At 46.1% G+C, this 122,856-nt stretch overlaps 1 protein-coding gene across 1 annotated transcript; it reads left to right on the forward strand.

Annotated features, from left to right (window-relative positions):
- The first annotated feature begins 584 nt into the window (after window positions 1-584).
- SRSF12 (serine and arginine rich splicing factor 12) lies at window positions 585-83,430 on the forward strand. Its single transcript, XM_029595425.1, has 5 exons — window positions 585-945; window positions 23,046-23,152; window positions 24,462-24,563; window positions 53,961-54,102; window positions 81,828-83,430. The coding sequence occupies exons 1-5, from the start codon at window positions 881-883 to the stop codon at window positions 82,204-82,206; spliced, it is 795 nt and encodes a 264-aa protein (XP_029451285.1). The 5' UTR covers window positions 585-880; the 3' UTR covers window positions 82,207-83,430.
- The last annotated feature ends 39,426 nt before the right edge of the window (window positions 83,431-122,856 follow it).

Genomic DNA, 122,856 nt, shown 5'->3' on the forward strand with positions numbered 1-122,856 from the left:
GCACCACTTGGTGGAGAGAAAAAAGCTGATGACAAAGGCCCTGAAACCACATGTTAGACTCAAGTCTGTAAGATATGAAAAAAAAACCTGTGGACTATGTCCTACAAGGCAGATTCTATCAGCCTTTTCAAAAGGATCTGATAATTAAGTAGCTAAGGAAAAATCCAACAGAATAATCACAGAAAGACTCCTCCGAACCCTAGTTCTAAAAGGTTTATCCATAAGGGATAGCGGTTGGGTTTTCACACTGCGGTGTGCACTAAACCAGGGTCGTTCAAAGATCTGGGCCACGGACCTATTGGTCCTTTCCTCCTGCCCACGCCCGCCCGCCCGCCCGCCGGTGGGATGGGGTCCACCGGCGACCCTCTTCCTCTTCTCTGCCGCCACCGCCTGTGCAGTTGCACGGTGTACACTCCCGGTAGCGCCAAGCCTGGGCACCACGCTACCGGGGGAGCAAACACCTGCCACTTACAAATCGGCCTTGTCTTTTCCATAGGGATCTGAATCCTATCGCGGCAGCTCTAGAAAGGCCCAAACTACAGGCGCCCGCTCTCCAGGGAAACGACGAACCTAAAGGCAGCGTATGATATCATCGCGTGCGACGCATGCGCGCCCCTCGTTCTTCCGACATTTTGTTCCGTTGGAGTTTGGCGGCAGTAAGCGGTCTCGGGCGACAGGTTATCGTGTGACGGGAGTCTTTCTTCATCTTTTGTTCGAAGAGTCGCCTTTTCGCTCGGCTGCCCGCTCCTCCTAAAGGCCGCACGAACGCCCTTCTATCATCGAATTGCTGCGGGCGCGTGCTGGAGCTGCGAGCCTTCTTTGTATTCCGTGCTGGCGGTTTTTAACGTCTGGTTAGCGTCTTTGGTAACCGCCAGCGGCAATGTCTCGCTATTCTCGGCCCCCGAACACGTCTCTTTTCGTCAGAAATGTGGGCGATGGCACCAGGTGAGGAAAAATAAAGAGGGGAAAGAGGATTGGCGAGCGCGCTGTGGGAGTCCTGAGGCCTGCGGAGGGGCTACATAAGAGGAAATTGGAGAGGGTGGGGGGGATGTGTGGATGGAAAGCAGCGGAGAAGATGGGGGGAGGAGGAGGAGGCTGCTGAGGGAACGGGATGGAGAAGAGTTTGATTAAGGATACAGAGCCTTGGTTGCAGAATAGATTGGGAGAGGGTAGGAGATGGAGGCCTATAGCGCGAAGACTAAGGGGCTAACGTTCTTGCAGTTGTTAACATGTGGCGCCTACCTACTTCGGGCTGCATGGTGCTTGTGTTGGTCTCTGACAATTTCTTATTCATTTTCTCATTCTTTATCACCTTTTTCCTATTTCTACCTCAATCCTTCGCAAACGGGTGTAGTAGGTATTTAGCTGCCCTAACAGGCCCATGCAATAAAGTATTTTCAGCTGAATGCACGGTTTAACCTACACTTAAGCTCATATACTTAAACGCATATTTTCTGCAGGTAAACATTATTTCCTATGCAGGAAGTTCTACTTGCATACAATCAGGCCGAGGCAATACTGTGCACTCAGTCTTTCGCCCAGGTTAACCCGCGGTTGGTCGTGTGTTTTGGATGTGCATCAAAAACCCCTGATATAAAAAGGGGATATGCGTGTCCAAACCAAGGTATAGCTAATAGTGTGCATCATATGTGAATGCCATGTTGATGAGGTTATTACCTCTGAGGTAAAAAATAACCACATGCCTGAGACGCACATGTTAACCTTCAAAAATTAACGCCAGCTCTGGAGCTTGTGTTAAGTTTTGATGAGCACCAGAAGCTGAACTAAAAAGCAGAAAATACTTTTCTGTGTTTCTTCTGCCTTAATATCATACACTGTATTGAGCGTCCGTTTTTTCTAACTTACACACAGCCACTTCTGGACGCATGATGCCAAGGAGGCACTAGGGATGCACAGTTTACCCTAGCGCCTCCGTTTTATGCATTTGCCTACTGCATCACGCTCCTGGGAGAGGTGGCTGGGTATGCATTACGAAAACAGGTGCTCAATGATGAGTGCCCATTTTTCCTGTGTGGATATTGCATCGGCTTGAATGTGCATTTAAAAAATGTGTGCTCAGCTCAATGCTCTTGCTTGGAAATTTCATAGAAATGAAGGTATTAAGCATTTCCTCCCAATGCAGCGAGCTGTGCTAGCTGAGCACATATTTTCTTAACACTAGAAACTTAACACCTGGTCAGAGGTGGCATAAAGTTTCTAACACTGGATCCGCCCCCCTACCTGCAAGGACAAACAGCAGAGGCTCAACAGTGTCTAACCATGGCCACATAAGCCAGCTATACAATTAAAAGATATGCTTCTAACAGATCGATACAGTAAAGTGCAACCGCGGTTACCCTGCTCCTAACTCGCCTTCTACTCACTTTCCGGCCGCGTTAGCCCTTCCCGCGATACACTATCCCCTTTAACTCATCCCTACCGCCTCTTAAAATCCCCGGGTGACCCCTTCTGCCCGCTGCATGTATAATAAATGTAAAGGAGCGAATTAGCTATTCCCTCCCATACAGTAACGCGCGCCCCGACTATCGCTTTTTTACCCTGCCGTTTTGCCACGCGTTTACCCTGCTAACTTACCGCCTACCCTTACCCCAGCGTTAGAGGCAGGGGTAAGGGTAAACGGCAAACTTTCCCCCAGCCCCCGCTCACCTGCCCTGGCTGCGTCCGGTCTCCGGTGCAGCCCCAGTCCTGTCCCCTCCTCCCGAAGCAAAAAAAAAAAAACAAACAAACCCGAAAAAAAAGTAGCAAGAGAGCGAGGGGAGAGACCGGCAATCCTACGCTCGGGCCTGCCAGTCCCTTGTTCTCTCCTCCCGAAGCAGGGCGTGAAAAGCAGCCTTGCTCCGGGAGGAGGGGGGGGGGGCAGTTTAAAGCGACGAAGCGACTTACTTTTGCAGCCCCCCCTCCGGACATCAGCGACGTCGACCGGGCAATCCTAGGCTCGGGCCTGCTAGTCCCTTCTCCTCTCCTCCTGAAGCAGGGCGCGAAAAGCAGCCTTGCTCCAGGAGGAGGGGGGGGGCAGTTTAAAGCGACGAAGCAACTTACTTTTGCAGCCCCCCCCCCTCCGGACATCGGCGACGACCACGGCTCCTGCTTCCAGCCTCCAGCTGTCAGACAGACGCATCGCACGTGTGAAAGCGGCCCCTATGTGTGCAATTGGCTGCTCAAGACGTGACGTCACATGCCGTGACGCCAAACGTCGTGACGTCACGTCTTGAGCAGCCAATTGCACGCATAGGGGCCGCTTTCACACGTGCGATGCGTCTGTCTGACAGCTGGAGGCTGGAGCCGCGGTCGTCGCCGATGTCCGGAGGGGGGGGGGGCTGCAAAAGTAAGTTGCTTAGTCGCTTTAAACTGCCCCCCCCCTCCTCCTGGAGCAAGGCTGCTTTTCGCGCCCTGCTTCGGGAGGAGAGGAGAAGGGACTAGCAGGCCCGAGCCTAGGATTGCCCGTCTCTCCCCTCGCTCTCTTGCTACATTTTCGGTTGTTTTTTTTTGCTTCGGGAGGAGGGGACAGGACTGGGGCTGCACCGGAGACCGGATGCGGCCAGGGCAGGTGAGCGGGGGCTGGGGGAAAGTTTGCCGAGCATCGGAGAACATAACTGTCCACTTCCTGGTACCTGTCATTTCAAATGTCATTAGAAATGACATTTGAAATGACAGATACCAGCGTGGCTGTGAAGCGTTAGGCCCGCGCACCCAGGAGACTGTATAGGCGCTCTATACAGTAAAATGGGTTGCGCGGGCCTAACCGCAGACGCGGCATGCATTTGCATGCAATTTGAAGAGAGTATCAAGCGGTAGGTGAAGAGAACTGTGCGTGCGGGGAACGAGGGTGCGCCTGGCACTGCCGCACTCTTTCTAACATGGCATAACTGTATCGACCTGTAAATCAGGCGCACAAGAAAAGCTATGTTTCTGTACGCTCTCTCCTGTTTAGCGCTTCCCTCCCGAGTTAGTGTGCATTCAGTCTGTTCTAACTGCATAATTTAACTCCCAGTGCATTAACATAACAGCTTACTGCATTGAGAGTTTAAAAAAAAAGTTAACCTATGCATTAAAGTACAGGCTCTACATGCACAGGTTATTGCATCTGTCTGTCTGTGCCTGATTTTCTAAGGCTTTTTTCCCATTCTGTTTATGGGGAAAATACTTAGTAAATCAGGCCTTAAGTTTGTACCTGATAGGAGGGTGATGGCTCTTACCCAAGGTTACAAGGCATGTTAATGGTAGAAGTGGGGTTTAAACCATGACTTCCTCTTTCTCCATTTGCTGCACCTCCAAGTTTATAAAAACAAAGCAGAGTGGAGGAGTAGCCTAGTGTTTAGAACCAGACATCCCACTGAAGCTCCTTGTAACCTTAGTTCCCTGTACGTACCAGGATCATTCCAGACTGTGGGTTATGTTCCCTGTCCAGCAGATGGAGTTAGAACCAAAAATTCCCAGGGGAGGACCTATATAGCCACGCCTCCCTCGCCTCAATCCTCAGTATAGTTCTAACTCCAGCAGATTGAGCAGGGGACACGGTGGTCCCCAGCACTTTTCTAGTTTTATTTTCTCTTTGAGGAATCAATTAAATAATATTAGATAAAGGTTTTCTTCTAAGGGATAGGTTCTGTAGTGTTCTGACAGGACCAATCCGTTCAAAGAGAGACACTGTTTTCCAGTCAGGAACTTGCTGACAGGCTGTGTTTTTTGCCTGTCACTTTATTTCTCTCTTCCTATCTCTTTGTTTTTTCCTCTTCCTTGCCTGGCTAGAGTGTGGTAAGTGTTATTTTTATTTCATTTAGTCGTTGGTAGGAATAGGAATTTATGAGAGGTGAAAGTCTGTAGTGCCGACCGCTCCCCCTAGCCCCGGAGTTTTCCTTTTCCCCTCCTCCCTTTCAGGGAGTGATTGGAGTTCCCGCCCTGCAGCTCTGCGACGACCCATTCCCCGGAGCTGCTCACCGTCGGGACGGCGTTTTTCCCCGACGGTCTCTTGGGGACGGTGAGGGGTCCGGAAGCCGAAGAGTTTTATTAATTCGCCGCTTCAGTTGTTGCCGCGCTCCGCAGCTGCCCCTCCCCCTCCCTCCTGCCGCGATTCAAAAATTGCTGAACGACTCCGGAGCTCGGCACGTGCTTCAGCAGACCTCAGAGGGATTTTCTTCAGCTTTTCCTGAGGGGGAGTATGGCTTACCTGGTAGGCAGCTTGGAGGAGAGTCGGACCGCGCTGGCAGGAAGCGGCATGCTCAGTTTCCCCTCAGGGCAGGAACGGCGGCCATTTTCTCAGCTGACTCGGAGGCAGCTCTCTCTGAGGAGGACGTCGACGCTCCTCTCCAGGTTTCCTCTAACAGTATGGAGTTTCGGAGCGCAACGGACCAGGGCAGGCAAGGGGACGACGTCTCGGGGGGCCCCTCATCAGCACTTCCCACTTTTTCGCCAGAATTCATTGTTTTAATGCACAAGGCATTTTTTCAGAGCAGGGATCCGAATCTTGGAATTTGGGGTCCCCCTCCCCCAAACTGGCCTGCTTGACACAGCTTTCGACGGCAGACCCTCCCTTAGGGAGGGCTTCTTTGCCCACAGGGGGTGCGGGGTCCACTCAGCCCCCCCCCCCCGTGATTCCTATACCGCTGCAACAACCGTCGGGGGATCCATGGCAAGATCCAGATGCGGATGATCCCTCCCTGGCGGCCCAGGTAGAAGGTGACGACCCGAGGGTCCTCCGTGTTTTTCAAGCAGCGGATTTGGATGATCTCATCCCCCACATCCTCCAGGAAATGGACATTGACCCTCCTCCGGATCCTGTGGCTCAGGATCCGAAGATTAAGAAAGGGGATCCTCTCCTAGTGGGCTTACGACCTCTAGCAAAAGCTTTTCCCACGCATCACAACATCTTGCAATTGATTTCAAGGGAGTGGGATACTCCTGAGGCCAATCTTCGAGTCGGTCGAGCCATGGAAAAGTTATACCCTCTCCCCACTGATTTCTTGGAGATTCTTAAGGTTCCTGCTGTTGATTCAGCGGTATCCACGGTCACGAAACATACTACCATCCCGGTCACGGGCGGGATGGCGTTGAAGGATGTCCAGGATCGCAAGCTCGAGGTTTACCTCAAGCGTATCTTCGAAGTCTCAGCGTTGGGGATGAGGGCTGCTATCTGCAGTTCCCTAGCACAGCGAGCAGCTCTGCGTTGGGTACAACAGCTTCTCACTTCCCAATCTTTGCCACAGGCAGAGACTATTCAGGCTGATAGACTTGAAGCGGTGGTTGCCTATGGAGCTGATGCCTTTTATGATCTGTTAAGGGTCCTCGCTCGTTCCATGGTGGCGGCGGTGTCCGCTCATCGTCTTTTGTGGCTACGCACCTGGGCGGCAGATGCTTCGTCTAAGACGCGCCTGAGTTCCCTTCCTTTCAAGGGTAGGTGCCTATTTGGGGAAGATTTGGATCAGATCATCAAATCTCTTAATGAGAATGCGGTGCACAAGCTACCAGAAGATCGTCTACGTTCTTCTAGATCTTTTTATTCCTCCAGAAATAGGTACCGGAATCAACGGAGGTCGCGTCCTACTAGACAGCAGACACCTCGGGCTCCTTCTACACGATCACACACCTGGAACCGGTCCTTTTGAGGGCGCCGCCACAGTAAGGATACTCAAGGGGCAGGTCCTTCCTCGACGGCTTCACAATGATGCCAGAAGGACCCAAGAGGGGATCCCCCACCTGGGGGGTCGCCTTACTCTCTTTTACAAGGAGTGGGCCCAAATTACGTCGGATCAATGGGTGCTGGACATCTTAAGACAAGGCTACGTATTAGATTTTGTACACGAACCCCAAGATCGTTTTCTGTTTTCTCCTTGCGGTTCCCGTCTCAAACAATTAGCAGTCCGACACTCGATCGTCTGCTACAGCTGGGGGCGATAGTACCGGTAGCGACCTCCGAACTGGGAAAAGGTCATTATTCAATCTACTTCGTGGTTCCCAAGAAAGAGGGCACTTTTCGACCTATCCTAGATCTCAAGACGGTCAACAAGTGTCTCGAGTTCCTCGTTTTCGTATGGAAACGCTCCGTTCAGTGTTAGCAGCCGTGCATCCGGGAGAATTCTTGGCCTCTTTGGACCTTACAGAGGCATACCTTCACATCCCGATCCATCACCATCATCAGCGCTTCTTACGCTTCAAGATTTTGGGACAGCATTTTCAGTTTCGTGCTCTCCCTTTTGGTCTGGCGACGGCTCCGCATGTCTTCACCAAGATCATGGTAGTGGTGGCAGCGGCGCTCCGCAAGGAGGGTATCCTTGTACATCCCTATCTAGACGACTGGCTCATTCGGGCGAAGTCGAGGACGCAGGGTTACCGTGCTGTAGACAGGGTAGTACAGCTTCTTCAGTCTCTGGGATGGATCGTCAATTTCTCAAAGAGCAAACTGATACCGTCCCAATCGCTGGATTTTCTGGGAGCACACTTCGACACCAGCCGAGCCAAGGTATTTCTGCACCCGGACAGAGCTCGGGCTCTGCGTGCTCAGGTAACACGGTTCATGGCACTTGTTGCTCCCACGGCGTGGTATTATCTCCAGGTACTGGGAACCATGGCCTCAACAATCGATTTGGTTCCGTGGGCCTTCGCTCATCTCAGGCCTCCCCAGAGGTCTCTGCTTTCGCGATGGAACCCAGTGTCGAGAGATTTTCAAGCAGTACTGCCCATCCCGGATGTTGTCTTGCTCAGCTTACAGTGGTGGCTGGACCCTCAACAATTAGCTCAGGGAGTGTCTCTACAGAACCCGGATTGGGTGGTCGTCACCACGGATGCCAGTCTCACCGGCTGGGGGGCGGTCTGTCAGGACAGGTCTCTCCAAGGCCGATGGACGATGGAACAGTCCACTTGGCCCATCAATCGGCTGGAGACCAGAGCAGTCCGTCTAGCACTGCAGGGGTTCTACCCACTGGTACGCAGTCGAGCGGTTCGGATTCTTTCGGACAATGCAACCACAGTGGCGTACATAAATCGCCAGGGGGGCACCAGAAGCCATCTAGTCTCGTTGGAGACCGAGTTGATGACATGGGCGGAGCTACACTTACAGCGGCTAGCGGCTTCGCACATAGCGGGCGTGGACAACGTTCAGGCAGATTTTCTCAGTCGACAACACCTGGATCCCGGAGAGTGGGAACTCTCGGAGGGCGCAATGCCAAGGATAGTACAGCGTTGGGGGAGACCCCATGTGGATCTAATGGCAACCGCGACAAATGCAAAGGCCGCCTGGTTCTTCAGCCGCAGGCGAGAGCACGGCGCAGAAGGAGTCGACGCGCTGGTTCTTCCCTGGCCTAGACAGTGTCTCCTGTATGTCTTTCCTCCGTGGCCTCTAGTGGGCAAGTTTATCCGACGGATAGAGACGCATCAAGCTCCGGTGATCCTAGTTGCACCAGAGTGGCCTCGTCGACCATGGTTTGCAGATCTTCTCAATCTGGCAGTAGACGGCCCTCTTCGGCTCAGTCATCTGCCACGTCTTCTTCGCCAAGGACCAATATTTTTCAAGGAGGCAGAACGCTTCTGTCTTGCGGCTTGGCTTTTGAGAGGCGTCAATTGAGACGGCGCGGATATCCAGAATCTGTCATCTCCACGCTCCTGAAAGCTAGGAAGACATCCACGTCGGTTACTTATGTCAGAGTATGGAAGGTTTTTGAGGAATGGTGCGAGTCAAAATCGATTCTACCAACGCAGGCCTCGGTGACGCATGTGCTTTCCTTCCTACAGGCTGGTCTGGATTTGGGCCTTGCCTATAATTCTCTTCGTGTGCAGGTGGCGGCGTTGGGAGCCTTCCTACGTAGTAATGACAGGGAGCTTCTGGCCTCACATCCAGATATCCTACGTTTTCTAAAGGGGGTAAAACACTTGAAGCCTCCAATTAGACCACCTTGTCCTTCTTGGAATCTCAATTTGGTACTCCGGGCTCTATGTGCACCGCCTTTTGAGCCTCTGACTTCGGCCACACTCAAGGATGTCACCCATAAGACCATCTTCCTGGTGGCAATCAGCTCAGCACGTCGGATCTCTGAACTACAAGCTCTATCATGTAGGGAGCCATACCTTCGTTTCACGCCAGGGGGAGTATCCCTGCGGACGGTTCCATCTTTTCTGCCGAAGGTGGTCTCGACTTTCCATCTCAACCAATCGATAGAGCTTCCGTCATTTTTATCCTCTGATTCTTCTGACCTGCGTCGGTTGGATGTCCGACGTTCTTTGATACATTATTTGGAGGTCACTAATGAATTTCGACTCTCCGATCATTTGTTTGTCCTTTGGTCGGGACCCAGGAAGGGTTGCATGGCATCCAAACAATCAATCGCTCGCTGGCTGAAAGGAGCGATTATAGCCGCATACATCGGAGTGGGTAAGTCTCCACCTTTAGCTGTTAAGGCGCATTCTCTCCGCGCTCAAGCGACGTCGTGGGCGGAAAGTTCTGCAGTTTCTTCTCAGGAAATCTGTAGGGCGGCCACATGGAAGTCTCTCCACACTTTCGCAAGACATTTTCGTCTAGACATTCGCGCACCAACTCACGGTCAGCTTGGAGACTCACCCATGATGGGGAAGCTTTGGTACATCCCACAGTCTGGAATGATCCTGGTATGTACAGGGAAAAGAAAATTATTCCTTACCTGCTAATTTTCGTTCCTGTAGTACCATGGATCATTCCAGACCCCTCCCTGGTTTTGGGGGTTCTTTGTGGGCCATCCCTGCTTTCCTGTCTTCACAATATTTTCACTCTGTATCTCTAGTTATTGCGAGCTGTGTCTTTGAACACAGTGCTGTTTGCAAGTTCTCAGTTACAGTTTTTTGAGTACAAGTTACTTGCTGTCACTTACAGCTGTTATTTTTTCTCTATTTTTGAGATTAATTGATTCCTCTGGTTCTGTCTCTTCTAGTCTTGGCTTTGCTAGTCCAGTTACTGAGGATTGAGGCGAGGGAGGCGTGGCTATATAGGTCCTCCCCTGGGAATTTTTGGTTCTAACTCCATCTGCTGGACAGGGAACATAACCCACAGTCTGGAATGATCCATGGTACTACAGGAACGAAAATTAGCAGGTAAGGAATAATTTTCTTGCAAGTCACTTCACTCTCCCTTGCCTCAGGTATAAACCTAGATTGTGAGCCTCTGGGGACAAGGAAATACCTACAGTACCTGAATGTAATTCGCCTTGAGCCAACAATGAAAAGATGAATTAAAAGGAAGTTAGACTGGTTCTATCACACATCTTAAAATGCCACTTGTAGTTAGGGTAAAATGCGCATAACAGGTTCTTCAGTGTCCTAGTGGTATCATAAATGCTTAATTATGATTACATTTAAGGGTACAAGACCCCCCCCCCCCCACGTCAACTTAGAAGGTAAAACATGAATTTTAATAATTTACTAAAGAAATATGTGCACATATATTGGACACATGGTAGCAGACCCAAATAATTATTTATTTTAGTTTTTTTATTTAGTTTCTTTTTTATACCGAAGAATAGCAGAATGCCTTCACTCCGGTTTACAGTGGAAAAACAACTTCATACATAAAACGTGTTCATAACGCACATAAATATAGATAACAATTAACATTTCGGCAAAAGCAGAAGTTGAACAGATTTAAAAGAGAAAGACTTACAAATCGGTCTTGCTGAGATTTAACAAGTGATATTAGTTAATTAGGGAAATAATTTAAGAGTAACATTGTAGGGGTGTGTTAGAGCAATTTATTCAAAGGTGAGCTGGTTAGGTATAAAAAGGAAAGGAAAGGTTCAAGGGCAATAGAGGAGTAGAAAAATAAATAATACAAGACAAAATTAGAAGAGAGATGGTGTAATAGGTAAGATGGGGTGAGGAGGATTTAAAGAGCATGGTTGTTACAGGGAGTGAGTCTTAAGGGATTAGGTTATCCAATTCCGTCTGTGAATGTTTGTCTAAATAACCATAATTAGCACAAATTTGAAACCTATGGTAGTAACGCAGAAAATGAAAGCTTCAACCTTTGCTTCTGCTCATTTACCATAACTTCAAGTATATGGATGCTGAAGTGCATTATTTGTAAAATAAAAAAAAAATTGTCCATTTTAATTATGCATATAAAAGAATGTCTAAGGCAAATACTGAAAAACTCTCCAGTAAGACCCACCATACATTTTTCCTAAAGCAGTTATGGAATATTTAGCTGTATGATATAAACTGTATCATGCTGGAGAGCACTCAAATGTAGACAAGTACAAAAAATATTCCAACAGTTACAAATTGTCTCAACAACATTCCTAGTCACAGATCCTTACAGAAAAAGTGACGCTGGAAACCATTAAGTGCCTGCTTCAGGCACAAAACAGTGGTGCTCTCTAAATTTTAGAATGGATGTGGGAGTTAAAAAGAACAGAAAGGAATATTGTACTGTGGTCTTAATGAATTTGATTAGTAACATAATGAAATTTGGAACAGCAAAAATGGCATGATTTGCTGAAAGAAAATCAGTTTTAGGCTTCTGAACGTAAAACTTAGAACCTTTAGGCTGAGTTGCCTGTGTTTTCCTTCCATTTCTAGTGAGCATATGCAGCATTGCTGCACTTCCATGCAGGTGGGTCAATGATAGTAGAAACAAAGGCTGATGTAATAAGCTATGCATTAAATTATGCTGAAACTCTGCATGGTTTTAACAGTCCTTGAGGGCCACATGGTTTTAAAAAAAAAAAAAAAATTCCTGATGCAGTAAGCTAATAGCTTACTGCATCAGGAGTTTAAAAAAAAAGAAACCATGCTAACCCAAAAATGTGCACAGAGGTCATGCTTGTGTATAAAATTATTTTTCCTGTCGATAGCAGGGCTGAATTAGCCATGTTGTCTGGGAGCATGCACGTGACCAGAGTAGGTGGAGTTTTTCTTAGGTAGTGTCAGTTTTAACTCTGTATGGCTGTGCTGTCGTCTTCCCATGCGATTCTGCTTTCTCCTTGGTCTCTTTTTTTTTTCCCCCGCGAGCTGATAGCATGCGGGGTTTTCTCTCTCTCCTCGTCTCAGTTTTTTCAAATTTTTGTCAAATCTTTTTGGACCCTTTTTTTGGCAGTGATGGCACCTAAGCCGTCAGGTTTTAAATACTGCCAATGTGGGAAAGTTATGTCCATAACAGATGGACTTTAACTACTGTTATATATGCCTGGGCCCGGACCACGACCAAGCCTCGTGTCGAGATTGTGGTCGTATGTCCCCCAGGCCCAGAGACAACACGCGGAGAAAATAGCGCGTTTATGGGTGCCTTCGACCCAATCTTCGCCGGGACTGGCAAAAAAACACAAGAAGATGCCATCCAAGTGAGCCGCTTTGTTGGAGCCGGGGGACCATCTTAGCGCCGGTCAGAGCACCATGGCCAGGTTTGACAAACTGCCAGAGCCGGGGAAAAGAGTTAAGGCCTCGACTCTCAAACCCCCTCATGAGCCGATGAGGACACCGGGACCTGTTCCCGTTTACCCCTGCTCCTTGGCGTCAAAGACAGTGGAGCATGAAAAGTCAAAGCGTCCAAAAATATCGACACACGACGCAGTGGAGCATACGGAGCGCTGAAAGGTTTTGATGCACCTGAAGCATGGCGCATCATCGAAGCACGGCGCATTGATGCACGGCGCATTGACGCCCGGGAAGTGGATGAAGCACTCGACGCCAGTGAAGGACACAATGCATTCCTCACTCCAGGCTCAAACCCCGACGCACACGACGCTTTCTTCGAAGTAGTCGCTGCTTCAGGGGCAGAAACAACACCCAAAGAAGACAGGGAAGACAAAACTTATACTTAAAGCTCCTTCTACACCAGGGGTGGGCAATTCCAGTCCTCGAGGGCCACAAACCTGTCGAGGTTTTAGGATATCCTAATGAATATGCATGACATAGATTTGCATACAACTGAGGCATAGTGCATGCAAATCTCTCTCATGCATATTCATTAGGGATATCCTGAAAACCAGATTGGTTTGTGGCCCTCGAGGACCAGAACTGCCCACCCCTGTTCTACACACTCAGGAATGTCTGGTCTTTCTCTCACATCAAAACAACCAAATGCAGATTCCGACGTGGAAGTAGGGCTCCTCTTCGATTCTGAGTCCTCTAGAGCAGTGGTCTCCAACCCTGTCCTGGGGGCCCACCAGCCAGTTGGGTTTTCAGGATAGCCACAATGAATATGCATGACAGAAAATTTGCATGCACTGCCTCCATGACATGCAAATTTTCTCTCATGCATATTCATTGTGGCTATCCTGAAAACCCAACTGGCTGGTGGGCCCCCAGGACAGGGTTGGGGACCACTGCTCTAGAGCGCCTTCACTCAGTGGGGGTTCTAACTTAGATTGGTCATCAGCATCACGTAGTAGACCATATTCCCCTCAAATAGGGACGCCTCTTCCAAAACGGCATAAGTCATCGACAACGCCTCAAGACTTTCTTTTAGCGGCACTTCCTCACACCAATTCCATCACAGCCTCAGGCAGAACATCTAGCATCCAAAGCCATGCTACAGATTTCACTAGCGCTGAATACAGGTTTTCAGGATCTGCAATCTACACCCCCAGCCTCCAAGGACTTCTCAACCTTCACCACTGGCATCACAGAGTCCTACACAACCGACTCAGCCACCCGTATCATCTCCAATTCCAACTCGTCCAGATAGCCCGGATTTTCAGTTGACAACATCTTCACCAAGTTCCTTCATTGGCATGCCTTCCGACCCTCCAGAAGGTCTGCCAGAACCTTATTAGAGCAGGTGGGAACCCTACTAAACGTAGAGACAGGGAAGGTTCTAGATCCCAGGTCAGAGGTTCTTGGTATACTAAACATTTTCCAGATGCCACCAGAACCAACAGCTCTGCCCCCTCATTCGGTTTTGGATGCAGTACTTCACAAAATGTGGGAGAAACCTTTTTCCACTGTAGCCGCATCTAGAAAAACAGACCTTAAATACCATATGCGGAATTCAGCAATCTATGATTTTGCCCAGTTGCCTCACAAAAAACTCTATTGTTGTAGAGTCTGCACTGTCAAAAGCAAAGCGATCAAAACTTCATGCCAACTCACCCCCAGGGAAGGACCATAAGTCTATGGATGACTTCGGCCGTAAAGTTTACCATTCCTCAATGTTAACCAAAATTCAACATCACCCAATTTTATGTAATCCAATACTTGTTTGAATGTCTTCAGAAACTGCGCCCTATCTGTTTAGCCTCTGATAACACCATACCACAGCCCTTCACAGACATGGAAGAAGGTTGTCATTTGCTCAGGTCTGTTTACGAGTCCAAGTCTTCCGCAAGATCTTCTGTGACAGCTGTAGTGACCCGACGAATGGCTTGGTTAAGAGCAAGCGCAATTCGGGAAGACATTCACGACAAGTTGGCAGATATCCCCTGTATGGGGGATAATTTGTTTGGAGATAAATTTGGAGAAACTGTAACTCATCTAAAAGAACAAAATACTGCTGTACTATCCCTGACATCTCCAGCCGATCCGCATACATCCTCCAGGAAATGTTACCCTTCTTTTAGGAGAAAATCCTATCCAAGGGCACCTTTCAAACCTTTTAATACTTAACGTTCACAGCACTATACTCAACAAAGATTCCAATCTCCGCCTCACCAATCGTGCGGCGCTCTCATCAACAGCGACCACAAAAACAAAGAACAACAGCTCAGAAGCAGACACCAGTTTTTTGAGCTATCCCAAGCTACCTCCACCACCATTCATAGGAGGTTGCCTACAACATTTCTATACCAATTGGGAGGCAATCACCACAGATCATTGGGTGCTAGACATCAGAGAAGGTTATCGACTGAATTTTATGAATCTTCCATCCCTTTCCCATGTACCTCCTCTCTGAAGTACATTCACCCATTCACCATATCTCCTGGAAGAAATAAAGAATCTATGGATCCAAAGATCCATTCAAAGAATTCCACTGTCACAACAAAATCAGGGATTTTACTCCCATTAATTTCTCATTCCAAAAAAGTCCAGGGACCTTCGTCCCATCTTAGATTTACGGAACCTCAACAAATCCATCCAAAAGGAAAAGATCAAGGTGTCCTCTCTCAAGAGCATCCTACCCCTCCTACCACCCAACGATGGGCTATGTTCCATAAACCTGAAGGATGCTTACTCCCATATACCCATGCACCCTTCTTCGTGGCGCTACCTTTGTTTTCGAGCTCAGAACAGGCACTAACAATACAAGGTTCTACACTTTGGCCTGTCTTCAGCCTGAGAGTATTCACAAAACGTTTAGGGGTGGTAGTGGCTCACCTCAAACAACTATCAATCCAGATCTTTCCCTCTCTGGTCGACTGGCTATTAGTGACCTCGGATCAGACCACTCTACGAGCACACACGGTGCAAACAATCAACTGTCTTCAGACATTGGGTTTCCTAATTACGAGAAATCAAATCTGCAACCGACCCAAACAATGCAGTTCATTGGAGCTCTCATCAACACAGTGGAAGAGAGAGCCTACCTTCCACAAGACAGGATTCAAACTCTCTCCTACCTAGCACAAAGGCTATGCAATCAATCTTGGGCATCGGCAGGTCAAGTCCTCCAACTATTAGGTTACTTGGCGGCAGCTATCCATGTGGTTCCCTACTCGAGACTACACATGTGCCGTTTACAATGGGGCCTCAAAACTCAATGGTCACAGGTCCTGCAACCCCTCTCCTCCAGGATAAGACGTACCACACCGATGCGCACGGACATTCAGTGGTGGCTTACTCCCACCAACCTGTCCTTAGGAGCTCCTTTTCGGTTGCCTCCACATCAGCTAACTCTCAAGGCGGATGCCTCCAGGAAGGGATGGGGAGCCCATCTGACCAATCTAAAAACTCAAGGTCTCTGGTCTTTCCAAGAGTCAACATACCAGATCAACCTCCTGGAAATTTGTGCAATCTGGAAAGCACTACAAACATTCTAGTCTCAGGTTCAAGGGAAACGCCTCCTGGTGTACACGGGCAACCAGGTCACCATGTTCTACATAAACACTGTCGAGAAGCTCTTCGAATTCTGCTTTGGGCGAATGCGAACAAAGTATCGCTTCAAGCCACTTACCTGCCAGGTCTGGACAAAGTCTGAGCAGGGTTTTTCACCCACATGAATGGACTTTAAATCAGGAGGTGGTTCTGAACATTTTTCAACGCTGGGGCTTCCCGACAATCGATCTCTTTGCCACAGAAAACAATCGACAAATGCAAACCTTTTGCTCCATCTACCGCAGCAAACTTCGTTACACTCCAGATGCCTTCCTCATTCATTGGACGGAGGGCTTGCTCTATGCCTACCCTCCCATTCCACTAATATTAAGGACAATTCAGAAATGTATTCAAGATATAGCGGACATGATTCTCAAAGCTCTGGCATGGCCGAGACAACCATAATATGTGTATCTCATTCGACTTTCCATACTCCCACAAATTCCACTGGGCACCCACCAAACGTTGCTAATGCAGGACGAAGGCTCCCTCCTCCATCTGATGCATCAATCCCTCCATCTAACGGTGGAGGTTGAAAGGCAAATATTGAATCACCTGGGCCTTCCTTCACAACTGGAAGATATTCTAATTGCGTCCAGGAAGCCTTCCACCAGATGTAACTAAGCAGGGAAATGGCATCATTACACGGAATGGTGCAAACCACGGAAACTGGATCCTTTCTCATCTACAATTACACAGCTGCTGGACTATCTCCATACACTCTACCAAGCTGGTCTAGCGACCATTTCAGTTCAAGTACATATCGGTGCCATTGCAGCCTTTCATCACTGTCATAATGGCCTTCCCATTTCTAATCACCCCTTGGTCTCCAGATTCATGCAGGGCATGCTACATTTACAACTGCCGGTGACAAAGCACCTATACCATGGGATCTCAAAGTCATCCTAGAACAACTAATGGTGTCTCCATTTGAACCTTTAGACTCATGTCACATAAAATACCTAACCTGGTAGACTGTTTTCCTAATGGCTGTCACATCGGCAAGGAGGGTCAGTGAGCTGCAAGCCTTGGTTCACTATTCCCCTTATTTAGAATTTTACCACAACAAGGTCATTCTTTGGCCTCATCCTGCCTTTCTCCCCAAGGTGGTATCGGCATTTCACATTTATCAGACCATTACGCTACCAATCTTCAAACCTAAGCCTCATCACAATGACTGAGACAAACTTCTACACTAGCTGGACTGTAAAAGAGCATTGGCTTATTATAAACGGAGAACTCATTCTCCATCCAGACCTTCTCAACGATTCCTCTCCTTCAATCCAAATAACCCAAGCCAATCCATCTCCAAAAGAACCATAGCGGGTTGGTTATCCCAATGCATTGAATTCTGTATAACATGTCACTAAATTAAACAATAAGCCTAAAGCGCACCAGATACGTGCCACAGCAGCCTCTGTTGCCCACTTACGAAAGCTTCCGCTACTGGACATATGCAAAGTGGCAACTTGGTCTTCCCTTCATACCTTCACATCGCACTACTGTATTGAAAAACAAGAATCTTCAGATGCAGCACTGGGTTCCGCAGTCTTGTCAACCCTTGATAATCGATGAGACTGTCTACTCTGCCTAAGGGTTGGTGTCCTGAACTTAAAAGCCATACTACCTGGACACAACCCGGGAGCTTGGAACTCCCAGACAGCATGGCTAATTCAGCCCTGCTATCGACGGGAAAAAGCAAGTTTGCTTACCGTAAATGGTGTTTCCGTAGATAGGATGAATTAACCATGCGATCCCTCCCATCTCCCTAGACAGTCTAATACTACTCAACTCCTTTTACCATACACCTCGCTTGGCTACAAAGAGACTGAGGAGAAAATGGAATCACGCAGGAAGACGACCGCGCAGCCGTATAGAGTTAAAACTCTGTCACTACCTAAAAAAATCTTTGCCTACTCTGGTCGCGTGCACGCTCCCAGACAGCATGTCTAATTCATCATGCTGTCTATGGAAACATTGTTTATGGTAAGCAAACTTGCTTTTCTGCACATAAAAAAGCATGATTTATGTGCACAGAGAATTCTCCGTCGACAAGAAGAGCTGAAGTAGCCATGACACATGGGTGATGTCATCCGACAGAGCCAAACAAACCTCTATCTAGCTTGGTAAAGTTTTGCCACTGAACATGTGTGGGAATTCCCACATGAGTACTCTCTCATGAGTCTCTTTTTTTTTTTTGTCCAAGCTTCTGCATAGGCCTGTGCGCTCTCTCTCTCTCCTTTGCCCTTTTGCTTTTATAAGTTGTGAATCGCATTTGAATTGCCTTGCTGCCCTTCAACAGCAATATATATCCAGCTTAAAGGACTGTATGTGTAGCCAAATGATGTCCATCACCAATGGCCATGACATCTGTCATAGATGCCTGGGATCTGATTACGACTTAGTAAACTTATGACTATGGTCAGATGTCACCAAGGAACAGAGCTTGGAAGATGGAGGAACTTTGCAGGTCAGTCAAAGTGAGTCATTCCTCCTTTCAGAGCTGGGCCTCTTCAGACCCTCTCCACATTGTATTGAGCAGGAGCACCTCAAACAAAGTTCCCCCAACTGCAGCAACTGATTCAGAATCATCTGTAGTTCAGGGGTTGAGCAAGGCGCAGAGGTGTTGAGCAGGAACCAGGAAGCCCCTTGGCGTATCCTCAGACCACCTCCCCCTCTTCGTGGGGCTTGTCAACACAGAAGAAGTACCTTTCATTGGAGCTAACAGTGCAGTCTGCACTGACGCATGCATCATCGACGACACAGGTTTTGGTGCAGTTGGCGCACTTGATGCACTCTGTGCAAGAACAGGCCTTGGCGGGTCCTGGAGGAGATTCTTTTCAGTTAACTTCCTTCATATTGGCATCCTTATCTCGTCTCATCTCCTCGATTGTGAGCTTTGTTTGGGGACTCCAGATCCAATATATTCCATTGTGCTCTGGTTTCTATGTGGCCACCAGCACCGTTAACCCAGGACAGTGTTCCCTCCTTGAATCCATTAGGAACTTTGCAGAATGATGATGCTATACTGATTCACAGGAGGATGTCTCTTCCCCCAACTCTGGGTCGAAATCTGTAGAGATGGCTGAACTGGTGAAGACTTTCTTACCTTGTTGGCAGCTAGTGACAAGAAGGGTACTCTTCACCTCTTGTGTGCAGAATGTTGGATTTGTTTCCCCAGGGGGTGTCCCTTTCGCCTCTATGCCTTAGGAGCTCCCATCAGAGGTCCCAGAGGTGGGAATCTAGCTCTCATCAGTTGGGGGCATCATTCTTCTCTGTGGAGGAGTCTAGCCAGTCCAAGGATGGGGCATGGGACACCATTGTCTGGGGCATGCCTTGGGAGTATTCCCCTCTGAGATGACTGAAGACCCCACTCTGATCACCATCATCTTCATTGGGGGTCATGGATTAGTGTCCCTACACTTCTTAGTTCTGTGGAAGGGTTACAGGGATCCCTTCAGATCCCTTACCTGACTTGCTGGCATATTCATCTCCAGCAGCAGACTTCTCGTACTTTAAATTCCTGGACGATCTAGGCAAGGTGATTGGAATCAATGACCATAGGGACAAAGATTTCTGTACCAAGGTCTTCAGACTACTTCGGATTCTGGAAACACCTTCCAAACCTGCAGCGATTCCCAATTCATTCAATTCTGTGGGATTTATAAATGAGAAAGTGGGAGAGTCTGGCCTCCAGTAGCCAGGAAATTAACTCTTAAATACAGAGTTCAATAGGATCCTGGTTTTAGGGTAGTTTAACTGCCTCACCAGTCAGTGGTAGTGGAGTCTGTGCTAAAATGAGCTAAAAAGACTAGAATCTTCTCCAATACCCCTCTGGATAAGGGACCCTAGGCTTGGACAGTTTTGGGAAGAAAGTCTTCCAGAGCTCAATGCTCAGCGTCCACATTGCAGCCCACCAACTGTATGTAGTATAATACTTATACAATTGCATCAACTAGCTGAAGCCTTTGGTAGAGTCACTTGATAGGGTATCGCAGGGCTATGAGTGAGCTATTCTGGATGCAGAAAAGTGTGAACGTCATCTCTTCTGGTCAGTGTATGACACTGACCAGAAGAGATCTGGTCACTGACCAGAAGAGATCTGGTCACTGACCAGAAGAGATCTGGTCACTGACCAGATCTCTTGTGGCAGCTTTCAGAGTATGCCAATGACTTGGTTGAGAGCCAGCAGCCTGCATGAGGATATTCATGACACATTGGCAGACTGTCCTGTGCTTGAATGACTATCTTTTCAGGGATAAGGTCAGAAACAGTTGCCCAGATTAAGGAGCAACATGCAACTGTTTAGTAGTTTCAACAAAAGCTGATCAGCCTTCATCCTCTAGACATCCTTACTTTGCTTTTAAGTGCACCTTCTTCCAGAGACACCTCTTCCGCCAATTTCAGTAGTATTGCGCCCCCAACTGCGCTACCACAACAGCTTCAGGTACGCAGATGTTTGCATGAGTGATGTCAATCTAAGACACTTTTAACTGGCCCAACTTAAGCCTGGACCTAGTTTTTGACGAGACTTGATCCTCAGGTTGCAACTCTCTTCAGTAGGGGGGACATAGGATTCATGTGTTCCTCAAAAAGAGGTGAAAGATTACCAGTGACCATTTGGTTCTCAGAACTGTGGAGTCTGGTTACTGGTGCACTTATGCTATCTTCCACGCTGCACCAATATTTAGTCTTCAATCCAGATCCATCTCACTCGACCCAGTTCTGTCTTGAGGTGGAGTCGCTTCTTAGCCAGCGGGCAATAGAAGCTGTCCCTCCCAAAGACCATGGCAAGGGGTTCTACTTCTATTATTTCCTTATTTTCAAGAAGTCGGGGTATTGTGTGAAGATTAAGGAGGGAAAAAATGCATATTATCCATTTTAGAATATAACAATGTAGAAAAAGTGAAGGGGGTCTAAATACTTTCTGAATGCACTGTATGTAGTTAGGCTTTACAGACTTTCAAACTCTATCTGTTCTAGAAAATAATAAATCCCCCTTAAAGAATATGGGCCTAGATTTATCATCTTGCTATAAATTTCGCAATAACGCCCACGATAAAAAGGGGTGTGGTTGGGATAAATTTCCTGGTACCACATCACATAGCTATTTTATCGCAACGTGAGTTAAATTTATCGCACCCCGTGTTATTTCCACTTCTCGTGCTGGGTTACTACCCGGACAATATTTTCTCAAGTTTTCAGGCCTGCTGGCTAGAGAGAGACTCTTTATAAGGTCCTCATATAAGTTAACTATTTATACCACTGTAAGAGGGGCCACTAGCTACTTGGAGTGAGGTTTTGATGGTGTGCTAGGTTTTAGGGGACAGTTTTACATGCACAGTCAGAGGTACAAACAGCACAGTAGACATCTGTGAAGATTTTGTGTGATTTGGAGTGATGAAAGGTACACAAAGATGAGATTTGTACATCGTACTGTCAACCTAGCTTGTAGCAGCTAGATAGAGTGCATCAAGCTAGGTCGAGTACATTATACAGTTCTTATCTGTGTACCTTTCATCACTCCAAATTACATAAAATCATTACCGATGTCTACTGTGCTGTGTTCATACTGCTGACTGTGCATGTAAAACTGCCCCCCCCCCCCCCCCCCAAAACCTAGCCCACCACCAAAACCTCACCCCGAGTTGCTAGTGGTCCCTCTTACAGTGATATAAATAGTTGGCTAATATGTGTGGCTCCCCAAAGTCTGTCGCTCTCTGAAACTGCAAATCCCTTCTCGGCATAACGCAGAGCATACCGCCAGGAAAAAAGGTGTAGTTATTTCTGGTGTGTGTTTGTGCGATAACGTGCGTTACACTATTGCATGCAGTGTTAAGCATCCCTCATTTTCATTTACTCCACCCAGACTCCTCTCAGTTGAATACATTTTTAAAATTTGCATACACAGTCCTGCGATGTGTTTATCACATGTGTTATGGTGTTATTGCGGGCATTAGGGCCCTAATGCCTGCGATAAGGCCCTAATGCAATTTAATGCATGACCCCCATGGGTTTCTGTTATACTTTACCAAATTGGTAAGGTAATGCTTTTTCTGCTCACATTTATTTACTATTCTCTGTCATAATGTTGCATACTGACACCTTCCGTTTTGCACCGTTCTTTAAAAATGCCCACTAGAATTCCCACAACTGGAAATATTCATGTATCGAAAACTTGAGTGTAATAGTTTGTTTCCCATTGCCCAACTTGTCCCCCACATCTCTTGCAACAGTGCTACTACACCTGCTGGGATTGAGTGGTGAAATGGAATCTTCCAAAACTGTATATTTCAAGTTCTATCAAAATTTCTCTGAACTATGCTGATTGTTGCCTTTCACTTATTGAGATTGTGAAAGCTACCTCTGCAGGCCCCAGCTGCACATAGGCAAGAGTGATTTAGGATCACCCTCAAATTTGTGTTATTTCTAGTTGCCTAACCTTCCTAATAGCTGTTTTGATGTGTTTTAAACTATATATATATATTCAGTAGTGTGTTATGAAAACTTTCAAGCTTTATACATTTTGCATGATTTGTATGTATTGCAGTGGTGCAAATAATTTGACTGTTTTTAAAGCCTGCCTTACCAAACGATGCTCAAGTTGGCTTACAACACTATTAGAATTTTAAGTACAATAAGATGACTGTAATCAAAAGGCAAGTTACTAACTTTCTCCCTAATCAAGAAAATCTGTTTGAATCTTTCCACGCTAGTTAGAAATTAAATACATCAGAATCATTGGTTATTGTTTAACATTGGATAATATTTAAAAAAAACCAAAACACATTACTTGAATTAAAAACTGTTGTTTTTAAAAAAATTTAATAAAGATTTCATTGTAATAGTTTATAGATGTGATGGAGGACAAATATGTACACAGACACATGGATAACTGTAATCCAAAGTTATTTTCTTTTAAAGATAAAACAACTTTATGCTTTTTGTGTTAAAACAGCTAGATTTTGTTTACGCAGATTGCTGCTGTTTACAAGACAGCTATACTCTTATTTATTTGCCTTATTTCTAAAACACTTCAGGCCTGAGGAATTGCGCCGTGAATTTGGTCGATATGGCCCAATAGTTGACGTATACATTCCGCTTGACTTCTACACTCGTCATCCAAGAGGATTTGCTTATATACAATATCCTTTGTTTCACTGTATTTCTCTTCAGGAATATGTGTTGAAACTACCTATGTGTGCTAACATCATTTATTTATTTCTTTGTCTCAGAAAATGTAAAGCAGTCCACAGTAACTGGCAAGCGCCCCAAAGTTTGAATGATCCTGTTAGATAGAGTCCAAGCGTAAACCAAGCAGGCAAGCCAAAAGACACCTTAAAGTTCAAGCATCAAGGAATAAAGAGGGAGGGTGGAAACAGATAAAAAGAAAGCTGGAAGAGGGGAAGTCTTTTTCAAGCAAAAGACAAGGCCACCACCAAGTTGAGGCTTCGGCTTTCCTACATTTACTCAGAGTTCCAAAGTCAGAGCCAGGTCTGATTTGGTTGGTTCTGCTGCTCTTGACCAGTTCATCTTGCAAGCCCCAAAGAGTAAAGGTTCAAGATCAAGTGAAATTGAGGTAACTGACAAAGTCTCCTTTTGTATCCTATTACTCAAGCTTTGTTATATTGTTTGTTTTTTTAATTGCACCCGGGAATCTGTATGATCAAATTCTTAAATTTTGATTTCTTGGTACTTTTTTTTTTTTTTTTTTTGTCTTCACAGTAATGTAATTCATTGCTGATTATTTTAGTCCGATTTGTTTTGGGTAAATGTATTCAGGGTAAACACATTTCACTAAAACTGATTAAGCTTCAGTGTTTATGGTAAATATGAGAACAGGCATTGTCCTAGTATAGCTGTCTTTTTCGTATGCATGTTCATACACCATGAGTACGAAACAATTTATATTGAATGCCTTATGGTAAATGCAAAGTTGAAATGCTCCCTGATGAATAGTGCCAAAATTATAGCCTTTTGCATAACGCAGACTTCAAAATTGAAGGTTTTCTCCGTGATTCAGGGTTTGGTGCATGTCTGAACATGACTGCTTTCTTCCCTAGCAGTACTTAAGCCCCAGAATCAACTGTTGGTGCTTAAAAAAAAGAGAAATTTTGCCTATGAAAGATTCTTGTTGCTTTTAATGTTCTAGCAAAAAAAAACTTTTTTTTGGGCAGAATTTTTTTATTAAGCTCTTAAATTCTCATTTTTATCCCCTGCTAAATATAATCTGTTCCTTAATAGATTTAACTATCAAACATGTTTGACAAGCTTCCACTGTATATGAGAATGGTATATTCATTTTGAAGGAAAAACATCTTTACCCACTTTTTGATTGATTGTTCACAGAGGGTATATATGAAAAAATATAAACATTTTTCATAGGTTTTATCTCATTTGATTCATTGTATACTTTGTACAATGATGTTCAAAGTCTCCTTAACAGCCAGTCATATTTGAAGATGTCCGTGATGCTGAAGATGCCCTGTATAACCTCAATAGGAAATGGGTTTGTGGCCGTCAAATCGAAATACAATTTGCACAAGGTGACCGAAAAAGTAAGTACATATCAGTAGAGTATGAACTGGTCTTGAAGCAGAAATGGAGCATCATGTTAGTATGCCAAAAATGTCTGATAAAAGAAAACCAACAAGTTATTTCAGACTCTCTCTCCAAAAACAGTGTTGCTTTACTTGCTTAATTTAATATTTTTCCTAATTGTTGCCTGCTTTTGATAGAGAATTTCTTAATCTGTATTTTCTTGTAGAAATATTGCTGCTAAAACTGGCTGCTTTCCATTTTTTAATCTTTCTTGAGTGCTTTAGAAAAGTGTTTTCTCTTCTCCCTGTATAAGCAAGTTTGCTTACCGTAAATGGTGTTTCCGTAGATAGGATGAATTAGCCATGCTGTCATGGGGAACTGTCAATCAGGCTCGGGAGGCAGAGCTTCCAAAGCGATGTCAGAGCTTTGCTGTGAGGTTGTGCGTGGTTTCCCGCGCTCGGATCAACTCTCCTCAGTCTGTAATAAAGCAAGCATGGTCGTACAACGACGGTCGACTGTGCAGGGAGGTGGATGGGTCAGCATGGCTAATTCATCCTGCTATCTATGGAAACACCGTTTACGGTAAGCAAACTAGCTTTCTCCCGCTGAATTAGCCATGCTGTCATGGGAGTCCGAAGCTCCCTAGCACGCTGCACTGGGTTTTCCCAGTTTATGAAGTAGGTGCAGCGTGCTGACAGTTATGTTCCAGTCGACCCCATTGATGACTTTATGTATTGACTGTAAAAATGTTCGTCCCAACCTGGCATCATCCGCCGTCTGTTGGTCTAAACAGTAATGAGACGTAAATGTGTGAAGAGATGCCCACGTAGGGGCCTTACAAATGTCCAGTGGAGGAACGTATTTTAAGTGAGCCAGTGAAGCTGCCACTGCCCTGGTTTGATGAGTAGTGGGAAGTGAAGGCAATTTGGACTGCCGTTTTTCATAGCAGAAGAGTAAACATTGAGTAATCCAGCTAGAGATAGTTCTCTTCTCTACCAGAAGCTCTGGCGCACTTGGGTTGAAAGATACAAATAGTTGTGAAACTCTGTTAGGCGAATGTGTTCGTTGCTTATAGTAAGCCAACGCTCTTTTGCAGTCCAATGTGTGTAAAAGTTTCGTTCGTTCTGATGGGGTTTAGGACAGAACGTTGGTAGTTCTATGGATTGCTTCAGATGAAATTGTGATACCACCTTCGGCAGAAAGGTGGGATGGGTTCGAAGGAGTACCTTATCACGGTAGAACTGTAGATATGGGGTATAGTGTACTAAGGCTTATAACTCACTAACTCGACAAGCTGACGTAACCGCAACTAGGAAAGCTACCTTCCAAGTCAAATATTTGAGATGCGCCGATTTCATTGGTTCAAATGGGGATAGCGTTAACTGCTCTAGGACCAGGTTGGGTTTCCATGGTACCAGGGGGTTTTGTGACTGGAAGGCGAATCACGAGACCATTGGATGATGGGAGATCGGTTGCCTTTCATGGAGCTGGTGGAAGGCAGCTATGGCACTAAGGTGGACCCAGACGGAAGCTGTGGCAAGACCTGCCATGTACAAGGTATGTAGATACGTCAGGAGTATGTCCGGGGCGCAGGTGAGTGGGTCTGCTCCTTTCAGTGTGCACCATGCTGCATAGCGTCTCCGTTTGAGCTGAAAGTTGCGTCTCATGGATGGCTTTCTGGATGCCAAAATTACGTTTTGTACAGAAATGGAAAATCCATGTTCAGAGAGAAGGAGCCACTCAACCTCCACGCTGTCAGATGTAAGGAGGCGTGTAGCGGGTGTAGGAGGGAAACCCTCCTCTTGTGACAGGAGGTCATAAGAACATAAGAAATTGCCATGCTGGGTCAGACCAAGGGTCCATCAAGCCCAGCATCCTGTTTCCAACAGAGGCCAAAAACCAGGCCACAAGAACCTGGCAATTACCCAATCACTAAGAAGATCCAATGCTACTGATGCAATTTATAGTAGTGGTTATTCCCTAAGTAAACTTGATTAATAGCGATTAATGGACTTCTCCTCCAAGAACTTATCCAAACCTTTTTTGAACCCAGCTACACTAACTGCACTAACCACATCCTCTGGCAACAAATTCCAGAGCTTGATTCGGTAAGCAAAAGGGCTCCGCTGTCGAGAGCCGGAGAAGGGGTGTGTACCACGGTTGACATGGCCAAGCTGGTGCCACGAGGATTAGTTGTGTGCCGGCTTGCATGCACTTTACCAAAACATTACAAATGAGAGGAATGGGGGGAAATGCATACATTAGGGTTTCCGTCCATGGAATTAAAGGCATCCTGGGCGGTCCGGTATGGGCTTGGCCAGACAGAGCAGAAACGAGTTGCCTTCCGGTTGAATTCCGTGGCGAAGAGGTCTATTGTCTGCCTCCCCCCATCTCTGGAAGATCTCTTCTGCCACTATTGAGTTTAGAGACCATTCGTGAGGGTGAAACACCCTGCTCAATTTGTCTGCTCTGGTGTTGGAGATGCACGGTAGATAGGTGAGCTTGCAACTGAATTGAGTGGCAGCTGGCCCATAACAAAATGGTGAGGGCTTCCCTGCAGAGGACCCATGAGCCTGAGCCGCCTTGTTTGTTGACGTAAAACCTGGCTACCTGGTTGTCTGTGTAGACCATTACCAGATGACCCCGAAGGTGGGAGACAAAGGTCCGTAATGTGTAGCGTATCGCTCGGGGGTTCTGGGAGGTTGATTTGATATGACTGTTCCTGTCGGGTCCACAGGCCTTGTGTCAGCAGGTGGTTGAGATGTGCCCCCCAGCCTTTGCGAGAGGTATCCATGGTGAGTACTGCATTGTGAGGTAAAAGCAAGAATGGAGCGCCCTTGGTGAGCTGACTCAATTGAAAGAAGTTATCTATGATTTAAAAAATCTCCCCAACTGTGCAACATCTGAAATATCTGCCCCACCACTGTTTTGGTTTCAGATTGTGCACACTGGCATTCTGCCTGAGGGCTCAGACCCGGGGGCTAATCTCACAGAGGAACTGTTTTATTAACCCAGGGGTCGGGAACCCATGGCTCGCGAGCCAGATATGGCTCTTTTGAGGGCTGCATCTGGCTCGCAGACAGTCGCCACACTTTCCCGCTGACCCAGCTGCTCCCCGGTCCTCCTCCGCCCGGGCTTAAAATGCTGTCAGCCCGGGCGGAATGCGGCAGGACAGCTGGAGTCCCGCCCCCCCCCCCCCCCCCCCGGTGGCCCGGAAGAGGAAGTGGAGAGAATCGGGTGCCTGCGCAGCAAGAAGAGGCCACGCTAGTGCGCTCGGCATCGGCCCGAAGAAAAGACTGCAGCGCCGCTCGGAGGAAAATGAGGAGCTTCAACCGCGGCCGATGGGACTCCGCGAGGGCTGAAAATGAAGAGGTTAGCGTTGGGAGGAGGCTGCTGCTGCTGCGAGTTCCCGGGGTGGGGGAGAGAGAGTGAATGAAAACTGTCATTCACTCTCTCTCTCCCCCACCCCCACCCCGGGAACTTGCTCAGCAGCAGCAGCCTCCTCCCAACGCTAACCTCTTCATTTTCAGCCCTCGCGGAGGCGGAGTCCCATCGGCCGCGGTTGAAGCTCTTCATTTTCCTCCGAGCCGCACTGCAGTCTTTTCTTCGGGCCGATGCCGAGCACACTAGCGTGGCCTCTTCTTGCCGCGCAGGCACCCGAAACTCTCCACTACCTCTTCCGGGCCGCGGGGGGGCGTGTGTGTGTGAGAGTGAGAGATTGCATGTATGTGAATGATTGAGAGCCTGTACATGTGAAAGAGAGTATGTCTGTGATTGAGAGCCTGCCTGTGAGAGAGAGAGAACATGAATGTAAGTTTACCATTGGGAACCTGTGTGTGTAAGTTTGTGATTGAAAACCTGTTTGTGTGAAAGAGTATGTGTGTATGATTGAGATCCTTTGTGTGTGAGAGAAATCATGTGTATGTATGATTAAGAGCCTGTGTGTATAAGTAAGAGAGAGATCATGTGTGTCTGTGTGTGATTGAGAGCAGATTTAGGTGAGGGAGCATGTGAGTATGTGATTGAGAGCCTATGTGTAAATGAGAGAAAGAGAGGACATGTTTGTAAGCATGTGAATGAGAGTATGTGTGTTAGAGAAAAAGACAGCATGTATTTATGTGATTGAAAGCCTGAGTGTGTGTGTAAGCGTGAAAAGATAGACAGCATGTGTGTAAATGTGTAATTAAGAGCATATATAAGTGAGAGAAAAAAACGTGTATGTGTGAGTACTGAGAGCATGTGTGTATAGGTGTGTCATTGAGAGCCAGTGTGAGAGAGAGCACTGGTATGTGACTGAGAGAGGAGAAAGTTCCAAGCAAACCACCCCACCTCCTGCTAATTCAGAACAATCTCAGGACACCTGGATATCAAACGTTCCCAGGTATGCAGAGCAAAAAAGTTTTTGTATCCTTATTATTTTTCATTACTGGGTCTTTGTGTCTGCTATTTTGAAATATTTTGTTGGTATCTGGAAATGTTTTATATGAGTTTTTAATTATTGGATATTCCACTCATCAGCTGTTTCGAAATATGTTCTTTTTGTTAGTACAGTTTTACTGCTGATGATTTTATATTTCTTGATTTGTTTTATAAGGATGGGTGATGTTTCTTTTTTCCTTTGTTACACTGCATACAGAGACTCTGGCTTGTTGCAGTTTCCAATTCAGTTTTTTCTGCATGCTTCTTGTTATGCATTTTGGTTTCTTTATTCTATGTTAGGTGAGGGTCAGCACGTGATTCAGGTGAGGTTTTCTGCTGGCGTGTAGTTTCTGTGTAGGACTCTATAGCAGCCTGACTTGGTCCGTTTTCCTAATAGGAGATGTATTGGTGTCTTAAGGCCTGGTGTAATATTTTCAGAGACTTATTGTACTTTAAAAGTGTGATCTTACATAAAATGCACACATTTACTTGTATTTAGTTTTAAACATATTGTATGGCTCTCATGGAATTACATTTTAAAATATGTGGCGTTTATGGCTCTCTCAGCCAAAAAGGTTCCTGACTCCTGTATTAACCATTCCCTTCCTAATAATTCCTAACATTCGGGCCGATTCAGTAAAATCCGTGGGAGAGCGGGCAAACACGATTCTGTATTTAAATGAGGCCTGGCGGTAGAAACAGGCAAAAGGGGGCGCTAGGGACACTAGCATGTCCCTAGCGCCTCCTTTTGGCCTGGAGCGGCGGCTGTCAGCAGGTTTGACAGCCGATGCTCAATTTGCCGGCATCCGGTTTCCGAGCCCGCCACGGGCTTGGAAACCGGACACCAGCAAAATTGAGCATCCGGTTTTCGACCCGACAGCCGTGGGCAGACTTCAAATTTGTATTTATTTATTTATTACTTTTTTTACCCTTCGGGACCTCCAACTTAATATCGCCATGATATTAAGTCAGAGGGTGCACAGAAAAGCAGTTTTTACTGCTTTTCTGTGCACTTTCCCGGTGCCAGAAGAAATTAGCGCCTACCTTTGGGTAGGCGCTAATTTCTGAAAGCAAAATGTGCGGCTTCGCTGCACATCTTGTTTTCTGAATCGCGCAGGAATACCTAATAGGGCCATCAACATGCATTTGCATGTTGAGGGCGCTATTAGGTTCGGCAGTTGGATGCGCATTTTCGGCCCCTTACTGAATAAGGGGTAAGGGAAAATGCGCGTCCTATGGCGGGCTAACTGTGCGCTCCATTGGAGCGCACTGTACTGTATCTGCCCGATTGTTTGCTTTTTTGACTGCTGCAGCACACTGAGCTGACGATTTCAACGTATTATCCACTATGATGCCTAGATCTTTTTCCTGGGTGGTAGCTCCTAATATGAAACCTAACATCGTGTAACTACAGCAAGGGTTATTTTTCCCTATATTGAGCACCTTGCACTTGTCCACATTAAATTTCATCTGCCATTTGGATGCCCAATCTTCCAGTCTTGCAAGGCTAGTTCAAAATAATGTTTGTAACGCTTTTTTAAAATACACATTGAAGGTGCTGTGTGAATGGCTTCAGGTAAGGTGTTCTTTAGTCTGGGGCCCACTACTGAGAGTGCTCTATTTCTGATTATCTTAGGTCAGGCAATTTTAACCCTTGCGATCTCTAGCAGGTTTATGACCATCGAGTGTAGTAGGTGTAGTGATTTATAGAGCCTTAATGTAGACATCAGCCATGTAGAATATGCATTATTTAACAGCCTGTATATCATAGTTAAGATTTTATATTTTGACCTCCAGACGACAGGCAACCAGTGTAATTTCAGAAGAGTGGGGGAGTAATGTGTTCTCTTCGTTTGTGACCTGTTTAGCAGGCTTGCTACAGAACATTGAATGACTTGCAAAGGACAGGAAGGCCCAGTTATAGAGAATTGCAATAATCCAAAGAATTTAGTATCAAAGCTTGCATTCAATTGAGATTTTTAAAAGCAAACCTCAATGGAAATCTAAGTATTTTTCGGCCTTGATTTGAAGAATTTTAATCTACACATTGTTTTCCACCATTCTCTCCAACCATGCAGCTTGCCCCTTACCCCATAACCCGAGGATTGTGAGCCCACCTGAGAGAGCATAAACCCAGGCCACTGCAAGAAGCTTTCCTGCTTTGCAAACCATCCACCTGCCCTCCACATCTTGGCAGCACTATTCAAGGCAACACTCAGCTTTCCTTATCTTCAGAGCTGAGGTGGGAGGAAGGAGTTCAGTAGTAGGTCAGAGTAGGCTGAAACTAGGGCTGCACCTTTTATAAGTGTAGCAACTGTTGCAATGAGTAACATGAGGCAGCAGCTGCTGTTCTAATTGGCTTCCAAAGGAAAAGGTGCTAATTGTGTCTTCAACCTGGTCTGCCATACCAAGCCGACTTGCCTGCCTGTGCACCTAACATCAAAGACCTGACCCATCCCTTCTTTTTGCAATGGCTATTGAACTACTTGCTCAGGCTGAGATAATGTTGAGATTAGTGGGATTAAAGTAGAGGGGATAAAGCATTAAATTTTTCTCTACACTGTTGATTCACTCTGCTATTTGGATATAGACTTAGGCCTGTAGGCCTCTCATTTTTCGGTTTTGCTTCTATATCATGTCAGCCCTACAAGCTTTGAACTAATGATATCTTATGCTTTTTTATTTGCTAATGTATTTTGATGTAATCTTGTGTTTAGTCTATTTGTTAAAGTAAAAAAAAAAAAAAGCAAGCTTGACCCGACATCGCGCATTTTAGTGCATTATCAAAGGAGACATTTTGGACCTTTGATGTTGGGCAGGCTGGCAGAGTGTCGGTGGGCTGCACATAATGCTATTTGAAAAGAGGCACGCTGGAAAAAATGTTGCTGGATTTGGCCTGTGGACTTCAGTTTGCCCACTCCTGGTCTTCAGGACTCCAAATCAGACAGAAGAACTGGACAGGGATCTGATCAGACATCCAAAGGTGGGAAGTGTTGCCCATTGAAGATTTTAATAAGCCAGATGTGGATTAGTGTATCCCTACTGCAGAATCTGTAAGAAATGGAGAGACTGCAGATACCCTTCAAGGGGCTTTGCTCAGACAAATGATGGAACCCATGAAGGAAGGAGTAGTACTGGACCTAGGGCTCACAAATGGAGATAGGCAGCTACTCAGACATTAGAGGTACTGTGTGAGCACCAGTGATCATTAGATGGTATGGCTTGATATATCGCCCAAGTTGGAGAGAAGTTACACCAAAGATCAACATCCTTGATTTCAAAAATACAAACTTTATAAACATGAGGAGATAATTTGAGGAGGAACTAGAGGATTTGGTGAAATGGAACAGCAGAGAGCCTAATTGAAAGGAATGATGATTAAAGCAACAAATCTTTATAGAAGAAAAGGAAACTGATATGGTTCTCCAAAGAGGTAGCTGAAAATGTAAGGGCAGCAAGATTCAAAAAGTACAAAGGAACTGAAAAAGAGGAAGACAGAGAATAATATCAGGTGAAACTGAAAGAAATGAGGAAAGAAATCAGGATGGCAAAAGTTCAAGTGGATAGAGGGTTGCCCAAGAGGTAAAATGAGGTAACAATGTTTTTCAGATATATCAGGGAAAAGAGGAAAGCCAGAGGTGGTATTGTAAGATTAAAAGGAGAAAAGTCATTGTGAGGAGAAATATTAAACAAATACTTCAGTTCAGTGTTCACTAAAGAAGACCTTGAAGGAGGACCATTGCTGGTCGGCAAGTGTGTGGATGGGAGTGGGGTAGATACCACCCCATTTATAGAAGAAATTGTTTGGGTGGAACTGTCAAAACTGAAAGTGGATAAGGCCATGGGGCCTGATGAGATACATCCCAGGATTCTAAAGGAGCTCAGAAGTGCTGGCGAGTCTGTTGAAAGACTGAAGTCTGTGGAAATGGGTGTGGTGTCGCAAGATTGGAGAATGTTGGTGGTGGTCCCACTTCACAAAATTAGGAGCAAAGAAGAAGCTGGAAACTACAGGCTGGTTAGCTTTACTTCAGTGGTAGGGAAAATAATAGAGGCACTACTGAAGGAAAAGATAGTCAAATATCTACAATCCAGTGGGTTGCAGGATCTGAGGCAACATGGTTTTACCAAAGGAAGATCATATTAAACACATCTGACTTTTTTTCATTGGGCAACTAGAGAATTAGATCAATGTGATTAATCCTTATTTTGGCAATGCTTTTGACACTGTCTCATATGAAAACATAAGAATTGCCATGTTGGGTCAGATCTCAAGGTCCATTGAGCCCAGCATCCTGTCTCCAACAGTGGCCATTCCAGGTTGCCAAGTACCTTGCAGATCCTATAAAGTAGATATCTGGCTGCTGTTATAGACGTTTCCTCCAGGAACTTGCCTAGACCTCTTTTTTAAACTCTGTTAGTCAGCTTGATCACATTCTCTGGCAACAGATCCCACAGTTCGACATTGTACCAAGTGAAAAGTACTTTCTACGATCTGTTTTGAATTTGCTGGTGAGTTTCATCAAGCTGTATAGTGAATGTAGTATAGGCACTTTGTTTTTGCCTTTGTACTACATTATTGTGAGCATATACCTTGGTTCCTGCATTCAAACCCATGTTACCACCATAAAGGTAACTATATATGCCAGGTTTTCAACATGTTGAAATTGATGGTAGGGTTCTTAAATTACATATTGAATACATGCTGTGTCAGTATGGTTTTCCTGTCAATAGCAGGGCTGAATTAGCCATGCTGTTTGGGAGCGTCGACGCGACTGGAGTAGACGGAGCTTCCCTCAGTGTCAGAATTTTCAAATCTGTGCATCTGCGCTGTCATCTTCCCGTGCGAATCTGTTTCTCTCCTCTGTCTATTTTTTCCGTGAGCTGATAGCACGCGGGGTTCCCTCTCTCTCTCCTCCTCAGATTTTTTGCGTTTTTTTCAGCGATTTTTTTTTTTTTTTTTGTCTTTTTTTTTTCCCTCAAGATTTCTTTCAGGCAATATGGCGCCTAAACCCTCTGGGTTTAAGTACTGCCAATGTGGCAAAATTATGGACATAATTATTGCTATATTTGTTTAGGCCCAGAGCACGACCAGTCCTCTTTCAGGGACTGGGGTCGGATGTCTCCCAGGGCCAGAAAACAACGTGCGGATCGAGTAGTGCGTCTGAGAGCGCCCTCCACACAATCTTCTCCGGGACCAGAGATGTCTCCAAGGAGCCGAGGAAAAAGGCCTGCATCGGCGGAACCGGGAGATTCGGCAAGGTCAGCCAAATGCTCAGCGCCATACAAAGGGGTTGAGGTTCCTACTGGGAATCTGGGCTCTGTTCCCGCTAGTTTCAAGTGGCGCATCGAAACGTCATGAACAGTTGAAGAACCATGACGCATCGACTCACATCGGCGCATGGCAATATATTGGCGCAGGGCAGCACAATACGGCGCATTGACACGTTGCCTAAGCATCATGGCGCATCGCGTCACAAAAACATCAAGGCAAATCCACGCAGCCTTGGAAGAGTACACAAAAAACTAAAAGTACTTAAGCAGTTTCTGTCCATTGCGCCAAGGCCAGATTTGAACGTAGATGTGGAACTCTTTCGACTCTGATTCATCTAGGGCTCCATCATGCAGTAGTATTTCCTTTTCCAGCAGGGCATCTACAATGCATCCCACTCCAAAAACCACCAGGGAGCATGCGGTGCCTTTCACGGTGCCGCCTCTACCAGCTATTCCACAAACACCACTCCCTTTCACGCCACAGACTCATCTTGCCTCTGCGGTAATGCTACAGATATCTCAAGCATTAAATACCTTTTTTGAAGATTTACAATCTACATATCCAAGACCGGTGACCCCACCTTCACCGCCTCCTTCTCCTGGACCGTCACACCCTATTCCACCGGTGGTGTCTCCAACTCCAGCAAGACCAGATAGCCCACTGTCTCGCACGTCCACGTCTTCTCCAAGTTCATCCACTGGCATGCCTACGGACCCACCAGAAGGCCTTCCAGAGCCCTATTCCCCACCAGAAGACTTAACCTATGCGAAATTCATTGAGAAGGTGGGGAATCTCTTAAAAATACAAACTGCAACAATTCCAGATCTTAGGTAAGAGGTTCTTGGCATTTAAAAAATTTTCAATACGCCACCAGAACCCACAGCATTTACCCCGACATGACGTTCTAAACTCTGTTTTATACAAAATGTGGGAAAAACCATACTCAACAGGACCTGCATCCAGAAAAATTGATTTGAAATATAGAATGCGAAATTCCACACTATATGACTCTGTGCAATTACCTCATAACTCTATTGTAGTAGAGTCAGCTCTATCTAAATCTAAACGCTCTAAATTACATGGTAACTCCCCCTCCAGGGAAGGAGCATAAATCCATGGATTATTTTGGTCGCAAGGTCTATCATTCCTCCATGCTTTCTACAAGAATTCAGCACCATCAGTTCTATATGATCCAGTATTTGTTTGAAACTGCAAAACTTAAGCCCCCAGTGCATAGCTCTTGATGACTCTTTACCTCAGCCATTTACTGATATGGAGGAAGGGCTACTGCATTTACTCCGATCAGTATATGAATCTTTCGAATGTTCCTCATGTTCTTCTGCAACAGCCATTGCAGCCCGCAGAATGGCCTGGTTAAGAGCTAGTTTAATAAGGGAAGACGTGCATGACAGATTAGCTGTCATTCCCTGTATGGGGACAACTTATTTGGTGAGAAGTTCACAGAAACGGTTGCACACCTTAAAGAGCAGAAAACTGCGGTGCCGGCACTCACAACACCCACAGATTCTCAATCATCCTACAGAAAATTTTTCCCTACCTTCCGAAGAAGGTAGTTTCCAAGACCTGCCTTCCGGCCCTACCAGTCCTATCGCCCACAAGGTTATTCACACTAGCGATATCAGGCTCCAACTCAACAACGTCCTCAAAAGCAGCCAACTCCGGCACCTCAAAAGCAGACACTGGCTTTTTGAGCAAGCCCGAGCCACCCCCACCGCCTTTCATCTGAGGTCACCTGTTGAACTTCTATACTAGTTGGACCACCATCACCACAGATCGTTGGCTGTTAAATATCATAAAAGAAGGTTATCGACTAAATTTCATTATTCCTCCAAGGATTCCATATGTTCCTTCTCCTCGGAACATCATCCCAAACTATATATCTTCAAGCAGAGTTACACACTCCCTGCATCTGAAACTCCATTCACAAACTTCTCCCATCACAAAAGAACCAAGGGTTCTATTACCATTATTTTCTCATTCCAAAAAAATCCGGAGGACTTTGCCCAATCCTAGATCTCCGAAAACTCAACAAATACCTTCAAAAGGAAAAGTTCAAAATGACCTCCCTAAAAAACATTCTACCTCTCCTACAACCCAATGACTGGCTATGTTCAATAGACCTCAAGGATGCATACTCCCATATACCTATGCACCCTTCCTCCTGGCGTTACCTTTGTTTCAAGGCTCTCAAGGATCATTACCAATACAGAGTCCTTCCCTTTGGCCTCTCTTCAGCCCCGAGGGTCTTCACCAAATGTTTAATGGTGGTGGTGGCTCACCTCCGAAAACGATTGATCCAAACTTTTCCCTACTTGGACGATTGGCTACTGGTAGCTTCGGATCAAGATATCCTTCGAGCTCACACGAGTCAGACGATAAATTGCCTACAGTCATCGGGATTCCTGATAAATTACGAAAAATCGAGTCTACAACCGACCCAAATGCTGCAGTTTATTGGAGCATTCCTCAACACTTTGGAGGTGAAGGCCTACCTTCCGGAGGACAGGAGGTTCACTCTCACCTCCCTAGCCCAGAAGTTGTAAAGACGACGACAAACATCTGCACGTTGAGTCCTTCAGCTCTTAGGGCATATGGCGGCAGCTATCCATGTGGGTCCTTAGACAAGACTCCATATGAGACATCTTCAATGGTGTCTAAAGAGTCAATGGTCACAGTTCCAACAACCTCTTTCCTCCCATGTACGAATCACCAATCAGATGAAAACGGACATTCAATGGTGGAGGACTCCCGTCAACTTGTCAGGAGGAGCACCCTTCTGTCTACCTTCTCATCAACTCACCCTTATGACGGATGTGTCCCGGAAAGGTTGGGGAGCCCACCTTCTACACTTAAAAACTCAGGGCCGCTGGTCTGCATGGGAACGTTTACTCCAAATCAACCTCCTGGAACTTCGAGCAATTTGGAGAGCTTTACAGACCACCTCCTCACACCTCACGGGGAAAAGTCTGATTATCTACAAAGACAACCAGGTCGCGATGTTCTATATAAACAAAGAAGGAGGGTCAGGTTCATGGATACTTTTGTCAGGAAGCACTTCACATCCTACACTGGGCAACTGCGAAGTGAATTACGCTTCAGGCTACTTACCTACCGGGCCTAGACAATGTCACAGCGAATCGCTTAAACAGGGTATTCCATCCACACAAATGGACTCTGAATAGAGAAGTAGCCCTCACAATCTTCTAACAATGGGGTTTCCTGACGATCGACCTCTTTGCCACACAAACGAATCATCAAATGGAAAGCTTTTGCTCAATCTACCCCAGCAGTCTCCGATACGCTCCAGATGCCTTCCTCATTCCATGGACTGGGAGCCTTCTGTATGCCTACCCTCCCATTCTGTTCATCTGCAGGACAATCCAAAAATGCATTCAGGATGTAGCGGACTTGATCCTCATAGCCCCGGCATGGCCGAGACAACCTTGGTATGCATATCTCATGCGTTTCTCCATATGCCCTCGGATTCCACTTGAAAATCACCCATGCCTATTGTCTCAAGGAGGCACCCTCCTTCACTCTATGCATCACTCCCATCTAACAGCATGGAGATTGAAAGGACACTATTAAACCACTTAGGCCTCCCTTCATATCTAGAAGATATATTAATTGCCTCCAGAAAATAGTCTACTAAATGTAATTATGCAGGAAAATGGCGCCGCTATGCAAACTGGTGTGCACCTCGTCAACTAGATCCTTTCTCATCAACAGCAACCCAGCTGCTAGAATACCTCCATACGCTTTACCTTTCTGGGTTAGCATATGCTTCTGTTCAAGTACATATCAGTGCCATTACAGCATTCCATCATTATCATAACGGTCTCCCAATTTCTAATCATCCCCTCATTTCCAGATTTATGAGGGGCATGCTACATTTAAAACCACAGACTACAAAACCTCCGGTACCATGGGATCTCAATGTCGTGCTCGAACAACTCATGGCTCCACCCTTTGAACCTTTGGATTCCTGTCACATCAAGTACCTCACCTGGAAAACAGTTTTTCTGGTCGCCATTACATCTGCATGGCAAGTTAGCGAAATACAATCTCTGGTTCATTATTCTCCTTATTTAGAACTAGCTGTACCCGGCCACGCATTGCTGTGCTCAGTCTGGTTAAATGGAAAAGAAAGAAAAGAGAGAGCGCATGTTTCTAATATGTTTAATTTCACAATGCTTGTTGGGTATACAATATTTTTTGTTGTTCCATTGTCTGTGCAGATATAGAGATTGTCTGGTTTGCCGACTCTAGAACACGCAACATATAATTGTCCATGAGAGAAGCAATCCATGACTAGATGTAAACTGCATAATTCTAGAAATGAGAGAGAATGAAAAAAGAAAAAAAAAACTATACTGAGTAAATGAACGGTATGATAAACGACACAGCTCAATTCTAACGCAATGTCACACGAAATAATTAAATCAATCTATGAAAATTCAATTTAACAATGCAATCGGAAACATTGAAATGGAATCGTAAAATATTTAGTACAAGACGTTAAGCCCGTTAAAACGGGCGAGATTTTTGTCCCCTGTTCTCCTACGTCTTTGCTCTGCTCCGCTCCGCTCCTCCCTCCCCCCTCCCCCCCAGCACCACGAAGGGCCAGAGGCGGTGGTAGGAGCTGCAGCGGTGGCCGAGGGGGATCTCGCGAGGTGTAATGGTCCTGCCATCCCAACTCCCTCCCCCCTTCCCCGGTGGCGGAGGGACAGGCTCAGACCCCTTTCACTCTATCCTTTAGGCCCCAACTCCTTTGCTCTCCCATTCCCCTCTACACTCAACCTCTTCCACTCTAACCTATAAGTGGAGAGCTGGGGGGGGGGGGGTAGAGTCTCTCTCTCTCACACATACACTCTCCCTCTGTCCCTCACACACGCACGCCCAATCCCTCTCACACACATACACAATCCCTCACGTAGTCTCCCCTCTCTCTGGCACTCACACTTGCCTTCAGCGCACATTAACACACTTCTCTCTCACACAGTTAAAACGGGCGATATTTTTGTCCCCTCTCCACCTAAGTCTTTGCTCTGCACTCGCAAGAGCTTGCAAAGTTCCCATGCCTGTTGTGTCTGGGAGAGTGAGGAAAACACTCCGTTCCCCCCCCCCTCGCAAAGGTCAGGTGGCAGGCACCGCAACAGATTTGGGACACCTTGCCTAGCTTACTTTGCTCTTTCTGGGAGACCTATGCCTTTTAAGAAATCCAATCGGGGGCTTGAGAGGGAGGAGGGAGCAGAGCTCTGGCTTTCAATTTCATCACGGTGCTTTGCTGGGAGTGGGGGTGGAGCGATGCCCATGTAAACTCTTCCCGTGGTGGCTGAGACCCAGGGGCGGCTTGACAGCACTGCCTCCCCCCCCCCCCCCTCCCCTGCAGTTGCGGGATATTTACTTGGCTTCTCCTTATCTGCGGGACTCGGGGCGGGGGAGGAGGGCAAGCTGTTCTGTGTTCAGCTCTTTGCTGAACACAGAACAGCTCTTTGCTGCAGGCTGCAGCTGCTTGTGATCTCTTCACAGCCGCTTTCTACTGCATTTGCTCTGCTCCGGCCGTCCCAACTCCCTCCCCCCCTTCCCCGGCGGTGGACGGACTGGCTCGGCAACTCTTCTACCCTTTCCTCCTGTGTGTAACTGTCTGGCAGTCCCTACTCCCTCCCCCCTTCCCCAGCAGCGGAGGAACAGGCTGAGCCGTTTCTCGGAGTGGCGACTCGTCTGCCCTTTCCTCCTTCCCTCTGTGACACCCAGCACGTAGCGCAGAGCTCTATGGTCCGCACATGCGAAGTAGAGCTGCTCTCGACTGTGCATTTGCGGTCCATCGGTCAGAGCCCATTTATATTGTAGATAGCGTGTGTTGCTTTTAAGTCCAACAGATGGCGCTGTTTTTCCAAAAAAGCATGTTTTTACCTGTCACAGGTGTGACATCTATATAATATAGGTATATAAAAACACGCCTGTATTCGAATGCAACGTTGTGTCAAAATTTCAAAGCAATCGGTGAAGAACTTTCAGAGATTTAACATTTTGAACAAACTAACATTTTACATTTTTATATATATATATATATATATCTATATGGAGAGTGAACTCACTCTCCATCCAGGCCATCTCAGTTGTTCCTCTCTTTCAATCTGAACAAACCAGGTCAACTGGTTACCAAACAAACCATAGTGAACTGGTTATGCTATTGCATCAAATTTTGTTACAACAAGCGTTCCACTAAACTCATAAGCAAACCAAAAGCGCACCAAATACGTGCGACAGCAACCTCAATTGCTCATCTTAAATGAGTACCATTCTTGGACATTTGCAAAACAGCAACTTGGTCCTCTCTTCATACTTTCACATCACACTATTGTATTGACAAACAGGCTGCTACAGACGCTGCTCTGGGAACTGCAGCCTTGTCATCCACTACCAAGCCTTAGGATTGTCTACTTTACAAGGGTTGTGATCCTAGTTCTTTAACTACAACCTATACGGACTCAACCCAGGAGCTTGGGACTCCCAGACAGCATGGCTAATTCAGCCCTGCTATCGACGGGGAAAAAGCAAGTTTGCTTACCGTAAACGGTGTTTCCGTAGATAGCAGGATGAATTAGCCATGCGCTCCCTCCCACCTCCCTAGACGGTTCCCCTTTTTTCTACTGACACTTTTTGGCCATACACCTTGCTTGGTTACAAAGAGACTGAGGAGAGAAACGGATTCGCGTGGGAAGATGACCGCGCAGACGCACAGAGTTGAAAACTCTGAAACTGAGGGAAGCTCCGCCTACTCCTGTTGCGTCGACGCTCCCAGACAGCATGGCTAATTCATCCTTCTATCTACGGAAACACCGTTTACGGTAAGCAAACTTGCTTTCTCACAGGACAAGCAGGATGGTAGTCCTCACTTATGGGTGATGTCACAGGATGAAGCCCAATCACGCAACACTTCTGTCAAAGTTTCCAGAACTTTGACTGGCCCCTACTGGGCATGCTCAGCATGGCACTAACCCTACAGCCAGCAGGGGTCCCCCTTCAGTCTTCTTTTTTTCCGCGCAGCAGTAGCCACGCTGTTAAGGAGCTCTGCAGAGATTCCTGACAGGAATTTTTCTCACGGAATTACAAAATTTAATTTACCCCACAGGTGTCCCTCCTTCAACTTTTTCAAGCCGCGGTACTCCGGTAAGTTTTTTTTTACCCGTTTTCCATCTATTACCGTCGAGTTTGGCCCTCGCGGCCTACTGGCTGTCGACCATACCGCGGCCCAATTGTTTCATGGCCATGGTGTCGGGGTTCCGTCGGTGCCTGGACTGTAATCGCACCATGTCCATCACAGACCCTCACAAGGTCTGTGTAATGTGTCTCGGATGTGAGCACGATGTCCTAACCTGCACCAAATGTGCCCTTATGACACCAAAAGGTCGCAAGGCTAGAATGGAGAAAATGGAACTTCTCTTTCGTGCTCAAACACCGATGCCGTCAATTGCATTGTCAGACTCGAAAGCAAAAACCACAAGCAGCTCCTCAGCTGGGCCCTGCTTCCGGTTTTTGACTCCTGCATAGAGAGCAGCAGCCAGCTTCCATTGCCCCACATACCAGTGGGAGGTCGATTGTGCCATTTCAACAAGTGGCACTCAATCACCTCAGACCAGTGGGTCCTAGCGATAATTACTCAAGGTTATCATCTGAACTTTCTCTTCATTCCACCGGACTCCCCACATCTACCGACGTGGAAAACATCCGATCACTCCATCCTTCTGGAAAAGGAGTTCTCCCTCCTCCTCCAGTCCAAGGCAATAGAACCAGTGCCCTACTCTCAGCACGGCCTAGGATTCTATTCCCGTTACTTTTTAATCCCCCAAAAATCGGGAGGCGTTTGTCCAATTCTGGATCTACGTGCCCTCAAAAGTACCTCCAACGAGAGAAGTTCAAAATGGTAACCTTGGGCTCTCTTCTTCCTCTTCTACAAAGAGGAGACTGGCTCTGTTCTCTAGACCTCCAGGATGCATACACTCATATCGCGATAATTCCATCTCCTCGCAAATACCTGAGGTTTCTAGTAGGCCCCAAGCACTATCAGTACAGAGTGCTTCCATTTGGCCTCGCGTCTGCACCATGAGTCTTCACAAAATGCCTCGTAGTTGCAGCCTTCCTCAGGACTCAAGGTGTTCACGTCTACCCCTATCTAGGCGATTGGTTAATCAGGGCTCCCACTCAGCAAGCTGCTCTGTTGTCCCTGCATCTTACTTTACACACTCTAATTTCATTCGGATTTCTCGTCAACTACGACAAATCCTACTTAGTCCCATCTCAAACCTTATCGTTCATTGGGGCAGACTTGGACACCTTGCAGGCAAAGGCTTTTCTGCCTCGACAGTGAGCTCTCACTCTCGTGTCTCTTGCACACCAGCTGCAGTCTCAGCACTCCACGACTGCACACCACTTTCTCATCCTCCTGGGACACATGGCGTCCTCAGTTCAGGTCACTCCAATGGCCCACTTGGCCATGAGAGTCATGCAGTGGACTCTAAGTCACAATGGACTCAATCCATTCAACCCCTGTCGACCATTGTCCACGTAACACTCATTCCGTCAGTCTCTCGCCTGGTGGAGAAATCAGGTCAGTCTCCTCCCAGGCTTGCCCTTCCAGGCTCCAGATTCTCAAATAACTCTCATCACTGATGCTTCCAACCTCGGCTGGAGAGCCCACGTGGCTGATCTGCAGACACAAGGATTTTGGTCTCCAGAGGAAGCCAAACACCAGATACATTTCCTGGAGCTGTGAGCAATCAGATATGCTCTCAGAGTATTTCAGGATCGCCTCTCCAATTGAGTCATCCTGATCCAGACGGACAGCCAGGTGGTCATGTGGTACATCAACAAACAGGGAGGGACGGGCTCCTACCTTATGTGTCAGAAAGCTGCACAGATATGGGCGGAGGCCCTCTCCCACTCGATGTACCTCAGGGCCACCTACTTGCTGGGAGTGGACAATGTGTTGGCAGACAAGCTCAGTCGCACCTTTCAACCGCACGAGTGGTCTCTCAACCCCTCAGTAGCGAACTCTATTTTCCACCAATGGGGTTATCCTCAAATAGACCTCTTTGCGTCATCTCAAAATCGCAAAGTAGAGAACTTCTGCTCTCTCACTCGCAGCCAACACTATCAGCCAAGAGACACTTTCTCCCTATCATGGGCAACCGGTCTCCTATATGCATTCCCTCCACTTCCACTTCTCTCGAAGACTCTCATGAAGTTACGTCAGGACAAGGGAACCATGATCCTGATAGCACCCCATTGGCCGCGCCAAGTGTGGTTTCCAATACTTCAGGATCTCTCCATTCGCAGGCACATTCCCTTGGGAAAGGACCCACTTCTAATCACTCAAAACGACGGGTGCCTCCACCACCCCAATCTTCAAGCCTTGTCCCTGACGGCATGGATGTTGAAAGGTTAATCCTTCAGCCACTTAACCTTTCTGAACCAGTTTCCAGTGTCCTGATTGCTTCATGGAAGCCTTCCACGAGAAAATCGTATTCTTACAAATGGACCAGGTTTACGTCATGGTGCTCTTCTCAGTCCCTTGACCCCTTTACCTGTCCAATCACGAAGTTTCTGGACTATCTCTGGCACTTGTCAGAGTTAGGTCTAAAAACTTCATCCATCAGGATGCATGTCAGTGCGGTAGCCGCCTTCCATAAAGGTGTCGGGGATGTTCCCATATCAGTACACATTTTTTGAAGGGCTTGCTTCACCTCAAGCCTCCTCTGCGTCCTCCGGCCCCTTCTTGGGACGTCAACCTAGTTTTGGGTCGGCTCATGAAACCACCATTTGAGCCTCTTCAATCCTGTGACCTTCAATATCTCACATGGAAAGTGATTTTCCTTTTAGCAATCACTTCCACTCGCAGAGTTAGTGAATTACAGGCTCTAGTTACCTACCTGCCTTACACTAAACTTCTGCAGGACCGGGCAGTACCCTGCACTCACCCTAAATTCTTACCTAAGGTAGTTTCGGAGTTTCATCGCAATCAATCCATTATACTACCTACCTTTTTTCCCAGGCCCCATTCCAATCCAGGAGAGCAGATTCTGCATACCCTTGACTGCAAACGGGCTCTAGCGTTCTACCTAGACCGTACAGCTGCCCACAGGAAAAGCACTCAATTGTTTCTCTTTCCATCCTATCAAATTGGGGCAGCCTGTCGGTAAGTAGACTCTCTCCTCCTTGTTGGCGGACTGCATATCCCTTTGTTATCAGCAAGCGGGCATTCCACTTCAAGACCGTATTAAAGCACACTCTGTGAGGACCATGGCGACTTCAGTAGCACACCTACGATCGGTGCCGCTTCCTGACATTTGCAGGAGTTCTCTCCATACACTTAACAGCCCACTATTGCTTGGACAAAGCCGGAAGACAAGATTCCATCTTCGGCCAGTCTGTCTTACGCAACCTATTTACAACGTGACGTACCAACACCCTTCCACTTGCCCGGTAGGGTTCAGGATGCCCTCGCCCAAATTTCACCCCAGTCCTAGTGCCTTGCACACCTGGGTACATTTGGTGCATACTCTGACATCCTCAGCTCAGTACTCACCCATTTGTGAGGACTACCATTCTGCTTGTCCTGTGAGAAAGCACATGTTGCTTACCTGTAACAGGTGTTCTCACAGAACAGCAGGATGTTAGTCCTCAGGAAACCTGCCTGCCGCCCCGCAGTGTTGGGTTTGTAACGTTTCTTATTTTATTTTCGGCACTATCTGTAGCTTTTTAACAAGGCTGCAGGATTAGTGCCATGCTGGGCATGCCCAGTAGGGGCCAGTCAAAGTTCTGGAAACTTTGACAGAAGTGTTGTGATGTCACCCATATGTGAGAACTAACATCCTGCTGTTCTGTGAGAACACCTGTTACAGGTAAGCAACATTTGCTTTTTCCAATTATGCAATGACAACAACAAAGAGCACTCCTGCGGTCCTGTTTGTTTACAGTTTGTTTCCAATTATTGCAACATGTTCAACCCTTTGGGTCAGCTGGAAAAGAGGAGATGACTGTTTCAGATTAAAATATTTTATATGAGACTGCTCACACTCCTGCTTGGCCATGCCTCCATGTTTGTGTGTATCACTGGCTGGCTGGCTTTGTCTCTGGCACTGCAAGTCCTTAGGTGCTTCTAAGAGGCAGCGGAATAGTTGCAACTGTTCCATTCCAAAAAAAAAAAAGGCTTGACCCGACATTGCGCATTTTAGTGCATTATCAAAGGCGATATTTTGGCTCTTTAATGTCAAGCAGTCTGGCTGAGTGATATCAAAGGGCTTCCTTCCTATCCACACTCAGTAGCTTGGCCATAGCAAGACAGACAAATTAGCATAAATCATTCTGGTGTAAATTCAAGCTTTAGAAAGAAAATCAGATAGAGTGGGCTTCCCAGTACTGAACAAATTTTGTTTTCTTTCTATTTGCAAAATCAAGGAGTGGGATGTTTAGATTTGGAAGAGCAGTGGACTGACACAGACACATACGAACAGTGATAAATCTCAGGTGTGGCATAGGGCGCCTTCCGTAGTAAAGCAATGGAGATTTTTGAGAGGGTTCATTCTCAAAAATACTGACTTGATGTATCTGGTGTTTTTACTTATATATATATATATATATATATGTGCCATTTTCTTATAGTGTGCCAGATTTGGTGACTTTCCTATTCCTTCTTTGGAGAGTTATTTTGCCTCCAGATGGACAGGGTCCCTTTTACATAATTCTTACAAAATTCCATATATTGGAAAACACAAAAGGGATAGTGAGGCTCTTGTATGATGAAATGAGGTTGGTATTGTATTATTGTAGAGAGGAGGGTTTCATCTGAAACCCTTTTTTTTTTTCTTAGATACACAAGATTTCTGAACTGTGTAGGTAGGTGTGGGCTTTTTAACTTTTATTTGGATCTAGCTCATGCCTTAGTAGCTCAAGGTGAGTTGCATTCAGGTACTGTAGGCTTTTTTCCTTTTCTGCAGAGTTTAAAGTCAGATTTTCTCACATTTTGTCTGTGGAAAAAATTATTAGTGAAAAGGATCCTAAATTTGTACCTGAGGCAAAAGAGACTGAAGTGACTTCCCAAGGTCACAATGAGTGTCAGCGGGATTTGAACCCTGCCTTCCTTGCTTCTCAGCGTGCTGCTCTAACCAGTAGGCAGATACTCTACTTGTGATTCTTGTCCAGTGTTGCCAAATGATTTTGTAGCAGAAATGTTTATATGGTTCCAAATTCGGGTAAATCGAACCCTAAACAAATATCTGAAAATTAAATATTTGTGATTTCCTAGCGTGTAGCCAGATGGACTCAGAACGAATGGGTATAGTATGCTCGTGCTAGCAGTTGGAGACGGATCTGACGTCAGCACGGGTATATATACCCCCACAGGAAGCGTAGCAACTCAGTCATTTCCGTCTCCAAAGCAGTTTGGAGAGCCTGCACGCTTGCTGAGTGTGTTTCCAATCTACTTTCTATTTTCTACTTTCTATATTCTTCTTACTAAATTTCTACAGCAACATCGAGCCCCGCACTCCTGCGGTGATACCCTTGGGGTCCCTCCCCCAGTTGAGTTTCCCGGGGTGATTTCCGCGATCCCCCGGAGGTTTAAGGCCTCGGTCCGGTGGCCGAATCGCGGCAGGGACGTAGCCCCCGGGCGAGAAGGGCTCGGGCGTGGCGAAAGAGGCGCCTTGGTCCCGGCGTGGACAAGGCAGCGGGTGCATTTCCTCAAGCGCGGCGGTGAAGGTATTTCCCCTCTCCCCCCGCAGCAGGAGACCGCCCGGGTTCCAACCGGGAAGCGCCGAGGATCAGGTAAGGCGTACATCTCTTACTTTTTGGTCTCCGAGGAACGAGGATCGAAGGCCTTGCCTGCATGTGGCACGCCGGGGAGGTCGCCATTTTGTCTGCCTTGTTTAGGTATTGAGAGCCCATGATAGGCGCCTGTCTATGCTTAAGTGCATATGGGATATCCTTGAGTGTATATTGCATACTACTGAGCACATGTTGTATATCAATGTGCGTATATTGCTGACCGCAGACTAATTAGCGCATATTGGATTTCGTTGAGTGTATGTTGCTAAACGCATACTAATGAGCGCATATTGGTTATCATTGAAAGTATATTGCTGCCGCATATGATTGAGCGCCTGTTGTATTAAGCGTATATTGCTGCCGCATATTATTGAGCGCCTGTTGTATTAAGCACCTGTTGTGTTAAGTGCCTGTTGTTGCCGCATGTTATTTAGCGCCTGTTGTGTTAAGCGTATATTGCTGCCGCATATTATTGAGCGCCTGTTGTATTAAGCACCTGTTGTGTCAAGCGTATATTGCTGCCGCTTATTATTGAGCGCCTGTTGTATTAAGCGCCTGTTGTATCAAGCGTATATTGCTGCCGCATATTATTGAGCGCCTGTTGTATTGAGCGCATATTGTTGCCGCATATTAAGCGCATATTTTTTCAATGGAACAGAACGCCTCAGCGTCTTCAGCTGCGGCGCCTCCTGATTCAGGTATTAAAGCCCCCGGCCTCTGCTCAGCATGCCAGCTTAGGGCCACGCATAGCGAGGAGCCAGACTCCCTTTGTGCCCAATGTGAGGAGGCAGTGGGAGCCTCGGGCCAGGACCAGTCTCAACCACGGTTTGCTGACAGTTCCCCAGGGGCCACTCCGGATCTAGCGGGCAGTCTCGAACAACCTGGGATCCAGGGGGATCTGGTACCCCGACGACTCGAGACCGCTTCCATTTCCTGGGTGGATCTCTTTAAGGGGATCCATGCCTTTGTACAGATGCAGTCAGCTTCCCGTCCAGGCCCTGCTGCTCCGGCCGCTGCGGTTGTTACTCCAGCTGATCCTGCCCCTGGACCTTCGCGCCCTTATCATGGGCACCCGCCTCCGAGCAGTCCGGTTCAGACGGACCCTGATGTCTCGGAGGACGAGTCCGAACCCCCGGAGGAGGGGGAACTTCCCTCTGGGATTGAGCCATATCGAACCATGAGGCGGTTCTTTCCCAAGGAAGATCTCTCCGACCTGGTATCTCAGTGCCTGGCAGAGTTGGATATTACAGGTCCCAGCACTACGGCGCCCTCTACGCAGAACCCTCTGCTGGAAGGTGTTCGTCCTCCAGCCCGCCATTTTCCCTTCTTGCAAGCAGCACAGCAACTGATAGATTTGGAATGGGCTGCACCAGCGGCCTCATTCAAAGGGGGTCGGGCCCTGACGGGCATGTACCCTCTGGAACCGGCAATCAAGGAGATGTTGGCGTGCCTTCAGGTGGACGCCTTGGTCAGCGCTGTGGTCAAGCGCACTACCATTCCAGTTGGGGGGGCGGCCCTCAAGGAGGCTCATGACCGCCTGGACGCCATCCTGAAACAGACCTTTGAGGTGGCAGCTCTATCTTTGCGGATCGCAACCTGCTGCACAGTGGTGACGCGTTCCTGTTTGTCACAGGTCAGGAACAATGCTCCGGCAGCAGACATGGAGTCAGCTCTCTCGTTCCTCACGGATGCTGCATCCGACCTAGTCCGTACAACAGCCAAGGGGGTCTCATCCTCCGTAGCCGCCAGGAGGCAGCTCTGGATACGGAATTGGTCAGCCGATGCGCCTTCGAAGACACGCCTCACCAGAATACCCTTTAAGGGTTTTTTCCTGTTCGGCAGCGACCTTGATAAACTGGCCAGCACATGGGGCGCCTCTCCAGTATCTCGACTGCCGGAAGATCGGTTCAGAAGGAACCAGCGCGCCTTTCCAAGGCCCTCCAGAGGTAGAAGCTCCCAGCGCTTTACTCCCTATAGGAGTCGCTACCAGGCGCCTCGTCCTCAGGCCAGGAACCAGACCTCTCGGACCAAGCAGCACAAGAGGGGAGCCGGCTCGGGTTCAGGTACCGGCCGCGCCTCACAATGAGAATCAGCTGATCCATCCGGGGGATGGAGCCATAGGGGGTAGGTTAACCCTCTTCTACCCCAGATGGGTCGAGATTACGTCGGACCAGTGGGTCCTCGCCATCATCCGAGAAGGGTATTATCTGGACTTCCATCATCTCCCTCCGGACAAGTTTGTGGAATCTTTGTGTCCAATACACAAGAAGGCGGCATTGGAAGCTACCATGGCGAGGCTCCTGTCCTTGAAAGCCATTATCCCAGTATCTGCATGGGAAATGAATTCTGGACACTATTCCATTTATTTCATGGTACCCAATAAAGAGGGCACTTTCCGGCCCGTACTGGACCTCAAGTCAGTCAACCGATACTTAAGGGTCCCGAGGTTTCGCATGGAAACTCTGCGCTCAGTCAAGACCGCAGTACAGCCAGGAGAATTCCTCACGGCCTTAGACTTGTCAGAAGCTTACCTGCATATCCCGATCCATCCGGATCATCTGCGCTACCTACGCTTCATGGTTCTGGGACACTATTTCCAATTCCGGGCTCTGCCCTTCGGGTTAGCCACGGCGCCGCGGACCTTCACCAAGGTGGTCGTAGTGGTAGCAGCGGCGCTCAGACGGGAAGGAATCCTTGTCCATCCCTACCTAGACGATTGGCTGATCAGGGCGAAATCACGAGAGGAGAGCCATCGGGCAACCAACAGAGTGATCGCCCTTCTGGAAAGCCTGGGATGGGTAGTCAACCTCAACAAGAGTTGCCTACAGCCCTTCCCAATCACTGGAATACCTGGGAGTACAGTTCAACACCCAGGCAGACAAAGTCAGTCTCACTACCAAGAGAAGGTTAAAACTTCAGACGCATTTCCGGTCCTTGATGGGAGCCAGCCGGCCCATAGCTTGGGATTTTCTGCAGGTTCTCGGCCTCATGGCCTCCACCCTGGAAGTGGTACCCTGGGCAAGGGCCCATATGAGACCTCTACAATGCTCCCTGCTCTCTCGCTGGAGCCCCCGCTTCAGGAATTATTCCACGCACCTACCTCTGCCGGCCAGAGTGAGGACCCAGTTACGGTGGTGGTTGCAGTCCAACGACATGAGCAGGGGGTCGAAGATGTCCTCCCCCACATGGACTCTGCTCACCACAGATGCCAGCCTGAGCGGCTGGGGAGCACACTGCGAAGAACTCACCGCACAAGGGCGGTGGAACAGAGAAGAGTCAGGGTGGAACATCAATCGTCTAGAGGCACGAGCAGTCTGGCTAGCCTGCCTGCATTTGGCTCACAGACTGAGGAACAGAGCAGTCAGAGTGATGTCCGACAACGCCACCACGGTGTGGCATACATCAACTGCCAGGGCGGAACCAGAAGCCGACAGGTATCTCTAGAGATAGCCCCGTTGATGACTTGGGCAGAGGCAAATCTTCAGGACATCTCCGCCGTCCACATTGCCGGGAAGGACAACACCACGGCAGACTTCCTCAGCAGAGAAAGCCTAAATCCGGGGGAATGGCAGCTGTCACCCACAGCCTTCCAGATGATTGTGGATCATTGGGGGATTCCGGACATGGACTTACTAGCGGACAAGTCCAATGCTCAAGTACCCAGATACTTCAGCCGCAAGCGAGATCCGTTCTCACACGGGATAGACGCCCTGGTTCAGCCATGGCCTCCAGGGACTCTGCTATACGCTTTTCCTCCGTGGCCTCTGTTGGGCGCCATCATCCACAAGATTCAGAAGCACCGGGGTCTAGTTCTTCTAGTGGCACCAGACTGGCCAAGAAGACCCTGGTATGCAGACATGAGAAGACTACTGGCAGGGGAGCCCCTTCCCCTGCCTCCTCTCAGGGACCTGCTTCGTCAAGGTCCCATCCTCCACGAGGATCCGGCTCAATTCTCTCTTACGGTCTGGCCATTGAGAGGGCTAGACTGAAGAAAAGAGGTTACTCGGAGCCTGTGATAGATACACTCCTCCGAGCCCGCAAGTTTTCCACATCCCTCACCTATGTAAGGATCTGGAGAATATTTGAAGACTGGTGCGATACTCACGACACCAATCCACATGCGACCACAATTCCTATTGTTTTGGATTTTCTACAGGATGGGCTTCAGAAGGGTCTCTCCCTAAGCTCCATCAAGGTTCAGGTGGCTGCGCTGTCTTGCTACGGTCTCAGGAGGGATGGCAAGACCATTGCCACGCATCCAGATGTTTCTCACTTCCTGAAAGGAGTCAAGCACATTCGTCCGCCACTGAAGTGGCCAGTGCCCCTGTGGAACCTCAACCTAGTTTTGGATTTCCTCGCGGGATCCACCTTCAGACCCCTTCGGGGCCTGTCTCTCCGTTCTCTAACTTTAAAGATGGTGTTTCTGCTGGCAGTGTGTTCCGCACGCCGCATCTCAGAGCTACAAGTGCTGTCCTGCCGTGATCCCTTTCTGAGAATCACTCCTGAGGCGATCCATCTTCGCACGGTTCCCTCCTTTCTACCTAAAGTGGTTTCACAATTTCACCTCAACCAAACCATATCCTTGCCTACCACGGCGGGTTTGAAGAAATCTGAAGAAGGGCGTTTACTACGCCATCTCGACATCGGCAGATTGCTGCCCAGATATCTGGAATTGACACAAGAAGTACGAAAGACGGACCATCTGTTCGTCCTGCACAGCGGAAAGAAACAAGGTGAAGCGGCCTCTCGGCCCATCATCGCCCGCTGGATTAAAGAAGTTATCAGAGCAGCTTACGTAGAGGCCGGGAAGTTGCGCCTCTACAAGTCAAGGCTCATTCTACCAGAGCCCAAGCAGCATCTTGGGCAGAATCCAGGATGCTGTCGCCTGCAGAAATATGTAAAGTGGCGACATGGTCCTCCCTCCATACCTTTTCCAGGTTCTACCGTCTGGATGTCCAGGCCAGGGAGGACACAGCATTTGTGAGGGCAGTCCTACACGGTCCTCAGGCAGCCTCCCACCCAGGCGGGGAGTAAAGCTTTTGTACATCCCATTCGTTCTGAGTCCATTTGGCTACACGCTAGGAAATGTTGAGATTACTTACCTGATAATCTCCTTTTCCTTAGTGTAGACAGATGGACTCAGCATCCCGCCCAGGCTGCCAGTATACATGGGTTTCACCGATTCAAGGTAGGCCATGTCCTTTTGCTTACATAAGAGCGTCCCCTTTGCCAGGTGTCGACGCCTTCCGGTTGTGAATGCTGGTGGTCTCCAGCTCCTATCAATCGGTCAGGGGAATCCTGTTTCACTAATTCATTGATCGTCAGTACACACATATCCATAACAGCTTTTGCAAGGAAGATTACTGAGTTGCTACGCTTCCTGTGGGGGTATATATACCCGTGCTGATGTCAGATCCGTCTCCAACTGCTAGCACGAGCATTCTATACCCATTCATTCTGAGTCCATCTGTCTACACTAAGGAAAAGGAGATTATCAGGTAATCTCAACAATGGTCAATATCAAATTTTGTAACTGATATGTGTTTTTGTTGTATTTTTTAATGTATTCTATTATCACTGGCACCTTATGGAAAATTAGGTTCTTGTCTTGCTGTTTCCAATCAGCAAATTTTAAATATATTAATAAAACTATCCTAAGCCTAAAAATAACTCTGCCTCTAAAGTTCCTATTTTATTAATATTGTAATGCAAATTTCAATATATATTTTTTCAATGACCATAAAATTAGAGTAAATCAAGTGTAATGCTTACTGGTTGATATTTTCTTAGTGTTGTCCAACAAGTTCCTAACATAACTGTTTTAAAGCTCATTTCTGTGTCTTAGAGATGTCAGTATTCAAAAGATGGTAGAACTGGCACAAATTTTTTTTCATATTGGGTTATTTCATGGAAATGATATATTTGAAAGCTGGAGATGTCACAGTTTGTGATCTGTTTGCTTTCTTGTGTACATTTTCATACAAAAATCAGCAATGAAACAATTTCTGTTCTTTCAACGCAGGAAGTTTGTGCCATGTTCTTACTTTCCTACAGGGCTTAATTTGTAGACAAAAAAGAAGTGAACTGTAGAGCATGAGTGCGTTTTGGAGAAACCTGAATGAGGGAGGCCAGGTGTGAACTGTGCAAGGAGTTAGGGCCAAGGTAGAAACATTCTCTCTCCTTTACATACACTCTCTCACACACTCTGTCGTGTGTGCAAACACATGCTTCATTTTTGTGGGGAGAGCCATAACTGATTTACACCACCAGCTCTGCTGTGCTTCATCCAGTCCCAGGAAAAAGGGAAGCAAAACTTAAATTATGGGTTATTCTGCCAGAAGTTAAACCCTGGGTAATGAACACAAGGTTGAATTAACAAGAATTCAAAATGTGTGAGCAGTAGTGACAATCAAGGCTAGAGTTAAAGTCCTAATTGTCACTGCTGCTCACAACTTGTGCTAATTCAACTCCTTTTTGTGTCCATTCTTTGTCTGCAGTGTCTGCTTCAGGATCACATTCCTCTCCTGTTTCCTGCAGAATAGGACAGGGTTGGATTAGGATGCAGAATGGCTGTCTGCTCCAGGCTAAATCCACTCCCTTCTTTTTCCCTGCAAAGTGCCTGGAGGAGAAGGGGTTGGAGCAGAACACCCCTACTACTCTGGCTCTTAAATCTGAAAATAAGTGGTGAAACTGTTCCAGGCTATTCCCCCCCCCCCCCCTAAAAAAATATAAAGCCCTGCTTTCCTAACCAAAAATGTATTAAAATCAATTAGAGGGTGATTAGTCAGAAATATATTTTGGGGGAAAAATGTGATTCTTCTTTAAGCTGGTGTTTTGCAGTGATAGACTATTTTAGCTTCACTTTCAATTCTAGCACCAGGTCAAATGAAAAACAAAGAACACCATGATTCTTCTCCAATGGAACACAGGAGATCCCGGAGCCATAGCAGGAGGAGAACACGCAGCAGGAGTTCTTCTTGGGATCGCAGCAGGAGGAGATCGGACAGCCTGAGAGAGTAAGTCTGTTGTGTAATAGGAATACTTAAACCTAGAGATGAAACGTTTTGCTGCCCTTAAATCAAGGATCTTATTTTTATATTCCACAACTTCTTTTAAAAAAAAATAAAAAATCTGTTCAGTGCTGATAGTACTAAAAGAGCCTACTTTCCCAACCACGGATAGGACACCAAACATTGATGTTATTGGATGCATACAGATCTCGTAAGCTTTCTTTAACTTTGGCAAGTACGCTGATATGAAAAGAACATTATGGAACATGGGCCACTTACAAAAGTGATGCCTTTAAAGGAGATGAGCAATTCCACATAGTCCAAGATAACTCATTCTAACTGATGAACTGTGTGATAACAAATGGAAACAAAATAGTTGTATATCTGAGTCTTTTGAAAGGCACATTTTTAAATGTGCCCTCATACTCCTGGAGTTGCACCTACTTCTATAAGGTTCTTTTCAAAAAGAAATTTTGGCTCATATCACAAACTTGCATCTGTAATAGCAACATAAGTGTGCCAACAGACTACTGATGATCAAATATGAATTCTGATTATGAACACTCATTAAATTACATGTTATAAACAATCACAAAACAGTAGTAAAACTAGACCACTATGGAACAAACTTTCTCCGAGGACAAGCAGGATGGTAGTGACATCATCAGAGGGAGCCCCGATCCGGAAAACTTATGTCAAAGTTTCTAGAACTTTGACTAGGCACACTGAGCATGCCCAGCATGTCCTGTACCCCGCCTCCTCGTGGGGTCCTTCTCCAATCTCTCTTTTTTTTTCGCAGAGCTTTTTTTTTGTGGTTTTTCTGTGCTGTTCCGTTGCCTCCTTGTAGTGCTCTTAGGGTTTTTGGCGATTCTGGTAAGTTTCCTCTCACGGTTGATTCTCCATGACCTCTGTGCATTGATGCCCACTGGCCATCAACGCCCCGCTGCCATCATTTTTGGTTCATGCCTCTTTTCTTTTGTCTGACATAGCCTCTGGTTTTCGGCCATACCTCTGGTGCCTGAGATCCATGTCCATCACTGATCCGCATGAGAGATGTGTCCTCTGGTTGGGGGCATTGCACGACCTCCGGGATTGCCATTTATGCACCAAAATGACCCCAAAGGGATGTCTGCTTTGACTTGACAAGATGGCGCAGCTCTTCAGGTCGAAGAAGTCCGAGTCGGCAGCTTTGAAGGACCAAGGAGCCGCACCAACAGGTCACTGAGCCATCAGTGGATAGGGGCGCCGGAGACCGACCGCCGTTGATCTCCTCCAGGCCGAGGACGTCAGGTTACTCGTCATCGGCCTTTGCAATGGGGAAGGAATGGGCAGAGTATCGAGGGAAGCTGAAGAAGCATTGTTCCGGTCCCCATTGATGCACGGGGATGTACCGGCTTATGCGGTGATGCCCCAAAAGCGACCCTGCAGCGAGGATTACCAATCTTCCATTGGTGCCGGGGGTCTGTGATGGTCTCCACTGGTCCTGATTCCAGTCACCAATCCACCTTGTGGGACCAAAGAGGATCTGGCCACCCCTCCTTCCTCTCAGTCAGTGTTGGCATCAGCAACATTTTAGAAGGAGCTGGAGTGTCGAGTCCAGCTAACGGTGAAACAGGTGCTGCAAGGCTTCAGTTTTGTGGTTCCTGGGAAAGCATTGGTACCTGGCGTGGCGAGGCCTCTCCCTACCGATACAATGGTTGTTGCCGGTTCCTCCTCCAAGAAAGACACGCTGAGGCCCACTGCACCTCTGGACAAAGGTTGAGCATCTAGGGACCCATCCTCCATTGCTTACAGTGAGGATGAAGAACTCTATGACCTCTGGGAGGATGATGCTTCGGAGTACTCAGAGGGTCTCCCATCAGACCCTTCTCCTCCAGAGGAGTGAAGGAAGTCTCCGCCTGAGGACTTGACCTTTGCAGGGTTTGTGAGTGATGGCGGAAGTCTTCCCATTTCCTAGCGTGTAGCAGATGTACTCAAAACAAATGGGTATAGTGTGCTCGTGCTAGCAGTTGGAGACGGATCTGACGTCAGCATGGGTACATATACCCCCACAGGAAGTAAAGCAATTCAGTAATTTCAGTCTCCAAAGCAGTTTGGAGCTACTCCACGCTCGCTGAGCGTGTTTCCAAATTGTAACGTCTAAATTCATTGCAGAAATCTACCGAAGACGAGCCCCGCACTCCTGCGGTGATACCAGGCGGTCACTCACCCAGTTGAGTTTCCCGAGCTGACTTCCGTGGTCCCTCGGAGGTAAGAGCCTCGGTCCGGTGGCCGGTTCGCGGCAGGGACCCAGCCCCCGAGCGAGAAGGGCTCGGGCGCGGCTTGGCCCCCAAGCGAGACTAGTTCGGGCGCGGCCTAGAGGCAGCCTCAGTCCCGGCGTGGACTTGGCCCCCAAGTGGTTTGGGCGCGGCCTAGAGGCAGCGGGTGCACTTCCTTAAACGCGGCGGTGAAGGTATTCCCCTATCCCCCCGGAGCCGGAGACTGCCTGGGTCGCAGCCGGGAAGCGCCGAAGACAAGGTAAGGCGTACATCTTTACTTTGTCTCCGAGGAAGTGTGGACTAACTGGGCCTGCCTACGAGGTCGCCATTTTTTGCCTGCCTACTTCTCTTTTCTAATTAAGTGCTTTTGCTTGCTAAACGCATATTGTTCGCGATAGGCGCACGTTGTTAGCGCACGCTACTAGGATACGCGCACTTATGCTAAGACGCCCGTTTATAGGCGCGTATTTATAAGACGCCTGCTATAGGCACACGTTTATATAAGTCGCCTGTTCTAGGCGCATGCTGTTACGCGCCCGTGTTAGGCGCACATCGTTGGACGACACCGCATTTAAGGCAAATGGAGCATAAGAATGAACCTGCGTCCGCAGAGCAGCGCCCCCAGATTTAGGCATGAACGCTCTAAGCCTCTGCTCAGCATGCAACCTTAGAGCGAGGAAGCAGACTCCCTATGTGCCCAATGTGAGGAAGCCATGGCAGTTCCAGGACAAGACCGGTCCCAGCCCAGCAGTTCCTCGGGGACCACACCGGACTTAGCAGGCCGCGGCGAGCAGCCAGGGAATCCGAGAGACCTGGTACCCCTGCGGCCAGATCTGGCTTCGCTTTCCTGGGTGGAATTATTTAAGGGGATTCACGCCTTTGTCCAGATGCAGTCTGCTCCTCGGATGGGTCTTTCCGTCCCGGTTGATCCGGTCCCTGGACCCTCGAGACCTAGGCGTAGCCACTCACCACTCGACAGCCCCAATCATGGGGATTCAGATGACTCCCAGGTAAGTGAGGAGCCCCCCCAAGGAGAATGAACTTCCCTCTGAGATAGAACCATATCGGACCATGAGACGCTTCTTTCGGAGAGATCATCTGCCGGGCCTGGTCTCACAATGCTTATCGGAGCTGGCCATTCTGGGCCAGGACCCCCCCAGGGGTCCCTGTAAAGAACCCTCTGCTAGAGGGCCTGCGCCAAACGGCTCACAACTTTCCCCTCCTCCAAGCAGCACAGCAGCTAATCGAGCTGGAATGGAAGGCACCGGAGGCCTCATTCAAAGGGGGTCGGGCCTTGTCTGGCATGTACCCTCTAGATCAGACAGCCAAGGAACTGCTGGCGTGCCCTAGGGCAGACGCCATAATTAACGCAATTGTGAAATGCACCACCATTCCGGTGGAGGGGGCAGCGGCTCTCAAGGATGCACATGACCGACGCATGGACACCATTCTGAAACAAGCTTTTGAGGTAGCAGCCATGTCCCTTCGAATCGCAACTTGCTGCACCGTGGTGACACGCTCCTGTTTATCACAGGCAAGAAATAACACCCCGGGAGAAGACATGGAATCAGCTCTCGCATTTCTCACAGACACAGCCTCCAACCTCGTCCATACGGCAGCCAAGGGAGTGTCCTCCTCAGTGGCAGCCAGAAGACAGCTTTGGCTACGCAATTGGGCGGCCGACTCGTCCTCCAAGACTCGACTCACAAGAATGCCCTTTAAGGGTTCCCTACTGTTCGGCAGCGACCTTGAGAATTGGGCTACTAAATGGGGTGCCTCTCCATTACCCCGTCTACCAGAAGACAGGTCAAGGAGGAGCCAGCGTTCTGTTTCTAGACCATCCAGAGGTAGAAACTCGCAGTGCTTCAACCCTTACAGGTCTCGCTATCAAGCACCTCGTTCTCAGGCCAGGAATCAGCCCTTTCGGGCTAAGCACACCAAGAAGAGAACCGGCCCGGGTTCTGGCCCCGGCTGTAACCCACAATGACAATCAGCCGACCCATCCGAGGGTAGCAGCCATAGGGGGCAGGCTAACCCTCTTCTACCGCAGGTGGGTCGAGATCACTTCGGACCAGTGGGTCCTCGCCATCATTCGGGAAGGATATTACCTGGATTTCTTTCAGCTTCCGCCGAACAAGTTTGTGGAATCTCCTTGTTCGCCACTCAAGACAGTGGCACTAGAAGTGACCTTACAGAGGCTCCTGGCCCTAAAAGCCATCATCCCAGTACCTGCGGAAGAGGTAACTTCTGGGCATTATTCCATTTATTTCATAGTACCCAAGAAGGAGGGCACCTTCAGGCCCGTCCTGGACCTCAAGTCAGTCAATCGTCACCTACGGGTCCCCAGCTTTCGCATGGAAACTTTACGGTCTGTCAAGAATTCAGTGCAGCCAGGGGAGTTTCACACTTCCCTAGATCTGTCAGAAGCCTACCTGCATATCCCAATCCATCGGGATAACCAGCGCTATTTACGCTTCAAAGTCCTGAATCAGCACTTCCAGTTCCGGGCCTTACCCTTCAGGTTAGCCACCGCGCCGCGGATCTTTACCAAGGTAATAGTAGTAGTGGCAGCGGCACTCAGGAAGGAAGGAATCCTCGTCCATCTCTACCTGGACGATTGGCTGATCAGGGCAAAGTCACCGGAGGAGAGTCACCGGGCAACCAACAGAGTCATAGCTCTTCTGGAAAGCCTAGGATGGGTAGTCAACATAAAGAAGAGTTCCCTACAGCCATCCCAGTTGCTGGAATATCTAGGGGTCCAATTCGACACCCAAGACGACAAGGTCAGCCTGACCTCCAAGAGACAGTCAAAACTCCGGAATCATCTGCAGGTCCTGCTGAGCGCCAGCCGGCCCACAGCTCGGGATTATCTACAAGTCCTCTGCCTCATGGCATCCACTCTGGAGGTGGTGCCATGGGCGCGGGCTCATATGAGACCATTGCAACGCACCCTCCTATCTCGATGGAGTCCACGATCACAGGACTACACCATACACCTGCCTCTGCCAGCCAGAGTGCGGAATCAACTACGCTGGTGGTTACAGCCCGGCCACATGAGCCGGGGGTTACGAATGTCCTCCCCAACCTGGATCCTGCTCACCACAGATGCCAGCCTGAACGGGTGGGGAGCACACTGCGAGAAGCTCACCGCCCAAGGGCGGTGGACCAGAGAAGAATCAAGGTGGAATATCAACCGACTAGAGGCACAGGCAGTCAGGCTAGTGTGCCTGCGATTTGCCCACCGACTTCGCAACAGAGCGGTCAGAGTGATGTCAGACAACGGCATACATCAACCGACAGGGCGGAACCAGAAGCCAACAAGTGTCCCTAGAAATAACTCCCCTGATGATTTGGGCAGAAGCCAATCTTCAGGACATCTCAGCCGTACATATTGCCGGGAAGGACAACACTGCGGCAGACTTCCTCAGCAGAGAAAGCCTAAACCCGGGAGAATGGCAGCTGTCACCCACAGCCTTTCAGATAATTGTGGATCACTGGGGGACGCCAGCCATGGACCTATTAGCAGACAGGTCCAATGTTCAAGTTCCCAGATATTTCAGCCGCAGGCGGGATCCTCGAGCGCAGGGGATCGATGCCCTGGTTCAGCTGTGGCCTCAGGGGATCCTGCTATATGCATTTTCTCCCTGGCCCCTGTTGGGCGCCATTGTTCACAGGATTCAGCGACACAGAGGTCTAGTTCTTCTAGTGGCCCCGGACTGGCAAAAAAGACCCTGGTACGCAGACATGAGAAGACTACTGGCAGGGAATCCTCTACCTCTGCCTCCATACCGGGACCTGCTACGGCAAGGCCCCATTCTCCACGAGGATCCAGCTCAATTCTCTCTTACGGTCTGGCCATTGAGAGGGCTAGACTGAAGAAAAGAGGATACTCAGAGCCGGTGATAGATACACTCCTCCGAGCACGCAAGTTCTCCACATCACTAACATATATCAGGATCTGGAGAATTTTTGAAGCCTGGTGCGATTCTCACAGCACCAATTCGCATACTGCAAAGATTCCTATCATTTTGGACTTCCTACAAGATGGACTTCAGAAGGGTCTGTCCCTCAGCTCCATAAAGGTACAGGTAGCAGCGCTGTCTTGCTACGGTCCCAGACGTGACGGCAAATCCATTGCCCAGCACCCAGACGTTTCACGCTTCCTGAAAGGAGTCAAACACATTTGCCCACCACTGAAGTGGCCAGTGCCCTTGTGGAACCTTAACCTAGTATTGGAATTTCTAGCGGGATCAGCCTTCAGGCCCCTTCGAGGCCTGTCTCTCCGTTTGTTAAGATGGTGTTCTTGCTGGCCGTACGTTCAGCACGCCGTATCTCAGAGCTACAAGCACTATCCTGTTGTGATCCATTTCTCAGAATCACTCCAGAGGCCATCCATCTTCGTACAGTTCCTTCTTTTTTACCCAAAATGGTCTCACACTTTCACCTCAACCAAACCATATCCTTGCCTACCACGGAAGGTTTGAAGAAATCGGAAGAAGGTCGAATACTACGTCATTTCGACATCGGCAGACTGCTGTCCAGATATCTGGAAATGTCAGAAGCAGTACGAAAGACGGACCACCTGTTCGTCCTGCACAGCGGGAAGAAGCAAGGGGAAGCGGCCTCACGGCCGACCATCGCCCGCTGGATTAAAGAAGTTATCAAGGCAGCCTACGTAGGGGCAGGAAAACCACCACCTCTACAGGTCAAGGCTCATTCTACCAGAGCACAATCAGCCTCTTGGGCAGAAGCTAAGCTGCTGTCGCCTGCAGAGATATGTAAAGCGGCGACGTGGTCCTCCCTCCATACCTTCTCCAGATTCTACCGTCTGGACGTTCAGGCCAGGGAGGACATAGCATTTGCGAGGGCGATCCTACACGGTCCTTGGGCAGCCTCCCGCCCAGTCCGGGAGTAGCTTTTGTACATCCCATTTGTTTTGAGTCCATCTGCTACATGCTAGGAAATGTTAAGATTACTTACCTGGTAATCTCCTTTTCCTTAGTGTATGCAGATGGACTCAGCATCCCGCCCGGCTGCCGGTATACATGGGGATTCGCTGACTCACGGTAAGCCATGTTTTGCTTATAATAGGGCTTCCACCCTGCCAGGTGTCGACGCCTTCCGGTTGAGAACACTGGCGGTCTCCAGCTACCATCAATTGGTCAGGGTAATCCTGCTGATTAATCGATCGGTCAGTACACATATAGCTATAACAGCTTTGCAAGGAAGATTACTGAATTGCTTTACTTCCTGTGGGGGTATATGTACCCGTGCTGACGTCAGATCAGTCTCCAACTGCTAGCACGAGCACACTATACCCATTTGTTTTGAGTCCATCTGCATACACTAAGGAAAAGGAGATTACCAGGTAAGTAATCTTAACATTTTAGTTAACAGAGGAAGATGCCAGGCACAAAATACTTGAGATTCTCCAGTTCATAGAACCTCCTAAGGAAATAGTGGTAGTCCCAGTGCATAAGATCCTTAAGGAGCTACGGCTGAGGATATGGGGATGTCCACTCAGTGCCCTCCTGTTAACAAGAAGGCAGACGGGGTCTATCTCATCCAGAAGGCTTCCTGGATTCGATAAGCGTCAACTGCCCCACAGTCCTTGGTAGTCGCATCCACCCTCAAGAGTGTCATGTGCTTTCGGACTTGTTCCTTTGTGCCCCCGGAGAAGAATCATAGAGTGATGGTCTGTCTTGGGAGGAAGGTGTTTCAAGGCGCCATGCTTATTGCCCGCATTGCTGCCTGCCAGCTCTATATGAGCTAGTACTCGTGGGAAATCTGGAAGGAGGCGCAGGAGGTGGCCAAGCAGCTTCCTCAACAGCAGCAGGGACACCCTTATGTTGCTGGTGCATAAGGGCCTGGTGTTTGGAAAATACAAGGTCCGAGCGACTTAGGATGTTTTCAAGATGGCATCGGGAGTCTCTGCAGCAGGAATTAGTGCCCACAGAATGGCTGGCTGCGAGTCTTAGATCTCTGACCAGAGGTACAGGAATGACTTGCTGACATGTCGTGTACTGGGGAAAATCTTTTCAGAGATAGGGTGAGGGATGCCGTGGCCCAACTTCGGGATCACCATGAAACCTTCCAACAGCTCTTCGCCAGCACTCCGGATCTGTCATCCTCTTCTAGGAAGCTGGCAAGACAGGAGCCCAGGAAGTCTTTCTTTCACCAAAAGAAGTATTATCCTCCACCCCCTCACTTTCGTCCACGCTATCAGGGCTCCCGTGGCTGTCCCAGGCAGGAGATCCCCCCAAGCTCCAGCCAGCTCCTCAGTCCACTCCAGGGACGGGGTTTTGACTGGGTCATAGGGGAACGTAGGCCAGTCGCCTGCACCGGGACGGTGGACACTTTGGTTGGGGGCAGGCTGTGGTTCTTTGAGGACCAGTGGCCTAGTATAACCTTGGACCAGTGGGTTCTTTCTATTGTCCATCAAGGGTACCAATTGAATCTATTGGGTGTCCTGCCAAATTGCCCTCTGTGCTCATTTTGGGGGCTTGTAGCACATCACATTTAGACACACCCTCTAAATAATCAAACAATTACCCATATGGCACATTGTTTCTTTTCATGAAGAATCACTATTTATAATTGTTTGTTTTTCTCCTCAATTTTTTACTTTATATTATATATTTTTTGTAATTTTTAATATTGTTTTTATTTATTTTATACTTATATTTCTGTTTTTTTTCAATGATATTCTACACCGTTTTGACTAAACTCTGTTTGTTTGTAAAGGCGGTATATAAACATTTTTAAATAAAATAAATACTACTAATGGAGCTCTCCTGCTTAATGGCCAGGGCGGTTGAGTTCGTACCACCAGGGAAAGAGTGCGGGGATTCTACTCCAGATATTTCCTGATTCCAAAAAGAACTGGAGAACTCCGTCCCATCCTAGGCCTTAAACAAGTTTCTAAAAAAAAGAAAACTTCAAGATTGTTTCCCTGGGCACCTTGATCCCCCCTCCTCTACAAAAAGGGGACTGGCTATGTGCCCTCAATCTTCAGGATGCATACACTCACATTGAGATCTTCCCTGGTCACAGGAAGAATCTCTGATTGGTGATGGGAAAACAGCACTTTCAGTACTGGGTGTTGTCTTTTGGGCTAGCACCAGCCCCACAGGTCTTCACAAAATGCTTGGCCGTGGTGGCGGCACACCTCCGCAGGCTGGGAGTGCATGTTTTCCCTTATCTGCACAATTGACTGGTCAAGAGCACATCTCGGGCAGGGGCCATCCAGTCCATGTGCTTGACCATCTGGATGTTGGAGTCACTAGGGGTCATTTTCAACTACCCAAAGTCCCAATTCAGCCTATCACTTCAATTGGGCTTCATAAGAGCCCTGGTAGACATGGCTCAGGCCAAGGCCTTCCTGCCTTGCCAGAGGGCCGTCACATTGACAGCCATCATGGCAGAGATTTAACAGAGCCAGCAGGTTTCAAGCTTGGCACATGTTGAGGCTGTTAGGCCATATGGCCGCAACCGTCCCTGTCACTCCCTTGGCACACTTACACATATGCAGATCCCAATGGACTCTGAGGTTGCAGTGGTGCCAGGGCATTCAGAGCCTCCAGGACTGCATCCAAGTTACCCTATCTCTCCGGGACTCATTATCCTGGTGGCAGGTACTCTCAAATTGGGAGGGGGGGGGGGGGAAGGTGTCTAATTTCAAGGTGTCTCTACCCAAATTGGCCTAACTACAGATGCGTCCATCCTAGGGTGGGGAAATCATGTAAACGGGCTCAGCACCCAGGGTCCACTTAGAGCGCTCTTGTCAAACCAACTACTTGGAGCTACATATGATCAGGTATGTCCTATTGGCTTTCAGAGATTGACTGACCGTTCAGTAAAGTTGTCCTGATCCAGACGGACAACCAGGTAGCCATGTGGTATGTCAACAAGCAGGAAGTCACAGAATTGTCAGGAATCATGTCAGGAAGCGGTCCAGATATGGTCGTGGGCTCTGACCCACCAGATGGTGCTCAGAGCAGTGTACCTGGCCGGGACAGAGAATGTGGTAGCAGACAGGCTGAATCGAACCTTCAGACCCCACTAGTGGTCCCTGGACCAGGGAGTAGCGAATCGGATATTCCGCCTCTGGGGGAAGCCTAGATGTAGATCTGTTCGCGCCCCCTTGCAACAGGAAAGTGTCTCGGTGCTGCTCCCTGTACAGGTCAGACAGAAAACCGGCTTTGGATGCCTTTGCCCGTCATTGGGACAAGGGTCTTCTGTACACACACCCTCAAATTCCCTTAATGGCGAAGACTCTCTTGAAGCTTCGCATAGACCAGGGAACTGTGATCCACATAGCCTCTAGTTGGCCGAGACAGGTCTGGTTTCCACTTCTATAGGAATTGTCTATCCAGAGACCGATCAGTCTGGGGACTTCCCCAGATCTCATCATGCCAAGATCAAGGCGGGCTGTGGCATCCCAACCTCCAGGTCCTGTCGCTCACAGCCTGGATTTTGAGAGGTTAATCCTGCAGCCACTTGATCTTTCAGAGGATGTGTCTCTGGTCCTGGTGGCTTCTAGAAAATCTTCCACTAAAAATTCCTATGGACTGAAGTGGAGAAGGTTTTCCATGTGGTGTGAATAAAAGGCCCTAGATGCATTCTCTTGCCTCACACAAACTACTTTGATTATCTTCTACACCTATCAGAGGCTGGTTTAAAGACGAACTCTGTTAAGAGTTCATCTCAGTGTATATCATCAAGGTGTAGATGGTACGCTCATCTCTGTACAACCTGTTGTCATGATTTATGCGAGGCCTGCTTCAATTGAAATCTTCCCTAAGGTCTTCTGCTGTGTCTTGGGACCTCAATGTGGTGGTAGCTCAGCTGATGAAAGCTCCTTTTGAGCTTCAGTGCACTTGTGACTTGAAGTACCTGACCTAGAATGTCATATTTTTGGTGGCGTTCACCTTTGTGTGCAGGGTCAGCGAGCTCCAGACCTTAGTGACTTATTTACCTTACACTAAGCTTTTTATCATGACAGGGTGGTCTTACATACACACCCTAAGTTCCTGCCTAAGTTGGTGACGGACTTCCATTTTAATCAGTCTGTCATCCTGCCAACATTCTTTCCCCGGGCCCCATATGCACCATGGTGAATGAGCACTGCACAGTTTGCACTGCAAGCGAGCCTTAGCCTTCTAGCTGGAGCGGACAGAACCCCATAGACAGTCCGCTCAACTTTTTATTTCTTTTGATAGGAATAGGTTCGGCATTACTGTTGCCAAACACATTATCCAATTAGCTAGCAGATTGCATCTCCTTCTGTTATGTCCAGGTGGGACTGCATCTTGAGGGTCATGTCGCTGCCATTCTGTCAGTGCCATGGCAGCGTGGGTAGCCCATTTGCGAGTAAATCTGCAAAGCTGCAATGTGAAGTTCTCTCCATGCATTCAAGTCTCACTGTTGTCTGGATAGGAATGGCTGACGCAACAGTAGGTTTTGGCCAATCTGTCCTTTGGAACCTGTTGAAGGTGTTGAACCCAACTCTCCCTGCCTAGAGCCCGTTGTTTGGGTTCAGTCTGTCTCCCCTCTCTATTAGTTAGGTGTCTGTTGGTCCCTTTTTGTGTTGGGAAGCAGCCTGTAGCTAGGGATTCACCCATGTGTGAAGACTATCATTCTGCTTGTCCTTGGAGAAAGAGTTGCTTACCTGTAACAGGTGTTCTCAGAGGACAGCAGGATATTAGTCCTCATGAAACCTGGTGATCAAACCAACTTAAGGCATTACCCTATGGCCATGCTGTGGTGATTAACATTGCTATTGTATCTTGCAGTCTATATATCACTATTATAGAAATATTTGTTCTGAGCCTTATACTTGAGGTGGAAGCCTCTCATGTCTCTTCCTTTATTACTGTACTAGGATATTCATACAAAAGAGAGAACCTCTGGGAGCTTGGAAACTTTAGATTCCTCCCAAGCTGTGACCCTCTTCTCTAGTTCCTCACCAAACAGAAGCCTGCCCTCGAAAGGAAGTTTGATCGGTTGACTCTGAAGTTAGCCTATAGATTCAACTCTAAGTCACACAAATGCCTGGTCACTATACTAGAAGCCATGTTCCTAGCTGAGGTATGAACTAATCAAAGTTGCATCTGCTCAAATGCTGCCCCCAATTCCAGTTGCACTGCCATCTCCAGGTCTGAAAGATTGCTTTCCTGCTTACAAGAAGAATTGCAAACCAGCTTTAGTCACAACACAGTTGTATGCTGCCACCTGAAGAGATACTAGCCTTTTCAACGACCTACTTGAGAACCGCCTCTATTCTTTTCCATCCCCTGTATCACCCTCCACAGGGATCAGGATTCTTACCACTAATCACACAAGCCAGTGCAGCCACCTCAGGAAAACTTAAGTTTTCCACTTCTTGGGAGATAAGGGGAGACAGTCTCACTTTTTTTTTTTTTTTCTGGCCAGCAAACCCCTTTAAAAATTGGCTTACATATACTTTGTAACATAGTAATTATAGCAGAAAAAGACCAAATGGTCCATCCAATCTGCCCAGAAAGCTTTCCTACATAGCAACTGCCATTCCATGCAGGGCACCTCAATTGTTTTTTTTTTGTTTTTTTTTTTTAAAGGGTAGTAACTGCTGCTCCGTGCAGTTATCCCAAGATTAATGATAACCTATAAAAATTTCAGCTAGCAATATTTTTTACTGGGGGGTGAGCTTTCTTGAAAATTCAGAGGGTGCTGCTTGACCTGCCTTGCTTATGGACTTTGCTGTAGAAGCAGTCCTGTGCTTTTTTCCTTATGCCTGAGTTATCAGTACCTCAGACTGTAGAAGTCAGGGCTCTCTTGGTTATTGACTGAATCCAATTCCCTTTTTCCCCCTGCAGTTGAAGTGAGGAGCAATGTTGCAGTTGCATTAAATGCATAAAGGCTTATTATAACCAAAAAAATCTTTGACTGATCCGAGCAATGGAAAAACCTTCCTGGCTTCCAAATACTAGACAAAATGGGATCTTCTGAGATCCTGGGACCTTCCTTCATTGTTCCCTCAAATGTTTTTGCAAACGCAAGGAATGGGAAATTAAGAACAGCTCCTCATGAAACAGCATGACCACAGTAGAGCTGTCTTCCCCTTGAAGGGAACACTCCATGCCCTCCAACTCTCTCTCCCACTGGCACTTTCCTTTAAGCCACTTAGGGAAGGGAGAACCACTGACTTAGATGACATTTTGTTTTGTTCTACCTTCTTAACCTCAACACTTGAAATATCAGGGTTGCTTGCCTGGGAAAGTGAAATCCCAAGATAAGGAAGTGAGGCTGTACTTTGTCCTAAAAAGAAAGCAGAGTTGCTTACCTGAAATAGGTGTTCTCCCAGGACAGCAGGATGCTAGTCCTCACATATGGGTGACATCATCAGATGGAGACCTGTCACAGAACACTTTTGTCAAAGTTTCTAGAACTTTGACTGGCACATTGAGCATGCCCAGCATGAAGGGTCCCCCTTCAGTCTCGTTTATAGCAAAAGTACGAGCGAAAAATAAAATAATAAAACATAAGCCCTTTAAACTTTAATGTATGCGTCTAAGGAGGCTCAGGAGGGGGAGGAAGCCTAGTGGCATCCCTGCTGCGAGGAGGAGTTAGGGTGATGGCCAAATGTTACACCACCTAATAACTGCCCTCACCCCCCAAGGCCTTCCCAATCTCTATACACCTATAAAGAAAGGAGATGTGCTTACATCTGCTGTCTCGCTCAATGCTTGTCAAAGTTACCAGTTCAGCACCTCCTGACACTTTGACTGCTTATTGAGTCTAAATGTGAAACACTGAACTACTGCCAATTTGACAACAATGTGCAAGTCAACAAGAAATAAACACTTCTCCAGTGAGGATGAGGGGGGGGGGGGGGGAGCTTATATCCAGAGAAATGGGGGTAGTCCAGGTGGCCTTGTTATAGACAAGTTTGGATTGTGAACAACAGGGAGATTGGCAGGGCTTGGAGAAGAATCAAACGTTTGTGTATACAAAATTCCCATCCATTCCAAAAATGACAAAAACAAAAAACTCCACAATTTGCTAAATACTGCAGGTAAAGCATAGACATGCATCAGGTGTCTGATACTGCACCTAAAATGTTTGAAAAAGCTATTTAAAAAAGACATACAAATACAGTAGTTTAAAACTCTAAAGTCACATAATGAAAACGTTTTTGGGGTTTTTTTTTTTTTTTTTTACAGTTTTATCTGCATCGCAGCCCTAATCTGATCCATCTGTCTCCCCTTCTCCAATTTCTAGTGTGTAACACTCTGTCATCTATCCTTGTCTTCCTCTTCCCAAAGATTCAGCAGGAACAAAAAAAGCAACACAATCTCTTTAAACAAGCTCTCTACCTCTGTCATAGGCAGGAAAGCCTTGCTACAGTTAGGTACGAATGTACAGAAATAGGGACAGGGGTTAACACAAACAGTTAAAAGGAGAAGTTCTATGGATTATTAAAACTACTTTCTAGTAACTCTCTAAGTTGCAGAGGGAAGAGAAGGAAATTTGGCCTTGAATTAGTAGCTATAACTTTTCTACTCTGCCCTTTTCTAGGGAAGATTTTACCATGCTCATTAACTCTTGAAATGTTGGAACACTACATAGCATCTGAGGAAATTTAGCAGGAGGCCTGTTAGAGGTGGTGACACATTGCCAGTTAAACAACTTAACTCCTACCACCCCTCCAAACAACAAAAATAAAACCATGGTGAAAAGCAGTTTTTAGTGCAACTGTTTTTTTTATACGGGTAGATGTGAAGCAGTTTTGAAGTGTTAGTGGCTCTTTAACTTTTGTGTGGCTGTGAGGTCTTGATATGCTCATTTTGGTAGTACAGGGCACACATTTTTTCAAATTGGTGATTATAGGTATACCACTGTCCACTGATGACCTTTCACCCTGACACTACAGGAGATCTGATTATTGTACAAATGATTCCTGTGTTTAAATTTAATCCTACATTTAATCTGTAACAGTGATACTCAGATGTTTACAAAGAGAACATAAACACTTTTTGGGGGTGGATCTTTTTTTTTCTTTTTTTTAAATCTGACATCACTAGTACATTTGTGGAACACAAAATATATTATGCCAGTATTCTCTGCCTCCAGCTGATGGAAGGACTTCTGATGGAGTAGCAGTTTTAAATATCTCTTGAGGGCAAACTGTGGGTTTGATTATTACTTTAAAAAAAATTTACTTTTATGAAAAACATTTTAGCCTATTTAACCATGCCATGCACCTGCCATTGTTTTCGGTGTGGCAAGCCTACAAAACAAATGCTCCCATTTCATTTATTTGGCTATTGATTTAGCAAAAAAAGTTGAAAAGATTTGAGAAGGAGAAAAATGATCCTCTTCAAACTTACTATCCTTTTTTTTTTTTAATTCAGATTCTTTATTCTTTTTTAAAACCAGAAAAGAACCAGACATTTCAGCATGCAGACAAAAGCTTTATTTTAAAGTTATTCTTTCAGATCAGTTTGAAAACTAGTTGAGAGTTTTTCTGAGGATCTTGCTGTTCCCTGTACGTACCAGGATCAGTCCAGACAGTAGGGTTATGTCTCCCTTCCAGCAGGTGGAGTCAGAGGTCAAAGTTCTAAGCACCTCCCATTCCCAGGGTGCCTCCTGCAATCCTCCAGTATTCCTCTGACTCCAGCAGGTGAAGGAAGACATCCCCTGCGGTCCTGTTACTTTGGTCAGCTGAGTAAATTTACCTTTATTTGTAGTGAAGGGAGTTTTTTGTCCCTGGCTGATCTTTGACTAGATCTTCTTATGTTTAAAAAAAAAAAAAAGAATTTAGAATTAATTTGATGCTGTGTCCGTTGGCCTTGACACCCGGAAGACTTTAATTATTCCCGGGCAAAGAGGGGATTTACCGGTGGGCCGGTCCCTCCTCCTTTCAGTGCCAGAGAAGTTTATATGCCTCTGAAGGGAGCTTAGAGATTTTTTGTTGATTTCCAGGGAGGTTTCATTCCCCTGAAGAGAAAGCTCCATTAACTGTATAGCAGTTTAAAAACAAAACAAAACTGTTAAGTTCAAGGCAAATTTTAATATTAGGAAGGACACAAGACAAATTTATTTCAAGCCTTTCTTTTTTTCAGAGCTGTTTGTTAATTTTTTTTTTTTGTTATGCCACGTGGTTGTCGCTGTTCTGCCAGTGGAGAGTCGGCAGCACGGCTCTCCAGAGACAGTCTGTGCTTTCACTGCGTTTCTGGCGGTGAAGGGCCATCTGAGCTACCTCTTACTGGCAGAAAACGGCAGTTGCCGCGTACGCGCGATTTAAATGCTTCACAGCTGGCTTGCGGTCAGACAGAGGGGAGCACATTGAATGTTTATCACCTCCTATTTTAGCCCCAGAGCACTCTAGTTTGAACGAAAATGATAATATTCAACATTCTTTACCCCCGGGGGGGGGGGGGGGGTATTAAAGCAGCCATTTTCATCACAATTTATTTTGCTTATGCATAAGGCATATTTGGAGGCTACAGCAGATACAGAAGGTAATCAGCCACCCTCTGCTAAGATTCCTAAGCATGCAGAGGAACCTATGTCACATTTAATTAATATGGGTCAAGATCCTGACTTACAAGACCCACTTCTGGGATTATCAGCTGATATTATTGATGAAGAGGTTATGGGATCAGCGCTGGTGGAAGGGGATGATCCCCAAGAACTGCGATTGTTTCACAAAGAGGAGTTAGATCCTCTTATTCCGTTTGTACTAGAGGAACTGGCAATTCCAGTTCCTCAACCAGTAAAGGATTCCACTCCTGGGGATCCTGTTCTCGCAGGGATTAGGGCTCCGCCTAAATCCTTTCCTTTTCATCCTAAGCTTTTCCAGTTGCTTACTAGAGCAGCGGTTCTCAACCGGTGCGTCGCGACACACCAGTGTGTCGCCAAGCACCGGCAGGTGTGTCGCGTGGCTCCCGGTCCCTCCCGCTGCTCGTTCTTCCCTGCTGCCGTTGCCGCCGGGCTATCAGCACGTTCAAGCCCAGCGGGAACGGCAGCGGTGCAAAAAAAAAAAAAAAAGCTGTGGCATCCGCGGCTGCCCTTTTCTTCTTCCCCCGCCTGCATCCCCCCCCCCCCCCCCCGGACCCGGAACAGGAAGTGATGCGCGGGAAGAAGAAAGGCCGTGCCGCGTGATAAACTAGCAGGCACGGCCTTTCTCACGCGGCACGGCCTTTCTTCTTCCCGCGCACCACTTCCTGTTCCGGGTCCGGGGTGGGGGGGGATGCAGGCGCGGGAAGAAGAAAGGCCGTGCCGCGTGATAAACTAGCAGCGGCCGCTGCTAGTTTATCACGCGGCACGGCCTTTCTTCTTCCCGCGCACCGCGTATCACTTCCTGGTCCGGGGGGGGGGGGGAATGCAGGCGCGGGAAGAAGAAAAGGCCAGCCGCGGATGCCACAGATTTTTTTTTTTTTTGCACCGCTGCCGTTGCCGCCGGGCTATCAGCACGTTCAAGCCCAGCGGCAACGGCAGCGGTGCAAAAAAAAATAAAAATCTGTGGCATCCGCGGCTGGCCTTTTCTTCTTCCCGCGCCTGCATTTCCCCCCCCCCCCGGACCAGGAAGTGATACGCGGTGCGCGGGAAGAAGAAAGGCCGTGCCGCGTGATGAAGTAGCAGCGGCCGCTGCAGCATCGGCCCCCAAGCTATTGCAGCAGACGGTAATTGGGAGAGGAGAGAGCAGCAGGAGCCTCCCGCGATCGATGGAATTCTTCCTTATTGGCCTGCGGGGGCTGGAGGAGGAGGAGCAGCTACCGTTGGGGGGGGAGGGAGAGAGAGAGGAAGTGAGTGACAGAAAGAGAGAGAAGCAGCCAGCCAGCCTGTGTGTGAGAGAATGTGTGTGATTGAGAGCCTGTGTGTAAGTGAGAGAATGTATTTGATCGAGAGTATGTGTGTGATTGAGAGAAACTGGTCAGAGAGCTGATGTATGTGTATATGTGAGAGACAATGAAAGTGACTGCTCAAGGAGATGACTGATGTGTATGTGAGACAGTCAGGGATGTGTGTTTGTGTGTGTGTGAGAGAGAGAGAGAGAGAGAAAAAGCATGGAAGTGAGAAATCTGGGTATGTGAGAAAGCATGGGAGTGGGAAGCCTGTGTGTGTGCATGTATATGAGAGAGACTGGTTGGTAAGGTGACGGTGTGACTGGTGTGTATGTGAATGTGAGAGAGAGAATGTGATTCAGGGAATGAGAAGCCTGTGCACGTGGAGAGCGAGCATGGAAATGAGAGAGAGAGACTGGTGTGTGTGTATGTGTGTGTGTAACAGAGAAAGTGATTATGGGAATGAGAAGCCTGTGCATGTGAAGAGAGTGAGCATGGGAGTGAGAACCTGGGTGTGTGTGAGACACAGCATGGGAGGGAGAAGCCTGTGTATGTAAGACAGAACATGGAAGTGGGAAGCCTGTGTATGTGTGTGTATGCATGCATGAGAGAGATCAGGTGACGGGTGTGTGTGTATGTGTATGTGGGAATAAGAAGCCTGTGCATGTGAAGAGTGAGCATGGGAGTGTGTGAGATACAGCACGGGAGTGAGAAGCCTGTATATCTGAAAGAGAACATGGGAGTGGGAAGCCTGTGTGTGTGTATGCATGAGAGAGATCAGGTGACGGGTGTGTGTGTATGTGTGAGAGAGAGAAAGTGATTATGGGAATGAAAAGCCTGTGCAGGTGAAGAGTGGGCATGGGAGTGAGAAACCTGTGTGTGTGTGAGACACAGCATGGGAGTGAGAAGCCTGTATATCTGAAAGAGAACATGAGAGTGGGAAGCCTATGTGTGTGTGTATATGCATGAGAGAGATCAAGTGACTGGTGTGTGTTTGTGTGTATGTGAGAGAGAGAAAGAAAGTGATTATGGGAATAAGAAGCCTGTGCATGTGAAGAGTGAGCATGGGAGTGTGTGAGATACAGCACGGGAGTGAGAAGCCTGTATATCTGAAAGAGAACATGGGAGTGGGAAGCCTGTGTGTGTGTATGCATGAGAGAGATCAGGTGACTGGTGTGTGTGTATGTGTGAGAGAAAGAAAGTGATTATGGGAATGAGAAGCCTGTGCATGTGGAGAGAACAAGCATGGGAGTGAGAGACTGGTGAGTGTATGTGAGAAAGAGAAAGTGATTATGAGAGTGAGAAGCCCATATATGTAAGTGGAACACGGGAGTGGGAAGCCTGTGTGTGTGTGTATGGCATGAGAGAAACTGTTCAGGAAGGTGACTGGTGTGTTTGTCAAAGACTGGGAGATGATTGGTGTGTGAGAGACAGAAACTGGTCATGGGGGCATGACTGGTATGGTGTGTGTGTGTGAGAGACATGGGCCCTAAGGAAGAGGACCATGAGTATAGAGCTTAGCCACTACTGCTGCTTCTGGTGTGTGCTACAGCCTGCATGGAAGAGGAGTAGGACAGCTGCTGGAGGGGGTAAGTAAAGGTGGCTTTTTAAGTTTATTTTTCTTGATTGACTGCCATTTTAATTATTTAATATTATGTGATGTGTCTGCTTTTTTTGAAATATTTTATTGGTGTTTGGAGAATTTTTAATAGTTTTTATGAGTTTTTAATTGTTGGATGTTATTCTGTTCATAGTTGTTGTGAAACATTTATTCTGCTTATTAGTATAGTTTTACAATTATTTCTGTGTGGGGATCTATAGCTGCTTGTTAGTTCTGTTTTCCTAATAAGAGGTGTATTGGTTTTTAGGGCCTGATTTTAATATTTATAGTGTTGCCTTTTCATAGATAGGGTTGCTCCTGTTTGAGTGTATTCCATAATACAGGTGTAACTGTGTGTGGATTAGTTTATGTGCATTACTACAGATCCTGGGAGTATGTTAGGTCGGTTCTGTGTCTGTTACAGAGATATTTTACTAGCATGTAAGTGTTTTATCAGTCTTATTTGTTGCGTTTTCTCAAGAGGACATGCATTGGTGGTAAACTGCTGTCTTTTCATAAGTAGGGCTATTGAGCCTGAAAGTACAAGGAGTTTGAGTTGCTGTTACTGAGATGACACCAGAACCAGAATATCTTTTTTGTAGATGAGTTGAATGGGGAATGTCATAATTCTGCTTTACATCCATTATTGTGGATCAGGGGGGTTCCCGTGGATGCAAACTGTACATTTACATCTAGCCCTGTGACGATCATGGGTCAGTGTGTCACGCATGTGAGAACCATCTGTCAGGTGTGTCCCGACAGAAAAAAGGTTGAGAACCACTGTACTAGAGAATGGGATTTCCCAGAATCTGGTCTTAAGGTTACTAGAGCTATGGATAAACTTTATCCACTTCCGCAAGAATTTTTGAATTTGTTAAAGGTTCCTCAGGTTGATTCTGCAGGTTCTGCTATTGCTAAGCACACCACAATTCCAGTAACTGGAGGCACTGCTCTAAAGGATTTTCAGGATAGAAAACTTGAGGTTCTTCTTAAGTGTATCTTTGAGGTATCCGCTTTAGGTGTTCGGGTGGCGGTGTGCAGTAGTCTAATGCAGAGGGCAACTCTTCTGTGGGTCCAACAGTTACTTACCTCTCAGGATTTGCCATCAGCAGAACTTGAACAAGCCAATCGTTTAGAATCAGCAGTAGCATACACTGCTGATGCTTTATATGACTTGTTACGTACTTCGTCTCCTGCAGTTTCTGCAAGGAGGCTTCTTTGGCTTCGTCATTGGGCAGCTGACGCAACTTCCAAATCTCGCTTGGGTTCTTTTCCATTTAAAGGATCATTACTCTTTGGGAAAGAGTTAGAGCAGCTCATTAAATATTTGGGAGATAATAAAGTTTATAAATTACCAGAGGATAAACCTCATTCCTATTGTTCGTTCAATTCCTTCAGAGGCCGTTTTCGGGGCCAGAGAAGATTCCGTACTGGTAGAATTCCATCTTTTTCTACATGTCAACAGCTTTCAAGGGCTCAGGTTTGGGCCCATTCCTTTCGTGGGAGACGGCCTCTCCATTCTAACAGCTCCCAAACTTTTCCATTCTCCAAATCTCCACAATGAAGGTGCGCCGGCCCATTCCTTGGTGCCAGAAATAGGAGGACGTCTCTCACGTTTTCACATGGAATGGGTCAAAATTACCTCAGACAATTGGGTCCTCAATATTATAAAACAAGGCTACGCTTTGGATTTTGCACGCCCATTAAAGGATCTGTTTCTAGTATCTCCAAGCGGTTCTCTTCTAAAGCAGCAACTTCGTCAAACCTTACATCGGTTGCAGGATCTAGGAGCTATTGTTCCGGTTCCTCTGTCCCAATATCGAACCGGTCGTTACTCCATTTATTTCATTGTTCCTAAAAAAAGAAGGAACATTTCGTCCAATATTAGACTTGAAGTAAACAAGTCACTTTGGGTTCCTCCTTTCCGTATGGAGACCTTGAGATCAGTCAATGCGGCCATCCACAAAAACGAATTTTTGGCTTCTTTAGATCTGTCAGAAACTTATCTACATATACCAATTCAAGAATCCCACCAGAGATATCTTCGTTTCATGGTATTGGGCGAACACTATCAGTTTCGGGCTCTTCCATTCGGTCTAGCAACTGCACCTCGAGTGTTTACCATGGTAATGGTGGTAGTTGCAGCAGCACTCAGACGAGAAGGGATATTAGTTCATCCCTATCTCGACGATTGGCTCATTCGAGCGAAGTCAAAGACTCTTTGCAAACTAGCAACTCTTTGCAAACTAGCGACCAAAAGGTTCTGCATCTTCTTCATATACTTGGTTGGGTAGTCAACTTCAAGAAAAGTCATCTAGTCCCGACGCAAGTTTTGCAGTTTCTGGGTGCTCGATTCGATACGGCTGTGGGAAACGTTTTTCTTCCACAGGACCGGATGATCAAATTGATGTCTCAAGTCCGTCGGCTTTTGGATCTAAATTTACCCACGGTATGGGATTATTTACAGGTTCTTGGTTCTATGGCATCTACTCTGGACATGGTCCCCTGGGCTTTTGCACATCTAAGACCTTTGCAAAGGGCGTTGCTTTCCAGGTGGGACCCCAAGTCAGAGGAGTTTTATCTTCCTCTACCCCTTCTGGAGCCGGCTCGGTCCAGTTTAAATTGGTGGTTGATACCGCGTCACTTGCAGGAAGGAATGGACCTGGAGCCTCCTCAGTGGATATTAGTGACAACGGATGCCAGCCTTTTCGGTTGGGGAGCTGTATGCCAGTCACATTCGACACAAGGTCGGTGGACAGCTTCACAAGCCAAGTGGCCTATCAATCGTTTGGAAACCAGAGCGGTACGACTAGCACTCCGCAGATTTCTACCACTTATTCAACATCAGTCAGTGAGGGTTCTCTCCGGCAATGCCACGACGGTAGTGTACATCAACAGGCAAGGCGGCACAAAAAGTTGCTCAGTTGCCATAGAAGCAGACATGCTAATGACCTGGGCCGAATCTCATCTACGCCGTCTAGCGGCATTGCACATAGCAGGAGTAGACAATGTTCAAGCAGACTTCCTCAGTCAGTATCTAGATCCCGGAGAGTGGGAACTTTCCTGGGAGGCAATGAACATTCTCATTCAAAGGTGGGGGACACCCAGGTTAGATCTGATGGCTACCTGTGTCAATACGAAAGCGGCTCGGTTCTCAGTCGAAGGAGAGAACATGGAGCGGAAGGGGTGGATGCCTTGGTTCTACCTTGGCCCAAAGACATCCTTCTTTATGTGTTTCCCCATGGCCACTAATAGGAAAAGTCATGAGACGATTAGAATCCCACGAAGGTTCGGTGATTCCTAGGTCTCTTTCTATTCTTCCCATCAGACAGCGCTGGAAATCCCAGAGTGGAACCTGGGACCAAACTCTTTTCTAGAGCAAATACGTGTTGCAAGCATTTATTTATTTTTTTTAAACCTTCATATGGGTTTCTGAACTGATGTAGCAGAAATAAAATTTCAGATTGAAGATTCCTTGGATGACTTGAACCGATTGCCAAATGCTGTTAGTGAGGAAGAATTTCCTCCCAAAGAGGAGAATGATTCTTCTGTAGTTTGTATCTTCCATAAGGAGGAATTAACATACTTGATTACTCAGACCTTGAGTACTCTAAATATAGCGAAGAAGACAAAGGAAGAGGCTTCAATGTTTGTTTATTTGTTCAGTTTTATATACCTTCATTCAGTGCAGCCATCATAACGGCTTACAAAAATCAAACTGAGAATAAACCATTAAAAACATTGATGCATAAATTAATAATGGGAAATAAGAAGGGATCGGGGAGAAGTTGGTGGAGAAAAAGGGAGCATAAGGAAAAGAAGGGAAAAGGATTATGGTAACAGTATTGGTATTTAAACATCTTCGGGATGGTCTTATAGTGTTAATTATAAGTTCATATTGCTATTATAATGGTCGTTGCTAGATGATATTTCATTCTCTTTTGCATGATAATTTTATTTATTTATTTAACACTTTTCTATACCGACCTTCATGGTTGAGGACCATATCAGATCGGTTTACATCGAAAGGGGGAAACTGTAACAAAAACCATAGGTAAAAAACAGGAAGGACAAAGTTACATTCAACAGGGGTAGTAAACTTGGAAGCAAGACTGCTAGAAAGAAAGGTCTAAGGAACATAGTGATTAGGATAATAACAACAGTTAAAGAGACTGAGTAGGCTCTTATTCAGAACTTAAAGTTGGTATGGAGATCCATAGTTCAAAAAGGGTAATCGGTCGTCTAATGTGTATCTGAGGTTGATAATGGTTGATAGTCTTGGTTAAAATTAGATTGTTGCAATAAATAATCGTTAATGTAGACTTTATGAAAAAGTCTTTAGATCCTTCTTGAAAGTTTTGATATTAGTTTGAGTTCTTAAATAAGGTGGTAAGGAGTTCCATTTTTTAAGACAGGCAATGGAGAATCTTCTATTTCTTGTTGTTGAAAGATGAGCCTCTTTGATGGGTGGAATAATTAGATGAGAAGTGTTATTTAATCGAAGATTCCTGTTCTGTAGCGTGATTTTTAAGCTTGCTTGTGGTGATCAGAATGAATTAATTTGTGTATAATTATTAAAATCTTATAATCAATTTGTGATTTAATAGGGAGCCAGTGTAGTGAAGATAATATCTGCAGAAGACCCCATTATGTTCAGTATTTGGAAATCCTTTACCGCCTTTCCTTTGCAAAAGCTGTGAAGGATCTAATAGATTTGGAATGGGTGTCTCCTAAAGCTAACTTAAGAGGCGGTAAAGTGCTGGCCAAACTGGATGCATTGGTGCTTCAGGAGAGAGAGAGAGAGACTATGGTTTCCTAAAGTGAGATGTGTAGCCTGTTCGGTGATCAAGCGGACCACGATTCCTGTTGAAGGCGGTCTGGCTCTCAAAGATCCTCAGGCTAGATGGATAGTCAATGTTGAAGCAAGCCTATGAAGTGGTTGGCATGGCTTTGAAGGTGGCAGTCTGTGGATGTATAGTTGCAAGGTCTGGGTTACGTTTGGCAAAGCATGATCAGGAGGAACTAGGGAATGATTCCATTCAGCTATGAGTTAGGAGTAGCATACTTGGCGGACGACTCTTGATTTGGTGTTGACATCTGTAAGGGTTATGGCGTCTGTTGTTGCAACAAGACATTTTCTTTGGCTGTAGAATTGGTCAGTGGATTCCACGTCATATCCAAGTCTAATTTGACGAAGCTGCCTGTCAGAGGGCAGTTCGGGAGTTGCTGGAGAAGATAGCTAATGCCTGGGATGATTTAGAAGTGCCTTGATTATCTGAGGATAGGCCTAGAAGCTCCTCTCTCTTCCAGCCCGAAGTAAGTTTCCGGATGCTAGGAAATTTAGGCAGGGATGTTCTTCATATTCTCCGAAGTCCCAATCCTTGGATAGGTATTGTTCCTTTCAGTCATCCAAAAGAGGTAAGTAGGGGTCCTCTGGGGTGGGTGTCTCTAGTAGAGCCTCCTAGTGAAAGCTTGGGGACCCAATCCCTGATGCTGGAAATAGGCAGTCGCTTGTCAAAGTTTTATCAGAGTTGTGCTCAAGCTTCTTTTGGTTTTGGAACTCATTCGGGACAGTTGCACCCTAGAATTTTCTCCTTTGGTCTCATTTTTTTGGTTTCTTGGCATCAGAGCAGGAGGTAGTAAGAGTGACTCTGCAGCGCTTTCTTGAATTGAGAGCAATGGTGCCAGTGCCTAGATGTCAGTAGGGTCTGGGTTGTTTCAATATATTTTGTGGTTCCTAAGAAGGGCAGCATGTTCCATCCGATCCTGGATTTGAAATATGTCAAATTTCTACAAGTAACTCATTTCCAGATGGAAACTCTATGGTTGGTCATTCTTGTGGTAAGACAAAGAGAATTTCTGGCTCCATATCCCAGTAATTTGCATCAGCAGTTCTTTCCTTTCATGGTACAAGGAAAGCATTTTCGGTTTCAGGCCCTCCCTTTTGGTTTGGCCATGGCACCCCGGGCCTTTTCAAAGGTAACTGTGGTTGTGGTGGTGGCGTTACGAAAAGAGAGAATTTTGGTATACCCTATCTGGAAGATTGGTTGATAAGAGCAAAATCTGAACAGGAGATCATGGTAGTCATCAAAATGGTGATTTCAAATGTTGCAAGAGATGGGTTGGAAAATCAACTTTTCCATGAGCAGTTTGGAACTATCTCAGACTCTGGAGTATTTAGGGTTTTGTTTTGTTTTTATTTATTTTATTTAGTAAGCTCTTATATACTGTTGTTCAGACTGGCCATCACAATGGTTTCCATATATAAAACATAAATAAGAAAAAGTAAGAGAGCAATTATTCATAAAATATGGCAAATAAAATGAAATAAGATACAATAAGGGAATAAAACATGATAAAATATACAAAAATTAAAAGATATATCTTGGCATCTTATCCAGATGTTGTACATTTTTTGAAAAGAGTAAAGAGGATATGTGGTACTGCAATGGAATCTAAATTTGGTTTTAAAATCCCTAGTTTCTTTAGCTTTCAAACCAATAAAGAAGTCTTCAATTAAAGATCTAATACTAAAAACAGTTTTTCTAGTTGTGATTTCTTTAGCAAGTCATATTTCTGAAGTTCAGGCATTATCGTGTAGAGGTCAGTTTTTAAAGTCTACAGAAACTCTGTAACAATTAGACTGGTTCCATCATTTCTACCAAAAGTGATTTCTGCTTTTCATATCAGACAATCCATTATTTTGTCTGCATTTCACAAAAGAGGAATGTGAAGGAAAAAACAAGGCATTAAAGTATTTAGATATTTGCATTCTTTTAAAGATATTTAAAGGCCACAATTTATTTTCAAAATGTAGATAAATTATTAATTTTATTTGGAGGAGCATGTAAAGGTGAGATGGCATTTGAAGCCACCATAACATGGTGGCTGAAGGCAACAATATCTTGGGCATATATGTTGGGAGATGAACATGTTCTTGCAATAATTGGAGCCCATTCAGCAATAACTCAAGCTTCCTCTTGTGAGGAAAGTAGGAAAGTATCTGTAAATCCAACAGATATAGATAAAGCTACAATATGGTCAACTTAGATTCTTTTACTAAGCATTACAGAATGTATGTTCTCACAAAACAAGAAGCTGCTTATGGAGCAAGCATTCTTAAAGTGGGATTAATATCCTTTACCCAGCATAGTTGAGCTTTAGTTCTTACCAGTCATTCTGGACTGATGAAACAGAAAGAAAAGAAAGGAGACATTTATACTTAACTGATGATTTTCTTTCTTTTATTTCTGCTACATCGGTTCAGAAACCAATATGAAGGTTTAAAAAAAAAAAATAAAGTATTGTTTTCAAATACATAATTTTTAAAAGAGGAACTTTTTCTGTTTAAGTAATATATATTTTGAATGCTTTGTCAGAAGAATGCCAGCATATGTTCTGTGATCTAAGTATGTACTAGTAATGTCATAGGTTTAAAAAAAAAAATGATCTGACTCTATCAGTTGAAAAGGGGACTACACTCAGTCATTCTGGACGGATGTAGGAGAAATTTATCAGGTAAGTATAAAATTCCTTATGAAGAGCTATTAAACTATTTAAGTACATTCATGTTATATACTGAGAGAACCCTGCAGCTGTTTGAGCATCATATATTGTCTCCAGAAACCTTTATTAGCAGACTGCATGGATTGAGTGACTAGGCGATGTGAAGAAACAATAAGAAAATTTAAATCCATCATGTTGGCATTAATTTAACTTGTGCTTATTCAACCATTTTTACATGCAAGTTTTATTTTTTCTTAAAATTTTAATTGTCATGGATAATTTTGTTCTGTTGCTAAAAGTATTTTCAGTAGATAATTTTTTTAAATTAAGAAATATAATTACAATAGCAGTCATTTTTCACTTTCACTTGTAGCCATAATTACTAATGGAGCCAACTTGGCATTGCAATAAAATTTTAATGGCTGAAAATATCTGGTTTTCAAAATTAAATTGGCAATTCAATATTCTAATATGGAAAACATTTTTCAAAGTGTTGTATCATGGAATCCCTGCTCTTACATTTGGAATGCTTTGCAGGTCAAGACACAGACGATATTCTTATAGCCAGTCCAAGTCCCGCTCCAAATCACTACCCAGAGGTTCCAGCTCAGGAAGACGATCGAGGACACCTAGACGAAACTCTGGATCTAGAGGCCGTTCAAGATCAAAATCATTTCAACAGAATTCAAAATCAATAGCCAAGTCACAGTCTCGGTCACCTCACAGGCAGTCCAGATCTGGAACAAAATCGCAATGTAGTCACAGGCATTCTGGCTCATCTGCAAGATCTCGGTCAAAATCTCCACAAAGGCATGTCAACTGTGAGAGCAAAACCCTGAAACGCTCTCGTTCACGGTCTAGATCTCAAAATCATCGGCGCAAAAACAGTCGACAGTCTGCATCCGAAGAAGATTAATGCTGATGTGGCACCAAGAATATTACATCTTCTGTTACAATCACAGATTAGTTTTAAAAGAAATACAACACTGTTCAAGGCTTGTGGTCAGGTTTTCATCATTTTGAATAGAAGTGCAGAGTAAGATCAGGATTTGTGAAATGTCAAAAAACTAGTCTTGACTTCTAATGTAGATTACTTAAAATCATGAACCAGATGTAGTCCTTCAACTTGAAGAAATATTACCATATATGCCAAATTTTGTGTCCCATAACGTGTTACGGTTTTGGCAGTGTTTTCTTAAAACAGATGTATTCTGGAAGTTGTGATCCCACTAAGTATATAAACACAAGTACAAACAAAATATGTACAAGAAAAATACAGAAATTGTGCTCAATATAAATCTGCTATTTCTTTAAATCTAGTCATCTATTCAATTAAGAGACCATGTAATAAGAAATGTAAATCGTGTGTAGGTGGACAGGTGGTAAATCTGTCATAATAATAATTTTACAGGCCTTACATGTGTCTGCAAACAACATTTGTGTTGTATTTCAGCATTAGGAATGGTTAAATATGGATTTCCTTGAATATATTCATGGAAAGACGTGCAAAACCTTGGAAATGATGTAATAGAAAAACCTTGTATTGTCAAAATACAGTTGTATATAGAATTTTAATTTGGGATACGTCACAAAGTATACTTTACCCAGAAATAATTTTTTGGATTGTGGGAATGGAGCTTTTTTTTTTTTTTACACTGTGACTCAGTAGCATTTTGAACTGGTGAATTACTCATTATTTGTAGGTAGTTTTTTCTTTTAGTTGAGAATGTTCAGGATTAGCAAGTTGGTAGTTTAATGTGTTCTTTGCATGTTACTCTCACTTGTGAATGTCCCTAGTTGGCTTTATTTTGATTTTTTTTCACTTAACTGTGATTGCTATGATTGTTGTATTGCATGAGCTCTGTTAGAAACTTGCATATGCCTTCTAAAACTTTTTCATTTTATGATTTCTACTCCATAAACCATTTTGAAACATTTTTGGTTTAAAATATGCTATCTTGGTTTTTTTGTTCTGTTTTTGTTTTTTTTTTTGGGGGGGGGGGGGGGGAAGGTTGTTAAATTTAGAATATGTTTGGAATAGCTGGGGGAATTTCTTTTGTCTCAAACTTAAGACCTCTGTTGTAATCTTACAAAGAAACAGATGCTTAATAAATAAATCTTTTAAATGAATTATAAATGGGTTCTTGATTTGGGTTCAGTAATTTTAATATGCTCTTTACTATAGGATTTCATCTTTGTTCTTCCAAAAAAAAAAATCTGATGATATCTGAAACTTAAAACAAATATAGGGACAGATTTTAAAAGCCCTACGCACATGCATAGGCCCGGTGACGCACGCAAGCCCCAGGACGCGTGTATGTCCCGGGGCTTGAAAAAAGGGACAGGGCAGGGGCATGGCCAGAGGCGGCTGTAGGGCCTCTAGGCCGGGGATCCTAGCCAGCACTCGGCCTGTTTGCGCAACCTACGCCTGCCCAGAGGCCGGCCACAGCTTGAAAAATAAAGGGTCGGGGGGGGGGGGGGGGGTAGGTAGGCTGGGGGTCGGGGAAGGGAAGTTGGGGGGGGGGGTGGTGGAAGGAACAGAGAAAGTCATCAGGGCTCAGCGTGCACAAGTGTGCACCCCTTCTGCGCGCCAACCCCGAATTTTATAACATGCGCGCGACTGTGCACGCATGTTATAAAATTGGGGCATAGATTTGTGTGCGCAGGTATTAAAATCCGGCCCATAGTGTAAGCATTTCTCGGTTATCCCTGTCCCTCCCACAGAGACAACTCACACAATTTTGCAAACAGTGTTTTGCATGCTAAAAAGCAAAAGTGAGGTATTTACAATTCAGACAACTTCAGCTTTTTAGCACATACAGCGCCTTAAAGGAAATTTTGCAAATTTGTGAATAGTAACATTTTGTGTGTAGTCTATGCTTGACAGTTTATTCATATTCAAAGTCAATGAGCTGCTGCAATACACATTCATGCAAAGCAGCTCATTATGAATTCAGCTAAAACCTGTGCACAAAAATGCCTTCTAATGCTGTATTTTGTAAAATAACTGTACCTCATTGAGGTGGTTCTTTTTTTGCAAATTTTTAATTGTAAAATTAATTGTAAAATTTGCAGATTTGCTACACAGCTCATGTGAAAGTTTGAATCTTGCACCTTAAGATGCCTGGGTTAGTATATGAGCCTCAGCCTCCCAAAGGGCCATATGTATTTTACCTATAAATACAAAAGGAGAAAAAATACTTTATTGCATATGGTCAGACAAGTTTGTCCTGTTTCCACTTCTATGGGTGGTCTGTTTCTGTGGTGTATTTTATTATTTTAAAAGATTTTTCTTTTTCTGTCGATGAGCAATGCTAAATTAGACATGATCCATGGGTGATGTCATCCAGCGGCACAGAACATACTTGTCTCTCCAAGCTAGTAGATTTGAGCTCTACTAAGCATGTGCGGAGTTATCGCACGAGTCTCTTTAGTCTATTTTTGTCTGAGCATGGCCTCTCCAGAGATTTTTTCCAAAATCCTTTAAATGTGTTTTTTCTTCACTTTTAGTTGCCTCATTGCTCTGCAGCACCCACAATAGCACTTTTCACTGCTACCAAAAAAAAAAAAAAAGGTTTTTGCCTCTTCAAAATGGAGAAAGAATGACATCTGGAGAGGACCTAAGATGGCGCCCTGAGAGGGTGTACCTTCGCTAGCTCCGGCTCCAGTTTCTTCTTTATTCGGCTGAGAGAGCCGTAGATATCGAAATTTCCAAATGCCTCATAAAAGGAAAGGTAAAGTCCGGGTCTTTCCACCGGACCCAAGCTCTGCTGCCGGACAGCGATTGATCTCCGACTGCCCTCCAACCAACGCAATTAAGGGCGGCAGACCCCGCTGGAGAGCAGGCTGGAGGAGAGCCTTACTCCCCTGGGGAACTTTCACTGAGCCCTCCCGAACCTAGACAACACCGCCGCGAACTTTGCCTCCAACAGTCGACAGAGGAGCTGAGTCGCAGCCCGATGACATCATCGGGAGAAACTCGCTGGGTGGCCCAGACGCCGACCGAACGAGTGGAGAGCAGGGAGTCATCTTGGATCCCCGAGAATTGGAAACGCCGGGTGGAGAAGGTGGAACGGCAGTGGCAACCCCCAGAATATCGGGTGAATCTGACGAAGTCGTCGGTCTCGGGGTAAGAAGTCTCTCCCGCAATTGAACAAACCGGCGGTAATAACCCTGGATAATATCTGGGAACTCATGGCAGGAATGTCTTTTCAAACTAGATGTACAAGCTCAAAAACTTGACGAGATAGCCCGCTAAGGTCGGAGTTCTTGAAAAGGACACAAGAATTAAATTTAAAGAGCAAGATAATTCTATTAGGAAAATTAGTGAAGATATAAAAGCCTCCAAACGCAAATGCTACAATGGTCTTAGAAAAAAGTATCTTCTTTGAGAAGGCTAGAGTCTATTGAAAATTTCATGAGACATCTTAATCTAAGACTGTTAAATTTTCCAGTTATATCAGGGGAAATACCCCTATTGACTTTAGGAAATATGTAATGGAGGTATTAAAAATACCATGTGAAGAGATACCACCTGTTAAAAATTATTCTTTTTGCCTAAGAGAAGCAGCACACCGTTAACATTTCCTCCACAGTCAAACTTCCAGAACCTGACAGATTATTTGGAAAATTCTAATGATGAAATAATGGATCGTGCGGTGCTTTTTGTTTCCTTTTTGATGAAGTGGCGGTCTCACTGATAATGAAGAATTATTTTTAAAAAATATCAATGTTTCTTTTCATGGGCCCTAATTCGAGTATATCCAGACCTAGCTAAGTCCTAGGCAATTGCGTAGAAAAGAATTCCTAACTTGAGAGCTGAGACCATAGCATTAGGGGGTAGCTTTAAGTTACGCTATCCCTGTAAATGTATCATTCAACTGGCCAGAAATACCTATGTTTTCTTTTTTACCGGAACAGTTAAGGGCTTTTTATTTCTGGTAGGAGACATCCTGATGAGGAATAACGGGTATATATAAATAATTTGGTGGTCAGGGCTCCTAGACTTGAAAATGCTTATGTTATGTACTCCTCGTAAGAGTTTCTGTTCTCTCCTGTTTTTCCTATGTAATAAGAGATTTAGATAGAGATATTTTGATTTGTAAGTTATAAGGCTGGTTAGCCCAGATTATTTTGTTACTATATCTCTGTATTTCCAATACAAATGTTTATTTGCATATTTGTCAAAAGATTATAAATAAAAACATTAAAAAAAAAAAAAAGAATGACATCTGTGGGTAAGGTAACCTGCCATTGGGAACTTAACCCTGCTTTCTCTGATAATGCCGGTGGACCTCCCATGTTCTCAACATTCCAGAGTGACACAAATTGAACTACATAGTCTCTCAGAAACGCAGAGTAGCTCTCCTTCCACAGTGCAACATCAAATAAGTTCAGCAAGGGATCCTCATTACCTCCCCATCGTCCCTAAATTAAAGCATGGGGTCGAGTGTAACAATCATCCTACATCGAAACGAGCCTGAATCAAAGAAATGTAAGTCAGCACGAAGTGCCACAGAGCGCTTGATGGATGCACTTGATGTGCAAGCAACCATATCAAGGGACTGCTCGATGCAAAGCTGTACCGTAGGACGTGCTTTGACATATGGTGCAGATGCATGCAGCGCTCGATGCAAAGGCAGGAAGCATGGATGCACTGGAAGCAGCTGTATGCAGATCATTCTAGGCAACACTTCAGAACTATTTGCCATTTTTTCCTGCGTTCAGATAAGATAAGTGCACACACTAAGTGATTGTAAAATTGCACAGTGGTCGTGCCATATCTTTAAGCGCCTGTTGGTTGCAAAAAAAAAAAGCGTTCATGCAACCTATGATTATACCAGCCCAGAATATCACAGGCTTCACCAAATAAGCCACAAATGTACTGAGGCTATTTATGAAGGTGCTAATACACATTACAATAAGAGTTCCTTTTCAGCTGAATATTTGTATTGTGATTTGATTCTGTTTTTCAGCTGTATCTACGGGTCTTCATTTTTTACTAAGATCATTCTAGGCCAGCTGCTTGAAGGTCTTATCTACATCTTTCAGTTATCCAGACTGATTCATTCTAAGTTAATAGCTGAGGGCTTCTGACGAGACTCCTGCTCTGGTATATTCTCTCAAAGTGCAGAAACCTATCCTTGTCCTCTGAGAAGATGTTCCACTACCTACACCACTTAACCAGACCGCAGGACTAAAAAAAAATCTAATGCCGCCACAATTCCTTAGACTGGCATCCCACTATCACCCATCATGGTGAAAACTTCCTTAGGACCCTTGATATGGGGTTCTTAATCTTTTCACTCAATGGCAGTGGAGTCATAAGAACATAAGAAAATGCCATACTGGGTCAGACCAAGGGTCCATCAAGCCCAGCATCCTGTTTCCAACAGTGGCCAATCCAGGCCATAAGAACCTGGCAAGTACCCAAAAACTAAGTCTATTCCATGTAACCATTGCTAATGGCAATGGCTATTCTCTAAGTGAACTTAATAGCAGGTAATAGCTGTTCAGATGTGGTTGTCCAGGGGGTTTCCCCTTTATGGCAACTAGAAGAGCCCCCAGGTGGTTCTTCATCTTTATTGGAGTCTTGAGTTAATAAATCCTCACTTCCAGGTGAGGGTTTTACAAATACACTACCCAACCCATTTCTGGATACACTTGTCATATACAGAGTTTGAGGGATAGGTGGGGATGAGGCTTACTCCTTTTTTTTTTTTTCCCCAAAAGCATTTACATGCTTTTAACTGAATTGTACATGTGTACATACACTTTACCTACATTGTCGCTTTCTAAGGATTGCCACAAGATATCCTGATGAATAGTCCGTAAGTTTTACTCACATTATGGGGAATTAACATGGGTAAATGACTTTTCAAAATTGCCATGATATGTTACATTTGTATGCATATAGCTGTCTACTTGATGTTAGCCTGTGCTTGATTCATACTGATACCAATTAAATTCCAAATAAGAAAGACAGTAGTGTCACAACTGAAGAGCACGAATGTGTCATGAAACTAATGCAGTGATTTTACCAATCTAGTTAATAACCATCACTTGTGGCCATCATAATAGGCACTCCTGGCAGTGAACTACCTTCATTTAGCTTTTATTTAATCATATGCCAAGTGTTCATTTTTTTGTATTATGCAAGTAAAATGCACTTATCTTAAGTGTCTCTGACAAATAAACTCTGATACGGAACCTTGTTTCGACATTTGTGCCAAAAGCAGTCTATGGTGAAAATGGTAAACAATTTCTTATACAAAATATAAAAGTAGTAATTGGCATTGCAAGATAAAATCCCCCTGATGCACACATTGAAACATTTGTATGCATAACTTTTAAGATTCACCTCTTAGCATCAAAGATCCCTGCAGTGAAATCTCTGGGTCCCTCTAGATATTAATGTTCCATCTGAGCCAGTTGCTCTCCCAGTCTTTAACACTCTAGATTGTTCACAGATGAAAATTTGGTATGGCTGTTACTATAGCCATAAAGCAGAATCTCAAATGCAGAGTTCAAACTCTCCGGAGTTGGGGTCATCCAGTTGCAGCATTAATCAATCGTCAGGTGTGTTCTGCATAAGGCTGACATTCTTCGCAAGGAAGTCTTCCAAACATTCATGTTACTATCCATGTCTCTATATACCGGTTCCATATTGTGCAATGTACTCATGACTGTATTAAAAATCTGAACGTTTTTTCTGCAATCTGCGAAAGGAGGCTCTTACTCAAAAACACTTATGAAGGTGGAAAACTATATTTGTTACCTCTGTTCTAACTATGAACTTTTCAACTATCTTGCATGCATCAGCTTTGAAGAATTCTGTTTATAATATAGCTCGGGGCAAAAAGAATCCAAGACTTATGTCCACAAGAAGTCACCAGATATACCTGGTATCTGTGATAATTTAAGAAATGGGAAATAGCATTCTGACCTTTTCGTGGGTCCTCAAGCATTTATCGACTCTTATCCTTTCATGGAAATCAATTCTGGCCTTTTCACTAGTACCAGCTATTGCCTCTTCTGGCCCAACATTGGCAACCACCTCCAGCTACTCCACGGCACCATGAATGCATCAGCCTAGGGTAACACAGCATGTTCAGCACATGCCCAGTTTTCATTCCTCTAAACTGTTCTGGAGGGGGCAGGATCCAAAGCATGATGCAAGATAACTAAGGACATTCATGTCCTGTGAATCATGGAGTTTGGATACCATTTCTATTTCTCCTGACTTCCATCCCTGCCACACTGCTCAAATCTTGATCCATAATTGTCTCCCTTGATGCAGTTTTGCCAAGGAATGCAATCACTTCCTCCCTCTCAAATGAGGGGAACTGGTGTCTGCGTCCCATTATGGATGAGGTTTCTACCCCCCAAATTTTCCTAATCCCCAAGAAATCATGTGGATCTGAGGCCCTTGAACAAACATCTGCTTTGATAGGATTTCAAAATGAATTCTCTCAGTAATCTTTTTCCTTGCATCCCAAAACAGATATGGATATGTGCTCTTGAGCTGAAAAATGTGTATACTCGTATACCCATACATCCTTCTCATTGGTGCTAACCTTGCTTCAAGGTAGATTTCACCCACCACCAGTAGTACATAGGATTGCTGTTTGCCTAATAAGCAGCTCTGAAAGTCTTTGCCTAATATCTTTCAGTGGTAGCTTCCTACATTGTTGGCAGGGGATTCAAATTCTTTCCCATACTTAGACAACTGCTAAATTTACGGGCAATCCTACGCTCGGCGACTTTTGCAGCCCTCCTCCGGACATCGTGGCTTCCCCTGTGCCAGTCCCCTCTCCCCTCCTCCCGAAGCAGGGTGTGAAAAGCAGCCTTGCTCCGGGAGGAGGGAAGAAGGGACTGGCAGTGTAAAGCGGCGAAGCGACTTACTTTTTGCAGCCCCCTCCGGACATCGGACGACCTCTCCTGCCTCCAGCTGCTCACGAAGATGGACGCCTGCACGGCCGCTGAAGGCACGGGGGAAGCCACGATGTCCGGAGGGGGGCTGCAAAAGTAAGTCGCCGAGCGTAGGATTGCCCGTCCTCTCCCCTCTCTCTCTTGCAACTTTTGTTTTGCTTCGGGAGGAGGGGAGAGGACTGGGGCTGCCCCGGAGACCAGCATCCATGGACGCGGCCAGGGCAGGTGAGGGGGGCTGGGGAAAGCTTGCCGCCTACCCTTACCTCTGCCTCTAATGCTGGGGTAAGGGTAGGCGGTAAGTTAGCAGGTTAAACGTGCGGCAAAACAGCAGGGTAAAATAGCGATAGTTGGGGGCGGGTTACTAGATGCTAGGGAATAGCTAATTCGCTCGTTTACATGCAATATACATGCCGCGTGCGGAAGGGGTTGCCCGGGGATTTTAGGACGCGGGTAAGGGTAGGTTAAAGGGGATAGTGTATTGCAGGAAGGGCTAACGCGGCCTGGAAAGTGAGTAGAACGCGAGTTAGGAGCGGGGTTAAACGAGGCCGCACTTTACTGGATCGATCTGATTGTGAGGTTTAGACAGTTGTCAGATAGGGAAGAGCAATCTTCAGCGGCCGTGCAGGCTGTCCATCTTCGCGAGCAGCTGGAGGCAGGAGAGGTCGTCCGATGGTCCGGAGGGGGGCTTGCAAAAGGTAAGTCGCTTCGTCGCTTTACACTGCCAGTCCCCCCCTCCCCTCCTCCCAGAGCACGGCTGCTTTTCGCACCTGCCTCGGGAGGAGGGGAGGGGGGGACTGGCAATCCCGGCGAAGGATTGCCCGTCCTCTCTCCCCTCGCTCTTGCTACTTTTATTTTCGCTTTACACTGCCAGTCCCGTCTCCCCTCCTCCCGGAGCAAGGCTGCTTTCGCGCCTTGCTTCGGGAGGAGGGGAGAGGGCTGACAATCACTCGCCCGCCGGCTCCCGCCACGATGACAGCCCGCCGGATGAACGCGCGCCCGCCGGCTCCCACCGCCTGCCTGGATAAACCGCGCGCCCACCGGCTCCCGGGAGGGGGGGGGGAACCATCCACTTCCTGGTACCTGTCATTTCAAATGTCAGTTGAAATGACATTTGAAATGACAGGTACCAGCGCACCCAGGATACTGTATAGGCGCTGTATTAAGCAACCTATACGGTAAAATGGGTTGGCGCCATCCTAACCCTTCGCCTAACGCTTCGCAGACGCGGCTTGCATTTGCAAGCAATTTGAATAGAGTATCGAGCGGTATGTGAGCAGGACTGTGCGTGCGGGGAACGAGGGTGCGCCCGGCACTGCCACACTCTTTCTAACGCGGCCTTGCTGTATCCGACCTGAATGTGTTAGTACACCTAGACCCATGAACTGCTAAGCATGTCCTTGATGGAAACCTTTGTATCTAATTATGAAACCACATATGAAGCGGGTATTCAGCAAATATCCACTGATGAACCTCATTATCAACAGAGAATATTGGACTCAGAAGATGTCATCAGCATCCTATCAATCTTGTGTGTGTATATGTATGTATGTATGTGTATATATGTGTATATATATATATATATATATATAATGGTGATATAATCAAGATCAACACAGGAGCCTAAGGAACTGAATATGCAATGAAGTTCCAAACAGAGAAAAGGATTCTGAACTATACAGACTGGATTTTCTTCCCCAGAATTTACAGATTTGTGGCTGCCTTGCTGACAGAACTTTTAATTGTTGAAGTTTACTATTCTTGTGAACTAGCCAGCTTAAGATGAGTTCCATACTCATCATAACCTATTCTGTTAACGTTAGAGTAGCTTCCTTGTTATTTATTTTATTTATTATTTAATACTTTTATATACCGACGAACGTTGGGAACATCTCGTCGGTTTACATAGAACAGAACTTAGCAACAGGCTTTACAATTACAGTTATATGTGCAATCTTTATTCCTGATGGAACCTAGGAACACAAAGTCCTCTCTTACCCTGTTTCTGCAGACATTCCTCCAGAGACATCTGTGAGACCTCTGGGTTCTATTTTCCTGTAATTTGCCTGCTGGGGGTGGCTGGATTTCCCCCTGGGGCATGCTGTGAGACAGGTCCTTGACCTTTGCAGGAAAGGGTGACCAACTGCCCATTTTTTTTGCATCCTGTTGTACAGTGTCCGGTTACAAGGGTAACCGGACACTGTAAAATCTGGTCAGGCAAGGCCAGAGGCCAATCATTAGTGGCAGCCTGGCAACGCTCCAATCCATCTGCCTGTTTTTGGGGCTCACTTTGACTCTCCTCCTGCTCTGCCTCTCCCATATCTGTGCTGCATTTGTTGCTATGCGCTGACCCCCTGGGAGTCGCAGAGGAAGAGAAAAGTTAAAATGTGAACCACAAAGAGGCAGAATCTGCCTAGGAAAAAAATCAATGCTCAAGTTAAAAGGGAAAAAGGGGAGGGTGGGGGGGTGGCTGTAGCTGGCCCCCTGGCCCTATCCTGCTCCATGAAAAAGTTGGCAACCCTACTGTAGGAGTGAGACCCACCAACAGCTAAGGGTGAGATAAACTGGCTTAAATCTTTCAGCTGGCATTGCTTATTTGTCAAGTGCAGATTGACTTGAAGACAATGTAGGAGTTTATGCTCATTTTTCATAAGTGCTTTGCTGTGTAAAACTTGAAAACAAAACTATATCATATTACATCTTGTATGTTGCTATAATAAAATTGACTAACTCATAAAAAGGTGTATGGTCTTGCTTAAAACTATTGAATTCATATGAAAGGTTTTCAGTTAAATCTGTTAATCACCTGTAGATATAATCTAACCTTCAGTGCCTGAACTGGTTGAAATTTTTGAGAAAGAAAGTTGTGTGCACAGTTGTCCTTACTGCACATAATCATCTTATGTCTGGCTATTAATATGTAACAAATCTTCAGAAGGATAGCTGTTAGCATAAATGACGGGAGGCATCTTATAGACTAACCAATTTATTAAAGCATAAGCTTTCAAAGACAGGGTCCACTTTGTCCAATCTCCTGTTGCTATTGGACTTTTGATCTCCATTCAAAGAGTTTGTCGGATTTTATTCTACCCCCCCCCCCCAATGGAAATATACTTCTAAATCAACCTCAACTAACATGAATTAACTGAGAGCCTCCAGCCCTATGAATGGTGAGTTCTATCTAACCACTGCTCCATGGGCTAGGTCTACATGAGACCAACCTAAGCTATGGAATGAAGGCCAGCAGTATTGGGGTTTTGAAGATATATCATACTCAATATGACAAAGGGAGGAATATAAGGGTGCTTTGAAAAGGTGTTCTATGAAGCCAGACTAAGTTAGTGATGGTGAAAAAATAAAGATAAATACAGCATACTGCGATTGTAGGAATAGCCAAGGCTGCTGGAATGCTAAAAAGTATATTAAAGGTCAGTATTAAGTTTAGTTTCTCCCTTCTGGGCTCAATTTACAAGAAATCATATAACTTACAAGAGTCTGGTATTAACATAAGGACATTTTCCAGCTGGTTGGCATAATTTTATCAAACAAATCTATTGGTGTGTAAATTTAGGGGAGGTGACATTTAACTGACTAGAACAGCTTGAGAGCTCTGAGCTAGGGGTTTATTTTGCATTGTATTGTTTTATAAGATGAACTATGCTCCTATTATATATACATCTTATAATAAAAGATCAACTTGTTCTTTTACATGCTGTTGGTATTCAACATTTACTAGTACGCACAAAATGAGACCCTCTTGAGTCTACCTGACTCTTGTGAGCACTTTTTCTCAAGTCAGATAGGTTTGATCTACTTTGGCATCCAAGAGAGAGCCCAGGCATTCCAGAGACTGGGGAGAAACAGTTTGTTTTTGGTAAAGTTGGCAATCCAACCTAAGCCTTCTAAATTTGCACAATTTTATTGGATACCCTAAAAGCCTTCCTGGGTTTGGTCCTGTTCAGCAATTGCTAAGGTATGAACCAAACCATAATCCATTCCCTTTTGTAATAAAGCTACCACCGCTATCACTACTGTGAAAAGGTTCTTACAGCTATAGCAAGGCCATAATGGGTCTGCCATGAACAATGTTTTTCTGGATGCAAAAATTGAAGGAACACATGATGGTCTTCCCAGATGAGCATATTAAAATAAGCCTCCCAAAGATGCTGAGAAGAGAGAAACTTGCCCTGCAGCACAGTCACTAGTAACTAGCAGTTTCCATACTGAAATGGGAAACATGAAGACTGCTGCCAAGGATGAATTTGTAGGAACCAATTTAAGACCATAAAATAAGTAGAATACAAACATTCCCCTGCACTTCACATGGACCTGGAACCACTGCTGTTCCTTCCTGGTAGGTGAAACATATGAAGAGAACATATAGTCATCAGGAACTGAACTAGGGTGCCCACTGTTGAAAATATCTAGAATGACTCTTTGTAAATTGCTGAAGGTGAATAGCTACAGGCCACCCCCAAGAAGGGGAACCACGAACCTTCATTGGATGGAAACAACTAGACACAGCAGAACCACCTCTTGGCCTTATGGCCCCTTGAAAGGGCTTTCTTCTGCAGAAACTGAAGAATTGAGACGTTAACCACTTCCTTGCAGTTTTGCTTCTCCTAGATACTTTACAAAATTTGTCCTCACAAAAAAAATGTGTTTCTTACTTGAAAATAAGCTTGCTTAAACAGGCTTTGGAGGAAGCATCCCCCATCCCATGCTATAGCCATGATAGCCTTCATGCTGCAACAAACAACACTATATAACTAGAAGAGATCCCAGTAAATTCATATAAGGTATCCTCCATGAATACAATTCCAAACTTCAGGTGAACTGCCTTCTGCCTTTCAGATAGTTGTGCTCCGTGCAAGCACCTGCATTATCTACTCATAAGGTTTGCCATATTGGATCAAACCAAAGGTCCATCAAGCCCTGTATTCTGTTTCCAAAAGTGGCCAATCCAGGTCACAACGACCTGGCAAGATCCCAAAAGGTTGATAAGATTCCATGCTGCTTATCCACAGTGGATTTCCAAGTCCACCTTAATGATGAGTTATGAACTTTTTTTCCAAGAACTTGTCCAAACCTATTTTAAACCCAACTACACTAACAGCTTTTACCACATGCTCCAGCAATGAATTTGAGTTTAATTATGTATTGAATAATTTCTCCTATTTGTCTTAAATGTATGACCCAGTAACTTCAGTGCCTGGCCCCTAGTCTTTATAAAACAGATTCATTTTTACCCATTCCACTCAATTCATTTTATGGACCTTTGTCACCTCTCCCAGGCTCCTCTCAATGCTGAAGAGCACCAACCTCTTTAGCCTTTCCTCAAAAGGGGAATGGTTCCAGTCCCTTTATCAGTTTAAATTACCTTTTTCTAATTCTGCTATATTATTGAGAAGTGGGTACCAGAATTGCACACAATACTCAAAAGACCAGTTACACCAGAGTAATAAAGCATTATTGGTACCCTCTTCTCCAGTTCCTTCCAAATAATTCCTAGCATTCTATTTGCTTTCTTGACCACCACTTACTGAGCACATGACTTCAACATATCCATGATGCTGCCTTCATCTTTTTTCCTGGAGCAGAGATTCCCAGTGTGGAATCTTGCTTGGTGTAGTTACATTTGGGGTGGCTCTTCCCTATGCGCATCACTTTGCACTTGTTTTACATTAAATGTTATCTCCATTTGGATGTCCAGTCACAGAAGGTCCTCCTGCATCACTGTTGCTGCCACAAACTGGATCGTAGGAGCCAGTAGCACTGCAAAAGTGCCTGTTCACACAAATTTCAACATGGCCCAGGCTCCATTACAACAAAAAAGCTGCAGACACATACTGCAGGCCCAAAGACTAGGAGATTGTTTTGTGGCAGGTTCTGCTCTTAAAACAGGCCCAAAAATAATCCCACTAGCAACTTGCTTTCCACACTCCTTTAGATGTGTTTGTTTTTTTTTTTTTAGGGCATTAATAATGAGAAGCTGCTCCTGACCCAAAAGCAAGATCCTAGCAATCTGGGCCTATACAAGGCTTAACTGGGAAGCACCAGAAGCCTGGCCTACAAAACGTATGGACTAGGCCACACAAAGCCCAAACCTAGGAATCCAGATTCTGCCATGTGCTGGAAACATACCGGCTTTCTGCTAGAGCTGGATCCTCCAACTACTGGTGCTGTTATGGGCAAGGATGTATAGTCTCCCAGGGGAGAAAAAGCTTACATATGAACTGATATAGCAGGATAAAGAAAGTTTTTTTACATTTATTGCTGCTCTGGTAGCCACCACTTATCTGAAAGTTTCATATTTTTTTCAGAAAACTGCTTTTTGTTGAATCAATAACCTAACATATATTCATAGTAACATAGCATAAAGACCAGAGGCCCAGCTTCCCACTTAATTTAACATAATTTCCATTACCTTCTCAGGAAATTGCCTTTATCACATTTTTGTGAATTCAGACACTATCTCTACCTCCACTGGCAGGTACTGCCATGCATCCACCACCCTCTGTAAAGAAATATTTCCTATGATTACACTTAATCTACCCCCTTTCAACATCATCCCATGACCTCTCATTCTAGAGCCACCTTTCCATGGAAATGTTTAGAATATTTAAATATCTATCATAATCTCCCCCTAATCCTCCAGGGTTGTAAATTTGCATCATTAGGTCTAAGGCCATGTTACCATAGTTGAGGGGTATATAGTGCTGGGGAAAATTCTGCACAGCGATTCCACTTTCTGCACAGAATTTGTTAGTTCCCCCTCCCAACATAGGAGCAGGCCCTGGTGAGACTTGAGTGTATGAATGTGGGTGCCAGAGAGAGGGAGCCTATGTAAGGCGATTGTGAAAAAAGGGAGGGTGAGTGAGAGAGGGGATGTGTATGCACTAGAGAGAGTGTGTGAGGCAGTCTTGAGCAGGAGAGTGTGGACGAGATTAGAGGCTAGAGGGGGAGGAATCAGATAGTGGCAGGTGGAGCCTGAGAGGGGAACGTGAAAGGAGACTGGCCAGAGGAGTAGGGAAAGAGGGTGAAAGACTTGCAGTGAACTTGTACAGAAATTCTGCTCAATATATTTAACTGCCTCCAAGTAATAATATACATGATAGTTAAGTAATTTAGAATGTAATACAGAAAAGTTATTGAACAATATAAAGTATGAAGCATCCTGTATTTGTGCACAAAAAGATTAGTTCTGCACAATTGCCCCAGGAGTAGGTATACTAGTGATGGGACATGAAAGTTGAATACATACAACAGCCTTACTTTCTCTATCCACTCAACCCATACGGCCATCTACTCTATATTATCTAAAAACAAACACTGCTAAAAGATCTCTCTGTATTACCACCAAAATACAGTTTCTGAACTACCAAAACCAGTCAGTCACCAAACTTATTTCTGCTTACACTTCTGCAAACTGCTCCTTGCAGGTCTCCCACTAAACCATCTCTAGTACAATCTGTTCCAACCTAAGCTGCACAACTTATCTTCCACCACTGTTGCTACATAGACAGAACTCACTCAAGCTACTACATTGGCTCCTTATCTGTTTTTGGATACAGTTAAAGTTTACCTACAAGTACATTAATTCTGCAACAACTAATCTTTCCTCATGAACTCTACTTATCAGTCAAGTCACTTATCTATGCCTTTTCTCCTTTAGCACTAGCTCCACACTCCATAGTTTTCACCTTGCTGGCTCAGTATGCCTCGAAGAGACTACCTAAATCAGCAGATCACATTCCCTTCTCTGGCCTTAATTCAAATAGTCTAAAAACCCACTTTGAGGCTGCATTTAAATTGATCCAATTCTCCTGATTTTACTATACTTACTAGGGATGTGAATCGGATCCGATATCGGATCCGATTCTGGTTCCGATTCACATCTCTATAGATGTGAATCGGATCCGATATCGGATGTGAATCGGATCCAATATCGGATCCGATTCACATCCCTAATACTTACTGATTAATTATTTTCTCTAATAAATTAAGCTTCTTAATGCTAGCCTTGAATAGATTTATGAAGAAAGGAATTGTACAGCACTGTAGCAATTAATGTTTTTCTAAAGGAACCCATCTTTGTTGTGGGCCTATTTTTAAACATAACTGAGCCAATGCAGCCTGCCACAAATGGGAACATTTATGGCATATTTACATTGGTCCATAGAGACAGTTTTATCATTAGAAGCAACATAGTACTGCCTATAAAGAAAACCTATGAAGTAGATTGTAAGAGCTATTACAGACATGAGCAAGACATGTTTAAGGGAAATCCAATTTTTTTTTTATTTAGTAGTAGCCAATTCTCAAGCATGGGAATCTATTGATTGTTTTTAATAACAATGTTAAGAGTAAAGTTATGACAAATTAGACTTGGAATGTGATGGAAGAGTCAGCTTTGAGCTGAGCTTACATCCAGCCATACTTAGTTTACAAATACTCGTCTCATTAATAAATGTGCAGGCTTAAGAGTCCTTACTCTTTCAGAAATGTTGCACAATTTTCATCAGGCTGCAAGTGCTTCACATTTTTTAAATTCAGAGATGTTCCATATCAGCTTTTTTCTTGATTGTGCAACAAGCTGCAGCTGTTCTGTGCTCAAAAAGGTGCTGCTCACATTTAAATCTGTCTTGAAATAACTTGGTAAGATGTGCAAATAAGTCATTTCAGTCTTCACTGTGTGGCACTACATATTTTAGTCCTGTCCATTTTATACACAAAACACCTCTCCAAAGCAGGGCAAAATACACACTTTTATAATAAAACTAAAAATTTCCTTAACATATGAACAAGGATTTACACATTACAGTGTGTACAATATTTACATAACTACAAAAAATACATAACTGGTTTTAGTTAAGAAAAAACTCCAGATTTTGATATTTCCTGTTTCTACAGGTCAAAATTCCAATTGTCACATGGAGATGTTTTTCCTTTAAGAGTCCTCATACTTTTGAAAATTACAGATGCACAAAGAAGCAGAAGACAAGTTATGCTTGAACTTTTAAAAGAGTTTTCAGGTGGACAGCCATCAGTTCCCTGTACCGATCAGAATGCTGCACAGTGCTTCCCACCCAGTGACTGGGTGGCTTTGGGAGGACGCTGGGAGACGGTGGGTCACTAAATTTTGCTCCTGCATAGTTTTTTTTCTTTTTGGCCCATTTCAGACAGAAAAACAGAATTTTTAAATTTTATATTCAATAAATTTTCTGTGTTGTTTAAAGGCTTTTTCTCCTGGTATTTAAGCACTTCAGATGCTATTGAATTCTGCCAGCAGTTTTCATTTCCTTTCACTGTTGTAATCTTAATTAACGGCATGCAACATTTGGTCTTCGGTCTGTGAAAATTTGGTTGCTCACATTTGTGTATATTGTAACCAGGTTGACCATGGGGAATGATCATTTTTTCCAGCTTTCCCATCTTTGCTTTTAACACCTGAATGGAAAAAAAAAAAGTTTAAAGATTTCACTGGAATAAAAAAGGCGAGCAGTATCTTTAAATCTTTTTTTCAAAAACTAGATTTCTAGCCTCCTAACTGGAGTCACTAGCCTAAATAAAAGCTAGATGTCATGGTGCTCACATTTAATGATTATGACCAACAGGACCAGTTGTACATCTTCAAATTTATCATAGTACATTCATCCCCTTTAAGGGGGATAGGGAGGAGGGCAACAATTCATGAGACTGCAAAAGTGACATCCACCACAGAATAATATGTTTATCCCTCCAGTACTTGCTCAGGAAATACAGAAAACTATTTAGAAAGCGTCGGTATACCACCAGTTTGAAGAGCACGGAACCGTAAGTTTTAAGAGACGGGGCAATATTAAATAAACTTCAAGGTAACGGATCTTGAGTGGATTAATGTCGCAGGACTTAGAAACCTTAATATGTGCTTGGTTGCCAGTTACATTCTTCTCGCATAACCAGGACCCTTCAAAACGTAAAAAAACCCCTCAAATATTAAATGATCCAGAAGGAAGAAGTCAAAGGTGTCAACGGACAACGGAATTACGAGAAGCGAGAGCACTACCGTTTCAAGCAGCAGTCTCAGAGCCTGTGCTATAAACAAGCCGTCTACGCCCCCGTTACAAATACAGGCGGTCTTTCGGGTGGGGGGAGGGGGCGTGTGGGACGAGAGCCCAGCACAGACGGCGACCTCCCAACGCTACCGGGTATCTCCCGGGAGCCCCCCCACCCGGAACTCAGCACCTCTCGCGCGCCAGAGAAGCGCTGCCTCACCCGACACGTAGCGCCCCGACCCGGGCAGCAAAACAATGCTGCCCGCAAGCCCCGCCCACCCCAGCCGCACGCGGCCCCAGAAAGCCCCTGGAAGGCTGCCCGCGTTCTAATTCCGTTCTGTTGCTGGGCGCAGCGGGTCTTCCGATTGGCCGCATCCGACGAACCAATCGGCTCCGCGAGCACCTCCCACCTCCTTCCCCCAGCTGTCGCTCAGCGCAGGATAAACGCAATGGAAAGTTTCACCGCCGCTGCCCCTGAACAGCCCGTTACTCCCTTCCCCCAGCACACGAGCGCCCCCCCCGACCCCTCATCACTCCTTCCGCAACCCTTTTATTTGCTCACTCTGACGGCGGAGTTCCTCCGCCTTCGCTTGGCGTTGAAAGACTCTGGCCACGGTACAAGGGAAGCCGAATGCCATCGAGCCCCCATTCCCGGTCAAGATCGGGGGAGGGGGGTTAGTGCTCGGACGGCTGGGGCAGAAAGTGAGCGGACTCGCACCCACAGCAGACCGGAAGAGATTTGAAAACGATCTGTTCCAGTACAAGCATCAACTAGCAAGACTCCCCCCACCCCGCCCGCCTTTATACGACTGCCTCTCCCCGCCCCCACACCTCGATTCCTCCCCTCCTCAAGAACGATCAGGAGCCGCCCCTGGCCCCGCGCTTACCTCCTTCCGCAGCATGCTTATACTGCGCGGCTCGGGCCGCTCCATCCTCGGAGCCGGGGTTCCCAGTCGACGGGGTGTCCCCACCCACTTTCGCCGGGCCGTTGACCCCGGGAGAGAGGATACGCTCGGCGCACCCCACTCCTGCTGTCTTGGCCCGGGGCTGCGGGCCGCGCTGGCCCGGCTCCAGGCTGCTCCTCTTGGCCAGGCTTGGGCGGTGCGGGTGGCGGTGATAGCGAGCTGGTAAAAGCCCCGAGGGGTTCCGCTTCCCCTTCTTCCTCCGCCTGGCTTTTTTCAGTGTCACCCCGGGGTCTCTTAGCGCAGGTCGGGGGGCCGCCGCCGCTTCCTCCTCCTTTTTCTCCCGCGCCGTCCCCCGAGAAGCCGCCTGCCATAGTAGATCTTGAGCTGGAGCCAGCGGCCGCCGCTTCCCCCCGTCCTCGGCCATCGCTATCCGGGCGAAGAGGGGCGCCGTGGAGGTTACCATCGGGGACCTGGACGCTTCCCCCCTAGAGTTCCGCTCCCCCCTGTGGGCACAGCCACAGCCGTGACTGTCAGTTCTGCCCAGCCTAACAGAGAAAGTTTGGAGGGGAGAAAGAGAGAAAATGGCGTCTGGAAATGAGAGTCGACGAACAGCTGGACGCGATTGTTTTTGTTGCCGAACGTGAGAGCCGAGTGGCCGCGCCCCCTTCCTTTTGTGTCCTCCTGCACCTGCGCGGTACGAGCAGGAGGTGCGGCCGCACAGCTGAAATCCTCGCCAGGCAGTGGGCGGGGCCTGTCTGCTTCCCTTTCCCCCAAATACGTGCTAGAGCGCTTGCGGACTCTGTCACGGGAAATTTCTTTTCTTGCGTCTCTTTTCTTGTGACGGAAGGGTGGAGGTTCAAGTCTGGAAAGTTTGTTGCTGAGGGGTTTTTTTTTGTTGTTGTTAAATATAGGTTAAGGAGCCATAGGTTTATTTCACTCTATTTTTCTAGATGTAATTAGTTACTCACCTTTTCAAAGCATAGTTCCAAGGTGAGTTAGAACTGGTACGGTAGTTATTTCCTTTCTAATCTAAGTTGGTAGGTCAGACATGGCTTCTCAGATGTCTAATACTTGAAAATTCACGACCCCAGAGGATGACCAAAACAAATTAGTAAGGGTGTGCAGCTCCCCTCCACTAACTGCGCCTTTTCACACTCCCTGCACTCCAGCTAATACCCTATGTCAACCTCCAACCTCTCCGGAGGATCTCTCCACCCCTTCTTCAGCAGACTCACAACTCTCTCATCTCACCAGCCCACTCCTTTAGCCCATTACACGGACCCTTCCAGGTGATCCTCTCAATCTCAAGCCCTTTTTATGATCCCCAACTGCTTCTTTGTCATCTCCTCCCTCTCACCCCCATCCCCCATTTCCTCCTCACTTTCATCCCTATCCCCTCTCTCACCTCCCAGCCTCCCTTACAACTGTTTTTGTAACATAACCCACCCCCTCCAGCTCTTCTAACCTCTTATTCTCTCTCACCTTCCACAGCCAATGCCCCTCCCACCTTATCCCACCCACAAACTCCTGTCTCTCATCCCTCCTTTCAAATAGCCCCTCTTCTAAACATCTCCTTGGGCAGGGTCAGCAGCAGCACATTTCTAGGGCAGGCTGATGACAGGGGCAACATTTTTCTCAGGTTCAGTGGTGGCTGAGGAAGCAGTGGCAATCTTCCATGCACACTCATGTCTGGTTTCAAGCCTAACAGCAATCTGCAGGCTGCAGCAGCGTTACTGATGAAACTCAGCATTGGGCCTGTGGGCTAGTATAAGCTCACTTTCGCAGCAGCCTTGATCTCTCCTCATAGCATGTCACAGCTTGCATAGCTTCCTGTTTCCTCTATTGAAAAAAACAAAACGTTAAAAGCCCCAGAATGGTGAGATAGCAATACTGCTGTTCTTAGGTCAATTAGTATATTTATATACAAGCCTTTGGGTTTGTAAAGGTCACAGACAAGCTTATGTGACCTTTATGACTAGGAAACCCTAATAATTACATCTCAGTTTTTTGGGGGGGTTGCTAGCGGTAATGAAAAGAATGAGGAAAAAAGCAATGGAAAAAATAATGGCTACCAACAAGTAAAAGTCTTGCATGTGCAAATAAAATTCCCAGCCTTTCAAGGGGGAAGTTGGCACTGACTCAGAGCTCAATAAACTTAAATTGCCTTCATCATGCAACACTGATAAAAAAAAATATATATTTAGAGAACTGGTATCAGATGGTAAATCAGTAGCCCTCACTCTGTCTGTCAGGTCTGTCAAAATCACTTACAAGGAGAGCCTGAAGGATCTAAATATTTATACCCTGCAGGAGAGGAGGTGCAGGGGAGATATAAAACAGACCTTCAGATACCTGATTGTGCATCGTTAATACCTAATCTTCAAACCTTTTCTGGTGGAAAGGAAACAGTAGTACTAGGGGTCATGATATGAAAACTCAGGGGGGAAGACTCGGAACCAATATCAGGAAATATTTCTTCATGGAGAGAGTGGCGAATGCTCTCCCAAAGGACGTGGTGAAGACGAGAATAGTTAATGAATTTCAAAAGAGCATGGGACGAACACTGTGGATCCCTAACGGAATAAAGAAGGGATGATGTAACATTTCTGCATGGGAGTAACCTGCATGGAGTGGCAATTACTATCATAAACAAATTGCTGGCAGACCGGATGAACCATTTGGTCTTTATCTGCCATTATTACTATATTTTCTATGTTTGGTGCATTGAGCTGGGAAGGAAATTGCTGCCAGCTCTCAAAATGACTCCTCTTTGCTTTTTATTTTTCTGCCTCTCTCTTTTCTTTTTAGATACCTCATGGCTAAATTTATGAAGATTTGTAGATTTAATGTTAATGGTAGTAATCATGCCATTAAAAATCAGAAAGTATTAAATTATGTTATGAAGCTAGAGGCAGATGTAATTATGTTTCAAGAAGCTCATCTGATTTTTAAGAAAGCTAAGAAACTCAAAGGGGGATGAGTAGATGACGGTGTCTTTTCTGTTGCACTTAAAAAGAATCAAGGTATTGCAGTTTTATTTAGGAAATCTTTAAACTTTCAAATATTATCCCAAGTTTCTGATTCAGATGGTAGATGGGCATGTGCTTTGTCTATGGTGGGAAGTATAAAAATGCTCTTTCATAAAACTTATGCCCCAAATATGGATTCACTGGAATTTATACATGACATGGCTAAGTGCTTGATAGGATATGGAGATACTCCTATTGTCATGGGCGGTAATTTCAATCAACCACTTGCTCTGATCTTAGATAGGTCTATGTTTAAGCCTACATCATTAAAACTTTAGGTGCCTTGAAAGTATGCAGTCTGCTATTGGGTTGGTAGATGTCTGGTATATCCTTCACCCTATCGAAAAGGATTTCACTTTTTTCTCTCCCCCTACACAATACATACTCTCAAGGACTTCTTTTTTCAAAAATCCCTTCTCCCTTTGGTCAAAAGGCTGATATCCTCCCTACACTGGTTTCTGATCATTGGACTATCAAAGATAACCATTGTGGACACCACTGTTGGAGGAGTAGGTCTTATTAGAGAAAGAAGGTTTATTCAGGATTTTTTTTGAGAGGAATGAATCTGATATTCTATCCAAGACTACAATATGGGATGTCTTTAAAGTTATTCTGAGGGAGAAAAGGTAATAATCAAGAGATTTTCCCAATTTGAGAAGGACATTTCCTTGTTAGGAAAAAGAGATATTCAGGATGGAACTAACTCAGTACTAATACAGCTTCAGAAGTTAAATTAACAATATAATATTCTTCTGAGCCAACAAGCAGGAAAGAACATTTATATATAAGGCTTGCTATTATTCTGAAAAAAAATCTTGTAGGCTATTAGCTCAGTACTTGGTTGCATATAGAAACAGATTTCATATTCATGCTATTAAAGTTGGGCAGGCTAAGTTAGTAGTTAATGATGAGGACATTGTACAACAATTCAAGCATCACTATTATAAACCATATTCTTCTGAGGTGCAGAATGAGGGATGTTTTCCTTTCTGGAATGGACCACCCATTATTGTCAGAGGAGGAGTATTGTTTTTGGATTCCTCCTTCTCAGTTAAAGAAATCAAATTGGCCTTTAAAACTTTTTCTCGTCATCAAAACACTTGTCCCAAATGATTTCAGCAATCTTTTTGGCCTTTTTTTTTTTTTACTTCTGAGAAGGCTGAGGGTTAGTTTTTGGATGTTTTGATTGTAGTGCTTGAAAAACTTGTCTGTGATCCTCTGTTGGGTCCAAAATTATAGATCAGTTTCTATTTTCAATGCTGATTGCAAAATCTTCTCTAAAATGTTGGCCACAAGGTTAAATTCTGAATTATGGGGGTATTATACATATGAACTAAGTGGACTTCATGAAAGACTACTATATTTTTTGACATCTCCTGATTATTTTATAATTCTTATTTCATATTACTCAATCCAAAGAAGATGGCATTCTAGCAATGACGGTCGATGCAGAAAAGCCTTTGACCGAGTGGAATGGGATTATATGTTTCGGGTTCTTCAATGTTTTGGTTGTGGTGAGAATTTCATAAGGAATATTAAAGTCCTATAAAATGTCTGCTAAATAGGATTGTTGGGACTGTTTTTGATTTGAAGAGAGGAATGAGGCAAAGACGTCTTCTTGTATTTGTCCTGGCTTTATAACCCTTATTCCTTTGCGATTCAACAAAGCCCAGATATTTTTGGTATTGAATATCAGCAATTTGGTGTAACATAGCAACTTATGTGGATGATATGTTATTTTTTTCTCGTCCTGATACTTCTTTACTGGCTCTCTTATTTTTGATGACCTATTTTTTCTGGTCTTTCTGAATTTAAAGTCAACTGGGACAAGACGGAGCTTATGCCTCTTATGAATACTGTACACAGGCTGCTTTGGGTACTTTTGCATGTAAATGATCTCAGTATGGGTTTAGGTATCTGGGTATTCCCATTTCATCCTGATATTAATCAAATAGTTATTAATATTATGCATAAAATTACCGAGTTGCTGAACACAACTACCCATAAGTGGTCACCCTTTTTTCTTTCATGGTGCGCAAGTGCTATATTCAGTTATATAGAGGGGATGGTTTTCCAATCTGCCCGCATAGCTGCAAGTCCATGAGCACCTATAACTATGGATTTTGCAGCAGTTTTTCATAGCGATAGGATGAGAGTACTTTCCTTTTAAAAATTGCCCCAGAAAAAGTAGACGCAGAAATCTATGCCTGATTTCTCTGTGTGTACATTTTCCATCAAAAATAATGTGCATAGGTTTGAAAATGTCATCTACCTGTATTATTTCCCTCCATCTCGAGGTCTACCTATTCTTTACCTTGTTAAATGTACATGTAGTTGTTGATTCCCCACACATACCTTTATCCAGGAAATTCTGAGAAAGATGATTAACACCGGGTAAATTGCTTCTGAAATTGCCCTCTTAATGCTCAAATGCTTAGCTAGAATGTAAAACCATTACTGTGAAAAACTGGCCACTCACTCTGAACATTAGGGGGCAATCATGAATCCATCCACTGGGCCTGAAAGCTAATTCTCAAAGGAAGAATCCCCACGGTTTCCCTTTGAAAATTTGGGCAGCTGTGAGAAACAGGTACTTTGTATTCCCAGACTTTGCACCTGCTTTAAAGTAGGCAGGGTTGGCTCTAAGGAAAATGGCTCTGTGAGTGAAAATTGTCAACGGCGCCCCCCTCTTTCTCCAAACATTCTTTCCCCTTCCCTCTTTCCCTCCATGCATTCCCTCCATCTTCTTTCCTCCCCCTCCCTTCTAGCATTCTCCCCAACCTTCTCTATCCCTTCATCTATTCTTTCCCTTATCTTCCTCCTTCCAGACATTCCATCCCTCTTCTTCCTTCCTCCCTCCCTCCCCTCCCTCCCACCAGGCATTCTTTTTGCCCCTCACCATCCTGAATTGTGCTCTCTCCCTCTCCCTACGAACTCCTCCATCTTACCGCACCCCACATACAGTCTCCCTTTCTGTTGTCCTGCTCCAACCACACCACCCCCCATCCCATGAAGGTCTCCCTCTCCCTCCACTAAATGCTCAATATTTTTTAGCTTCTCCCCCCTCAAATACCCTCAAATACCTTCTATCGCAGCCATATCCCCAGCTCTTCTCTGGCTTGCAGGAGCATCAGTTAATAGCGCGTCAGCTTCCTCTGCTGCGGGACTCATCTTGCGGTGTGAGAAATCTCGGCAGACTGGCCCCACAGCAGAAGAAGCTGACATGTTATTAAATGCTGTTCCTCCTATGGCTGCATATAGGGAGTAGTAGGCAGATCTGGCCTAGGCCAAAAAGGCAATACTGGCAGCATCTGGACACTATTCATCACAAAGTGCCCCAGGCAACCGCCCAGCTCACCCTATCCTAAACCAGCCCTAAAGTCCCTGTGAGAAAACACACACGGGGATTTGAAAAAGAAATTCCCAGACGAGCTGTCCCTCTCCCTCCCCATCCCTAGTATGAGCGCTATTGTATGATCAAGGCTTGTGAACCCTTGGACCGACGGGAGGATGATATCACTTTAGGAGGTGGGTCCTTAGGTTCCCCCATCGGGTGGCGAGGTGGAACAGAAGATGGTTCTGGCTGACCCTTGGCACTGAAGACTAAGGCGATCTTGGAGAAAGCGAAGAGTCGTGACGTCGAAGAAACCAACTGGGTCTTCGCCACTGGAAGCCTGCGGTCCCCCCGGGAGGAGCCCGTAGGGACCCGGGCCATTGGGACGTAGGTGGGGCCCTTGGAGACGATGGTCCAGAGAAAGTCCAAGGTCCAGTACCAGAGGGTCGTCGCTTACCAGTCCGAGGTCACACACCGAGGAGTCACCGCTTGCCAGTCCGAAGTTACACACCAAAGAATCACCGCTTGCTAATCCGAAGTCACACAATGAGGAATCACCGAGAAGAAACAGGAACCAAGGATCCGAAGCACCAGAAGACTCACCGAAGCAAGCAGACTTGAACAATGAAGTTGCCAAGTTGAAGAGTGAGTGGAGGAAGCCTTCTTTTATACTTCCCCTGTGCCTAGCCCATTAGGAGCAGGTGTAGTCAATTTAGGGAACGAGGTCCCTTTAAATTCTGTTCTTAGGCGTGGCCTCGCGCCTAAGAACACGGCGGACATCTTGGAATCCCGCCGCGGAGCAAAGCGGCCCGATGCTGCCAGGGAGGAGCAGGGATGCCTCTCAGCCCGGCAGACCCTGCGGAGGTCCGTGCCAGTGTGCGGGGAAGACTGGGCTGGATTCCCGTGGCCCCCCCCCCCCCCCCCCCGATGCTGCCGCTGTCTGTGTAGTTTTACCTGCGGTGATGGGGGAGGGGTGGGAATTTCAAACACCCCAATCCTGCAAAAATGGCTTTGAAAATTGCCCTCTTAACTGTATAGGAATTAAAGAGGCCAAACTCCCATCTCAAACATCTTGGAGAACAATTGTATAATTTCCTTTTTTTTTTTGTATATGGAACACTACGCTTGTAGATTTTATCTAAACAGAGCAGGCAGCTTAAGCAGGAATCTACTGCCAGCAAAATTTCCTGTATGAACTAATGTGAAACAGAAGTGAAACTGAAATTGCACAACTTCTATTGCACTTTGGAAATTCCTGAAAGAGGCAAGGCTTGCTTATTCACCAAATTATTTCAGGCTGTTGTTAGACATCCACTGATTTAAATAAAATATCCTTGATTGCACTTCTCTTACTAACAAGTGTTTACATTTTCTGATGACACACACGAGTTAAAAAAATGTATAATAGTACATATAACATGGAAATTTTGGAGCTATTTTCCATATATAGGTTTTCATAAAGGCTTGGTAATGTAGCTCCCCAGTTAGATCTTTTTTTTTTTCTTTGCTTTATATGTGTTGCTTCAATATAAAATTCTCAAAATCAAGCAGTGAACCAAAGGTCCTTATGAAGATGCCATCCAGGATTTACAACTCATGCTTTTTGTGGATGAAACACTGAGGAATATGTTTACTTAATCGCCCATGATAGACTACAAACTCATAGCCTCTTAATCAGGAACACATTTCCATTTATTCGGGCGAAAGAACCAAGAGGTGTTCTACCCTGTACTTAGAATAAATGCGAACATATGAACTAACTTGATAAATGCCAGATCTGCAAAGAGACCTGCTCTTAGAGAAAGCCATAGACCTGGCCTGTAAAATAGAAACATGGTTGTCCGACTCAAAGGGGATATTGGTTTAGCAACTTTGCCACTCCAGATTTTTCGATTGTGCATCAGCCTAGGAGGCTGAAGTAATAAGCTGTGCCTTAAAATTCAGTACCGAGTTTCTCCTAGTTCAAGCAGAATGGTAGTCTTCACACATGGGTGACATCATTGAATGGAGCCCAGCAAGGAAAAATTATGTCAAAGTTTCTAGAACTTTGACTGGTTATACTGAGCATGCCCAGCGTGCCCTATACCACACGTCCATGTGGGGGTCCCTCTTCACTCTCTTTTTTCCGCGGTGCTTTCACCTCGTGGTTACTGAGCTCGTGTTTTTGCTTTAAAAAAAGTATTGGAAAACTTTTACTGATTGTTTTCATTTCTTTTCCCGTGTGCAGGTCCCTCTTGGTTCCCCTGTACCTTAGTTTTTTCAGTGGTTCGGTAAGTTTTCTTTCAATTCCGTCCCTCGTGGCGGTGGTGCATCGGTGCCTACTGCTTCCATTGTCATTTTCTCATTTTAGGTACATGTCGAAATCATGGCCTCATTGGGATTTCGTCGGTGTCCCCAGTGCCCGAGGACTATGCCCATTATGGACCCACACAATGCGTGAATCCTCTGGGGCATCGCACGATGTCCAGGGGTGCTGCTTGTGTGACCAAACGACCCCGAAGGGACGTCATGCTCGCCTCGAGAAGATGGCGAAGCTCTTTGGGGTGAGAAAGCCCAAGACATCGGCATCGGTGACATCGACGCCAGACTGTGGAGCCACACAGAAGGACACCGAGCCATCGACCTCGGTGGGGCTGTCCGCTCCATCGATGCTGCCAGTGGATAGGGGCAATGGTGACCGGTCCATTGGTCTCTTCCAGGTTGAGGACATCGGGTTTGTCATCTTCAACCTCAGCACCAGGGAAACATATGGGGCTGAGCACCAAGGGAAGCCAAGGAAGCATCGGCACTGGTCGCCTTTGATGCATGGTGCAGGGGTTCGGGTTGGTGCTGGCACTTGCCATGATGCCCCCAAAATGACCCCACGGCAAGGACTACCTATCCTCTATCGATGCTGGGGGTCTGTGACAGTCTCTGCTGGTCCTGGTTTCAGTCACCGATCCACCTTGGGGCTCCGAGGAGGACCTGGCCATCCCTCCTGCCTCCAAAACTGTTTTGGAATCAGTAACATTTGAGGAAGAGTTGGAGTGCAGAGTCCAGATGGCGGTCGATTGAGCTGGGGGCACCAACGGCACCAGTGCCCATGCTCTTCCTATTGGAACCGTTGCTGGAGTGTCTTGATGTGTTCATCGGGTGTTACTGACCCAGCTGGCGCATGTGCCCGGAAGGGGGGCCATCGATGCCCAGTGGGGCACCGATTCTCCCCCTGCCTGATGTGGTGGTTATGGCTGGTTCCGAGGAGGAGGAAGCCTGTGGCCTGCAGTCCCCCGTTCAGCTTTGCCAGGGCTGACACCAGTGCCACCGGTGCCTAAGCCTCTGGATGAAGGCTGAGCACCCAGAGCCGCATCCCCTGTGGATTTTAGTGAGGATGAGGCCTCGTATGACCCCTGGGGGGAGGACACTGCAGAATCCTCCTCAGAGGACTCTGAGGGTCTCCCCTGAGAACCGTCTCCTTCTGAGAAGCGAAGGAGGTCTCCTGAGGACCTGACCTTCATAGTCTTTGTATGGGCAATGGCTGAGGCCATCCCATTTCAGTTGATGGAGGAGGACGCCAAGCACAAGATGCTGGAAATCCTCCAATTTGTGGAGGCTCCTACAGAGATCGTGGTGTCCTGGTCCACGAGATCTTTAAGGAGTTGCTGCTGAGGATGTGGGAGCACCCCCTCATGGTCCCTCCGGTATATAGGAAGGCAGAAGGGGTTTACTTCATCCAACAGGCTACTGGATTAAAAAAGCATCAGCTGGCACACCAATCGGTAGTGGTCAAATCCGCTGTCAAGAAGGCCAGGCACTCTTGGATCCATGCCTCGCCCCCCCAGGGAAGGATCAAAAGCGCTGGATGCTCTTGGGAGGAAGGTTTTTCAGGGGGCAATGCTTATTGCCCACATTGCTTCCTACCAGCTCTAAATGAGTCAGTACCCTCGCAACCTCTGGAAGCAGGTGCAGGAGGTGGCTGAGCAGCTGCCTCAACAGCAGCAAGACACCTTTTTGTCGCTGGTGCGTCAGGGCCTGGAGTGCGGAAAACACATATTATGTAGGTGCATTTTTGAGACAGCAGCGATAGTCTCTGCAGCGGGAATCGGCGCCCGCAGAATTGCATGGCTGCAGGCCTCAGATCTCCGACCAGAGATACAGGAAAGACTCGCTGACCTGCCATGTACTGGAGAGAATCTCTTCGGAGACAAGATGAGGGGACGCGGTGGCCCAGTTACGGGATTACCATGAGACCCTCCAGTATCTCTCCGCCAGAGCTTGAGGCCCACCCTCCTCAGCCAGGAGTTCTGCAAGACAGGATCAGAGAAGGACTTTCTATCGCCAGAGGAGGTACTATCCTCCAGCCCCTCATGCCCATTCACAAAGGGGGAAGTCTCACAGCCATACCAGGCAGCAGAATGCTCCCAAGCCTCAACCAGCACCCCAGCCAAATCCTAGGATGGGGTTTTGACTGGATCGTAGGGAGCTGCCCGTACCTGAGACGCTGGAACCCCTGGTCGGGGGCATGCTGCGGTTCTTGTGAATCGGTAGCCCAGTATAACCTTGGACAAGTGGATTCTGTCCATCGTCAGTCAAGGTAACTGATTAAATCTATTGGGTGTCCCACCAAATTCTCCTCTGTGCCTGTTTTGGGGGCCACTAGTGCATCAGAAAGTACTGTTAAGAAAGCTCTCTGCCATCTTAATGGTCAGAGTGGTCAAACCTGTCCCACCAAGGCAAAGGGGGCAGGGATTCCACTCCTGGTACTTCCTGATTCCAAAGAAAACAGGGGGACTCAGTCCTGTCCTAGACCAAAGGATCTTGAACAAGTTTCTAAAAAGAGAAAAAGTTCAAGCTGGTTTCCCTGGGCACCCTGATTACCCTTTTGCAAAAAGGGGACTGGGTATGCTCCCTCGATTTAAAGGACGTGTACACCTACATTGAGATCTTCCCAGGTCACGGGAAATATCTCAGATTTGTGGAGAGGAAACAGCACTTCCAGTAGAGAGTGTCGCCGTTTGGGCTAGCATCAGCCCCACGTGTCTTCACAAAATGCCTGGGTGTGGTGGGGGTGCACCTCCACAAACTGGGAGTGCATGTTTTCCCTTATCTGGACAATTGGCTGATCAAGTGCACCTCGCAGGTGGGTGTAGATCAGTCCGTGCACTTGCCCATCTGAGTGTTGGAGTCACTAGGGTTCGTCATCTACTATCCAAAGTCCCATCTCAGCCCGTCACCTCAGTTGGACTTCATAGACCTTGGTGTGCTGCGTCATGGCAAGGAGGGAGAAAGGTCCCCATGTGCTGTGTCACGGTGAACAGGGAGAAGGCCCTGGCATGGCGCAAGCAGAGTGCATCCTGCTTGCATCTAACATGGTACAGGTCCCAGCGTGCTGCAAGTGGAACCCATCCCACTCGCAGTGAAGATGGAGCAGGCCCCAATGAGAGTGAGTCTGTGTATAGAGGTTATTTGTGTGAGAAACTGTGAGGCTGTGTGTACAGGTGTGAGTGTAAGACTGCAAGCCTGTGTGTAGGGGTGTGGGGGTGTGTGTGTGCCAGAGGGAGGGAGTCTATGTGAGGAGATTGCGATGAATGTGTATATATGTGAGAGACTGGGAGCTGGTGTGCATGAAAAAGGGAGTGTGTGTATGTGAGGGAGTGAAGGTCCTTGTTTGTAAAAAAAGCAGCCTGTGTAAAGAGATGTCTCTCTCTCTCTGTGTGAGAGAGAGAGAGAGGGGGAGCCTGTGTGTAGGGGTGTGTGTGTGAGAAGGAAAGGGAGCCAATGTGCAGGGGTGTGTGTGAGAGAGAGATACCTAGCATGTGTGATGGTGTATACATGAGAGAGAAAGGGAGCCTGTGTGAGGGACTATGTGTGTGTGTTGAGTCGGTGGACCCTTGAGCCGAGGCGAGATTGGCACAACCTGCAGGAAGGAGCCCTGCAGATTTTTGCCATCATCGGTGGGTGGAGCTGGCTGGTGCAGAGGCCTAACCGGAACTTCACCAAAACCAGCCCATATTCCCCGTAGGTTGAGCCCTTGGGTACCCGTGGCTGGCTGGACTTAGGCGCAGGCCTCTGGAAGACGAGGTATCCGAAGAAGGAGTCAGGCAAGAAGGACAAGTCGTACAGGCCGAGGTCAGGGCAGGCAGCAACACAGCAGAATAGAGACAGACCGAAGTTGGGGCATGTGGCAACACAACAGAACAGAAACAAACCAAGGTCAGGGCTGGCAGCAGGCAAGCTAGGTCAAGACGAGGTCTGAGGTCAGCAGGGAGTCAATCCAAGAAGAATGCGAGGTCAAGGCAAGCCAAGTTACAAACCGAAGAGTCAATCCCGGAGAAGGAGGCAGAAGAAGCGGAGAAACAGGAATGGGAGCACAAGAACAGTTCCGGGAACAGGGATCAGAAACTCAGGAACAGGAACCACTGGAGAAAGCAAGACTGGAACCAGGAAAACAAGCAACCAGAATCTCACAGGAGATGACCCGTTGCTGAGGCACCCATGGCTGGTTCAGGTTGTCTTCTTATAGTGGTCCTGGTGACATGATCCTGGTGCACCGCAGAGATTTTCCTGCTACAGGCCCTTTAATACAGAAGATGCGCGCGCGCCTAAGGACGCCGTTCCGTGGAGTGGCACTCAGCACAGTGGCCTGCTGCTTCGCCACTGCTGGAGCCGTCGCGGTGTTGGGGGAATCCCCTCCTTTCCTTGCCGGAGGTAAGGAGAGCCGGCTGTAGGGAAAGCCCGCGGCTGGCCGACCGCAACAGTGTCAGAGAGAGAGACAGGGAGCTTGTATGAGGGGGTATGTGCACGAGAGAGAGGGAACCTGTGTTTGTGAGAGAAAGGGGTTAAACTCTAGGAGTGGAAATAGAATTGAAGGGGTTGAGCCTAGCAGGGAAGGGGATAGATATTGGAGGGTGGAGGAGTTAGGGGGCCCCCCCCGAGAAGGCAAAGTGAAAGGAGATTGGCCAAGAGAGCAGGGAGAGAAGGTGGAAGGGACATTCTTACAATGCACTTTTTGGGAAATTAAGTAAGACATTTACTTGTCAATGTTATTGTTTAGAATGTAAACCGAATTGATCAGTAATTCTGTTATTGGAAAGTCGGTATATAAAAATGCTAAATAAATAAATAAATAAATAAATTCTGTTCAAAATATTTAAAACTCTGCATCTTTAAGTAATAACTTTTTTCTGTATTACATTTTAAATTAATTACTTAAAGATTGCCATGTATATTGTGTATTTCGACCAATATAAAGTATGCAGAATTTTCACATTTTTTTGTACAGAATTCCCCCAGGGGTAAATAGATAGCTGTGATTGCTTTGAATGAAATCTGTGCCAAGCTTCTGGTCAATAAGCTGTAATGCTTCTAGACACACAGGGTCGCACAGATCCAAGGTGAAACATCGCTACTTAATAACTTGCGAACCAACATTGCAAGTTTATATTTGATTCTCTAAGTTATTAAATTAAAAACTGACTAACCTCTTCAGATTAAATAAAAATGTGACTGCCATTTTCTTCATAATGCAGGCAGGGCCAGCAGGGGCAGATATATCAACAGACAAAGTAGGCAAGGGTGCAGGGCTATCAGCAGTGGTGGGAATGCAGAAGCAAGCTCTAGCTGCCACTACTGCATAGCCACATCATTGCAGTAGGGGGACTGGTCAGTGTGTCATTGGAGGGTAACTCACCTCTTTCCATAATTCCCCCTCTCTCAGGCTGGCTGTAGTTTTGGAAGGGATAGCTGGCCGTCCACATGCCTAGGGGCAGGGTCGGCGCGTCCATTAGGCGAACTTCGGTGGTTGCTTAGGGCGCCGAGCTGTAGGGGGCGCTGAAGAGCAGCCAAGTTGTGCCGCAAGTGGGACCTATCCCGCTTGCGGCAAAGAGAAATAGAGACCGTGTGCTTCTCATGGCCGTGCTGCTCGCGCCCTGGGAAGCACACAGTTGGCGCTGAAACAGGTGGGGTGGGGGTGGGGGGCACGATCGGGGGAGAGGGTGCGACCTGGGGGGGGGCAGCGCAAGGGTCGCCTAGGGCGCCCAATACCCTTGGCACCGACTGAGGGCCAGTGCAATGAATTTTGTTGCCCTAGACAGCTTCAAAATTTGGCACTCCTACCATTACCACTTGGATATGCCTCCAAGCACCCTTTTAAGATCTCTCTTCTCTACCAAAGCAGCGAGATATCCAGGTTTCAGTCCTCCCTCCTGAAGTTCAGTGACTGTGAGCGAATACATTTTCAGATTTTGCCTGGGTTTCTGGTTTCAACGGGAAGCCTGTGGAGGAGGAGAAATGGCAAGCACAGGGACTGTGAGCGTGCACTGGCTCAGAGTCTCTGAATCAGGGGAAGAACCAGGGAGGACCTCCATTGGTGCTGTGCACTGATAGCAGCAGGGTCCTGGGCTGTCCTGCTGTTTTGGAAGCCAGAGAAGGCATATGGGGGAGGGGAGGTAAAGGGGAGGGGGGTAGTAGTGGTGGGAAGATTAGAACAGTGGTGGAGGCCCATATGGGGTGTTTTTGCCTATTCCTGCAGCCTGCTGCTCTGGGCAGTCGCCTATGCTACCTAATGCCCAGAAAGCAGTCTATGATTAACAGCATCACTACTGACTTTTATTTCTGTGTGTGTAAAAAAAAATGTCCCTGGTACTGATTTGAGAGAGGGACTCAGGCACTGGGAGAGGGCATTTGGATCTTAGAAGACAGCACTTGGAGGAGTCTTCTTCACTGATGTTTCTCTGAATGGCGTTGCCGTTTTTGTGAGACTGTGAAACTTCTGATTTCATCGGCCTCTCTGACAATAGAATTATAAGGAAAAGAACAGAGAGTATTTGAAGCAGGATTTTCCAAAAAAAAAAAAAGGTAGTTAAGATTTCAATGACTTATCACAGGGCTTCTCAGACCTGTCCTGGTGACCCAACAGTTTTGCCAGTGCATGCAAATATATCCCAGGCATATTCATTCTAGATAGCCTGAAACCCGACTGACTGTGGCGTCACCAGCACAGGTCAGGGAAGCCCTAGCTTATCAATATGCCACGTGTTTAAATGCATTTTCAAAATTAAATAAATAAATTATTTAAAATATATGCATCCAGACTGAAGAAAAATTATCTTTAAATTGATTTAGTTTATAAATATACACTGCATAAATATTAGAAAAGACTGGCAAACTACAGTGATTTGTGGTCTTCAAATCGAATACATGCCCTCCTAATGCCTGGCATGGCCATGAAAGTCATGAGGGCAAGGACACTGTCGGCAACGATTAATACCCGGCGTCTCCAGGCTGGCAACCTTCCTGTTGCTTCTATGCAGGGCTCTCCAGCAGCCAGGCTTGTAAGCCACCCTTCCTTGTCTCTCTGCTCTTGGTTGCTCACTTTTCCTTTTATCTACCCTCTGCCACCTACCGTCCTTTCTGTTATCAATGCTCCAACAGATTCAGATGGCTTTCTTGGGGTGACAATTGTACACGTGTTGGCAAAGTAATATACTATAATGATTAACATAAAATGGGAAGAAAAGAAAGGAAGAAATTACAAAATAATATACTAATAATGGTCAAGTAAAGTTGTTAGAGGAAGTACAATATTAGGGGCATGCCTCAAGTTTTGGTGCTGGTTTGCACTGTCGCTGGACAGATTTCATTTCTGGCCCGGTGACAGGCTGCCACGTAATTTTGCTCCTACAGCCGCTGTTGTGCCTCTTTCACAGGATTACACAGAGTTTTTCAGGCTCATTCTTCTGTAGGAAGATTTACATTTTCTCTGCCGGTTTGGGGAAACATGCACCACTGATATTTAATTTGATGTAATATTTCTGTTCCACCTTTTGCTGCTGGTCAGCCTCTTCACTATGGATTACCATGTGGCAGATTTGGTCAAAAGTTAGCGGTCACATTAGGGGGGTTCCAGTTGCAGGGAGGAAAGTGACACTACAGCAAGGTAATTACAGATGGTGCATTACAATGAGATGAAGTAGTTTACAGCCAGGTACATAACAATGCAGTAGATTAAGCCAAAATTAGAGGGGAGTTACTTTAAAAGCATTACCTTGAGGTATTTACATAGATGAAGTTTTTTTTTTTTAAATCTTTTCGCTTGCAGTTTCTTTGTGATTAACCAATGCCAATCAAGGGGATAAGCAGGACTTAATTTGGGGGAGGGAGCAGGCCCACTTCTTTTCAGGCTTAAAAGGGAGAGCAACTGGGGTATTCTGCTTCAGCCCACCCACCCAGGCAGCCTGGAGGGGAGAAAAGAATAGGGGTGAACCTAGAGCACAGAACAGCCACTCTGCTCCCTGATCCAGCCCTCCCACCACCCTTTTCCTCATTGTTCCTTCCTCTCTCCCTGTTCTGTATGGAGCAAGAGGGAAGGGGTTGATGCAGAAGCAGACACAGAAGTGCAAAGAACACACAAACGGGCCAATACGGTAAGAAATGCGGGAGAGCAGGTGCTCCATGTTGAGCGCCCGCTCTCCCCATGCGCACTCAGGCACCTCTCCTGGGTGTGCAATTCTTTATTTAAATTAGGTGGTGCGCTAATAAGGAGGCGCTAGGGACAATAGTGCGACCCTAGCGCCTCAGCAGTAGAGGTGGCTGTCAGCGGGTCCGACAACCGATGCTCAATTTTATTGGCGTTGGTTTTCGAACCTGCTGACAGCATTGGTTAGGAAAACGGACACCAGTAAAATTGAGCGTCTATTTTGCTAACTGCTGACTGGCAGGCAGATTTTTAAAACTTTTTTTTTTTTTAAAGTTTTGATTCCTCCAACTTAATATCGCTAGGATATTGTTCAGTTCAGAGTTAACAGTCTGCTTGGGAATATCAATCTGTTATATAGGAGAGTTGTGGGTGGATCCTTGGACCAGTGGCAGATGACCACACCCCCAGGGAAGATCCCGAGAGGGACCACCGGTCAGGCTCAGAGTTAGGAGATAGACACACACTAGTTCTTTTATTAGACAGTATACTGAACCACCAGAGGTGGCAGTAGTGAGCTGGAATGCCCGGCTGGGCTGTAGTCCCTCAGACACTGGAACAGCGATCCCTGGAGGCTGAGCTGTAGAGAAACTGAAAATTAGTGAGTAGGCAGGGTATGCAGAGTTCATGTACGAACCAGATGGTAACACTCACACAGTCTCATAGAAGCCCAGGAGCTGGAATGTATAGGCCCTCGAGGAGCGAGTATCTGGTTCCAGGGAAAGCTCTGAAAGAGCGATGGTAACTCACTGATGTAGTTGGCAGTGATGACTTCCGGCGATGGCGCGAACCTCGGGGGTGTCCCCCGAAGATGACGTCACCCGCGACGGATATTTAAAGTCGCTGTATTTGCTAACACATCGAGTTAGCAAGGGTTTCGCTACCTAAGCTACTCTGCCTCCTCGGACTTACCAGAGGTACCCGCTCCTCGGTGGCCTCGCTCTCTCCTTTGTTTTTCAGGTGACAGTCTGGAACCAGTACTCGCTCCACGAGGGCCCTGATCCCAGACTTGCTTCATATACTCTTCTGTCTGGAAGTCTTCACTACCAACTCTCAGGCCGATACAGTACAGTGTGCTCCTGTGATTGGATGCGCTAGCTTTACCACTTATTCAGTAAGGGGTAATAGCGCGTCGAAAACGCACGTCCAACCCCCCCCCCTCCCCGAACCTAATAGGGCCTGCAACATGCAAATGCATGTTGCTGGCCCTATTAGGTATTCCTGTGCGATTCAGAAAGCAAAATGTGCAGCCAAGCCACACATTTTACTTTCAGAAATTAGCGCCTACCCAAAGGTAGGCGCTAATTTCTGCCGGCTTTTTCTGTGCACCCTCCAACTTAATATCATAGCAATATTAAGTCGGAGGTCCCGAAAGTTAAAAAAAAAAAATTGAAATGGGCACATGGCTCGAAAACCGGACGCTCAATTTTGCTGGTGTCCGGTTTCCGAATCCGAGGCTGTCAGCGGGCTCGAGAACCGACGCAGGCAAAATTGAGCGTCGGCTGTCAAACCCGCTGACAGCCGCTGCTCCTGTCCGAAAAGAGGCACTAGGGATGCGCTAGTGTTCCTAGCGCCTCTTTTTACCGCTGGCCCTAATTTAAATAAATTAATTTACTGTATCGCGTGCACAGGAGAGTGTTCTGTGTGTGCGCCGGGAGAGCGGGCGCTTGCCCGCTCTCCCTCGAACTTTTCTGTATCGGCCTGTATATTAGCTATATCAGTGAGTTACCATCGTTCTCTCTGAGCTTTCCCTGGAACCAGGTACTCGCTCCTCGAGGCCTATACATTCCAGCGCCTGGGCTTTATTGGGACATTGTGTGAGAGTTACCATCTGCATACCCTGCCTACTCACTATATCTCAGTTTCTCTACAGCTCAGCCTCCTGGGATCACTGTTCCAGTACCTGAGGAACTACAGCCCAGCCGGGCTTTCCAGCTCACTACTGCCACCTCTGGAGGTTCAATATATTGTTTAATAAAAGAACTGGTGTGTGTCTTTCTCCAAACTTTGAGCCTGACCGGTGGTCCCTCTCGGGATCTTCCCCCAGGGGTGTGGTCATCTGTCACCGGCCCAAGGATCCACCCACAACTATAACAGAGACTGGTAACTCCCTAGCAGATTCTGAACAGATTGCTAACTCCTGATTGCTCCTCCCATCAGGCAGCAGATTCTGAACAAGAACCAAGGGGCCTCTTCAGCCACCAGCTGCAGGAGAAATGCCGGCAGCCCCACTGGGACTTATTGCTAGCAGGGAGAGGGAACCCCTGGCCGCACAACATCTCGCAGTGCCGCTGCATGGCTATCTCTAGTGGTGGCGAGGAGTGGGAACCCCATCAGCATGTCATCTCGCAGCACTGCTTAAGGGAGTTCTCTAATGCTGACGGGAAGTGGGAACCCCATCATCATGTCATCTTGCAGTGCCGGAGGATGGTTCCTGTCAGTAGATGAACCTTGCTGGCATTAAAATCCAAAAGGCATAGTGCGGTAGCCATTGCAAGTTTTTTTTCGGCTGTGTGTGGGGGGAGGAAACACTTGCTGCTGCTCCCACAATGTTGCCACCTGAGGCGGCCACCTCACCCAGTTCATTATAGAACTGTCCCTGTACACAGCTTTGTGGTTAGGCATGGAAAAGGTGGGTGCTGGAAGGAACTACAGAAGGTTCTTACATTCTGTTCTACCCAAGATGATACAGTATAATAGAGGTTGACAAAAAAAAAAAAAGAATGTCCTGGATAAGGAGCAATCTTGCAGGTGGTTACACACCGTGGCTGGCAGCTGGCATACATTCTTAGCAGTGTGGACAGGATAAATGGGCAGACTGTATGGTGTTTTTTTTTCTGCTGTTATTTACTATATTAATATGTAGCACACGGGCTGGCCCAGTGAATCAGTGACAGTGCTGTGTGTGTGGTCATGTACGTGCCCCCAGATTTGAAAGCTGAGCCAAGCTTCTGCTCCCTTGGCTAGCCAAAAAGACCAAGTGATCCATCCAGTCTGCCAAGCAAGTTTCTTTTGGTAGTAACTGCCGCTCCATGCAGGTCATCCCCAAGCCTTAAGTTAAGGTAGTAATGTTAACAATCAAAACGAAGCAACTCTCAAACCCATAACAAAATTAATGCTAGCAACATTTTCACAGGGTGAGCAGCCTTCTTGATAAAGCAGACAATGCTGTTTGAATATGCTTTTGTTTTAAGTCCTGCACTTTTTCCCTAATGTCTGCATATCAGTACCCTGGATTGTAAAAGATAGGGCCCCTTTAGGCTGTCATCTGATTCTAACACCCCTCCCACCACTGTCGAAGCAGAGAGTGATGTTGCAATTGTATCAAATCATCATCGTCACAAAAAAAGGAAAACAATGTAAGTGCTTGGAAGAGTTGCCCACTTATAAAATTGTGAGTTTAATCATAGAATTGTTGTGTTTTTTTTTTTTTTATTTTAAAGTTGTATCAAAATCATGAAAGCTAATTAGTTAAGGGTAGTAAACCCCATGTGTTCTGTTAGGGGTAACAGCTACTGCTCCATGTAAATTACCCCATGTACCCATGGTGAAGAAGGAGTCCCAGTCATCATGCAACAATGATACTCAGTGGCATGAGTCAAAATGCATGAGTGGAGCCTAACTGATAGAGCAGCAGGCTGAGAACCAGTGAAGCCAGAGTTCAAATCTCGCTTCTCTCAGAGCTGGATTAAGGCAGAAGACTCTCCCAGATCTCTGAAATCTCGCTTCTCGCAGGCACCCATAGCCAGAGGCCTTAAGGTAAGGGTTTTCTGCTTTTCTCCCCCACTGGAAAGCAGCAGGGGGAATCCCAGTTTTTGGACACCTTTAGAATTTGGCACCCAAGGCACATGCCTATGTTGCATGTGTCTAAATTCGGTCCTGGCTTCTCCTACTCCTGCTTCTTGTCAATGGTGATTTTACATAAACAGAATGGCAGAAATAGACAACATGTTTTTTCTAATCTGCCCATCCACACTAATTTATAACTTTGATTGTAATCTGCCTTGAGACTAAATTAGGTAAAGGCAGATCAAATGCTTATATATATAAATAAAATAACTGCTCCGCTCTACAATGCCTACCACTCCCTCTGAGAAATACCCTGCTTATCCTATACTTTCTTGAATTCAATACTGTCCTTGTTGCAACTACTTCCTCTGGAGGCTGATAGAGGCATTTAAATACTACAAATGCATGTATCGTATCTCCCCATCTCGACTTTCCTCTAAGGTGTACATGCTTAGAACTTTATATCTATTCCCGCATTCTTTACAATGAAGATCACTGACCATTTTTGTAGCCATTTTCTGGATCAACTTAATTTGGTTGATATCCTTTTGAAGGTACGGTCTCCAGAATTGTACACATTATTTCAAATGAGGTCTCACCAGGGACTTATACAGAAATATTCTCACCTACTTTTTTCTGCTAACCATTCCTCTCCTTATGCATCCCAGCATCCTTCAGACTGTGCCATCCTATTATCCACCTGTTGGCCACCTTGAGCTCATCAGATATATCACCCTCAGATTCTGCTCTAATTTTGTGCTTAGAAGAATTTCACTCCCTATACTGTACTGCTCCTTTGGGTTTTTGCAGCCCACATGCATAGCCCTGCATTTTTAGAATTACATTTTAGCTGCCAGACTCTAGACCAGAGGTAGCCAAACTCTGGTCCTCAAGAGCACAAACCAGTCTGGTTTTCAGGACATCCACAATAAATGTGCATGAGACAGATTTACATGCACTCCACTATATATAAATATCTCATGCATATTGATTATGGATATCCTAAAAACTAGGCCTGTTTGTGGTTTTTGAGGACTGGTCTAAATCATTCCTCAAACTTCGCTAGATCCCTTCTCATGTTTTCCATACCTTCC

Source organism: Rhinatrema bivittatum, chromosome 3, assembly GCF_901001135.1.
Source record: "Rhinatrema bivittatum chromosome 3, aRhiBiv1.1, whole genome shotgun sequence".
Lineage (NCBI taxonomy): Eukaryota > Metazoa > Chordata > Amphibia > Gymnophiona > Rhinatrematidae > Rhinatrema > Rhinatrema bivittatum.

What these genes read in the sequence shown, in the direction of transcription:
- SRSF12 (XM_029595425.1), top strand. Translation starts at nt 881, where the DNA reads ATGTCTCGCTATTCTCGGCCCCCGAACACGTCTCTTTTCGTCAGAAAT. An exon ending in AATGTGGGCGATGGCACCAG is followed by an intron (nt 946 to 23,045) that starts GTGAGGAAAAAT and finishes AAAACACTTCAG; the next exon opens with GCCTGAGGAATTGCGCCGTG. An exon ending in TGCACAAGGTGACCGAAAAA is followed by an intron (nt 24,564 to 53,960) that starts GTAAGTACATAT and finishes TTTCAATTCTAG; the next exon opens with CACCAGGTCAAATGAAAAAC.